Source organism: Salvia splendens, chromosome 8 (genome assembly GCF_004379255.2).
Source record: "Salvia splendens isolate huo1 chromosome 8, SspV2, whole genome shotgun sequence".
Classification (NCBI taxonomy): Eukaryota; Viridiplantae; Streptophyta; class Magnoliopsida; order Lamiales; family Lamiaceae; genus Salvia; species Salvia splendens.
Window position 1 is genome coordinate 33769156 of NC_056039.1, and position 135709 is coordinate 33904864.

At 39.5% G+C, this 135709-nt stretch overlaps 19 protein-coding genes, 1 long non-coding RNA gene and 6 other non-coding genes across 35 annotated transcripts; 7 read left to right on the forward strand and 19 right to left on the reverse strand.

Annotated features, from left to right (window-relative positions):
• Positions 1-1940: 1940 nt before the first annotated feature.
• Positions 1941-5255, reverse strand: LOC121746169 (BTB/POZ domain-containing protein At3g22104-like). 3 transcript variants are annotated; one of them, XM_042140078.1, is made up of 3 exons: positions 4693-5255; positions 2764-3852; positions 1941-2633 (listed from the first exon to the last, which is right to left on the reverse strand). In XM_042140078.1, exons 1-3 carry the CDS (start codon positions 4756-4758, stop codon positions 2205-2207), a joined length of 1584 nt encoding a protein of 527 aa, XP_041996012.1. In that variant the 5' UTR covers positions 4759-5255; the 3' UTR covers positions 1941-2204. The 3 variants fall into 3 exon arrangements, with proteins under 3 accessions (XP_041996012.1, XP_041996011.1, XP_041996013.1); XM_042140077.1 differs by having other exon boundaries at positions 4617-4755; XM_042140079.1 differs by lacking the exon at positions 4693-5255 and adding an exon at positions 4074-4610.
• A 6436-nt stretch (positions 5256-11691) lies between these two features.
• Positions 11692-23254, forward strand: LOC121744849 (histone-lysine N-methyltransferase ATXR3-like). 2 transcript variants are annotated; one of them, XM_042138520.1, is made up of 20 exons: positions 11692-12027; positions 12108-14436; positions 14764-14820; positions 15327-16466; positions 16749-17113; positions 17262-17774; positions 17866-17966; positions 18491-19547; positions 19659-19730; positions 20202-20312; positions 20505-20605; positions 20712-20811; positions 20900-20995; positions 21138-21305; positions 21386-21511; positions 21637-21690; positions 21862-22109; positions 22193-22301; positions 22380-22679; positions 22821-23254. In XM_042138520.1, the coding sequence occupies exons 2-20, from the start codon at positions 12249-12251 to the stop codon at positions 22995-22997; spliced, it is 7083 nt and encodes a 2360-aa protein (XP_041994454.1). In that variant the 5' UTR covers positions 11692-12027; positions 12108-12248; the 3' UTR covers positions 22998-23254. The 2 variants fall into 2 exon arrangements, with proteins under 2 accessions (XP_041994454.1, XP_041994453.1); XM_042138519.1 differs by having other exon boundaries at positions 11692-11853.
• Positions 23255-27906: 4652 nt separating this feature from the next.
• LOC121744874 lies at positions 27907-29838 on the forward strand. Its single transcript, XM_042138548.1, has 3 exons — positions 27907-28132; positions 28253-28455; positions 29492-29838. The coding sequence occupies exons 1-3, from the start codon at positions 28034-28036 to the stop codon at positions 29667-29669; spliced, it is 480 nt and encodes a 159-aa protein (XP_041994482.1). The 5' UTR covers positions 27907-28033; the 3' UTR covers positions 29670-29838.
• A 262-nt stretch (positions 29839-30100) lies between these two features.
• On the reverse strand, positions 30101-33213 carry LOC121744870 (beta-amylase-like). Its single transcript, XM_042138547.1, has 8 exons — positions 32983-33213; positions 32253-32318; positions 31729-32124; positions 31496-31660; positions 31156-31419; positions 30848-31057; positions 30540-30779; positions 30101-30435 (listed from the first exon to the last, which is right to left on the reverse strand). Exons 1-8 carry the CDS (start codon positions 33154-33156, stop codon positions 30241-30243), a joined length of 1710 nt encoding a protein of 569 aa, XP_041994481.1. The 5' UTR covers positions 33157-33213; the 3' UTR covers positions 30101-30240.
• A 376-nt stretch (positions 33214-33589) lies between these two features.
• On the forward strand, positions 33590-35662 carry LOC121744875 (pentatricopeptide repeat-containing protein At3g12770). The gene has a single exon (XM_042138549.1). It carries the CDS (start codon positions 33691-33693, stop codon positions 35470-35472), a length of 1782 nt encoding a protein of 593 aa, XP_041994483.1. The 5' UTR covers positions 33590-33690; the 3' UTR covers positions 35473-35662.
• A 1533-nt stretch (positions 35663-37195) lies between these two features.
• LOC121744362 (uclacyanin 1-like) lies at positions 37196-38209 on the reverse strand. The gene is made up of 2 exons (XM_042137883.1): positions 38047-38209; positions 37196-37677 (listed from the first exon to the last, which is right to left on the reverse strand). The coding sequence occupies exons 1-2, from the start codon at positions 38207-38209 to the stop codon at positions 37202-37204; spliced, it is 639 nt and encodes a 212-aa protein (XP_041993817.1). The 3' UTR covers positions 37196-37201.
• Positions 38210-53297: 15088 nt separating this feature from the next.
• Positions 53298-56521, reverse strand: LOC121744451. 2 transcript variants are annotated; one of them, XM_042137990.1, is made up of 6 exons: positions 56271-56521; positions 56103-56167; positions 55231-55246; positions 54349-55142; positions 53628-54167; positions 53298-53526 (listed from the first exon to the last, which is right to left on the reverse strand). In XM_042137990.1, exons 4-6 carry the CDS (start codon positions 55126-55128, stop codon positions 53416-53418), a joined length of 1431 nt encoding a protein of 476 aa, XP_041993924.1. In that variant the 5' UTR covers positions 55129-55142; positions 55231-55246; positions 56103-56167; positions 56271-56521; the 3' UTR covers positions 53298-53415. The 2 variants fall into 2 exon arrangements, with proteins under 2 accessions (XP_041993924.1, XP_041993925.1); XM_042137991.1 differs by lacking the exon at positions 55231-55246.
• Positions 56348-57953, reverse strand: LOC121746143. The gene is made up of 4 exons (XM_042140056.1): positions 57532-57953; positions 57220-57436; positions 56555-56882; positions 56348-56472 (listed from the first exon to the last, which is right to left on the reverse strand). Exons 1-4 carry the CDS (start codon positions 57951-57953, stop codon positions 56348-56350), a joined length of 1092 nt encoding a protein of 363 aa, XP_041995990.1.
• Positions 57954-69399: 11446 nt separating this feature from the next.
• LOC121745448 (peroxisome biogenesis protein 22-like) lies at positions 69400-72770 on the forward strand. The gene is made up of 8 exons (XM_042139364.1): positions 69400-69709; positions 70704-70943; positions 71034-71081; positions 71744-71800; positions 71887-71988; positions 72086-72151; positions 72349-72450; positions 72547-72770. Exons 1-8 carry the CDS (start codon positions 69617-69619, stop codon positions 72643-72645), a joined length of 807 nt encoding a protein of 268 aa, XP_041995298.1. The 5' UTR covers positions 69400-69616; the 3' UTR covers positions 72646-72770.
• Positions 72771-73408: 638 nt separating this feature from the next.
• On the forward strand, positions 73409-76783 carry LOC121743286 (histone-lysine N-methyltransferase ATXR2-like). Its single transcript, XM_042136541.1, has 15 exons — positions 73409-73537; positions 73617-73692; positions 73926-74011; positions 74101-74381; positions 74509-74621; positions 74720-74751; positions 74893-75047; positions 75162-75249; positions 75338-75386; positions 75483-75537; positions 75613-75682; positions 75763-75832; positions 75982-76058; positions 76223-76279; positions 76360-76783. Exons 1-15 carry the CDS (start codon positions 73451-73453, stop codon positions 76468-76470), a joined length of 1407 nt encoding a protein of 468 aa, XP_041992475.1. The 5' UTR covers positions 73409-73450; the 3' UTR covers positions 76471-76783.
• An 83-nt stretch (positions 76784-76866) lies between these two features.
• Positions 76867-81349, reverse strand: LOC121743287 (zinc finger CCCH domain-containing protein 13-like). Of its 3 annotated transcripts, XM_042136543.1 has the most exons (12): positions 81074-81342; positions 79816-80230; positions 79599-79712; positions 79459-79489; positions 79200-79335; positions 79018-79074; positions 78541-78638; positions 78349-78420; positions 78036-78238; positions 77597-77790; positions 77221-77424; positions 76867-77117 (listed from the first exon to the last, which is right to left on the reverse strand). In XM_042136543.1, the coding sequence occupies exons 2-12, from the start codon at positions 79958-79960 to the stop codon at positions 77046-77048; spliced, it is 1326 nt and encodes a 441-aa protein (XP_041992477.1). In that variant the 5' UTR covers positions 79961-80230; positions 81074-81342; the 3' UTR covers positions 76867-77045. The 3 variants fall into 3 exon arrangements, with proteins under 3 accessions (XP_041992477.1, XP_041992478.1, XP_041992476.1); XM_042136544.1 differs by lacking the exon at positions 79816-80230 and having other exon boundaries at positions 81074-81349; XM_042136542.1 differs by having other exon boundaries at positions 79816-81342.
• Positions 81350-82444: 1095 nt separating this feature from the next.
• On the reverse strand, positions 82445-82585 carry LOC121746269. Its single transcript, XR_006038972.1, has one exon. It is a non-coding gene; the product is annotated as a small nucleolar RNA snoR137 (small nucleolar RNA).
• Positions 82586-82682: 97 nt separating this feature from the next.
• Positions 82683-82805, reverse strand: LOC121746264. Its single transcript, XR_006038967.1, has one exon. It is a non-coding gene; the product is annotated as a small nucleolar RNA snoR80 (small nucleolar RNA).
• Positions 82806-82882: 77 nt separating this feature from the next.
• On the reverse strand, positions 82883-82979 carry LOC121746255. Its single transcript, XR_006038958.1, has one exon. It is a non-coding gene; the product is annotated as a small nucleolar RNA Z152/R70/R12 (small nucleolar RNA).
• Positions 82980-83020: 41 nt separating this feature from the next.
• On the reverse strand, positions 83021-83115 carry LOC121746254. The gene has a single exon (XR_006038957.1). It is a non-coding gene; the product is annotated as a small nucleolar RNA R11/Z151 (small nucleolar RNA).
• Positions 83116-83148: 33 nt separating this feature from the next.
• On the reverse strand, positions 83149-83236 carry LOC121746251. Its single transcript, XR_006038955.1, has one exon. It is a non-coding gene; the product is annotated as a small nucleolar RNA Z157/R69/R10 (small nucleolar RNA).
• Positions 83237-83307: 71 nt separating this feature from the next.
• On the reverse strand, positions 83308-83394 carry LOC121746252. Its single transcript, XR_006038956.1, has one exon. It is a non-coding gene; the product is annotated as a small nucleolar RNA Z157/R69/R10 (small nucleolar RNA).
• Positions 83395-85096: 1702 nt separating this feature from the next.
• Positions 85097-87156, reverse strand: LOC121745364 (peroxidase 3-like). The gene is made up of 4 exons (XM_042139235.1): positions 86763-87156; positions 86455-86652; positions 86216-86378; positions 85097-85695 (listed from the first exon to the last, which is right to left on the reverse strand). Exons 1-4 carry the CDS (start codon positions 86976-86978, stop codon positions 85280-85282), a joined length of 993 nt encoding a protein of 330 aa, XP_041995169.1. The 5' UTR covers positions 86979-87156; the 3' UTR covers positions 85097-85279.
• A 952-nt stretch (positions 87157-88108) lies between these two features.
• Positions 88109-89793, reverse strand: LOC121743689 (peroxidase 27-like). The gene is made up of 4 exons (XM_042137018.1): positions 89574-89793; positions 89264-89452; positions 88996-89161; positions 88109-88687 (listed from the first exon to the last, which is right to left on the reverse strand). The coding sequence occupies exons 1-4, from the start codon at positions 89769-89771 to the stop codon at positions 88278-88280; spliced, it is 963 nt and encodes a 320-aa protein (XP_041992952.1). The 5' UTR covers positions 89772-89793; the 3' UTR covers positions 88109-88277.
• Positions 89794-92265: 2472 nt separating this feature from the next.
• Positions 92266-94182, reverse strand: LOC121743816 (peroxidase 27-like). Its single transcript, XM_042137182.1, has 4 exons — positions 93958-94182; positions 93498-93686; positions 93212-93377; positions 92266-92770 (listed from the first exon to the last, which is right to left on the reverse strand). Exons 1-4 carry the CDS (start codon positions 94168-94170, stop codon positions 92364-92366), a joined length of 975 nt encoding a protein of 324 aa, XP_041993116.1. The 5' UTR covers positions 94171-94182; the 3' UTR covers positions 92266-92363.
• Positions 94183-100834: 6652 nt separating this feature from the next.
• Positions 100835-101709, forward strand: LOC121743865 (transcription factor CPC-like). 2 transcript variants are annotated; one of them, XM_042137246.1, is made up of 3 exons: positions 100835-101049; positions 101222-101336; positions 101438-101709. In XM_042137246.1, the coding sequence occupies exons 1-3, from the start codon at positions 100986-100988 to the stop codon at positions 101529-101531; spliced, it is 273 nt and encodes a 90-aa protein (XP_041993180.1). In that variant the 5' UTR covers positions 100835-100985; the 3' UTR covers positions 101532-101709. The 2 variants fall into 2 exon arrangements, with proteins under 2 accessions (XP_041993180.1, XP_041993181.1); XM_042137247.1 differs by having other exon boundaries at positions 101225-101336.
• Positions 101710-105538: 3829 nt separating this feature from the next.
• On the reverse strand, positions 105539-106090 carry LOC121746144 (zinc finger MYM-type protein 1-like). The gene has a single exon (XM_042140057.1). It carries the CDS (start codon positions 106088-106090, stop codon positions 105539-105541), a length of 552 nt encoding a protein of 183 aa, XP_041995991.1.
• A 270-nt stretch (positions 106091-106360) lies between these two features.
• LOC121746145 (zinc finger MYM-type protein 1-like) lies at positions 106361-107206 on the reverse strand. The gene has a single exon (XM_042140058.1). The coding sequence runs from the start codon at positions 107204-107206 to the stop codon at positions 106361-106363; it is 846 nt and encodes a 281-aa protein (XP_041995992.1).
• Positions 107207-114652: 7446 nt separating this feature from the next.
• Positions 114653-117454, reverse strand: LOC121745520 (glucose-6-phosphate/phosphate translocator 2, chloroplastic-like). Of its 2 annotated transcripts, XM_042139466.1 has the most exons (5): positions 116679-117439; positions 116287-116512; positions 115968-116190; positions 115657-115870; positions 114653-114996 (listed from the first exon to the last, which is right to left on the reverse strand). In XM_042139466.1, the coding sequence occupies exons 1-5, from the start codon at positions 117168-117170 to the stop codon at positions 114985-114987; spliced, it is 1167 nt and encodes a 388-aa protein (XP_041995400.1). In that variant the 5' UTR covers positions 117171-117439; the 3' UTR covers positions 114653-114984. The 2 variants fall into 2 exon arrangements, with proteins under 2 accessions (XP_041995400.1, XP_041995401.1); XM_042139467.1 differs by lacking the exon at positions 114653-114996 and having other exon boundaries at positions 115739-115870; positions 115955-116190; positions 116679-117454.
• Positions 117455-125356: 7902 nt separating this feature from the next.
• LOC121744161 lies at positions 125357-126354 on the forward strand. The gene is made up of 2 exons (XR_006038501.1): positions 125357-125554; positions 126066-126354. It is a non-coding gene; the product is annotated as an uncharacterized LOC121744161 (long non-coding RNA).
• Positions 126201-130433, reverse strand: LOC121744160 (glutamate receptor 3.5-like). Of its 2 annotated transcripts, XM_042137611.1 has the most exons (6): positions 129942-130433; positions 128187-129535; positions 127812-128089; positions 127484-127515; positions 126996-127405; positions 126201-126914 (listed from the first exon to the last, which is right to left on the reverse strand). In XM_042137611.1, exons 1-6 carry the CDS (start codon positions 130237-130239, stop codon positions 126471-126473), a joined length of 2811 nt encoding a protein of 936 aa, XP_041993545.1. In that variant the 5' UTR covers positions 130240-130433; the 3' UTR covers positions 126201-126470. The 2 variants fall into 2 exon arrangements, with proteins under 2 accessions (XP_041993545.1, XP_041993544.1); XM_042137610.1 differs by having other exon boundaries at positions 126201-127405.
• Positions 130434-135709: the final 5276 nt, after the last annotated feature.

Here is a 135709-nt window from a genome sequence, read left to right on the forward strand (position 1 = left end):
AATACTACATTCATCCACAATCTAAACCTCATTCTAACTCTTTTTAGAGTTTTAAGCAATGTGAAATGCGAATCTAACATTTATATATTTATTTTATAATGATATGTGTATGTGCTCATGTATTGAAGCGTGAGGTTTGGTAACCTAGAATGGATAAAAGTAAATTAAATTTTAAATTGTAGGAAAAGTAAATTAGAATTTAAATTGTGGACGTCCTGAAATGTCCAAATGTGACATTATTTTATGGATGCAGTTTCCCCAGAGAAAGTCCAAACTGTGAATGACTAAATTTGCGAATGTTCGAAGTGCAGTGCAAAAGTTGTGAACCATAATTCAGCTTCCATGTAATAGTGAGTTGTGAACCGCGTTTGTTAATTGAATTTGCGAACAACAATTATCGAAACACTAATATTAATACGTGAATGATGCAAATTAACAAAAAAAAAATATATGTATTGATTAAAATTACGTAAACAACGCCTTTCTAGACGACGTTGTTTTCTAAAATTGACGTCTTCTCCACACTGTGTTTCTTTACTTTGTCGTAAAGTTTTTCAACTAATTCAATCCTATCTATTGCATTTAATCTCATATACACTACTATCTTTGTTCATTATCAATAGTTTAATAGAGACCAAAAATAAAATATAATTAATTGTAATGGATCACTCGAAACAGAAAAGTAGGACTATTGACTATGTATAGACTACTATATTTTTTCTTATTACTACTAATCTAATTATACTATTGAAATATATTGAGAATCTCATATGCAGATATGAACTTGATTTAATGGAAGTCTCACAAAATTGATAAATCTCTTACTTCATACCGCATATTAAATGTTTTATACGTTAAATAATGTAGTAAAAGAAAAAAGGAAACTCTTAGACCTAATGGTGAATAGGGGATAGCTAGTGTGTCGGATACAATTAAAGAGGTAGAGATTACGCAATGACCATCGCTGACAATAGATGGCGGACGAAGAACACAAGTAAACCCCAGTCTTTCGATATTTGAGTAGAGATGTCATATTATTGGATTGACGACAACTGTAATGACAAGTTTAATGTTACGTTTTTTAGCTCTCGTGCCCGACGATGGGTCCAGTCGGCCCCCAATACATCTATGTTCATACTACTCGAAGTCTCTACCATACTTTATACTTCACTCACCTTTGATTAAAAGTAGGTTGCTAATTTCACTATGCATTCCAAAAATGTGACAACACGTGAAAAAGCTGTAGTAGTACTATCTCCTTTTACTTTCTAATCTGAAAATTTAAATCATCACACTTTTATTTTACCTTTTTCCCATTTTGTTACTACATGAAAAGATATATCCCACTTTTGCTAGTAAAGCCAGAGCTTCGTTTCGAACAAGAACCGTCTTTAATTTCAAATCTCCCTATTAATTGTATTTTATTCGTTCATCTCAATAAACCTTATTATAGATATTTGTTAACAGTGGTAGAGATAGACATTTCAGATAAATCTAACCTTTTTGTAGTTTACAGGTGATAATATTAATACAACAACGATAAACAAATTAGTAATAAGATTAATACTCCAGCTACAAATTTATGATTCTCAAATTTAACTAATTAAATAATACTGATAATATTTCAAAAAATACTAACTATAACAAAATTACTAAAATATCCTTAGAAAAATTCAAATGCGTACTAAGTATTTTTCATCTTATGGTAAGGATTAATATTTATTTTATGTTGTTGGCCTCTTTTGGCATTGAATTAGAATCACCACTATAAAAGAAAAAAGAGAAACTATTATTCAGAATTTTGCAATTCAGGCATGAACCATGATTGCTAAGTAGTAATAATTCAAGTATGACTTTAAATCGAAATTCGTAGCATAAACACAGAGATTGAATTCAATTAACGTGACGTGTATTAACTAGTGCAACACAAGATTTACCAATAAACATAGAAAGGGACATGACATTTGTACATTCTCTACAAGAACAAGGACTTAACCTATATTATGGGAATGGACCCTCCAACAAATTGCAGAGAATAAACAGATATCTGCAACACTCATATACATCCAAACTTTAATTCTCTGTGTATAAACACAGATATGAAGACAACTACTACCTTGCTACAAACAAAAAATGGACATATGCACATAGATTTATGCAATAATATTTTAGATGCCTAAAAAAAATGAAATCTTGATTCATTTCTATGAACAAAGCCTAGGTACAGATTTAGCACTATTGTGGCTTGCCATTCTTGATTTCATCACCTTTGTCATTTGCACTTGCATTTTCCTGCACACTTTCTCCAGCTCCACCACTCTCCATTGCATCCCTTGGAGGTGTGCCTTGAGCTTCTCGTTCTCGTCCGTCAGGTTGAACTTCTTCGCGTAGAGCACGACCTGCTTGGACCCCCCGCTGGCTGCCTCGAGAAGAGGGCTGGTTAGAGTGGCGTGGCTCGTGTCTTGGAGCAAGCTTTTCAGCTTGTGTTGCTGAGAGGCGACGGCTTGGACCGCGGATTTTGGAGGGAAGTTGGTGTTGCGCGTGAGGTGGTCGAGCGCTTGTGGAGAGAGCTTCTCGTAGGTTAATCCGCAGCATACTTTCATCTTCTGGTCCTCGGACAAGCCCGAGTGAACCTGCATCATTCGTGATCATCGCTCTTCAGTTCGGAACGTAAAAGCATACATATTTCAAGAAACTTCATTAAACCATTTCATATCATATCATAACTTAAAGAATCAAACTTTCATGATGGATGATGGATACCTCGAGGTAGAGATTCACCGCGTAGTACACGCCATCGCACGAGTCTCTAGCTGAGTCGGGCAGCGCTATGATCAGAGCGAGGAACTTGGATGGTTTCAGGCGAGGATCCGGGGCTACTTCGGCTAGAAACAGATCCATCAGAGCTCCGGCTTTCCTCAGCCGGCTCAATGGCACGCAGCAAACTCCCTTGCCAAGAAAGGACTTCAAGAACCTAAGAACAAGATTCACATCATAGAGGCAGCTCGTTCCAACCGGGGATGGGACGAGCAGATCATCTAAGGTTGCCTGATCTAGCTGTGAGCCGATCATGCCCTCCAGCTTGTCCCGGGTGCACTGGCTCAAGCTCGTGTTCAAGCCAACTCTCAGCATCCCGAACAAGCTCCTGTACGAAACGCACCTCAAATCTAAAGACCCGAGCATGTCAACAACAGCTTCGATAATCTTGGCCTTGTCATCAGCTGAGGCAGAAGCAAATCTTGATTTCTGATAGTAAAACAGAAATCTGCTGATGATCCCATTATCAAAATTTTTAGCCACCATTAGCTTTACTAGCATTTGGATAAGATCAGTGCCAAACGCCACGAGATCTTCAAACCACCACGTGGCTCTGAAGGCGCCACTCTTCAAGCTCTCCGTGCTTCTTGTGTCACACGAGAGCCTTATGCCAGAGCCATCCGAAGACGAGACAGACGGAGATGGACTCGTCTCACAAGATGATGCAACTCTTCCAATCAAAGAGTCCAAGCACTTGTCGAGTAATGCCAGTGAACCGGCTCGGGGGAGCAGCTCCTGGCACTTCTTCAGCGCTGCTAGAAGCTCATGCCAGCTCCAGTAACGAACCTCTTGTAGAGACTTCTCCGTTAGGTCGGATAGATTTTCCATTTCCATGAAATGTGCAGCACAAGTGAGATTAAATATGTTGAGTGGAGTTATGATCACTTTCCTCTTGCTGTAGCAGAACCTTGTGATTAGCTCGAAGCCCTCTGCCCCTCCCGGGAAGTCGTTGAATATCACCTTCAGACGAAGTGCCACGCCTTCTGATTTCCCGACCAATCTACTGATCTTTCCCGAGTAAGATGACACAACTCTCTACAAGAAAATCATACATGAACTTGTAACAACAGTTGAGTTAAAACCAAAAAACTACACAACAAAGCTAATTCAAAAGGCAAGAAGTGCTAAACAAAAAGACAATTTGGGACCAAAGGAGTAAACTCAAAACATCATTAAAGGGAACATGTAATGTTATTACAACAACAAACTGCAAAAGATCTTGCAATATTCATCAAAGAGAAGTGAGTTACTACAACCTAAACAGTTGGTTAGGTGATGTTGAAAGATGAAATGTCATTGTAAAGCAATAAATTCTGGCAAATTAATCCAGGGAAGAGGCATGCCCCCTACAAAGGAGGGAAATAAACAGTTGCAAATTGAGGTTGAAGGTGTTGTTGTCTAGCCTCCCTTGAAAGGTGTGAAAGAATCAAAAAAGTAAAGGCATCAACATTAAATATGGCAACAATAAATGAGGTGAGGAACATGCTAGACACAAATGTGAAGAATGTTAGCTAAATTAAGTGGTTAAGACAGCAGCTCTCTAACCCCACATTCCAGCAAAAATTAGCTGCAAAACATTATCATAGTACAAGAAGAGATAAAAGTGATTGTAATAATAGTGTAATCATGCTTTGAGGGTGCAGACACATTAATTGAAAAATAAACTCAAATAAGAGAGAACATTTGAGTACAATAATATCCCAATGAAGCCTAACTTAAATTTCCCAAAAAATTTTTAAAAAAACAAGAAAATAAGAGAAATCATTTAAGACAAAAAGATTAGAACTTTAGACAAGAACCTCAAAAATGGAAGAAGCCCTTATGCCATTATCAGAAACAGAAAAAAGGGCATTGAAAGAAAGCCAAGAATCTAACCGCATTCACCACAAAAACCTCTTCGCCATTGACATCCACTTCAAGATCAAGAAAGAAATGCTCCATAGCTCAAATATAATGAAAACAAACTCACTCACAAAAAAAAAATTCCACCTCAAAGTCAAGACACCCTTTTGGAATCTACCCTAAGCAAAACCAACGAAAATACAAAAAATGGGGTTGAGATTTAAGGAAAGAGAAAAAATGGGCCATATTCTAAAACTGCGAAAAGAGACAAGCAGATAACACCCGTTTTCTCGATTTTGCGAAATAATGCTTTTTTAAGTAGATTTTAAGCTAAAATGTGGTTGATCCCAACCGAATGTGAGACAGGTGTGTGTGTGAAGCTACCGGTTTTTGTGTGTGAGATTTTTACAGCATTGAAATCTGCATACTATATGGATTAAAACGATGAGATTTTGACAGAAGAGAAGATGTGTTGCAGCCACTGATATATATTCTCTGACATTCTTGCGAATAAAATTGATCAAATTTGTTGATTTGCAAGAAAGCACCAAGCATAAGAGTGGAAAATGCAGTGTTTTTTTTGTTTTTATTTTGATTTGTTTGCGGCAAAAGAGTTTCTATACATTCTAGCTTAGGACCACACCTATTATTTGAGCATCAAACAGTTGATTTTTTTCATTTTTTATTTTAATTTTTTAGTTCAATTTTAGGATTGGAGAGCTATCTTTTTGTCAGTTATTTAGATATTTATTTGAAATAGAATATACTATTTGAGATTAATAAATTGATTGAATATTTTATTATGTCGAGTTTGGATTCGGTAGTGATTGTGGTAGAAGTAGTACATTTTTTATAAATAACTTGTCGTTTACAAATTTATTGATGAGTTTCTTCGCCATATTGAATTTTAAGCGTTTTATTAATTAAATTATGCTTTGTAGTCAAATAGTATTATATTAAAATTTAATTAGATATATTTGATGATTAAATTGTGCTTTGTTGTTTAATATAGACTAAAGTCCAATTCTAGTCTCTTACAATTGCCGTAAAATTCTTTTTGGCTCCTTACATTAAGTTTGTAACCTTTTAGTCCCTTACATATATTTTAGTTACCTTTTGGTCCCATACAAGGTTACAAACTTGATGTATGAGACCCGAAAAGAATTTTATAGATATATAGGAGACTAAAATTGGACTTTAGTCCTGTATTATAGTTAAGTTATTAAATTGGTCAAACATTTTTACTATTAATTTTAGAGTAAAGGCCAAAATTGGTCCTAAACATATAGTCATTTTACGTTTTTGGTCCTAAACATTATCTTTTGGATTTTTTGGTCCTGCACATATGAAAATTTGATCATTTTGGTCCTCCGTCAATATTTCCATTAAAAACTAACGGTCAACGGATTTAATCACGATTTTGACCAAATTAAACTTTTAATTCAGATTTTTTACTCCCTAATTAATTCTCTAATTATTTTTACATTTCAATTTCATCTTCTTTCCTTCCACTTATCATCATCCAAAAATCAAAAAAACAAAGATGGGTTTTTTAAAGGAAAGATCTAAATTTGGAACTAAAAAAAGTGAAATACGAGAAGGAAAACTTAGATCCAACAATTAAGTGATATCACCCATCTAGGGAAGAAAGAGAAATTGAGAGGGACTCCAATCGCCGTCGCCTTCTCAATCCCTCACCGCCTCCTCCGATTCAAACGACGCCCGGTTACTCTCCATCGCCGACTACACTCCCTACTCACAGGCACACCGGTCGCCGCCTCTCATCTCTCTCGATTTCAACACTACTCCAGCCCTTGAGGAGTTCGTCGTCGTCGCCGTTGACAGCCGCCGCCGCCGCTGTGATTTCAGCGACCACCGCGCTTCCTCAAATGCGGTCCCGGTTTCAGACCAACATCGCCGCCGTCTCGCCAACGAAATCGGAGTCGCCCTCCCCTGCTGTCTCAATCAGCTCACTCCGTGTGGGAGTCCAAGATGGCTGTTTGAAAGCATGCGTTGGATGCTAAAATGTATGCGTGCATTGCTGTGTGTAAAGTTCGAAATTGGAAGGCATTATACCTCAGTGAATTGAACTTGGTGGTGCTAGAATTTGGGGGAACAGCTACGGTGATTTCTGTCAAAAGAAATTGTTGTTGTTTGATTTCGACAAGTAGTATGATATTGAGATATGAATTGATGAAAGGATTACCACGTTTGGACTGGAATTAAATGAGGAATTTGGCAGTTCTTCAACCTTCCAACAACCTCAAACCCCAATCCCGATCTCTTCGTCGACGGTGTCCGGGTCGCCCACCCCGATCTCTTCGCCGGATCTAGAATGGCGGTTCACGAAATTGACGGAATTCATATAACTAGGGTTTGAGGGGAAGTGGAAGGAAGTTCATGAAAGATGAGAGGAAGGAAGAAGATGAAATTGAAGTGTAAAAATAATTAGGGAGTAAAAAATCAGAATTAAATGTTTAATTTGGTCAAAATCGGCCGTTGACTGTTAGTTTTTAACGGAAATGTTGACGGAGGACCAAAATGATCAAATTTTCATATGTGCAGGACCAAAAAATCCAAAAGATAATGTTTAGGACTAAAAACATAAAATGACTATATGTTCAGGACCAATTTTGGCCTTTACTCTTAATTTTAATATAAAATGGTTATTTTGGACCAAAACAATATGCTTTGGACCAAAAGGTACCAAAACAATATGTAAGGGATCAAAATGTTACAAACTAATGTAAGTGACTAAAATTGGACTTTAGTCTATAAATTGAAATTTAACTAGATATCTTTGATGAGTTAAGATAGTTAAGCTTAAAATGGAGTCGTTTGAGATTAACAATACTAGTGAAAAATGATTTTTATATATATAAGCAAAAGAAGCTAACGTTTCATATCTTCTCGAACAAGTTTACTTGGTATGATTAGTGGCTTCAAAAAGATCATGGCTTAACTAAACCATGAAATATGCAACACATATTTAATTTTAAGCAAGTTAATCCATAGAAAGAGAACATGGGTTGGACGAGCATCTTGTGACGAACTAGATATTGTCACATCTCACATGTAATGTCATTTGGCAAGTGGCAATCTCACCTTTTGATTTGTCATTTTCCAAATAATAGTATTAAAATTATTTATGAGCAGAGAGGTTGAGTTATACTCTTAGGGCTCGTTTGATACGTTGGTTGGGTTATGCACAGATTAGATATATATGTTATTGGGCCTATTGGGCCTATTTCCCTACTCTAAAAGTTAAAGAAATAAACAAATAAACTATTACTCCTATTCCCTACTCTTCCTACACGTACACAACCATTCCACTTCTATTTTCTCTCTCTTTGTGTCATCTTCTACAATTCACAAAACAGAAACAATCCCAACCCCCATCTCTTTTTCCTAAACTTTTGTATTATCATTCTCAAAACTCTCTCTCTATGTGACAAAGACTTCCACCTCTCTCTCTAGTTCTCAAATTGGGAAAACAAAGCCAGGCAGCTCCATCTCTCTCATTCTGTTGTCTCCGTTCACACACCGCATTTGTCACTCTCACGCCGGGCGTCCGTTTGGAGTCCCGAGAAGAAGGTGCGGAAGAAGGAGGAGATCGGGTGGCGCGACTTGTCGGCGGCGGAGGAGGATGAGGTGGAGGAAGGATCGTCGTCGGAGATCACGCAGTCGACGCGGACAACGACGTTGTCGACCTGGGGAACAAGCGAGTGGAACCGCCTCGAAACGACGCAGCATCGCCCCAAGTGCTTGACGTCTCCGATTATATTGAAGATCAATAGGATGAGCGAGTCCGGCAACCGATCGAAGTCGTCCACCGCTCGGGGGTGGATTTTCCGGCTCAGATCTGCTCCAATCGAACCCATGGTTATCGGAAACAATCAGAGATCCTCCGCAGCCGTAATACCCCCAAAAATTTGGCGGAAAATACACGAGAATCGGAAGGTAATGGCGATGGGGGAATTAGGGTGAGAAATTTGGCGGAAAATACACGAGGGGGGTTAGTCGGAGGAATTAGGGTGGGAGATTAAGCAGGTGGGTGGAATTTGGGGGGAAGTGAGAGAAAGAGGAGGAAGAAGAAGAGAATGGCGATGGTGAGCTGTTTTGGCGTGTGTTGTGCGTGTTGGGCTTTTGAAAAAAACAAGGTCCATTATAGTTTTATATCAAACACATGAAATATTCAGATATATATCCATATTTGGGCTTATCTTAACATAACCATAGTATCAAACAAGCCCTTAAGATGATTTTTTAGTTGAGAATTCAATAATATTTTTAATAAAAGTAATTGTCGCAAGTATCTGTATTTTATAAAATATTTTTATCGTTTCTAAATCGAAATTAAGGTTTGTATTCATCTAGCAAGTAAAATATATTTGTCGTAGATTATCGCAATTCAATGCTGAAAATGATTCTCGCATATGATAATAAGTAGTAGTACTATTTTTATTTGATTCCTTCCAAGTGGATATACAATCAAATAGGATTTTGTCTTCATGTGTTAAATAGAAGTCAATTAACTATTATAAAGGGCATTGAAAGGAAAACATTGATGTAACGTACTATAAAATATTAACACGAGCAATAATGTACATATAACTTACTCTACAAATATATTGTGTCAGTGTTGTTATGTAACGTACTATTAAAATATTAACACGAGCAATAATGTATATACATAAATTACTCTACAAAATTGCTTCATTATTGTTAACACCTCGTATACTATACACAATCATATGCAACTGTGTATTGCGGTGAAAAGTTGAGCCTGAGTTACTATTGATAATATGTGGGAGTGAAGAAAGTAAAAAAACATAATGAATGCATTTTCATGGTGTGTAGAGAGCAATAGAAATGCCTAGACATATCAAATGATTGGCATCAAAATTTCAATCAACGGTAATATAATGAAATTGTGGAGTTGGACACCGGAAGAAGTTTGTCGGCAATATCGAAAAGCAGAAGCAGTACGACAATAATTGTTTGGAGAAGAACGAGAGTTAATCCCAACACTAGGGTGAACTGTTGTACTGTGGTAGACGACAACTCAATGTTTTTATTCATAAGTTTTCCGGCCCTAATAGGTGGCGGTGGATGGTGGATCCACCATTGAATGAATTTTAAAGGATATGAATGTCCACACTAAGCTTAGATTGCCAAACAATGCTTGAGAAAGCCCATTAATACATATATGTAAGAAATTAACCTTATAATCTAATAAGGCCCAATCATACTGAGCTATTTATAGTTTCTTTTATTGGGCCCTGTTGTTGACTTCAAACGCAAGGCCCGTCAGTAAAGGTAGATCATACTACTATTAAAAATTAAATGCGACTTACTAAATTTTGATGTCGTTGATAGATATTTATTAAAAATTAAATGCGACTTACTAATAATCTTCCGAATCCAATAAATATTTATTTGTCGATATTTATATATTTTTTTAAAATAAACAATGACGTAAGCACGTCATTAAACATAAAACGATGAAGATTTTTAACTAACATATTCCCTTATAGATCAACAATTACTCTTCCGAATCAAACAAAAACCTACTCTGCTCTTATGAATCAAACAAAACTTATGAAAATGTAGAATTTATCTTTTTAAACGACAAAAACATGAGGTTATGCTAAACACGTCATTTAAAATATCACATTACATCATCACAAAATAGAGACTCCATATATGCAAACAACTAAAAAGGTGATGCAAATATGGACAACACACCCCAAATTAATATTTTGAAATAGTTTCAACATTTGTTGTAAATTAAAACTAGAAAAATTAAATGATTTTAATTGCCAAAGTTTATTGATACTATAATACTATAAATTTAATTGCAAATCAAATTAACTAAATCATGTGTATTTAGGTAAAAACCATTTCTTATGATACATGCATACGGCCATAAAATAATGGAGTATTATATACTGTATTAATCATAAACCATGACAATGAATAACTATCTATCATACAAAGCTTTATCATTATTTCATGTTTTTATCATGCGTATGTAAAGATTTGAAGAAGTCTAAACACATTTAACCCAACGTATTAAAGTAATACAAAAATCAAATTTTAAAAAACTTATTTATCAATATTTATAATTTTAGAAAAAAAATAAACAATGACCAAAACACATCATTAAACATAAAACGACAAAAATTTTTAACTAACAATTCCTTTGTAGATCAATAATTACTCTTCCGAATCAAACAAAAACTTATTTATGAAAATTTAAAAAGTTTTAAACGAAAAAAAACAATGAGGTAACGGTAAGCACATAATTTGAAAGATCACATTACACCATCACAAAAAATAGAGACTCCATATATGTGAACAATTAAAAAAGTGAAGCAAAAAGCAGACAACACACCCTAAATTAATATTTAAAAATGTTTTCAACAATTACATTAAAATTAGATGAAAATTAATGATTTTAATTGCTGAAAATTATTGGCAATATAAGTTAAATTTAAATTGCACCATCAATTTAATTCAATCAAATTAAATAATTAACCTTTTATATAAAAACCATTTATTATGATAACGGCCTATGACCATAAAATAATTGATTGTAATTAATTTTAAACCATGAAACATGGATAATTATCTATCCACAAAATTTTTATCATCATTTCATGTTTTTATATGCATATACAGAGATTTGAAAACGTCTAAGCATATTTAACATAACATATTAAAGTAATAGAATTTTTTTTATAATTTACATATTCTTTAAACTTTTTTTACCAAGTAAAAATAACCGTAGAGCATTTTGTTTCGATGACCCGTATTCAATATTCATAACATATTAGCAACATGCATACTCAATTCGAGAGCATAAATAATTCCCCAATTAATAATTTAATATAGTTAAAAATTAGAAAATCAATTACTAAATCTATATTTATTTAATTATTACATCGGCGGGCCAATGGCGAAAGCCCAAGCACTCAACTTGTTTTAACAAACAAAAACAAGCGCTAAAATAAAAAGGAAATACAGAGCTTAAAAACACAATCGATTTACAGAGATTCGTCTTCTGCTATTCTTCCTCTCATCAATCGATCCGGTGTCTGCAATTCTCTCAAATCTCCCAATCTCCGACTCCACAATCGACTCGCCTACTTCTCCGATACCACCTCGACTCTGCTTCCGCAATTCCAACTCGTAAGTCTTCAGATTCAAAACCCTAGCCACGACCACATTTTCCGCCCCAAATTCGTTTTTCGGGATTCCGGTCTTTCCAAACCGTTTTTCGTGTTGGTGTTGTGGTGTTTGTTCAATTCGCCGGAAAACGGATTGTTTTTCCGTCGAATTGAAAAACCCTTCTGCATTTCATCGGTAATTTGTTCGTGTTTGTTGCTGGATTGCGGTCCGGTGAATTTGTGTTTTTTGGATTGATTTTGGGGTTTTTTCCGCAGGTGGATTTCGAGGAAGGAGGATTTAGCAAGGCTGTACTACGAGGCTGCAGCAGTATGAGCATTGACAGCCCCGGAGAAGAAGAGGATTAGGGTTGGACTGCACGTGTTCAAACGAGCTGAAGATTGATTTTGGGGCATTCCATGGGCGATGGAGGTGTTGCATGTGTCCCTTCACAGCATATCATGGATAAGTTCGCTATTTGCGGGGGCAAGACCAATGGCAATACCGAGCTCAATTCTGTTTCCAATACTTCCGTCAAGTTGGCTAAAGTGAAGCGGAAGATGAAGCCGAAAAAGCACAAGGGAACCGAGCTGGGCACGAACAATTCTGGCAGTTCGAATAATAATAATAATAATAATCATAATAAAGAAACTCCTGAGAAAAATGCCAGTGATGATGTTTCTAATGACAACAACAAAGATGAAGTGGAGGAGGGTGAGCTGGGGACGCTTCCCTTTGAGAATGGTGAGTTTGTTCCTGAGAAGCCGGTAAGAAAGTACGAAATCAAGAGTGAGGTTGAGAAGGGTGAGTTCATTCCTGGTAAGTGGCGGAAAGGTGGTGGTGAATGGGAGAAAAATGATTGGAGTTCATCAAAAGAGGAGCTGGAAAAGGGGGAATTTGTCCCTGACAGGTGGTGCAGAACTGATAAGGCTGGTGATTATGGTTACTCGAAGAATCGAAGGTTTGATGCGGCTAAGGAAAGAGGATGGAAAAATGAGCGTGAATGGACGTCCCCTTCTGCTAGGGAGAGAGGATGGAGAGTTGATCGTGAATCCGATTGGTCTCCTCCTTCTAGAGAGAGAGGCTGGAAAGGTGACCGTGATTGGTCACCGCCAAGTAAGGATAAGGGGTGGAAAGGTGACCGTGAGCGTGATTGGACATCACCTACGTCAGGTAAGTATTCCAGTGAGAAGGAGCTCGGCAGAAGTGGTGGGAGTGCTCAGCATTCGAGGAAATATAATTCCAGGTATGAAGCTGAGAAAACTCCAAAAATCAGCTCCAAAATAACTGGTGAAGAAGGCATTCTGAAGAATGATTTCACCAGTAGTAAGAGCCATGGAAGAGACTATTCGTTCGGCAACCGCTTAAAGCGGCATGGTAGTGACTTTGATAGTAATGAGCGGAAGTATCGTGTTGACTATGAGGACTATTCTGGATCTAAAAACAGGAAGCTTTCGGATGATGGTGGCAGCCGACCTGGTTTCCCGACAGACCACTACTCCGGCAGGACTATGGAAAGACCGTACAAGACTGCTTCTTCTTCTTCTTCATCTAGAAATATTCCCTCAGAAAGGCATCCTTCTAGATATATGGAGTCATCTAGAGCAGCTGCTTATGATAGGCACAACGACAGTCCCCATCATTCTGAGCGGTCCCCACATGATCGGACCCGCAACCATGATAATCGGGATCGCAGCCCGGCCCTCCGTGGGACGCCAACTTATGACCAATATGATCGAAGTAAGTCACCTTATGAATCTAGCCGTCACTTTGATAACAGGGGCCGGAGTCCTGTTCATGTGGAGCCCTCCCCTCGAAATCATGGTCGCAATCGGGATGGCAGGGATCGCGAAACAAATCGAAAACCTGGAGTTGGGGAAAAGCGCTCTGTCCATAATGGCAGCAAAGGGCAGGAAGGAAAGCATAATCAGGTGAAGGATTCTGGTGGAAGGGAATCACAGTTTTTGGGTAAAAAGTCACCAGATATAGGAAATATAACCACAGATAAAACTTCCGGGCCCTCGTGCGACCATGAAGAGTTATCTCAGAGTCCTTCGCCTAAAAGTGTTGAAATGTCTCAAGAAAATGGAATTGCTGAAGAAGCTGCATCAATGGAAGAAGACATGGACATTTGTAACACTCCGCCTCATGTCCCGCAAGTCACGGATGTAGTCGCAGGAAAGTGGTATTACCTGGACCACTTTGGCGTCGAACATGGGCCTTCCAAGTTGTCTGATCTCAAAAAACTTGTTGAAGAGGGATATCTTGTATCAGATCATTTGATCAAACATTTGGAAAGTGACAGGTGGGTAACTGTTGAAAAAGCAGTTTCTCCATTGGTTACTGCGAACTTCCATTCTATTGTTCCAGACACAGTTACTCAACTTGTCTGTCCTCCTGAGGCTCCTGGTAATCTATTGGCAGATAATGGAAATGAGGTATCCAGTAATGGAGAATTGCTGATCTCTTCTTCAAAACCAGTAATCTGCTCTGAGGACATATTGTTTATTTCCAAGAATGTAGAAGATTTTCATATCGATGACAGAGTTGGAGCACTCCTAGAGGGTGGCACACTAATTCCCGGCAAGGAAGCTGAGATGCTTGCAGGTATGAACATATCTGATGTCTTAAGCCGGTTTCTCCCCATAATTTTAAATAAAATGGCTCGTCAAGTGTTCATTGGTGCTACACGATCAAAAGGCCGCATTTAATTTTGTCCACTTCCCAATTTGTGCTGAAATGCATGATATAAGTAAAACATTTTTTATTATATGAAAATTTAAGGAGTATAAAAATCTTTCTATTCAGCAAGGTTCAAGTTCAGCTCGTTGTCTCTGTTTTGTCTACTTGAAGATGAAGTATAAGTAGTACTATCTATTTTGTAGTTGTGCTTTTTATTTAATAGATGTTCTATCTTCTATGTTTTTCTTGCAGAACTGCTGCAAATTTCGTCTGATCCTGAGGACTGGGGGAAATGGTGGACATCACTAGGTACTTTATTTTGATTTCTTCAATGTTATAGTAAGAGTTGTTTTGATGAAGCCTGTGTGTTGCTCCAGAATTGTTCTGTTTGCTTATTTTTCAGATTGTCTTTATTTCCTGTTGCATCAACAATTCTGGTCCTTGATTTACATTCAATATATGCTCTGTTTCTCTCTTACTTTGTTCTGCAGCTGCTCTGTTTCTTATTTGGATGATGGTAGAAATAACTTTCTGTGGTTATACAATTGAAGCAGAACAGTTTCTGTATTGCGATTTCACACGTTTTGAAAATCAGCTTAATAAACAATTCTACAATTTTGGTCTTCGAAATTTATCCAACAGGGAGAATAGGTTTTCTGTAATCTGCTAATACTAAAAAGAAAAGCTTAATTCTCAAATCTTTGAGCCCTGCAACAATTTCAGTTTATATACCATTATGAGTTAATTCTTAGCTATTGTTGAAGATAAATTGGAAATGTGCTTGTAACTCGAGGAATTTTGTTTGGCATTGACAGGTTTTGCAGGGCACGTAAAGGATAAGGATGAGCATTTTGAAGATAGTGCTTCTGAGCTTCAATTTGTAAATGCTGAAGAATCAAGACTTGCTGTACTTTCCTCCTTAGAAAGGGATAATGAACTGGATTATAATGATACTGGTGAAAGTTTCTTCAGCCAATTTGTGTGCAGGGGATGTGATTGGACAAGAAGTGATGAAACTACTCTAGATAGATCTTGGAAGAGAAAGGTTGTTCTCAATGATGGCTATCCCTTGTGCCAAATGCCCAAGTCTGGTTGTGAAGACCCCAGGTGGGAGCAAAAGGATGACTTGTACCATCCTTCTCAGGGTCGAAGACTGGACTTGCCAGCGTGGGCTTTTACCTCTCCTGATGAGTTGAATGACCTCAGCGCTATAACCAGGCCGACCCAAAATAAACCTCTCCTTCCCAGGGGGGTCAGAGGACTGATGCTTCCAGTGATTAGGATAAATGCTTGTGTGGTAAAGGACCATGGTTCATTTGTATCCGAATCCCGGGTAAAAGTTAGAAAGGAAAGACTCTCTTCGAGATCTTCGCGGCCATATTCCTCAAGTGGTGACGTAAAGCAATCATCTGAAGATGGTCCCTGTAAGAGTGCTCATGAACTAGACTCACATGATTCTAGTAAGGACCGGGCACTTGTCAGTATGCCAAAGGACTGTCTTTATAAGCTTGATGAATTGAAATTGCATTTGGGAGATTGGTACTTCCTTGATGGTGCTGGACATGAACGAGGACCTCTGTCATTCCCAGAGCTTCAGAGAATGGCAGATCAAGGTGTCATCCAAAAGCACAGCAGCGTATTCAGAAAACAAGATAAAATTTGGGTTCCAGTGACTGTCTCGTCTGGGCCTTCTGGAACTAAAAATCATGAGGAGGCTGCAACTAGTTTACCTTCAGAAGCAAGTGGTGGCGTATTGGATGGGGACCGGATACCATCCAATAGATTCCATGGCCTACATCCCCAATTTATTGGGTATACTCGAGGAAGGCTTCATGAATTGGTTATGAAGTCATACAAGAGCCGGGAGTTTGCAGCTGCCATTAATGAAGTGCTTGATCCTTGGATCAGTGCCAGACAGCCGAAAAAAGAGATTGAGAAACATATTTACAGTTCTGGTATTGATCACTCTATATGTTTTGCTTATGCACTATGTTGTATTATTTGTTTACTTGTACTTTTTGTAAGATATACCAAGATAAATTCCTAAAATGGTCCAAGAGGGAGACCAATCAAAGTTAAATGTTAACTTTCATCACTTCTAGTTTTCATTTCATTCTGTAACTGTGAAACGGCATGCTATGGTGGTAGCCCCTGACTTATCTTACCGTTATTTGCATGTACATAGCTTATGTTTATGGCAACACTTAGTGAAAATTTCTTCTGAACTAATGTTGCAGATCACTTCCGTGCAAGCAAACGAGCAAGGATAGATGGGATCGAGGAGGAGTTCGAGACGGATGATGATGTGCTGACTTTTCAGAATAATAATTGTGACTTTGATGAGTTATGTGCTGATGTTTCCTTCATAAAAGGAGACAAATTAGATTCTGAACTAGAGAGGGGAAGTTGGGATCTGCTTGATGGCAATATCCTGGCCCGGATATTTCATTTTCTTAGAGCTGATGTCAAGTCTCTTTTTTATGCTGCATTGACGTGCAAGCACTGGCGATCGGTGGCCAAATATTACAAAGATATTTCTAGACAGATTGACTTTTGTGCCATTGGACCCAACTGCTCTGACTCCACCATCTTGAAAATAATGGTAAACTTTTATCTTGAATTTTTCATTTGTGCATAGATTGTACTTCTGCATTCCTTTGACCTTTACCTTATATGAAATTTTAAATGGTGAGATCTTGAAGGCTCGTTATAGCTCATGTTTCAAGTCTGACTTATGTTTTATTATGCAGAAGGATTACAAGGAAGAAAAGATAACTTCCTTAATATTACGTGGTTGTACTGGCATTACTTCTGGCATGCTTGAGGAAGTTCTTCAGTCATTACCATTTTTATCATCTATAGATATTAGAGGTTGCACCCAGTTCGAAGACTTTGTTTCAAAGTTTCCTAATATCAATTGGGTCAGGAACCGGAATGCCCATTTGAAAATTCGGAGCCTTAATCACCTAACTGATAGGAACCCATCATCTTCTAATCATGTGGATGAATCCAGTGGACTTAAAGAGTATTTAGAAAGTTCAGATAAGAGGGACTCTGCAAACCAGTTATTCCGGCGAAGCTTGTATAAACGGTCCAAGCTCTTTGATGCCCGGAAGTCTTCATCCATCCTTTCTAGGGATGCTCAATTGAGGCGTTTGGCTATTAAGAAGGCTGGAAATGGGTTCAGGAGAATGGAGGAATACGTTGCTACATGCTTACGGGACATCATGAACGAGAATTCCATTGAGTTTTTTAAGATCAAGGTATTGATCACACCTTTTCTGGTTATTTTTCTGTGGGTACTTGATAGGATAATTTGATAACTTGATATATAATTTTTGAGATCTTCTACAGGTTGCTGATATTGAGGGGAGAATAAGAAATGGGTATTATACCAGACGTGGATTGAATGCTATCAAAGATGACATAAGTCGCATGTGCAGGGATGCAATTAAGTAAGTCATGTTAAACAATCATTTATATTTACCTTTGCTCCGCATGACTTTGCTTCTGATGTGAGTCAAAAAAATTGTGTAGCAGACGAGGCAGGCATAATTATTTAGTGAGCACATGTATAGATTGCATTAGTGGCTCTGTATCAAACAACCACTCCTACTAATTTTTTACTTTTTCGTACTTCATTCGCCTTTTATTTTAGGAATGATGCCCAAGGAGGTTTTTTTGGCTTGATGCTACAGCTTATATATACCATTTATGTTAATAACTACTGGTGATAATAATGTGGTTGAAACATAAGAGCTGTGTGGTTAATAACATCTAGTGGCTATGTTTTATTACCTTGTATTGCTTGATTGAATTTATGAATAGTTTATATTTGCTATGGAATTTGGTTTGTGTTTGTTACAGATGAGGAAAAGGAACTCTAACTTCTGTCTAAATGTTCAAGCTAACCATAATGTTTCTGCTGTCCTATTGTTGTTTAATTGAGGCGTATGATGAGTTTCACTTGTCATTCCAGGGCTAAAACCCGGGTTGATGCTAGACACATGAAACGTGTTGTAACATTATTTATTCAACTAGCTACAAGTTTGGATAAAGGTTCAAAGGTAGAATATACAAGAGATGAGGTGATGAGATCCTGGAAAGAGGATTCGCCTCCTGCCTTTTCATGTACTTCCTCAAAATATAAGAAGAACCTGAATAAAGGGTCTGAAAGGAAACATTCATACAGAAGCAATGACAACCTGTTCATGAATGGTCTTTACGACTCTGGAGATTGTGCTTCTGATCGAGAAATCAGAAAGCGATTATCCAAACTATACAAAAAATCTTTGGATTCTGGAAGTGACACATCTGATGACATGGATAGATCTTCCAATGCAAGTATCACCGAAAGTGAGAGCACTGCATCGGATACGGAAAGTGACTTAGAATCACCATCAGGAGGTTCTATCAAAGAGTCTAGGGGGGACACATTTTTCACACTTGATGATGGGCTTGATCGCTATGCCGATGAGCGTGAATGGGGTGCTCGCATGACAAAGGCTAGTCTCGTACCCCCTGTCACAAGGAAGTATGAAGTTATTGATCACTATGTCATTGTAGCGGATGAGGAGGAAGTAAGAAGAAAAATGCAGGTTTCTTTACCTGAAGACTATGACGAGAAGCTTTATGCTCAGAGAAATGGCACTGAGGAGTCTGATATGGAAATTCCTGAGGTGAAGGATTTTAAACCCAGGAAATCCCCGGGGGATGAGGTCTTAGAACAAGAAGTTTATGGTATCGATCCATACACTTATAATCTTCTTCTTGATTCAATGCCGGATGACTCAGATTGGTCACTTGTCGAAAAGCATATGTTCATTGAAGAAGTTCTCCTCCGTGCTCTTAACAAGCAAATAAGAAAATTTACTGGCACTGGGAACACTCCTATGGTGTATCCTTTGAAACCTGTATTTGAAGAGATACTGGTCACTGCTAATGAAAATGGAGACAGAAGACTCCTGCGTCTCTGCCAGTTTATGCTGAAGGCCATCGATGGTCGACCAGAGGACAACTATGTTGCTTATCGAAAGGTCAGCCACCCCAACTTATCTTGTGCTATAAGTATATTGTTAATTTGTTTTCGATAGCATGTTCACGCTCATAGTCTTGTTCATGCCTTCTGATGGTGCTTCTCTGACCAGGGTCTTGGAGTAGTGTGCAACAAGGAAGGTGGTTTCACTGAAGATGACTTTGTTGTTGAATTTCTTGGAGAGGTAATGCTTCATTTTAATATCTCATTCTTCCTTCTGGTACTTATTTTAATGTATTATAATTATAATTTTAATTGTATTTACTCTGTTTTATTATTAAGAGCTTCCTGAGTTCACTTTAGTTCTTTTCTTTACATCCAAGATGCTACATTACCATATACTCTTATGCCCAGGGCTGGACCGTACCTGAAGGGAACTACATGATTCTTATGCACCTTTTTTATCCTAACTTTTAAAAACAGTTATTGGAGATGCTATTCGGTTTATCTTTCACCTATGACTTTGTGATCTGAACTTCTATCTCCATTTGACCTTTTAGTGATTCCTTGCACAACTGATATGCGTAGTTGCAATATAAGCATGGTTTTTTAATACTGATGAACTTCGGCAATGGATCTTTATCTTATCATTGTTATGCCAGTAACCTTGCACGCAAACCTTTATTTTGATGAGTTTTTCTTCTTTTGCTCATAGGTTTATCCTACTTGGAAATGGTTTGAAAAACAAGATGGTATCCGTGCTCTGCAAAAGAACAATAGTGATTCTGCCCCAGAGTTCTATAACATATATCTTGAGAGGCCGAAGGTATCCTACATTTGATTGCGCAAATTATTTTGTTAGCATTTGCTCATCATGTTTTGATCTCTCATCTTCAAAAATGCGCCCTTAAAATAAATTATGTCTTGCGCCTTGGGCACTTTTAACAACTCGCTTTTCTTTATCTGCCAACCTCTTGATTCATTGAGCCTTGGGTTTATTCTAAATCTCTGTTTGCAGGGTGACGCTGATGGGTATGATTTAGTAGTTGTTGATGCAATGCACAAGGCAAACTACGCAAGTCGGATTTGTCACTCATGCAGACCCAATTGTGAAGCAAAGTATGTACTCTTATTTCCCGATGAAATCTTGAAATCTTGTGTGACTTAAATGCTATAGGAATAATTTTAAGGGATTATTGCTATATCACTAACTTTGATAAAACAGGGTTACTGCTGTTGATGGCCAGTACCAGATTGGTATCTATTCTGTAAGACCTATTGCTTATGGCGAAGAGATCACATTTGACTATAATTCTGTTACCGAGGTCAGTGAATTGCAAAGCAATGGTTATGCAGTATGAGATTTTTCTTCCCCTTCTTTTTACTTTGGTGGGTAACGATTGAATTCTGCAGAGTAAGGAAGAGTACGAAGCTTCAGTATGTTTATGTGGCAACCAAGTTTGCCGTGGGAGTTATCTGAATCTGACAGGTGAAGGGGCTTTCCAAAAGGTATAGGATTTGATTAATTTCGTTAAAAGTTGATAGCTTTCATCGATTCTTTAAGCATCACCATTTCCCTTATGTTTGTTGTTTTCTTATTTTCTGGCTATGGCTTGGGTTGCTGCAATAACTTTATTATTTTGGATGTTAGGTGCTGAAAGAGCATCATGGATTACTTGATCGGCACCAGTTGCTACTAGAGGCTTGTGAACTAAATTCGGTGACTGAGGAAGATTATATCGAACTGGGTAAAGCTGGACTTGGGAGTTGTTTGCTTGGTGGGTTGCCTGACTGGCTGATTGCCTACTCAGCTCGCTTGGTACGCTTCCTTCCCTTTAGGTTCTTGCTAACATGAAATGTTTCAAAGCCACCTTTTTATAATTGGATCTCTTATTTTAGGTGAGATTCATAAATTTTGAGAGGACGGAACTCCCTAATGTGATTCTTAAGCATAATATAGATGAAAAGAAGAGATTCTTTGCTGAAGTAAACATGGAGCTTGAGAGGACTGATGCTGAAATCCAGGTATATGTCAGCCAACTCACTTTTAACTTCCTCACCTTGTTTGTGCTGTCTTTGTTTGTGTTGGCAGCTATACAAGGATATAGATTTTGATATGTGGCTCATTAGTTGACTTTTAATTGTTATAGGCGGAGGGTGTGTACAATCAGAGGCTCCAGAATTTGGCTCTTACAATTGACAAGGTAGAGCTGATTTAATTTTTGTCATCACATTCTTTTCTTCATTCCACAAAAGTGACTTCAAAATACTGATTGATACTCCTAGGAGTTTGTTGGCCAGTCTGTGTGTTTATTGTGTTTTATTGGATAGATGGGTTCATGAGTTGATGAATTTTCGTGCCAAATTTCATGCAGGTGAGATATGTTATGCGATGTGTTTTTGGTGACCCAAAGAATGCCTCGCCTCCACTTGAAAGGCTTAGCCCTGAAGAAGCAGCTTCGTTCCTCTGGAAAGGAGAAGGGTCATTAGTGGAGGAACTTATTCAGTGCATGACTCCTCATATAGAAGATGCTATAGTGAAAGATCTCAAGGTGAAGATTAACGCTCACGATCCTTGTGGTTCTGATAACCCAGAGACGAAGCTTAGGAGGTCTTTATTATGGTAAGTGTTTTGAACCGAGGATAAGCATCTCAAGCTTAGAACACCTCTCCTTAGATATAATACAATGCGTTTACCTGTTTCAGGTTGAGAGATGAGGTGCGAAACCTTGCTTGTACATATAAAAGTCGGCATGATGCGGCTGCTGACTTGATACACCTATATGCTCATACCAAGTGCTTTTTTAGGATTAGAGTAAGTAACTCCAGCACAATGAACATTCATTTCAGTTGAGTGTCCTCTTTTTCTTTTGATCTAATTTACATCTTGCAGGAATACAAGAAAGTAACTTCCCCACCCGTTTACATCACTCCGCTCGACCTTGGTCCAAAGTACGCTGATAAGTTGGGTTCTGGTGTTCACGAATACTGCAAAACATATGGTGAGACATATTGTTTAGGGCAGCTAATGTTTTGGCACAATCAAAACGCTGAACCAGATGCTGTCCTGGCCAAAGCAAGTCGAGGCTGCTTATCTTTACCTGATGTTGGCTCTTTCTATGCCAAAGTCCAAAAGCCATCACGCCAGCGCGTCTATGGTCCAAGGACGGTGAAGTTCATGCTCTCTATCATGGTGAGTCCTTCGCGTACTTTTCATTTTTTCTTGTTCACCACTAAGAAGATTACAAAATTCCGAGTTCCACAAAACTTGATATGTATCCGGATCTGTCTTTACTAGTTTTAAATCCAAAATCTCGTATTTCTATCCTGGCAGGAGAAGCAGCCCCAGAGACCTTGGCCAAAGGACAGGATATGGTCGTTCAAGAGCTCATTGAAATTCGTGGGGAGTCCGATGCTCGATGCTGCATTGCACAAGGGGTCGATTGATCGAGAGATGGTGCAGTGGTTACGGCATAGGCCTACTGTGTACCAGGCTACGTGGGATAGGTGATTTTTTTTGCAGGCAATGCTTTTGAGGATTCGCTGGTGAAAAAATGGCTCTGTAGTTAGTGCGTTAGATAGTCGTGTTTGTAGGTGCGCGATTCCTCTGAGGCATCCATTTGTTTGCGCTTTAAATTCTTGTGTACAGTTGCAACACATTCTCATTTGTAGGTCTTGTAATTTGCATTCATTCTTGGGTCATAGTGTTTGCTCTTTTTATTAATAGAAGTTGGCAAAAGAAAAAAAATATAAATTGCCATTGTTTTACTTTGTCCTCTTCTGTTTTGTATAGCTGGTAAATATATTTATGGTTGAATGTCAAAATGTTTTAATCATCTAGAAAATTGTAAATCTACCATTCTAGGCATTTTTGTTAAAAGATTTAGCACTAAATGCAAAACATGCTCAAAGCTAAAGCAGAGTCCAACAAAATAACAACCATCTAAACAGTATCAAAATCATCATCAAGAATGACGACAATCTAAAGAGTAAGCCCTTGATATTAAATGAAACGCCTCTATTAACATAAAACGAAAATTCGAAAAATTACTTGTAATAATGGAGTGCTCATTTCAGTTGGAAGAAGCTCGGCTAGAAAGGAGTTCGGTAAGCTCGGCTTACCGAGCTGGAACTAGCCTAGAACTAGCCGAGAAGAAGAAGGCAGAAGTCGGTAAGCTCAGCGGTAAGGAAGCTTGGTAAGGAAGCTCGATAAGGAAGCTCGGCGTTGAGCTGGAATGAGCCGAGAAGGAAGAGTTCGGTTGTAAGCCGAGAAGGAGTTCGGTTGTAAGCCGAGGAAGGAGTTCGGTCTTGAACCGAGGAAGGAGTTCGGTCTTGAACCGAGAAGGAAGAAGCAATCTAGCCGAACTAGCCGTTGGAGCAGCAGTTAGTTAGCTGAGATGTAGCGGTTATTCTTCTTGCTTTCTTGATTCTTCTTGTAGTTAGTTAGTAGCAGTTGCTACTTGATTATAGAGCTTTAAATAGCTCACCGTGTATGTAGTTTAGAATAGAGTTTAATCAATAAAGAGTTTTCCAGTTTTCTCTCCAAGATTATCATCTTCAATACTCAAAGTGTGAGTGTGTGTGTTTTCTGCATTGTGTGATCTCATACAACAGTGAGTGTGTGTGTGATCTTATTGAGTGTGTGAAAGCCTTGTGTGTGCGAATCCTAACATTACTAAAAAGAAAATGTCCTACTAAACAGTCAAAATAAAAAAACCCATGCATGGTGCATATGAACAGAATAACTTTAGCAAAGAATATATGCTCAAACAGCACTGCTCCTCTGTTGCTAATATGCCCCACTTTTCCTCTCACCCTTTGAAGCTGATTTGCAGAGGATCAAACGGTTTCAGAGATGGCAGCAAGGCTTGATGCAGAAAAGTTCACAGGCAAGAATGATTATGGCATGTGGAAGATGAAGATGAAGGCGGTTTTAATTCAACAAGGCTTGGCGGCAGTTCTTGCAAAACCAGAGGAGAAAGGAAAGGCTCCAGTGCTTGATGAAAAAGCTCAGGCAAAGATGGAGGAAATGCAGCTCAAGGCACATTCTGCAGTGATTCTGTGCCTTGGAGATAAGGTCTTGAGGGAAGTTCAAGAAGCCAAGACTGCGGTGGAGATCTTGGACAAGTTAGATGAAGTTTACTTGGCCAAATCCTTGGCTAATCGGCTGTACCTCAAGAAGAGGCTGTATGCCTATAGTTTTTCTGGAGATAGGTCCATCATTGAGCAGCTAGAGGAGTTCAACAAGATCATTGATGACCTGGGATCTGTTGATGTCAAGATCTCAGATGAGGATAAGGCCATTCTCACATTGAATGCCTTGCCTAGCTCGTATGACCAGCTAAGTGATGCAATTATCTATGGAAGAGATAAACCTATCACCTATGCAGAAGTCTATTCAGCCTTGATGGCCAAAGAACTCCAGAAGACAGCCAACAGAGGCTCTGCAAGCTCCAATGTTCAAGCTGCAGAGGCCTTGAATGTGAAGAAGTTCAAGAAGCAGAACTTCAAGAAGAAGTTTGAGGGCCCTAAACCCTCAAGTTCTGATGCTCAGAAGGAAACCAGAGCTTGCTATTGGTGCAAGAAACCTGGACATTTGAAGAAAGATTGTCATGCATGGAAGAGAAAGATGGCCTCTGAGGGACACAATCAATCTGATTGTGTGGAGAGTGCTGATCCCCCGGCTCAACTCATGAATATCAGTGATAGTGGGGTCAGTCATAGGTGGATAATGGACTCGGGGTGCAGCTTCCATATGTGCCCCAATAGAAGCTGGTTTCATGATCTTCAAGAAGCATCGGGTACGGTTGTTCTTGGTAATAATCACATTTGTCAGATCAAAGGAATAGGGAAGGTAAAGCTAAGCCTACAAGATGGCTCTATAAAGATCCTAACTGGGGTGAGGTATATTCCAGAAGTAAAGAGGAACCTCATCTCATTGGGAATGCTGGAACAGAAAGGGTTCACCATATTGATGAGTCAAGGAAAATTGTTTGTGAAATCTGGAGATGCAGTGATGATGGAGGCTGACAGAGAGCATATTCTCTATTATCTGAAGGCTAAGGCTGTTGATGGAGAAAGCAATGCAGTGTCAGATGATTCCATAATGCTATGGCACAAGAGATTGGGCCACCCAGCTGAAGGAAGCTTCAAAGAACTCATCAAGAAGGGTCTGATCTCTGGAGATTTCAACAAGATGGACCCCTGTGAGCAATGTATACTTGGAAAGGCTAAGAAGGCACCCTATCCTACAGGTATTCACTCTTCTACAACCCCTTTAGACTACATACATAGTGATCTTTGGGGGCCTTCACCGGTGTGTTCAATTGGTGGAGGAAAGTATTATCTAGCTATCATTGATGACTATACAAGGAAGTTGTGGGTATATATTCTTAAAGAAAAATCTGAAACACTCACAAAGTTCAAAATATGGTGTAAGGAGGTTGAGCTAGAGAAGGGTAGAAGTGTTAAATGCTTAAGGACAGACAATGGCCTAGAGTTCTTGTCTGCTGAGTTTGATCTGTTTTGTAAAGAGAAGGGTATGAAGAGGCACCGGACTGTTCCTGGTAATCCTCAGCAAAATGGTGTTGTGGAAAGGATGAATAGGACAATCCTAGAGAGGGTGAGGTGCCTACTTCTTGGGTCTGGTTTGAGCAGCAGATTCTGGGGTGAGGCTGTGTATACAGCAGCCTATCTCATCAATAAATGCCCATCTACTGCCCTGAAATCTGAAACTCCTGATTACATGTGGTATGGAGCTCATAGTGACTACTCAAAATACAAGGTGTTTGGGTGTGTGGCCTATGCTCATGCTAGGCAAAGTAAGCTTGAAGCTAGGGCTCTGAAATGTATCTTGCTGGGGTATCAGAGGGGTGTTAAGGGGTATAGGCTCTGGTGTATTGAGCCCGGTAAGCAGAAGGTCTTGGTGAGTAGGGATGTGGTGTTCTTGGAGGATCAGATGCCATACCTGAAAGATAAGCTGGACTCCAGTGAAGATGAGGGTGATTTCTTCAAGGTGGAGCCTGTGGGGGTTGGCCTAGGAGCAGGTGGAGTTATTGACTCAGGGAGTGAGTCTGATTCAGATAAAGAAGAGGCTCCAACTCAGGGCAACCAGGCTGGTGAGTCTATATCAGACTCTATCAGAGACTATCAACTTGCAAGGGACAGAGTTAGAAGAGAAACAAGGCCACCAACAAAGTTCTCTGATGTTGTGTATTATGCTCTGTGTGCAGCTGAAAGTATTGATGGTGCAGATCCACTCACATATAAAGAAGCTATGCAGAGCAAAGATAGAGAAAGATGGATTGAAGCCATGAATGAGGAAATAGAGTCTTTACTCAAGAACAAAACATGGATTTTGGTGGACAAATCCAAGCTGAATACAGATGAAAGGAGCAAGCACATAGACATAAAGTTGCATTTCATTAGAGATGAGATTGAAAAGGGGAGAGTGAAGGTGATTAAGATTAACACCTTGCACAATCCGGCTGACATGCTAACAAAGTCTCTAGGTAGAGACAAGTTTGATCATTGCAAGAAATTGATCAATGTTTGTGCAAGAACTGAGATGAGCCCTCAGGTGGAGAATTGTAATAATGGAGTGCTCATTTCAGTTGGAAGAAGCTCGGCTAGAAAGGAGTTCGGTAAGCTCGGCTTACCGAGCTGGAACTAGCCTGGAACTAGCCGAGAAGAAGAAGGCAGAAGTCGGTAAGCTCAGCGGTAAGGAAGCTTGGTAAGGAAGCTCGGTAAGGAAGCTCGGCGTTGAGCTGGAATGAGCCGAGAAGGAAGAGTTCGGTTGTAAGCCGAGAAGGAGTTCGGTTGTAAGCCGAGGAAGGAGTTCGGTCTTGAACCGAGGAAGGAGTTCGGTCTTGAACCGAGAAGGAAGAAGCAATCTAGCCGAACTAGCCGTTGGAGCAGCAGTTAGTTAGCTGAGATGTAGCGGTTATTCTTCTTGCTTTCTTGATTCTTCTTGTAGTTAGTTAGTAGCAGTTGCTACTTGATTATAGAGCTTTAAATAGCTCACCGTGTATGTAGTTTAGAATAGAGTTTAATCAATAAAGAGTTTTCCAGTTTTCTCTCCAAGATTATCATCTTCAATACTCAAAGTGTGAGTGTGTGTGTTTTCTGCATTGTGTGATCTCATACAACAGTGAGTGTGTGTGTGATCTTATTGAGTGTGTGAAAGCCTTGTGTGTGCGAATCCTAACATTACTAAAAAGAAAATGTCCTACTAAACAGTCAAAATAAAAAAACCCATGCATGGTGCATATGAACAGAATAACTTTAGCAAAGAATATATGCTCAAACAGCACTGCTCCTCTGTTGCTAATATGCCCCACTTTTCCTCTCACCCTTTGAAAAGAATCCAAAAGCCTCGAAGCAAAGAATATCAAACTGGATTACTTAATCACACAAAGGTAACAAAAATTAAAGTCACCACTATGTTATAAACAAAAGAGGCTTTTTCAAAATCTCAATATATTCATTCCTTTCCCTCTTCAAACCTCATTCCTTTGCCTCTCTCTCATCACTCCAAAAACTGCTAAAATGGGCAAGTTTATGGGCATTTTTGCCTGCCTCTTGATCGTCGGCCTTGATGTCGTAGGAGGGATTCTTGGCATCAAAGCAGAAGCTGCTCAAAACCAGGTACAGATCTTGTACAAAAGCTTTGTTCAAACTCTTACAAAATAAAAAAAATATTCTTTCTTTTGTTGTCTTCTTCAACTACATTGATTAATAATCTTTTTTCTTGATGGGGTTATTTAGGAGAAGCATTTGAGGCTGTGGATATTTGAGTGTAAAGAGCCAAGCCATGATGCATATGTTTTAGGGTTAGCAGCAGCAAGTCTTCTTGGAATAGCTCATGTTTTGGCTAATTTGCTTGGTGGATGCAGTGTTTGCACTCAAGAAGAGATTGAGAAAGCCTCTCCCACCAAGAAGTTGTCCATTGCATGCCTTGTTTTCACTTGGTAAATAACATTTCTTTCTCTATTAATGTTTGATTAGATTAAGGTTTATGGTTCTTGCGGTTTTTGGACATTTCTTGAAGATTTAGTGCTAATATAGATTGATGAGTTGTGAAGTGATGTTTAAACATCTATCTCAAACACACACACAGTCACACACACACACACACACACACTTGAGTTACTATGTTTGATTTGATTAAGGTTTTGGTCCTGGTAGTTTTTGGACATTTCTTGAATATTTAGTGCTTAGGCATGATGAGTGGAGAAATACTAATGTTTTTCAGTGTGAATGAGAAGTTGGGGGTAAATTGGGACTAATTTAATTTGGTGGGTAATTGTGGGTGATAATGGAATATTATAATATTGGGAGTATTTTTAAGAACATAAAACAATATTCACTATCCTTGATTTGGATAGGGCAAGAGATAATATAATTAATTAATTAATTAATTATGTTTTGCAGTGATTAAATTAGTGATAATTATTAATTACCCCAACTAATCATCACTGGGTATATTTTTATTGAATTCTATAATATATTATCCAACTTAAGTCATGTTTACTTTTTCTGGATAGAGATAATTACCAGAATAATCAAACATTATCCCATGCTTATTTTTTTGACCTTGTGAGTCGATAGTTAAACTCCCCTAATTGTTTTTGTAGTATTATTTGTATTTTTATTTCTTTCTCCTTTTGCTAGTTTTTATTGCTATTTACATCAAATGAAACATTCCCTAGTCAAGACACACCAACGTAATACTAACATACCAAATCTAAACACTATTAAATAATAACATAATATTATAAGTGTGTCACAGTAGTAAAAGTTTTGTAGTTCACACATATTGGTATACTCAAATAATCACAATTACAGAAATGTTCTCTTTCATTTTTTTTCTTTTTCTTTAATGTAATTACCTAGACACACCACATGACATTGTGTCTGGATCACTATAAAAACTCTATTAAACAATAGCATAATTTTAAAAATGAATCATACATAAATGTTTGTTCAATTCGTGCAATCGCGCAGGATCATCCTAGCCGTGGGGCTCTCGATGCTCGTGATCGGAATCATATCGAACCACAAATCGAGGGCGTCGTGCGGCTTCACACACCACCATTTCTTGTCGATCGGAGGCATACTATGCATGGTTCATGCTCTCTTTGCAGTTGCATACTATGTCACAGCCACTTCCACACTTGATTGATCAACTGAACTTTTTTTTTTACTTTTCAAAGTGTTGTCTCTTTTTATTTTTTCTTTGTAGGTCCCATGTAATGTCTCCTATTTCCTTTCCAATCTTCTTTTTCCAACTTTACCAGCTAATTTTGTTACTCGATTTTCTTCTCGATGAAGGTTTTGAACTTCGTGCTTGACTTTGAGTGGCATTCGTTTCTTTTAGTACTAAAAATCTGCAAAATTTTCGGGTACTTTTTAGTGTGGCCAGGAGTATTATTTTTGCTATTACTATGTTTGTCCTATATTTTTATTTTGATATACAACTTTTGGACGTGAAGATTAATTATTTTTTGGAATAAAGATCAAGACTCATAAGCAAAGAAGACTAATTCTATGGTATATCGCCCGAGATGAAGTATCTAGCAATATGTAGTTATCAAATCAATAAACCGAAACCACTTGCTCTAATTTATTGTCTCCATTGATATTTAGTGTTACTTTATACTCTACGAATATGGGAATTTAGAATACAATCAAGTTATATGTACTCATAATTAAGCTTCGAAAAATAATAAAATTACAAGTTTGGGTTATTGAACTTATTTCAGTATAGAAAATAATTTGTCAAGTATATTGTCCAAAAAATCAGCAAAAGGGCCTCCGACGCTCATGTCTGTTACATTGTCCCATGAAATCGGCTTGATTGGTTCCGTAGCTTCTAGAAGTTTCTCAATCGGAATCTTCGATTTCGATCTCCACAATATGGGCACATCCGTCATTTCCCGCATGTAGTCCTACAAAGAGCAAAATTGGTTATGAGATTAGAATAGATAACTACTAGTGTGAACGAGTAGTACTAGCGTAAATAACAATAGAAGAAAAAGGGCTAGATTTTTACCATATCTGCATGCATTTTCTTGACAAATTGTTTGAATATTTTGAAATTTTTTGACTCGAACAGTTCATCCGAAAATCGAAGGTATGTTACTCCAACCATCTTATATTTAGGTGGACCATATTTATGAACACCATTTGGCCTAACATTTAGTAGGATTTGATTATAGCCTTTCCGATCGTATCTCGAAAGAGCATTCTCTCCGGCTATGTCGACGTTTTCGACCCATCCCCCGCTCAATACCTAAATAATATAAATATAATCTATCAATCGAGGACCACGAGGTTTAGAAAGTTTGTATTTGATTGGACCTGTTGCACAAGTTGTTCGGGGGCGGATTTAGCATCCGCCGGCTGCTCCGAGTTTATCATCTCGAGGCACGTGAAGTTCAATGTACCATAGTGCCTGGATATCATCCTAGCAACGGGACGATAACCGTCCCTACCTTTGACATTGTAGTATCCTGATGTCAACTCGCATGCATGACTATCGTCAGCGTACCACCAGTGGATCCCAGAGACCTAGGAAATGTGGAGCGCATTGAATGTGTGTACGACATCATATTATTTATCGAATGAAATCATGAACATACGTGTGAATGAAATGTTTAAAACTATACCTTTATAGAAAGTCTGACATTGCGCCCTTGGAATACCTTATTAGCTTCATCAAGGATTTGATCACCGTGTTCGATCAACTTGTTCGAATACCACGTTAAGAAAAACTTTCCTTTTTCGGACAGATAAGTACCATTCGCACTAAAGAAGCCCGTTTTCTCGGGCGTGTCATTATACGTCCCCGCATCGTCTGGGAGATCCCATTCAGGGTGCCCTGCTTTGGCCGCGGCGTCCTTGAATTCTCGTTTCATGTACTTATCATAGCACTGCCATGCACATTATAGGTTGTCCTATGTTAGAAGGGGTTTATATTGGTCAAGATAAACAAGATGTAATATTTACCTGAAATTCCCCAATTCCAGGGAACTTCCATCCCTGGTCTTGGGGATATGACGGGTATCTCATTTCCCCGGCCGGACCTAATCCAACCTCAATGTCCATAATCGTCTCAGACTCCATCAAATCCACCATCTCTTCTCTAAAACTCTGCATGAAGTCCTTGTACATCTAAACGTCTCTAAGTCAGAATACCAACAACCAGACTACATTAACAGCTACTAGTGTCTAGTAAGTACCTCGATAGTCGTTCGACCTCGAAAGATAGGCAAGTTATCAACACCAAGAGAGAGGTACTCTGGGTTCCGGTTACCAGACCGATTAGTGTAGAATATATCTTTATCTCCCTCTCCAATGGCGAGAACCCATTCCGGTAACGGAATGTAGACAGCGTCTCCAATGTTGCCGCCGCACTGATGGAACGACATGATTGCCTGAATTCGAAGGCCGCATTTTTGTACAATTTGGAACAATCTTTTGTAAGAATTCCAATTGTACCGTTTAGGTCCGGCCTCAATTATACCCCACCAGACGTCAACCATAACGCCGTCAACACCGGCTTTTCGTAATTCTGTTAGCCACCGTTCCATATTTTCTTGATCGGGAAATTCGTTTTCTCTAGTGATCACTCCCAACTTATATCATTTTGACATGAAAATGTAAAACAAAAAAAAATAAATCAAATTGTATAAGAAATTGAAAGTGTTTATTTTAAATCTATAAATTGGAACCTTTAATTTATTTTTTAGATGTTTAAACTTACTGGGAGCATCACGAAGAGTGGAACGTAGTTTGCTAGAGGGCTGTTGCTGATGATTTGAGATATTTTCTATCCAAATCAAAAAACAAGAGGAAAATTAATACTCTACCAAATATATAGTTTTATAAACGTTACAATTACACTACTAATAACATTTTGTAAAAATATTTTTACCCGAAATTTGTTGTGTGTATTATAAGACGATATGAAATGATGTAATTAAATATATAAAAAATTGTGTTACAAACACAACTTCTAGTGGCTATCTTCCAACAAATATACTAAAGAAGAAATATTCTTGACCACTTGCTACGATGTATCCATATATATCCATATCTTTCTACCATGATCACTCATATCGGAGGGTCGATTGACACCATGTCGTCAGGCCCATAAGGGCAGAAAACTCCACCAAATTCGGCCTTCAAATCAATCATCTATTCTTATAATATTTGTCGAATATTTGATATTTTGTGTAAATTATCGTGCTAAAACTTCTTTCACAAAAATAAATTAGACAGAAATCTCCTTTCAACATTTTAAATATAAATTTAGAAAATACAGACCTTAATGAAAAAATGTTATGCACTATTGATGTTTGACCCCAAGAGAGTTTCATTTCTTGGGTCCGCCAATAATTTTTAACCTCGTGTTTCATATTTTAGTCTCATATTTCATTAATTCCACCACGGCACATTATCGCATAAAACTTTCAAAGAGAAAACAATTTTACCTCAGACGTCGGAGCGTTGGCCGTGACTGCCTGCGGCGTGTAGCTAGATTTGATATTTCCGACCACATTTTTCAGCTCGAAACTCTTCTGATCGGAAGGAAATTCCGGCAGCTGGTTGGAAGACATTTTCTTAGGTAATCTAAATAATTTTGAAGCGACAACACTAGTTGACATAATATATATTGGTATAGATAGAATAAAAAAATTTAACTTTTCACAATATTTTTTTATGATTTCAAATTTTGAGGAGTGGTGTGCGTGAATTTATAGAGTAGTAGATGAAGAAAAGAAAAATCTAGAATAAATACAAAGATGAGATGAAAAATCAGCATGTGGGATATTCAATTTGTGGTGGGACTGAATAAAGGAATGGCGTTTTCTGATGAAAATGGGAGATGAAAAATAAGATATTGTTGTCTTTTAATTTATTGCAAGTTTTCTCTATCGTGAAAATTAGAAGATTTATCTTGTCTTTTATTTATGTTTTATTTTAATATAGGTTGTTGAGATATTTAAAGTTATAAATTATAATCACATAATTTTGTTTAGCATTTTATTTTAATTTCACTAGTCAATAATTTGTTGCTCCATAATAATAAATCCATAAATTAGGCTTATTTAACTTTGAATACTTTAATTTACAATATTATGTTCTTGTAGATTTCAATCTCATGCCTTCAAAAATCCAAACTACTGCTGCATTTCTTGATGTCATTCACCATCAATTCACACCACCGATCGTTCAAATCTCTCCACCTTCCGCTCAAAATCTTCATCTTCAATTCCACATTTTCCCGCCACCTCACTAGCTGCAGCAATCGCAGTTCAAATTCAATCGACGCCGAATCTTTCTTCACATTCCTTCTCCAAAAATCAACTCGTAAGGTCCATCTCTCCCAAATCCAAAACCATTTAATCGTCCACGGCCTGCAGAGCAACGGTTTCGTAATCACTAAGTTCATCAACAGAAGCTTCGAGCTCAAAGAAATCGACTATGCCCGCCAAGTGTTCGACGAATTCCCTGACCGGCATGTGTTCCTCTGGAACGCAGTCATCAGAGGGTATTCAATGCACAAAATGTTTGACAAAGTTATTGAAATGTATTCAGCAATGCAGATTGCTTTTGTGAATCCGGATGCATTCACATTCCCTTATGTGCTCAAAGCTTGTGGAGATTTACCCGAATTAGGATTCGGCCGAGCAGTTCATGCGCAGATTCTCAGGCATGGATTTGACAACGACGCCTTCTTGCGTAACGGGCTTCTCTCGTTCTATGTCAAGTGTGATGAGAGTGTGAGCGCCCGTGTGGTTTTTGATCAGATGAAGGTTAAGGATGTGGTTTCATGGACTCTGATCGTATCAGGATATGTCCAGAATGGGGAGGCTGTGGAGGCTTTGAGGGTCTTGAGGAACATGAGAGAATCGGGAGTGAATCTGGATTGGATCGCCTCGGTTAGTGCTTTGAAGGCGTGCTCGGATATTGGGGATTTGAATCAAGGGAGGTGTCTCCATGGTTTGGTGATCAGAATGGGGTACGAGCTCGAGCCTGACCTGCGTGTCGCCCTCGTTTCCTTGTACGCGAAATGTGGTGAGGCGACGGCTGCAAGATCACTCTTTTATGAAGCTAAGGTTGTAGATGTGATGCTTTGGAACTCCATCATCTCTGGTTTTGCTAAAAGCGGCTATGCTTCTGAGGCTTTGGAGCTTTTCAATCAGATGATTGGTAGAAGCATTCGACCCGATGCTGTGACTATACAGTCGTCTGTATTGGCTTCTGCACAGATAGGTTCGTTAGAGCAGGCGAAACGGATGGAGTGCTATGTAAATGCGAGTAGCTATAGGCACGATGGGGTGATCAGGACGGCCCTGATTGATATGTATGCCAAATGCGGTAGCGTGGAGTTGGCTCGAAGGGTGTTCAACCATACTACAACGAAAGACGTGGTGGTGTGGAGCGCGATGATCATGAGCTATGGGATAAACGGGTGGGGGAGGGATGCACTGGCCCTGTTCCACGAGATGAAGATGGCCGGGGTGTGCCCTAACGAGGTGACATTCCTCGGCCTCATCACAGCCTGCAGCCACTCCGGCCTCGTGGAGGAGGGTTGGGAGGTTTTCCACAGCATGAGAGGCTACGGGGTCGAGCCTCGCCAGAAGCACTACGGTAGCATAGTCGACATGCTAGGCAGGGCAGGGGATTTGGGGAAGGCGTATAGGTTCATAGAGGCCATGCCCGTTGATCCGGGCGCCTCTGTTTGGGGCGCCCTGTTGAGCGCGTGTGAGGTGCATCGGAGTGTCTGGCTAGGCGAGCGTGCGGCAGAGAGACTCTTGAGCTTGGGCGCGTTTGACGCGGGTCACCACGTGCTGATGTCGAATCTATACGCGTCCGTTGGCCTCTGGGGTGGGGTGGATAGAGTAAGGGAGCTCATGAGGTCGAGAGGCGTGTGCAAGGATTCAGGGTGTAGCGCGGTTGAGATTTGTGGTGCGTGAATCTCGTCTGAGATCGGGATTGAGTTGGGTACGATGCAAGGATATGTAGCATAACATTTCTCGTTTTTTTTGCATACTCATGACAATAGTTCATAGAGGATCTTGCTTAAGCCATAGGCTCCAAAAATTTTGGATGATTATATTCCATAAACTTTTATGTCTCACAATTAATTTCATTATTTTACATTAATATTTGTCATAAAAATTTAAAAAAACATTAATATTATATAATAAACTCTAAATAATACTCCATAACACTAAAAATTAAAATGTTTAATATTGTACTCTAATTATCGAAATTGATAGTACTTTAATATATTAATTAAAAAAATTGTAATTTATTAATAATATCAATAACCCATGAAACGATCTATAAATCGTAAATATTTTGCAAACAATTAAGAGGCAAAACCAAAATAATAAAGTTATATAACCTTATTTTGTCTATTGAGCCACCGCCGACACCATATTCGAAAACTCTGGTTCCACAAATTTCATTTCTAATCAACAGAAATTATTCATAGTTTTCCTTCTTAATTGCGGTCACGTGCACACGGCATGGTCTCTTTTACCCATGAATAAATCCGTACTAATATCGTTAAGTAGGAGTAATTAATTTAATCAAATTATGTTATTTATAGAATATATCAATTAATTTAATCAAATCACTTCATTAATTACATGCATAATTTAAGCCAATGCGTAGTAAATACAGAGAAGCGAAAGAATCTGGAGTAGTATAGAAGAGAAATGTGTTGTTACATCGGAAAAGCAACCAAGATCTTCATTTTCCTACTCACACTTCTCCTCGCCGCCGCCCTTGTTTTCGGCTTCGCCTTCCTCGCACGCCGCCAGAACTCCGACGACGCGCCGCCGCTTTCCAACCCCTCCTTCATTTACCCTCCAAATTTCACTACGCCGCCGCCACCGGATACTCATGCCACTCCTCATTCATCATCACCACCGCCGCCCTCGTCTTCTCACGTAGCTTCGACCACGCAGCTAGCGCCACCGCCGCCGCCTAGGCTTAGGTCGGCGGCTCCTCCGCCGGCGTTATGTCCGGGAAATGATTCTTAGTTTTTTTTATCTTTGTCTACTTTTATCTAATTTTCACATTTCTTAATGAAGAAAAATTTTGGATTTTGGTATTTTTGTTTTTCATTAGGGAGTACTTATGATATAGAGTATGAGTTACTATATCTGAGATTTTACAAATTTATGTTATACTCCAATAATGTAGCTTCAATATTTTGATCAATTAAATAGTAACATATTTCCACTAAGAGTTGCGTTATAAATTGTAACGCACCCCTTAGTGGAAATATGTTATTTTATAATGTTAACTTTTCTTAAATTGCTAACTTGTTAACTCATCATTGTAGTGTATTAAAAATGTCAACATGATCACATTAAGTTTATATTGACATTTCATTATCATCGAGTTGACATTTTTAATACACTACGTTGATGAGTTAGCAAGTTAGCAGCTTAAGAAAAGTTAACAACGGATCACATCCATATCCCTTTCCATTGAAAGGCTACAAAGTCATACTCTTAGAATCAAGATTCATTAGTGGTATACAATAAGTTAATTTTTATAATTCCTTCCAAAACATTAAAAATACAAAAATAAAAGAAAAAAAACATACTATAAAATTGAATTCATCAAATCGATATATAAGATCAAATAAAATCATTAGACGAGACAATGTGATCACCAAATTCAATTTCAAAGTATATGAACCAACAAAACCATCACAATTAAACCGCCGACCAAACCCACCTTCGCCGCCGCCGACGGAGCCAGCGTTGGAGGCGGCAGCGCGGAGCCACTCGGTGCCGACGCTGACGGCTGAGGAGGAGGAGGCATCACCGCCTTGGAGTGCTTTGGCGGCGGAGATGGAGCTGTAGTACTTTTGGATGGTGGCGGCGCCGGCGAGGGAGTCGTAGTTTTGGATGGCGGCGGGGCGGGGGTGGTGGATGGGGGCGGTGGAGAGGAGGCGGCGATGGTGGTGATGGCGAGCTTCATGCCGCTGATGCAGTGGCCGCCGGTGCCGCAGATGAAGTATCTGGTGCCGGCGGAAGTGAGGGGTACGACGGCGGCGCCGCCGGTGAGAGGCGGCTGAAGAGGGTTGGTGGCGGTGCAGGATTCATAATCTGAGCTGGAAACTTCAGTAACGTCGTGGTTGGTAGTGTATCCGAAAACTGAAAAAATATAATCATGCTTTAGAAATTTGTAGATAAAATATTTTAATATATTTGGATTTTTTTCTTCAGAAAAATCAATCTGCATGACACTGAAATTCGAATTTTGAAAAAAAAAATCGATCTGATTCAAAAATTCAAACCGAATTCAATGTTTTAGTTTGGTTCAGTTTGATTTTTCGGACTACGGATATTATATATATACCCGAAAAAATATTGTCTCCTTCGCAATTAGCAATAAGATTCTTTTCTCTATATATCAAATTTGAAATTAAATTCATACTCCAATATTTACGTATTTATACTCAAGTAGTATCAATCAGATTAATAGTAAAACCATGGCAAAAAATAGAGAGAGATGAAACTGACTCAAATTATCTCCTTCGACAAATGATAAGGAAGTAGACCACGTTTGAAGATCGGTGGATTGATCCCATCCACCGTCTGGACTTCCGACCGTGTAATTTACGGCCGCCGCCATTCCCATCAACACCGCCGCCATCACAACCAAACTCAAAATTGTCTTCATCATTTTCATTTTCTTTAGTTCCAAAGGTGTTATCTGTATGTGTATATATAAGAGAAGCTCCTCTATTAGGACTGTGGATTTGGTAGAGATGGATATTTATTCAATATGGTTTGTTGAGTTTGCAATTTTTTGGAGTTAGTTGTATATCATTTAGAATAATTTTATGGAATGAAGTTTGAGTTTGATTTGGTAAACGTTCTTGAAGAATAATTTGGTGTTGTATAATAGCTGGTTGACTCTTGCAAAGAGAGATTTGTTGGTTTGGCATAATTAACATGCTAAAACATGGATGGCCATGATACGAATCCTTATTATTATTATTTAGTTTAGATATTATAGGGATTTAGCATATCTTTTTCTATATCTTTGTTTTCTTGTTCATTAAGTCAGTAGCATTATAAATAGGATAGACTGTTATCATATTTCATCATCCATCAATAAATATATTATTTTGGCCAAATGCCTCGAGTTATGCTTTGAATCCATAATTCCCTACGCTACCTGCTGCCCGACGGAAGGTCTCCGCCCACAGCCGGAACGTATATCTGATCTGTAGCCGTTGCCCGACGGGTTGGAACCCGCGCACAGCCGCCCAGATCTTTATCTCCGCCGACCCTCACGGGCGCCGGATTATCTTTATCTCATTATTGTCCGTTTTATCGGATCGTTAGGGATTTAGGTCCTTAACAACTGGTGCTTTCATCCAGAGCTCAGCATCCTCCGTCTGCGTTCATCCATATCCCCAAATAAATCACCACCATTTCTACCACAACCACGATTCAGTCCGTCGACATGTCATACGACTACGCCAGCTATTGCCATCGTAAATACAATTTCCCTCAACTCGTGCAGCCGTTTCACCCTTGCCACACCCGACAGCCCACTTGCTGGGACCCACCATGGACCCGTCGGACCACTGCATATCAACATTCTTCATCCTACGAGCTAGATATGTACTCGCCATCACCGCCCAAGCGCCGACCTACCTGTTGGGACCCACCGGCGCAACAGCAGGACCGCGGCTACCCGACCGTTGACCGGCCCCGACGCTCGGAGACGTGCTGGGACCGACCTCGCCCTCGGGAGGAGGTGAGAGCGCGAGTCCAGCCCGCCTCCCACCAGCCCCGCTACTCCACCGAAAAGCCAATGCGAGACCTGTACAGTCAGACCGCACGTGTGACCAGTCAAACTCCGGAGCAGCCACGCCTGCCTCTAATACGGGTCTCCCAGGCGGAGAAGTCAGAACGGTCCAGGTTGGGTCTCTGCTGGCACTGTCCCGAGAAATGGGTGATGAGACATGTGTGTAAACAACGCATTCTCTGTTATGCGGATGATGAGGATGAGTTTGAGGAGAACATTCAAGATGAGAATTTAGCCGAAGAGAAAATTGATAATACTCCCACGATAGTATTCGGTGATGATATTCCCAATGACATTACCGATGTTCACAATGATGGCGCTCCTCTTGATGTTCCAAACAACGAGTCCCCTGGAGAGTTCCTCAAGAACAAAGGGATTGTCAAGAACGACAATGAGCCACCGCAAGTGCTCGTTGGGGTATATGATGAGAAGATTGGTGAAAAGGAGGAGACATTGCTAGAAGATAAAGAGGATGATGGTTCTATTGGTGAAGTGGAGAAGATAATCGTCTCACTCAATGTTGTTCAAGTGTCATCCACAAATGTTGTTGGAAATTGTTTGGGCAAGAAAGGAGATGGTGCTTACACCGAATTGCCCGTAATTGCTTGTGTCAATGTGGATTTGAATGTCGGTGATGTTCCAAGTATGAATTATCGATCAACATCGCTCGACAAAGATGCAAGATTGATCCCTCCGAGTAATGACATGCCATGCTTGGGCATTCTGGGAGGCGTGGACAAACTTTTCGATTTGGCAAGGAATTTTTCAGCCAAAGTTGGGTCTCCTTTGTTGATTTTTTATGGAAGTGAAGAAGGGAGACGTTCAACTGTTCGGTGTGTGTTTGATCCAGGAGGAGTTGCCTCGCCGAAGCTTCTGCTTTCAACTCTCCTTTTTACTTCGTGGTTCCCACCTTGAGGACAAGGTGGATTTTAACCGTGGGGGAGTTGATACGAATCCTTATTATTATTATTTAGTTTAGATATTATAGGGATTTAGCATATCTTTTTCTATATCTTTGTTTTCTTGTTCATTAAGTCAGTAGCATTATAAATAGGATAGACTGTTATCATATTTCATCATCCATCAATAAATATATTATTTTGGCCAAATGCCTCGAGTTATGCTTTGAATCCATAATTCCCTACGCTACCTGCTGCCCGACGGAAGGTCTCCGCCCACAGCCGGAACGTATATCTGATCTGTAGCCGTTGCCCGACGGGTTGGAACCCGCGCACAGCCGCCCAGATCTTTATCTCCGCCGACCCTCACGGGCGCCGGATTATCTTTATCTCATTATTGTCCGTTTTATCGGATCGTTAGGGATTTAGGTCCTTAACAGGCCACCACCTTTTTCAATATATATACAAATCACATGTTGATCTTTTAAAATTATAATTCAAATCTTCATTCTTTTTTTTTTCTTTAATGGGGATGGGATACAATGCTTCTCCATTTAATTATTCAAATAATCATGGTGGCTTAAACCTTTGATATGTTAATTAAAAAGGATATATTGTAACGACTAAGTTGAACTTCGTGCATGACAATTGACAAAACCATTTACGATTGCCCATTTGTTTTAACCATAAGAAAATTAAATTTAGCATGCCACTACTACTAATAATTAAAAGAATTGAAATACTACCAAATTAAATGTCACACAAGCTGTTAATGTCCAGGATAAAAATATAGGATATGCTTTGGCGTTATTTGCGTTTACTGGCATTTTATTATACTCTATAATGTCTGTGTATGATAATTGATATGCCAACCTGCAAGTTGACCAAGCTAATATGTTGTAGATTTGTAGTACATTTTTTATATTTTGGTTTAATGTATTTCTTTTTTATTAAGGTCATTTAGATTATCTTGAATTTTAACGTCCAGCAAAATGTTTCGTTGTGTTTTTTTTCATTTAAAATATTATGCTATATTTCTTTATATATCTCTGCCTAATAATTTTGGACATTAATATTGTCATGTTAAATGAGTATACACATGGTATATACCTTTAAAGTTTCAACTTATTATGCGTGAAAATGAAAGTATTTTATAATATGATATATACATTATAAATACACGCATACACACACACACACTCACATAAGGTAGGTAGTATAACAAATTTTAATCAATATAACTAATAATCGAATATTTATGATAACTTTAGCAGACCTGTATATGTTTGAATTTCTTATTATCAAATATTAGAGTATAAATGCCTTTTTTATGTAGTAATTGATAAATATTTAGTTAAGTTGGAAACTTTTATTTCATTTACCATGACCACATACATAACATTAAGTGATTTCCTGTCAAAATTTAACTTGTTAAAACCTATACACTCGTAAGTCGTAACGGTTATCAATTCGATTAAAATAACGAATGTACATAATTAAGGAACAAAATTAATAAAATTATTCTTTAATTATAATTATCGAAATCAATATGAATCGAGAAACTGCAAATTAATATATCTTGTGGAAAATATTACTGCAAGGAACTTATATTGGCTATTGGGCTCTATAGGCCCATTTATTCAGAAGAGTTTTGATATTATTGGGCTTGGAAAAATTAACACACGAACCTATTACTGACCACACCGAGGTCGAAGTGCGGTCCGAACTGCAGCCTTGTCCGGGGACTAACGGCAGCCTTGTCCGGGGACTATATATTCAAATTTGAAGACAATAACCTCTTCTCTCTCTCTCTTTTAATTATAGTGATAAGAGCTACTTATTACATAACGATTCACACAAAATACCAAAAATTCAATGGTAATATATAAATTAAATTTATTTTTATGTAGGTGGAGCTTAAGCACCTCCTAAGATAAGCTACATGGGAGCAAGCATGCATTACATCGCAACATGCCACTTTGGTCAACTTTGAAATCACAAAACCACTAGATTCTGATAATTGAAATAATCCAAGAAATAAGAAGAGTTTGATTCAAGAAAATGCTGGAGAGATCTAACAGTTATCCTTGATTAGTTCACAAGTTTCCCCTAACATGGTGGATAATTAAATACAGTAAATTACTATAATATCGTATAATGTACTGATGGTTTGGCGAATTTTTGATGGTGATGAATGCAGGAAAATACAGATCACGACACAGAGATTTACGTGGTTCGATTTACTGAGGTAAATCTACGTCCACGGGAAGAAAAGAGGGCATAGTTGTATTGCTTGATCTGTTTTCTACAGCTTACAATACAGACTTGCTATTTGATATTTGATCTCTCGAGAGCCCCCTTTTCCTATCTGATCTAAGTTCTATTTATACATTGAACTAAGATCGTGGCTTGCATCACCACTAGCTAGGTCGTGGCTTACATCATCACTAATTAGGTCGTGGCTTACATCATCACTAATTAGATCGTGGATGTCGTGGAGGTCATGAGATCTTGCATGGGTCCACCACTAAATAGATCGTGTAGTGGAGGTCGTGGAGGTTCTGCATGAGTCCACTATCTCCCAGTTCGGTCGAATACTGAGACCGAACTGCTGAACTATTGCCGAGCAACTTTTGCCGATCTGAGAGTAGAGCTTGATTGGTCGGCTTTTACCGAGCTGTAGGCTGGGGCCGAACTCTTTGGTAATGCCGAACTGATTGGTCGGCTTTTACCGAGCTGTAGGCTAGGGCCGAACTCTTTGGTAATGCCGAACTGATACTCTTCCTTGGTCTTTGGGCTGATGGGCCGTCACTGCTATTGGGCTTGTTTAGTACGTACCCCATCACTACCCCCCCGAAAAGCGAAGTGAATCACTTCGGCGAAGCGAGTCACTTCGGCATTCTGGATAAAGGTACGGGGGAGGCTGACGTTAGGGGACGTGCCTTGCGCGTGACTGCATTAAATGCGACAGTAAAATCCGGCCGTTGAATCCTGAAAAGGTGGGATTCGAAACGGTGCGATGATTTTGAAATCTTCTCCGAATCTGATAAATACGTCCTTTCTTCATCAGTTGAACACTTTTGCTATTGCTTCTTCTGCATTCTCTCTCTTTTGCGAAAAAATTTCCTTCCGCCTTCAAGAATTTCTTCAGAATTTTTTCAGACTTTCAAAGAGTAAGAACTATGTCTTCTTCTTCTTCTTCTGAGTCAGGTAGCGGTAGGAAAGGGGATAAGGGGTCTTCTAGCCGGAAAGAATCCGGGGAGAAGACTGTAGAGTATTTTCACAGCATCTTGAGTAAGGATACTGTGATATCCTTACACGAAAAATATTTTTTTCCTGGGGGGAAGGTTGCGATTCCCGACGACCTTCATAGGGCTGACTCGCCGCCGGAGGGTTACGCCACCGTTTATGAAGCCGGCTTGGAATGCGGGCTTCGTTTCCCTCTTCCCCCTGCCTTTGTAGAGTTGCTAGATTTTTTTCAACTCCCTTTAGGTCAGGTGACTCCGAACTCTTGGAGGCACTTATCGGCCTTTGCTGCCGAACTGCGTAGGTTAGATAAGGATCTGTCTCTGAGGGCAATCCTTAATTTCTTCCAGTTTAAGAGAAAAGGATCTTGGTTTTACTTGATCCCTTTACAGCCTTTTAGGGCCTTCTGCAAAACCAAGTGGCCAAAGTGGCAACATCGCTTCTTTTTTTATAATAGGACAGCGGCTCCGGGCTTTCCTTGGAGAGGGCCGAAGTCCGTGATTCCTCATCCTCGGTTAGAACCGTTGGACGAGCTCGAGGGCGAGCTCAATAAGATTCCTATGATTAGGAAGCAGTACCTGGAGTCTGAGCTCGTCAAGGGCGACTTCGTGTTCGACTCCTCGTCTTCGGATGAAGAGACCGAGGGTGAGGAATTCTTTTTTGTGCCTTACTGCTTTTGTGGCGAAAACTAACTTTGCTTCCTTGCTTTTTGGCAGTGTACATGCTGAATAAGATTAGCCGCAAATCCTCCGAGCTTAAGGAGCCGGAGAAAGAGAAGGCTACCAGCTCGGCGCCTGATGCCGAGAAGAATCCGAAGAGGCAAAAGACCTTTTCGGATCCAAAGAAGCCGGAGTCGACTTCGGCAAGTAGGAAGGGGAAGACCCAGAAGCCCCCAAGAGCGCCAGAGAAAGACGTGGTCTTGGCGCCTCCTTCGGAGCATATCTGTGAGCCATTTTTATGGCCCACGGACTTCGCCGAGGTGAATTGTCTTCTTGATTTTCTGGCCTTGCTTTTTTCCTGTATTTTTTGTGGTGGCCCCTGTTGACTCTTTCCTTTTTCCATTTTCAGAGGAACGATATGCTCTCCAAGCTCGTCGCCGTCGAACTCTCCAAAGCGTCCAACGACTATGCTGAGATGCAGAGGAAGTTGGCGGCTGCTTGTCACCGGGCCGAGCAGGCTGAGGCAAACTTTGAGAAAGCCAGAGCTGCTAGGATTTCGGCCCAGGATGAAGCTCAGTTTGCCAAAAACCAGCTCGTTATCCAGCGAGAGCAGACGAAACGGAGGGATGCTGCCGCCGTGGTTGCCCAAGGAGAGGCTCTTCGTGCTTTCGCGGAGAAACTCTTTCTGAGCAACCAATTTTCGGCCTTTGTCGGTGATCTGCTGAAACTGATGACCGATAAAGCCGAGCAGGGTCCCGAAGTCATCCTGCCGCTGTACGGCCGAGAGATAGCAGCTCGGCTTCAGAGTCTGCCGGTGCTTGAGGAGCTTGCTTCGTCCTCGGTCCTGCTTTCTGCAGACCAAGTTCGTAATTGCCGAGCTGACCGCGATGAGAACATGGAGGCTATCTTTGCCTCCATAGGGTCAGTTTCACCCGCTCCAATTTTCCATGGAGAGGGTGAGACCGAGCAGCATGAGCGGCAGACCGGCGATGAGCAGGCCGAGCAGGAGGCGCAGCAGATCGGCTACGGTGGCGCCGAGCAGGCTGGGGAGAGCAGGGAGGCCGAGGCTGAAGCTGAAGCAGACAAGGAGAAGGAAGCTGAACCTCACCGAGAAGGCGGAGACGAAGCTGGCGGAGTATGATTTCGTCTCCCTTCTCTTAGTTTAGTTTCTTCCTTCTTGTAAAACGGCCTTGAAGCCCTTGTGTAGAAAAATTTTTTTCTTATGAATGAAAAAATTCTTCTTTCTGCTCTTGTGTCTTCGTATAGCCTTTCGTACTCTCTTTTACTCCTGTTGTGGTTTACTACCTGCTCAGTAATCTGAAATGCCGAACTGACATAGCTGCTCTATATTCTGAACTCTTAAGGAGCTGGAGGTACTTCACTGGAAGCGGCTGTACTCTTCGGCTTTAGACGAAGCTGAGAAAAGAGCCATAGCTGACCAGGTGAAGAATGACGAACTCTTGGCTCGTTCAGTGAAGCTGGAGGCCGACAATAAGGACTTAGAGTCCGAAAAGAAAGATCTGGAGGCCGAGCTGAACACTGCCGTCGCTGAGAGGACTGCGTATGAGGATTTCATCTGCAGGCGCGGGGGAATGACCATCTCTGAAGTTCAGGAACGAGTTGACGAACTGTGGGAGGAATATCACGTACTCCGGAGGAACAATGCGCTGGAGAGCTCGGCTTGCCAACAAGTCGTGACATCATTGCGGCGCTGGGCTTCTCGGTACGACATCATTCTTTCCCGGCGTCCCTCAATCGAGAGATTCCTTAGGCATTTCCCGCCAACAGATGTTCGCACTCCAGCTCAAACCCCTGATTCACTTACTCAAAACCCTACTCCAAGTCAGCAACGAACTCAGGAACAGCCGGAAACGTCAAGACGAGAACGGACTCAGGAGCAACCGGAAACGTCAAGACAAGGACGGACTGAAGTTCGTAGAGGAGCTGTGATTATGAGTGAGCAAGATCAACAAATGCTTCGTGAAGAGACTCTTCGTCGCCGAGGTGCTAGAGCTTCCCGGGCTCAGGGAAGAGGCGGTAGGTCGATTAGAGCACCTCGTCGACCTGCTTATTCTTCAGCTGCCGAGAACGCCCGAACTCGGCTTCACGAGGATTTTGTGAATAGATGGCTCAACTTTAGCAACCAGGGACAGTAGAATAGTCCTTTGTAATAGCGTAACGCCTTCTCGTAGGGCAGCGGAGTTGTATGCCGAACAAGTTTTAATAAATGAAATCTTCATTTCGCTTCTATCACTGCGTATTTACAGCTCAGCGAAAAATTTTCATCGTGCTCGTCCTCGGTCTTATGAAGTAAACTTCTTTGACCGGACTCGTCCTCGGTCTTATGAAGTAAGCTTCTTTGACCGGACTCGTCTTTGGTCTTATGAAGTAAACTTCTTTAACCGGACTTGGTCCTCGGTCTTATGAAATAAACTTCTTTGACCGGACTCGTCTTTGGTCTTATGAAGTAAACTTCTTTGACCGGACTCGTCTTTGGTCTTATGAAGTAAATTTCTTTGACCGGACTAAGCTTGTGTCCTAATTTGGCGAGTTTTATCGCTTGGATCGGACTTTCCCTTGTCCTAATTCGGCGAGTTTTATCGCGTGGATCGGACTTTCCCTTGTCCTAATTCGGCGAGTTTTATCGCGTGGATCGGACTTTCCCTTTGTTGCAGTTCGTTTCAGACGAACTGCTTGTTTCTTAAGCCGAATTGTGGTCTTGTATCCTCCTTAGAAGCTTGGACTCACAATCGTTGGCTTATTGTTGCAGTTCGTTTCAGACGAACTGCTTGTTTTTTAAGCTGAATTGTGGTCTTGTATCCTCCTTAGAAGCTTGGACTCACAATCGTTGGCTTATATATGTTCTAAAAAGGGGATCAGCCTTTGAAGAACAAGATACCTTAGTAACATTTGTAAGAGACGACACGCACATAGACAGACAAAACACACCTAGACAAGCAAGACGCACATAAACGAACGAGACGCACATAGACAAACAAAAAGCACATAGACAGTAAAAAAAACAAAGAAAACACATACCTCTAGGACCGAACTAGACACAAGACGGACTGACCGGACTGTCTCTTACAAATGGAACTTCTTGAGGTTGGAAATGTGCCATGTTCGGGGTACTTGTTCTCCTGACATGTGAGTCAATTTGTAAGACCCTTTGCCGAGGACTTCTGACACCCGATATGGACCTTCCCATGTGGGTTCGAGCTTGCCCAGCTTTTCTGCTCGGCTTACTTCGTTGTTTCTCAAGACAAGATCTCCCACTTGAAATTGCAGCTTTTTCACCCTTTGGTTATAATACCGGGCTACTTGCTCCTTGTACTTGGCTGCTTTTATGCAGGCCAATTCTCTTCTTTCTTCGGCCAGATCTAGTTCGGCTCTCAGTCCGTCATCATTCATTTCTGAGGAGAAATTTAGAGTTCGGGGACTGGGTACGCCGATCTCAACCGGAATCACGGCTTCAGCGCCGTACACCAGACTGTACGGAGTTTCACCGTTGGAAGCTTTGGGTGTAGTTCGGTAGGACCATAGGACTTGAGGGAGATTTTCTACCCATTGTCCTTTGGCTTGTTCTAACCGAGCTTTCAACCCTTTCACCAAGATACGGTTTGTTACCTCCGTTTGTCCGTTTGCTTGTGGGTGGGAGACCGAAGTGAACCGCTGTTGAATATTCAGCTCTTGGCACCAATTCTTGAATGTCTTGTCGGTGAACTGAGTCCCGTTATCCGAAATGAGGATGTGGGGTAAGCCAAATCGGCACACTATGTTCTTCCAGACGAAATCCAATGCCTTCGAGCTCGTTATCGTAGCTAATGGTTCAGCTTCTACCCACTTTGTAAAGTAATCCACGGCAACGATAAGGAATTTCATTTGCCGAGGAGCTTGTGGTAGTGGTCCCACTATGTCTATGCCCCATTGCATAAAAGGCCAAGGGCTTTGCATAGCATATAGATCGGTCTGCGGCATCTTTGGGATATTTGCATGGATTTGGCACTTCGTGCATGTCTTGACGAGCTGCACTGCGTCTTGTACCAAAGTTGGCCAATAATACCCCCATCTCAGAACTTTTTTAGCTAAAGCTCTAGCTCCGATGTGGCTACCGCAAGATCCTTCATGAACTTCTCTAAGGATGTAGTCCGTCTCTTCTGGCCCTACACATCGCAATAACGGCTGAAGGTAGGACTTTCTGTATAGGACTCCTCCATGAATTTCGTACCGAAGGGCTCGGCATGTGATTTTCCGAGCTTCTCTCTTATCCTCGGGCAGTTGTCCTTGATCTAGATACTGTAAGATCGGCGTCATCCAGTTCGGCGAGCTGGCTACTGAAAGTACCTCAGCTTCATCAATGCTTCTGTGCATCAATTCCTCCACCTTTGAACTTGGATATGAGGCTAACTTACTTAAAATATCTGCTCGGCTGTTTTCCGCTCTGGGAATGCGGATTATCCGAAAATAAGAGAAACTTCGGCTAATGCTTTGCGCTTTGTCCCAATATTTCCTCATCCTCTCATCACGGGCTTCACTTGTACCCAACATGTGATTCACTACGACTTGTGAATCACAATGGATTTTGAGAGACTTGATAAATAGACTTTGCGCTAGCTTGAGTCCGGCAAGGAGAGCTTCGTATTCGGCTTCAGTATTAGTAGTTGGGAATAAGAACCGAAGTGAGTAAGTTACCTCGTGTCCGTCGGGAGCGATAAGTAAAATACCAGCTCCACTTCCCGTTTTATTCGAAGCTCCATCTACGAATCCGCTCCAGCAGTCCGGTGGCTCTACTTCGGATTCCAGGGGCTGTGCTAGTTCGGCATTGGTAGAATTTTTCTGTTCGGCAATGACAGGGATTGCTTGATCGAACTTTGCTTCTGCAAGAAAATCTGCCAAGGCTTGTCCCTTGATGGCTTTCCGAGGTAGGTATTCGATTGAGTGTTCTCCCAACTCTATGGCCCATTTGGCGATTCTGCCTGATGCTTCTGGCTTGGTCAAAACTTGCCGAAGTGGAAGATCGGTTAAGACGCATACCTTGTGAGCATAGAAATATGGCCGCAGTCTCCTTGCTGCATTTACTAATGCCAGAGCAATTTTTTCCAGAGGTTGATACCTTGTTTCTGGACCTCTTAATGCTCGGCTTGTAAAGTAGATGGGAAGCTGCTTTAGGCCTTCTTCTCGTACAAGCACCGCGCTAATGGTCTGATCCGATGCCGCTAAGTATAAGAATATCACTTCAGCATCTGTTGGAGCAGAGAGAATAGGAAGCTCGGCTAAATAACTTTTGAGCTCGTCAAAAGCCTTTTTCTGCTCGACTCCCCACTCAAACTTTGGTGCCTTCTTTAACACTTTGAAGAATGGCATTTGCTTTTCGGCTGCTTGGGAAAGGAATCTATTCAGTGCGGCTAGACATCCAGTTAGCCTTTGCACATCATGTATGGACTTCGGCATTGCCATGTTCTGAACAACTTGAACTTTTAGCGGATTTGCCTTGAGTCCTTCCTTTGAAACCCAACAACCTAGAAACTTTCCCGAATCTACCAAAAAGGTACATTTTTGGGGATTGAGTTTGAGGTTGGCTTTTCGGAGCACGTCGAGAGTGGACTTGAGATTGTCTTCGTACTCCGAAGTGCTTTTGCTTTTAACGACTATGTCGTCAACATACACTTCAACCTCCTTTCCGATCAAATGCCGAAAAAGCTTATCTACCATCCTCTGATATGTGGCTCCGGCATTCTTTAAACCGAACGGCATCTTTTTATAAGCAAAGATGCCGAAGTCAGTAATGAAAGCCGTTTTTCGAGCATCATTCTCATCCATTAAGACTTGGTGGTAGCCTTTGTATAAATCAAGAAAACAGAAAATTTCGAAGCCGATCAAAGCTTCTACTTTTTTGTCTATGTTCGGAAGGGGATAGCAATCTTTAGGACAGTGCTTGTTTAGATCGGTAAAATCTATGCACATCCGCCATCCTCCTTCTTTTTTCTTGATCATCACAGGATTGGCCACCCAAGAGGGATATTTCACCTCGAATAATACATCCGCTTTCAGTAATTGGCGGACTTCGTCATGGATGACTTGATTTCTTTCTGCCGCAAAGAGTCTTTGCTTCTGTTTTATAGGCCGGACTGATGGATCAATATTTAACCGATGAGTGATTACCTCAGAGGGCACTCCGGTCATGTCCAACGGAGACCATGCAAAGACATCTTTGTACTCCTTGAGGAGCTGGATGGTCTTTTCCCGGAGTAGAGGCGTTCCCGCGAAACCGATCTTGACCGTTCTGGATGGATCATCTTCGTATAACTGAACGGTCATTGAGTTCGGCTCTGGTGTGACTTCGGTCATTTCGCTTGCCTCTGACTCCGGCTGCTGTGATTGCTATGCTTGATGATGCCGATCTGATTGCTCGGCACTTTTAAGCGCAATCTGCAGACACTCTTTTGCTCTCTTTTGATCACCTCGGATGACCGCTATCCCCCCTTTAGTGGGGAGCTTGATGGTGAGATGATAAGTAGAGCAAACGGCCCGAACTGCGTTGAGCCAGTCTCTTCCCAGGATGATGTTGTACGGAGACCGAGCTTTTACCACAAAGAACTCGATCATCGTACTGGAGCTTGTAGGCGCTTTTCCCACCGTGATCGGAAGGCTGATAATACCTTCAGGGCGGGTGTCCTCCTGGGCGAAACTTTTCAGAGGAAGTGGTGCCGGACTAAGCCGAGCTGGATCCACTTCTAGTTTATCGAAACATTCTTTAAAAAGAATGCTGACTGACGCTCCTGTATCCACAAACACTCTGTGGATCAGTTTGTTTGCCACTCCGGCTTGGATGACAATAGCGTCTTGATGAGGAGAGATGGCCGGGACGGGATCTGCATCTGAAAATGTAATCACTTCGTCCTGCTTCAGCCTTTTATGCGCTGGCTCCTCTCGATTGAAGCCTCTGCGCTCTGACTTCAGGGACGATTTAGTCTTCCCGGCAGGGAGAGCATCAATAGTCAGGATTACTCCATCATATTGCTGCTCGTCATCGTCTTCGGGATCCTGTTGCCTTTTCGGATCCTGAGGAGCGCAGTTCGCACCTCTCTGCTTTTTGTTCTTTTTCGGCTGCTTGCTTTGGTATTTTTTTAATGTCCCTGCTTTCACAAGAGCATCAATACCTGCAGCCAAATGTCGGCACTCCTCGGTATCGTGACCGTGGTCTTGATGGAAGGAGCAATATTGATCCTGAGGTCGACGCGCGGCCGATTTCGTCATCCGCTTTGGTTTTTCGAACATATCGGAATGCAGTTCGAAAATTTCCGCTCTTGACTTGTTCAATGGTACGAACTGAGCGGGCGGCTTCTCAGGATTGAGACGTGGCCCCAATCGGTCTTGCACCGGAGTCCTTTGAATCCTTTCAAAAGGAGTTCGGCGAGGATGTCCCTGATCGCCAAAAGGAGTTCGGCGAGTTTGTCCCTGATCGCTATGATCGGGCTTCCTCCTGTCTCCTCGGGATGAGCTGTCTAAAGACCGTTTGCGACGGTCTGCCTCATCGGCACGGGAGAACTGGTCCGCAATGTCCCACATCTGTTGAGCTGTTTGCGGACTGCATTCCACGAGCTTTCTGTAGAGAGCTCCGGGCAGGATTCCATTTTGGAATGCCGAAATGACAAGTAGATCATTGAGATCATCTACTTGTAGGCATTCCTTGTGGAATCTCGTCATAAAGTCGCTGATCTTTTCGTCGCGACCTTGACGTATAGAAAGCAGCTGAGCCGAAGTGATTCGGGCTTCCGCTTTCTGAAAGAACCTCCTGTGGAAAGCATCCATTAGATCTCGGTAAGATCTAATGCTGCCTTGGGGGAGGCTATCGAACCACCTTCTTGCGTTCCCGATAAGCAGCTCGGGAAACAGCTTGCACATGTGGACCTCATTGAGACCCTGGTTCGCCATGTTATACTGATAGCGTCCCAGGAAGTCATGAGGATTCACCAACCCGTCATAAGTCATCGACGGAGTTCGGTAGTTCTGTGGAAGGGGAGTTCGGGTGATATCGTCCGAGAACGGAGTCTTCAATGCTCCGTACATGGCGAACCCGACATCTCTTCGGTATGGAGGAGATGGAGATCTCCTGTGATTCCGGTACCGAGGAGGAACAGGAACATGTCGGGGTTGAGGATTCTTCTTCCTGGAAGACACGGCACTACTGCGGTAGTGACTTTCATGTCTGGATGAGGAAGGAGAATCCACCGTTTTCGTCTTCGGCTCTTGGCTCTTTTGCAGGAAGGCTAAGAACTCATCCTGCTTCTCAGCCAAGAGCAGCTTGACAGCCTCATTCAAATCAGGCTGCTGGGAAGACTCGGTGTGTGGACCTTTTGAGCGGCTTGTTCCTTCATCGTGAAAACTGGAAGTAGATGTCTCCCGAGGCTGTTTTCCGGACCTGCGGGCTGGACTAGCTTCCTCATGGTTTTCACGAACGGTATTACGGGTAGTATGTGATCTGGTATGCATTTTTTTTTTTGGGGTGGAAAAAGGGTCAAAAATTCGCTTTATCACAAATTTGGTTCTCTGTTTCCCACAGACGGCGCCAGTGATGGTTTGGCGAATTTTTGATGGTGATGAATGCAGGAAAATACAGATCACGACACAGAGATTTACGTGGTTCGATTTACTGAGGTAAATCTACGTCCACGGGAAGAAAAGAGGGCAGAGTTGTATTGCTTGATCTGTTTTCTACAGCTTACAATACAGACTTGCTATTTGATATTTGATCTCTCGAGAGCCCCCTTTTCCTATCTGATCTAAGTTCTATTTATACATTGAACTAAGATCGTGGCTTGCATCACCACTAGCTAGGTCGTGGCTTACATCATCACTAATTAGGTCGTGGCTTACATCATCACTAATTAGATCGTGGATGTCGTGGAGGTCATGAGATCTTGCATGGGTCCACCACTAAATAGATCGTGTAGTGGAGGTCGTGGAGGTTCTGCATGAGTCCACTATCTCCCAGTTCGGTCGAATACTGAGACCGAACTGCTGAACTATTGCCGAGCAGCTTTTGCCGATCTGAGAGTAGAGCTTGATTGGTCGGCTTTTACCGAGCTGTAGGCTGGGGCCGAACTCTTTGGTAATGCCGAACTGATTGGTCGGCTTTTACCGAGCTGTAGGCTAGGGCCGAACTCTTTGGTAATGCCGAACTGATACTCTTCCTTGGTCTTTGGGCTGATGGGCCGTCACTGCTATTGGGCTTGTTTAGTACGTACCCCATCATGTACCAAAATCAATGCATATGTATCCACTCTTCATGGCCACATTCTCTAACAGCAATCTCCATCACATTCCCAGCAGCAGAAGGCAGCACATCACAGCATTGTCTCCGCGGCGCCAGAAGCTGCAATACGAATACATGAAAGTTTGGTTCGAACAGCGAAGCATACATTAACATACTACTAGTAATCAAAGATAAGGCCAAGAAAAGGGAAACTGAGGCACCTGTTTCTGATCAAGATCAAGCTTGTGTGACATAACTATGATCTGTTCAAGCTTCCTTGGAGAGCGCGGGTCGTTGTAAGTGCAATTTTCGGAGGTCATATTTCTGTAAATGCTCCTTATCCCATCCGTAGCAGAGGACACACTGTGCAAGAAAAACACAGTAGGCCTACGGCAGGGATCAGGGTGGAGGGCTAATGTGTCTACATCATACAACTCATGAATGCCGCTTGCCCCTTTCTTCCACGGCTGGTAGGTTTCTAGAGTGCGCAGTGCCTCTGGCAAGGAGAGGTGGTGCGGGAAGATTTGGACTGCATAGCCCCAAGAAATAGAGATTGTCCAAGAAAACCAACGATCGTAACACACTGTCTGCTGCATGACCCTCTGGGAATCGATGTTCACGGCTTGAAACAAGTGTAGTATAGCATCTTTTCGTTCCATTTTCGGGAAAATCGAATCCATGGCGTCCCAGTGATGGAGAGAAACAATAGGCCTGAGTGGGTGAGAGGTCAAGAATCCGAGCATACTCCCACGAATATCCATCTGTTGTTCAATTTAATACTGTTAAAAAATAAGCAGCAAGGAAAATAACAAGAAGATAGACCTGGTGCTAATCGCATCACATATTTTGACCGATTGAATAATATTGAGCTTGTTTCGTCATGCAATCCTTCAAATATCCAATCATATGTAGTGTCAATCAAATTTATCACTATAAATGTACCTGATGGAATCCTGGCTCATGAGTGAGACTGATGCCAAGCTCAGCAAGGCAGGCTTGAATCCTGCCGTCACTTCCAAAAAGGTGAGGGTATCGAGCCAAACACGAGTCGAGCACAGAAGCCAAAACCTTGGCCAGAGGATAGCTGACAGCAAAACCAGCTCCTCCAAAGGCCATTTCATAGGAGAAGAACTTGTTCTGAGCAAAACTCTCCGAGTTTGTTCCAATGTAATACCACAGGCCATCATCATACTTGGAAAGGGTTTTGACAAGATTCTCAGGGAAGAAGAGCGTGTCATCATCCCCAAACACAAACCACCTCACATCGGTGTGGTTGAGGGCAACAGTCTCCGACACCATACGTGCCACGCGTATGGCTGACGGGAGGCCGCCGTTCCTGTATGTGTAACGGAAACTTGATGTGTCCTCCGATACACATATAGGAGGAAGAGAACCAGTATCAGCCTGGTCAAGAGTTCCGTTTGGTGGCATGCGTTCCAGGAAAACACAACCCCTCATCTCCTCGGGCCTCCACCAGATTCTAACATACTCCTTCCTGCTCGGCCAGGACTTCTCGCTCGAGGCAATGCCAAAGACGATGTGTTGAAGGGTGGTTGGTGATGACCAGCCTTGTAAGGAATCGGAAAAATGTATTACCTTCGCCCTTGGGAGGATCAAGACTGATGCAAGAAGATACGTCGTGCATAGAAGGAATGAAATGATCATCAAGGTTAGGAGGCGACATGATGCTTCAGATTTGGACATTACTTTAGCAATCTGCATCTTTGATTTTTCCTCTGCAAGAAACGGGCAATGGAAGAATTGAACTGGTGTAGAATAGAACAGTCTTAATATTGAGCAGCTTTTGAACTTTAGAAGCCTTACTTGTTGACCAGATAACCTGGGTGGAAGTAAACAGCTTAGGTTAGGACAGATTTTTCCTCAAAAGTTAGTTACATCCACACATAGAAAGAAAAAAAGATACACAGTTTGTATTAAATATCTCAAAGAGTTATCTTCCCTCAGCAACAAAATCATGTGCAAATTTACTACCACCTGTGATTTATAATAAGATGATGATGTCTCACATATGCACAGAACCAAAAAAGTCAACTCCTTCATCCTAGGATCTGATAATTGACTCACATCTACTGAAGAATTTAATGATATAAAACGTCTCATGCAAAAAAAAGGTAGGATTTGGCTTTGCCAGCTTAAGGTAGATTGCATTCTACACCAGATGCTGCCAGAAGACATTTTCCAGATGTTACTCAAAGTAAACTCCAAAATTAAACTAAATAAATTTCCATGTTCCGGTGAGAAATTTATTCATAATAAGACCCAATGATGGTAGAATAACATCAACTCGCTGGTAAGAACAGGTATGGATAGTATAGGTACATGAAACAGTAACACAAGACTAAGCATATCTAGTTTACAAATTAAACAAAAAAATTTGCTATAGAACAAGAATATTAGGTGAGAGTTCTAAGAATATCATGCTAAGCATTCCATGTTGTGCACCATCAATCTTCAGGTTCTCGGATATTTGACTTGGCCATTAGAAAGACGAGAAGCTCTATTTTACGTTAAGCTCCAGCAGACAAGTTTTCTTCCTGTCTTCTCGTGCATAATCCAAAGGAGAGACGAAATGAACATGATACCAGAAACTAACAGAATGTATATATTGCTTGCCACAAGTTTGATCAACGATTTATCCAATGATTTATTGTGTCTCCAGATATAAAGGCAGGTACCTTCACTCAAGAATGTGAACAACTTCCGCCAGATCTGGGTTGACCGCCATGAGATACCCAAAGGTCTAAGTCAACAAAAGAAGACAATCAGTTTTAACTAACATATATAAAGAACTAACTCACTCTACTGAAGTTGTATCAACCAAAATTGTCGAGTGATGCACTCACAATGCAAGATTAGTTATCCCTGCACGGCAATCAATTCATGAACTCCACATTTCCTTATTTGGACAGTCATTGTTTCATCAGAAAACGATGAAATATCGCAGCAATGACGACGCGCTAACTGCTTTCAATCTCTCTAGTGCTTTAAATTTAACACAACTTCCAGCATTGTGTCTAGTGTATTTGGTCCAGATACCAGTTGTATCTGCAGTAACAGTATTCAAAAAGAAGGCAACGGGTCTTTTGCATGGATCACTAGGGTAATCTCTCTTGTTGAACATAATAACGGCTTGAAGATACATTCTTTCCTCTCTTCCATGGGCTAAAAGTTCTCTGAAGTGAGAGTACTTCAGGAAGAAGTTTGTTCCCTTCATATACTTGTACAGCATAACCCCATGAGATTGAAACCGTAACTGAACTAGTTTCTTTGTAGCAAACACTCTGCTGGAAAATCCTAGCAGGATCAGTGCGTGAAGCTTTGGAAAGATGTTCCAAAGCATTAATTCGGTCCTTGCCAGGAAAGATTGGTTCAATAGCATCTATATGATGCAATGATGCAACAAGTGATATTGGATGCGCAGAGAGAAATCCGAATAAATCCCCTCGAACATCGACCTACAGAAAAAGGAAAACATAAAACACTATCACATCATACCATATACAATTATCGACATTAAAGACACTCCTTTCCAACAGATTTAGAACTATTGGCTATTAAGGAAAGGGTGAGATCCGAGATTAATAGTTAAAATTAGCTGGTTTGCCTATGATTCAACTAATTAAAAAAGCAGCCAGCAGAAATCCACACTGAACGAAATGAAAACGTACAAATAAATCCATGCCAAAACCTCAAATCTCTGATCATAAAAATCAGAACAACTTCAACATAACACCCTAAACCAATGTGATTTGGATTTGGATTTTGATATATCATCAAATTCGAATAGCTTACCTGATGGAATCCTTTCTCGACAGTCAACGGGACGCCTAGCTCAGCTAAGCAGGAGAAAATTCGAGCATCGCTTCCATACAAATGGCGGTACCTACCGAGACATGAATCGAGAACCCTAGCCAAAACCCGAGCTAATGGCGCACTGACCGCGAATCCGCCACCACCATACGCCATATCAAAGCTGAATTTCTCATTCTGCTCGTAACTCTCAGAGCTACTGCCGATATAATACCACTGATTGTGGTCGTATTTCGACAAAATCCTCACCAAATTCTCAGTGAAAAAAAGGTATCGTCGTCGCCGAAGACGTACCAATGAACGCCGGGGACGTTCAAGTCGACGGCGTCCTTAACGATGCGCGCAATGCGATGGCCCGCAGCTAGGGTTCCGGCGCCGGGAGGGACGATGATGGGAGGGAGGGAGGGAGGGGTCGGTTGGGGCGGGGGCCGGTCGAGGAAGAGGAATGTGGTGTTGAGGCGGGAGATCGGGCGGTGCCAGAGCCGGATGTAGGGAGCGCGGCGGTGGAGTGAGGAGGAGGAGGAGGCGACGGAGAAGAGGATGCCGTGGAGAGAGAGCGGCGGTGGGGGATCGGCGGCGGCGGAGTGAGTGACGACGTTGGAGGGGAGGTCGAGATTGTGGAGGTAGAGGAGCAGAGTGACGGAGAGTAAGGATGAGACGGCGAGGAGGAAGTCTCTGATGCCGGATCGCGTGGCGGCGAACGGAATCACGGCCATTTCCCGGCGGTTTTTCACACACACTGTTTTGTGTGCGCGAAATTTGCGGGTTAAGTTAATGAAATCCCAAAATAAACATCTTTTTTTTTTCAATTCTATTTCTTAAAATTTACTGTATGTGAGATTTGATAATTAATAAATATTTAAAATACTGATGATGTGGCGAATTTTTGATGGGAGTAAATGCAAGTAATAAATGATCACAACACTGAAAATTACGTGGTTCGATTTACTGAGGTAAATCTACGTCCACGGGAAGAAAAGAGGGCAAATTTGTATTGCTTGGTCTCGCTTACAGATTACAATACTGATTTGCTATAAGATTCAGGATCTAGAGAGTTTAACCCCTGTCTATCTGATCTAGGTTCTATTTATACATTGAACTAAGATCGTGGTTTGCAGCACCACTCACTAGATCGTGGATGGTTGATAACTGCTTAACACCACTAAATAGATCGTGGGTGTAATGGAGGTCGTGGAGATCCTGCATGGGTCCACTATCTCCTTGTTCGGTCGAACACTGAGACCGAACTGCTGAACTTTGCCGATGAGCTTTTGCCGATCTGAGAGTAGAGCTTGATTGGTTCTTTTGCCGATATGAGAGTAGAGCTTGATTGGTTGGCTTTTACCGAGCTGTAGGCTGCGACCGAACTCTTTGGTTGTGCCGAACCGAACTCTTTGGTCATGCCGAACTGATACTCTTTCTTGGGTTTTGAGAGTAGAGCTTGATTGGTTGGCTTTTACCGAGCTGTAGGCTGCGACCGAACTCTGTGGTTGTGCCGAAGCGAACTCTTTGGTCATGCCGAACTAATACTCTTTCTTGGGTTTTGGGCTGATGGGCCGTCACTGTTATTGGGCTCGCAACTAGGGTTTAGTTGTTTAGTTCGTACCCCATCACCACCCCCCCCGAAAAGCGAAGTGAATCACTTCGGCATTTTGGATAAATGTAAGGGGGAGGCTGACGTCAGGGGACGTGCCATGCGCGTGTCTGCATTAAATGTGACAGTAAATCCGGCCGTTGAATCCAGAAAAAGTGGGATTTGAAACGGCGCGACGGATTTGAAATGCCTTTGCGAATCCGATAAATATTTCCTTTCTTCATCATTGGAAACACTTTTGCGATTATTTCTTCTGTATTCTCTCCCTTTTTCGAAAAATTTTCTTCCGCTTCTTCAAGACTTTCTTCAGACTTTCGACCATCAGAGAGTAAGAATCATGTCTTCTTCTTCTGAATCTGTTTCTGAATCAGGTAGCGGTAGGAAGGGGGGTAAGGGGTCTTCTGGCCGGAAGACGTCCGGGGAGAAGACGGTAGAATATTTTCCGAGCATTTTGAGTAAGGATACTGTGATATCCTTACACGGAAAATATTTTCTACCTGGGGGTTTAGTGGTAATTCCCGACGACATTCATAGGGCTAACTCGCCGCCGGAGGGTTATGCCACCGTTTACGAAGCCTGCTTAGAGTGCGGGCTTCGTTTCCCTCTTCCCCCTGCCTTTGTAGAGCTTCTTGATTTTTTTCAACTTCCTTTAGGTCAGGTGACTCCAAATTCTTGGAGGCACTTATCGGCCTTTGCTGCCGAGCTGCGTAGACTAGAAAAGGATCTGTCTCTGAGGGCAATCCTTAATTTCTTTCAGTTTAAGAGAAAGGGATCCTGGTTTTACTTGATCCCTTTACAGCCCTTCAGAGCATTCTGTAAAACCAAATGGCCGAAGTGGCAAAATCGTTTCTTTTTTTACAATAGGACAGCGGCTCCAGACTTTTCCTGGAGAGGGCCGAAGTCCGTAATTCCTCATCCTCGGGTAGAACCGTTGGACGAGCTCGAGGGCGAGCTCAATAAGATTCCCATGATTAGGAAACAGTATTCGGAATCTGAGCTCGTCAAGGGTGACTTCGTGTTCGATTCCTCGTCTTCGGACGAAGAGACTGAGGGTGAGGATTTCTTTTTATGCTTTACTGCTTTAACGACGAAGACTAACCTTGTTTTCTTGCTTTTTGGCAGTGAACATGCTAAACAAGCTCGGTCGCAAATTCTCCGAATCTAATGAGCCGGAGAGACAGAAAGCCACCGGCTCGGCGTCTGATGCCGAGAAGAATCCGAAAAGGCAGAAGACCTCTTCTTCGGATCCAAAAAAACCGGAGTCGACTTCGGCAAAGGGGAAGGGGAAGATTCAGAAACCCCCAAGAGCGCCGGAGAAAGACATTGTCTTGGCGGCCCCTTCGGAACATGTCTGTGAGCCTTTTGCATGTCCAACGGACTTTGTAGAGGTGAATTCTCTTCTTGATTTTCTGGCCTTGCTTTTTTCCTATATTTTTGGTGGCCCTTCTGTTGACTTTTTCCTTTTTCCATTTTCAGAGGAACAATATGCTCTCCAAGCTCGTCGCCGTTGAACTCTCCAAAGCGTCCAACGATTATGCTGAGATGCAGAGGAAGTTGAATGCTGCTCGTCACCAGGCCGAACATGCTCGGGCAGACTTTGAGAAGGCAAGGGCCGCTAGGATCTCGGCTCAGGATGAAGCTCAGCGTGCCAAAAACCAGCTCATCATCCAGAGAGAGCAATCTAAACAGAGGGAGGCTGCCGCCGTGGTTGCTCAGGGGGAGGCTCTCCGTGTTTTCGCGGAGAAACTCTTTTTGAGCAATCAATTTTCGGCCTTTATCGGTGATCTGCTGAAATTGATGACCGATAACGCTGAGCAGGGACCCGAAGTCGTCCTGCCGCTGTATGGCCGAGAGATTGCAGCTCGTCTCCAGAGTCTGCCGCTCCTTGAGGAGCTTGCTTCTTCCTCGGTCCTGCTCTCTGCTGAAAGAGTCCGTAACTGCCGCGCTGACCGGGACGAGAACATGGAGGCCATCTTTGCCTCCTTGGGACCTGTTTCACCCGCTCCAATCTTTAACGAAGAGGGTGGGCAGGAAAACGAGGCCGGCAAGGAGACCGAGCAGACGGATCAGCAGGCCGGCGACGGGCATGCCGAGCAGGAGGTGCAGCAGATCGACGATGGGGGCACCGAGCAGGCTGGAGGGAGTAGGGAGGCCGAGGCTGAAGCCGAAGTAGACAAGGAGAAGGAGGCTGAAACCCACAGAGGAGCCGGAGACGAAACTGGCGGAGTATGATTTCGTCTCCCTTCTCTTAGTTTAGTTTCTTTCTCTCCTTGTAAAATGGCCTTGAAGCCCTCCTTGTGTAAAAAATTTTCTTGTGAATGAAAAAATTCTTCTTTCTACACTCGTGTCTTCTTTATAGCTTTTCGTAATCTCTTTTACTCCTGTTGTGGTTTACTGCCTGCTCGGTAAACTGAAATGCCGAACTGACATAGCTGCTTTGTATTCTTAACTCTAAGGAGCTGGAGGTACTTCACTGGAAGCGGCTATACTCTTCGGCTTTAAACGAAGCTGAGAAAAAAGCCATAGATGACCAGGTGAAGTACGACGAACTCTTGGCTCGGTTAGTGGAGCTGGAGTCCCACAATAAGGACTTAAAGTCCATAAAGAAAGATCTGGATGCCGAGCTGAACACTGTCATCGCTGAGAGGACTGCATATGAGGATTTCATCTGCGGGCGCGGGGGAATGACCATATCTGAAGTTCAGAATCAAGTTGATGAACTGTGGGAGGAGCTTCATGTACTCCGGAAGAACAATGCGCTGGAGAGCTCGGCTTGCCAACAAGTTGTGAAGTCATTGCGGCGCTTGGCTTCTCGGTACGACATCATTCTTTCCCGGCGTCCCTCAATCGAGAGATTCCTTAGGCGTTTCCCGCCAACAGATGCTCACACTCCAACTCAAACCTCTATCCACTTGCTCAAGATTCTACTCCAAACCAACAACGGACTCAGGATGAACCGGAAACGTCAAGACGAGAACGTACTCCAAGTCAGCAACGGACTCCGGAGCAACCGGAAATGTCAAGACGAGAACGCCCTGAAGTCCGTAGAGGAGTTGTGATTATGAGTGAGCAAGATCAGCGGATGCTTCGTGAAGAGACTCTTCGCCGCCGAGGTGCTAGAACTTCCCGGACTCAGGGAAGGGGCGGAAGGTCGATCAGAGCATCTCGTCGACCTACTTATTCTTCAACTATTCGGAACACCCGAACTCAGCATCATGAGGATTTTTTGGATAGGTGGCTCAACTTTAGCGACCGTGGACAGTAGAATAGTCCTTTGTAATGGTGTAACGCCTTCTCGTAGGGCAGCGAAAATGTATGCCGAACAAGACTTAATAAATGAAATTTTTTCATTTCGCTTCTATCACTGCGTATTTACAGTTCAGCGATTTTTTATTTCATTTATTGTACTCGTCCGCGGTCTTATGAAGAAAACTCTTCTTTGGCCGGACTCGTCCTCAGTCTTATGAAGAAAACTCTTCTTTGACCGGACTCGTCTTCGGTCTTATGAAGAAAACTCTTCTTTGACCGGACTCGTCTTCGGTCTTATGAAGTAAATTCTTCTTTGACCGGACTCGTCTTTGGTCTTATGAAGTAAACTCTTCTTTGACCGGACTCGTCCTCGGTCTTATGAAGAAAACTCTTCTTTGACCGGACTTGTCCTCAGTCTTATGAAGAAAACTCTTCTTTGACCGGACTCGCCTTCGGTCTTATGAAGAAAACTCTTCTTTGACCGGACTTAGTTTGTGTCCTTATTTGGCGAGTTTTATCGCTTGGATTGGACTTTCCCTTTGTGTCCTAATTTGGCGAGTTTTATCGCTTGGATTGGACTTTCCTTTTGTGTCCTAATTTGGCGAGTTTTATCGCTTGGATTGGACTTTCCCTTTGTGTCCTAATTTGGCGAGTTTTATCGCTTGGATTGGACTTTCCTTTTGTGTCCTAATTTGGCGAGTTTTATCGCTTGGATTGGACTTTCCCTGGTTGACCGAAGTGGTTTTCGGCTTATTGCAGTCCGTTTCAGACGAACTGCTTGTTTCTTAAGCTGAATTGTGGTCTTGTATCTTCCTTAGAAGCTTGGACTCACAATTGTCTTTAATACATGATCTAAAAAGGGGATCAGCCTTTAAAGATCAATATACCTCAGTAATATTTGTAAGAGACAAAACGCACATAGAGACTAAACGCACATAAAGACAAATAAAAAAGACGAAAAAGATTTTAAACTTTTATAAAACGACCAGCATAAAGGACAAATAGAAACATGAAAGCACATATCCCTAGGACCGAACTAGATACAAGACTGACCGGACCTTGTCTCTTACAAATGGAACTTCTTGAGGTTGGAAATATGCCATGTTCGGGGTACTTGTTCTCCTGACATGTGAGTCAATTTATAAGACCCTTTTCCCAGGACTTCTGACACCCGATACGGACCTTCCCATGTGGGTTCAAGTTTGCCCAGCTTTTCTGCTCGGCTTACTTCATTGTTTCTCAATACGAGATCTCCCACTTGAAACTGCAGCTTTTTCACCCTTTGGTTATAATACCGGGTTACTTGCTCCTTGTACTTGGCTGCTTTTATGCAGGCCAGTTCTCTTCTTTCTTCGGCAAGATCTAGTTCGGCTCTCAGTCCGTCATCATTCAGTTCTGTTGAGAAATTGAGTGTTCGGGGGCTGGGTATGCCGATCTCAACCGGAATTACGGCTTCAGTGCCGTACACTAGACTGTACGGAGTTTCACCGTTGGAGGTTTTTGGTGTAGTTCGGTAAGACCATAGGACTTGAGGAAGATTTTCTACCCATTGTCCTTTGGCTTGTTCTAACCGAGCTTTTAATCCTTTCACCAAAATACGGTTTGTTACTTCCGTTTGTCCGTTTGCTTGTGGGTGAGAGACCGAAGTGAACCGCTGTTGAATATTCAACTCTTGGCACCAATTCTTGAATGTCTTGTCGGTGAACTGAGTCCCATTATCCGAAATGAGGATATGAGGTATGCCAAATCGGTAAACTATGTTCTTCCAAACAAAATCCAATGCCTTCGAGCTCGTTATCGTAGCTAATGGTTCAGCCTCCACCCACTTTGTGAAGTAGTCCACGGCAACGATCAAGAATTTCATTTGCCGAGGAGCTTGTGGTAGTGGTCCTACTATGTCTATGCCCCATTGCATAAAAGGCCAAGGGCTTTGCATAGCACATAGATCGGTCTGCGGCCTCCTTGGGATATTTGCATGGATTTGGCACTTCGTACATTTCTTAACGAGCTGTACTGCTTCCTGTACCATAGTTGGCCAATAATATCCCCATCTCAGAACTTTTTTAGCTAAAGCTCTAGCTCCGATGTGGCTGCCGCACGATCCTTCATGAACTTCTCTAAGGATGTAGTCCGTCTCTTCTGGTCCTACACATCGCAATAACGGTTGAAGGTAGGACTTTCTATATAGGACTCCTTCATGAAGTTCATACCGAAGTGCTCGGCATGTGATTTTCCGAGCTTCTCTCTTATCCTCGGGCAGTTGTCCTTGATCTAGATACTTTGATATTGGCGTCATCCAGTTCGGCGAGCTGGTTACTGAAAGTACCTCAGCATCATCAATGCTTCTGTGCGGTAATTCCTCCACTTTTGAGCTCGGATATGAGGCCAACTTGCTTAAAGTATCTGCTCGGCCATTTTCCGCTCTGGGAATGCGGATTATCCGAAAATAAGAGAAACTTCGGCTAATGCTTTGCGCTTTGTCCAAGTATTTTTTCATCCTTTCATCTCGGGCTTCACTTGTACCCAACATGTGATTCACTATGACTTGTGAATCACAATGGATTTTGAGAGATTTGATAAATAGACTTTGCGCTAACCGAAGTCCGGCAAGAAGGGCTTCGTATTCGGCTTCGTTATTAGTAGTTGGGAATAAGAACCGAAGTGAATAAGTTACCTCGTGTCCGTCGGGAGCGATAAGTAGAATACCAGCTCCACTCCCCGTCTTATTCGAAGCTCCATCTACGAATCCAATCCAACAGTCCGGCGGCTCTACTTCGGGTTCCTGGGGCTATGTTGGTTCATCATTGGTAGGGCTTTTCGGTTCGGCAATAATAGGGATTGCTTGATCGAACTTTGCCTCTACCAGAAAATCTGCCAAGGCTTGTCCCCTGATGGCTTTCTGAGGTAGATATTCTATTGAATGTTCTCCCAACTCTATGGCCCACTTGGCAATTCTGCCTGATGCTTCAGGCTTAGTCAAAACTTGCCGAAGTGGAAGATCGGTTAAGACGCATACCTTGTGAGCATAGAAATATGGCCGCAGTCTCCTTGCTGCATTTACTAATGCCAGGGCAATTTTTTCCAGAGGTTGATACCTTGTTTCGGGACCTCTTAGTGCTCGGCTTGTAAAGTAGATAGGACGCTGCTTTAGGCCTTCTTCTCGTACAAGTACCGCGCTAATGGTTTGATCTGATGCCGCTAAATATAAGAATATCACTTCGGCATCTGTTGGAGCAGAGAGAATAGGGAGTTCGGCTAAATAACTTTTGAGTTCGTCAAAAGCCTTTTTCTGTTCGGCTCCCCACTCAAACTTTGGTGCCTTCTTCAAAACATTGAAGAACGGCAGTTGCTTTTCGGCTGCTTGGGAAAGGAATCTATTCAGTGCGGCTAGACATCCAGTTAGCCTTTGCACATCATGTATGGACTTCGGCATTGCCATGTTCTGAACAACTTGAACCTTTAGGGGATTTGCCTTGAGTCCGTCCTTTGAAACCCAACAACCCAGAAACTTTCCCGAATCTACCAAAAAGGTACATTTTTGGGGATTGAGTTTGAGGTTGGCTTTTTTGAGCACGTCGAGAGTTGATTTGAGATTGTCTTCGTAATCCGAAGTGCTTCTACTTTTAACAACTATGTCGTCAACATAGACTTCAACCTCTTTTCCGATCAGGTGCCGAAATAGCTTGTCTACCATCCTTTGATATGTGGCTCCGGCATTCTTTAAACCGAATGGCATCTTTTTATAAGCAAAAATGCCGAAGTCAGTAATGAAAGCCGTTTTTGAAGCATCATTCTCATCCATTAAAACTTGGTGGTATCCTTTATACAAATCAAGAAAACAGAAAATTTCGAAGCCTATCAAAGCTTCTACTTTTTTATCTATGTTCGGAAGGGGGTAGCAATCTTTAGGACAGTGCTTATTTAGATCGGTAAAATCTATGCACATCCGCCATCCTCCTTCTTTCTTCTTGATCATCACAGGATTGGCCACCCAAGAAGGATATTTTACTTCGAATAATACATCCGCTTTCAGTAATTGGCGGACTTCGTCATGGATGACTTGATTTCTTTCTGCCGCAAAGAGTCTTTGCTTCTGTTTTATAGGCCGGACTGAAGGATCAATATTTAACCGATGTGTAATTACCTCGGAAGACACTCCGGTCATGTCCAACGGAGACCACGCAAAGACATCTTTGTACTCTTTGAGGAGCTGGATGGTCTTTTCCCGGAGCAGAGGTGTTCCCGCGAAACCGATCTTGACCGTTCTGGATGGATCATCTTCGTATAACTGAACTGTCATCGAGTTCGGCTCCGGTGTGACTTCGGTCATTTCGCCTGCCTCTGACTCCGGCTGCTGTGATTGCTATGCTTGATGGTGCCGATCTGATTGCTCGGCACTTTTAAGCGCAATCTGCAAACATTCTTTTGCTCTCTTTTGATCACCTCGGATGACTGCAATCCCTCCTTTAGTGGGGATCTTGATTGTGAGGTGATAAGTAGAGCAAATGGCCCGAACTGTGTTGAGCCAGTCTCTTCCCAGGATGATGTTATACGGGGACCGAGCTTTTACCACAAAAAACTCGATCATCGTACTGGAGCTAGTAGGCGCTCTTCCCACCGTAATCGGAAGGCTGATAGTACCTTCAGGGCGGGTGTCTTCCTGGGCGAAACTTTTCAGAGGAAGTGGGGCCGGACTGAGCCGAGCTGGATCCACTTCCAGTTTATCAAAACATTCTTTAAAAAGAATGCTAACCGACGCTCCTGTATCCACAAACACTCTGTGGATCAGTTTGTTTGCCACTCCGGCCTGAATGACAATCGCGTCTTGATGAGGAGAAATGGCCGGGACGGGATCTGCATCTGAAAACGTGATTACTTCCTCCTTCTTCAGCCTTTTATGCATAGGCTCCTCTCGATTGACGCCTCTGCGTTCTGCTTTTAGAGACGACTTAGTCTTCCCGGCTGGGAGAGCGTCAATAGTCTGGATTACTCCGTCATATTGCGGCTCGTCATCGTCTTCGGGATCCTGTTGCCTTTTAGGATCCTGAGGAGCGCAGTTCGCACCTCTCTGTTTCTTATTCTTCTTCGGCAGCTTGCTTTGGTATTTTTTTAACGTCCCTGCTTTCACAAGAACATCAATACCTGCTGCCAAATTTCGGCACTCCTCGGTATCGTGACCGTGGTCTTGATGGTAGGAGCAGTACGTATCCTGACTTCGGCGCGTGGCTGATTTCGTCATCCGCTTTGGTTTTTCGAACATATCAGAATGCAGTTCGAAAATTTCCGCTCTCGACTTGTTCAATGGTACGAACTGAGCGGGCGGTTTCTCAAGATCGAGACGTGGTCCCAATCTGCCTTGTACCGGTGCCCTTTGAATTCTTTCAAAAGGAGTCCGGCGAGGAAGCCCCTGATCGCTATGATCGGGCTTCTTTTTGTCTCCTCTGGATGAGCTGTCTAAAGACCGTTTTCGACGGTCTGCCTCATCGGCACGAGAAAACTGGTCCGCAATGTCCCACATCTCTTGAGCTGTTTGCGGACTGCACTCAACGAGCTTTCTGTAGAGAGCTCCGAGCAGAATTCCATTTTGGAATGCCGAAATGACAAGTAGATCATTGAGATCATCTACTTGTAGGCATTCCTTGTGGAATCTCGTCATGAAGTCACTAATTTTTTCATCGCGACCTTGACGTATAGAAAGCAGTTGAGCCGAAGTGATTCGGGCTTCCTCTTTCTGGAAGAATCTCCTGTGAAAAGCATCCATTAGATCTCTGTAAGATCTAATGCTCCCTTGAGGGAGGCTATCAAACCACCTTCTTGCGTTCCCGATAAGCAGCTCGGGAAACAGCTTACACATGTGAACCTCATTGAGACCTTGGTTCGCCATATTATACTGATAGCGTCCCAGGAAATCATGAGGATCCACTAACCCGTCATAAGTCATTGACGGAGTTCGGTAATTCTGTGGCAATGGAGTTCGGGTGATATCATCCGAAAATGGAGTCTTCAGCGCTCCATACATGGCGAATCCGACATCTCTTCGGTATGGTGGAGATGGAGTTCTCCTGTGATTTCGGTACCGAGGAGGAGAAGGAACATGTCGGTGGTGAGGATTCTTTCTCCTGGAAGGTGCGACACTACTGCGGTAGTGACTTTCATGTCTGGAGGGGGAGGGAGAATCCGCTGTTTTCTTCTCCGGCTTCTGGCTCTTTTGCAGGAATGTTAAGAACTCATCCTGCTTCTCAGCCAAGAACGACTTGACAGCCTCATTCAAAGCGAGCTGCTGGGGAGGCTCGGTGCGATGACTTTTTGAGTGGTTTGTTCCTTCACCGTGAGAACTGGAGGCAGATTTCTCCCGAGGCTGTTTTCCAAACCTACGGGCTGGACTAGCTTCCTCACCTTCATCACGGACGGAAGTACGGGTATTATGTGATCTGGTATGCATTTTTTTTTTGGTGGAAAAGGATCAAAAACTCGCTTTTATCACAGTTTTGGTTCTCTGTTTCCCACAGACGGCGCCAGTGATGATGTGGCGAATTTTTGATGGGAGTAAATGCAAGTAATAAATGATCACAACACTGAAAATTACGTGGTTCGATTTACTGAGGTAAATCTACGTCCACGGGAATAAAAGAGGGCAAATTTGTATTGCTTGGTCTCGCTTACAGATTACAATACTGATTTGCTATAAGATTCAGGATCTAGAGAGCTTAACCCCTGTCTATCTGATCTAGGTTCTATTTATACATTGAACTAAGATCGTGGTTTGCAGCACCACTCACTAGATCGTGGATGGTTGATAACTGCTTAACACCACTAAATAGATCGTGGGTGTAATGGAGGTCGTGGAGATCCTGCATGGGTCCACTATCTCCTTGTTCGGTCGAACACTGAGACCGAACTGCTGAACTTTGCCGATTAGCTTTTGCCGATCTGAGAGTAGAGCTTGATTGGTTCTTTTGCCGATCTGAGAGTAGAGCTTGATTGGTTGGCTTTTACCGAGCTGTAGGCTGCGACCGAACTCTTTGGTTGTGCCGAACCGAACTCTTTGGTCATGCCGAACTGATACTCTTTCTTGGGTTTTGAGAGTAGAGCTTGATTGGTTGGCTTTTACCGAGCTGTAGGCTGCGACCGAACTCTGTGGTTGTGCCGAAGCGAACTCTTTGGTCATGCCGAACTGATACTCTTTCTTGGGTTTTGGGCTGATGGGCCGTCACTGTTATTGGGCTCGCAACTAGGGTTTAGTTGTTTAGTTCGTACCCCATCAAATACCAATTTAGTCAAGAGAGAATAAAATTTAGTTGAAACGGTGGAATGCTATCTTTGTATAAAGCAGAAAAATTCAAAAGCCCCTTCTTCCTATCGCTTTCTTGCTCTTTCTTTGCCGATCTATGTATAAATTCGTTGTTTATTTTTCCCAGTCTACTGTGAATAGCTTAAGCTTCAGCTCCCCCAATTTCACTTTCCGAATAAAAACAAATTAAAACATAAAATAAAATTACCATCAATTCAATTCATCCATTGTTTCTGCAAATTCCGATGGCTGAAAATTCAAAGGAAGATTTTCTGCAGTTGGTCAAGCGAGTCGGGGCCTTTTTCACCGTCAAGATTTCGAATTTACTCCGACGCCTGGTCCGTTTTGATTTTTTCTATTTTATTATTATTTTTCTTGAATTTCATGCATTTCTACACTCTTTAGCTGCTCTTGTCTATGAGGAGCAATTAGAAATTTTTATTAGTTGTTGAGAATTGGGCTTTAGACTGTATATATGCTTCCAAGTTGTTATTTTTATTTTTCTTCCAATTTTACGTATACGGCATTATTTTATTTTCTGTGTTTAGGGTGTGAAATTGATTTCTTGAGTTGAAATGTTGTGGTGTGATTGTATGAAATTGTGAAAAATGTAATTAGAGTCGTTGTGAGATTTTATCAGTTGAAATTTGTCCTCAAATTTCTAACTCAATCTCTTCATTATAGATTAGTTTATAAAAAAAAAGTAGATTGTGTGTTGTTCTCATTGATGTGGATAGCTTAAAGAAAATTTGTTATAAACAGCCCCCAAAAGAGAGAATTCTTAAAGAAAATTTGTTATAAACCGTAGTATTACATGTTGCAGGTCGAATAATGGATGTTCCAGGTTTAGTAATGTGGCATGGTATGGAAAATGATTTTAGTTTAAACTGTGTTTGTTGGAATATAGTCGTCAGGTGCTCTACCTTTCACCGGCCAGTCAGTCTAGTCATTCATGGACCTCTCTCCCTCCCGCGGACAATGTCACTCGCGGCAGTATTCAATCAACAATTGAACAGTTTAAAAGACATCAAGAACACGAAGAGTGGCTTGGCTTGTTGTATAAGACTCGAGCTTTTCTGTTAACCATTTCTTTTTCCCTTGGAATGCTTAGAGATTGATTCATTGTATGATATAGAAGACACAGGATAACTGTTCAATTTCGTTTCTGTAAGAAATCTACTGTTTTCACTAAATAAAAAAAGGAAATGAACATTGTTTTTGAGAATGTAGTCCTTGCCTCCACTCATATTGTTGTTTATTTGCAATATTTATTTTTAGCAATTAATTTGCTATAAATGGAAAGGATTATCGATTTTGTTGAATTGACTGCAGGATTCACGATCTTTTGGGGCTGTAGCAGGGCTGGCATTGGCAATAATATTTACTTGGAGGCTATTAAGAGCACCTAGAGGGCCACAACGAAGGCAACCTAAAAGACAGGCATCATCAGCTAGTAGCTCTGATGTTAATAGTCGTGCTAGTGAAAATGCAGGCTCGTCGTCTGAGGTTTTCACCCCTCCAGAAGATCCCACTACCCAAAATGTTATTGATGAGTTCTTTCAGCCTGTGAAGGTAGTTTTATAGATGTTCGCTCTGATTTTCTTTAGTTTTGTATAATGTTCTCAAATCTTGATTGGGTTTTTCATTGTTGTGGAAATGCAGCCAACTCTCAGCCAAATAGTGAGGCAAAGGCTGAGTGAAGGAAGAAAGGTAATGTAAGAGACACTTTGAGGTCTTATTTCATATACAAGCCACTTTTGTATTCTCTGCCCCTTCTCTTAGTAACAGGAACACGTGACTACAAATCTGTTAACTGTTGGTTTGTGTATAAGTTATACTAACACATTTGTTTACGTGGGCTTGCATTGTTTTATCAGTTGATCAATTAGCGTGTATATGGTCATGGGTTTACCTTAGATAATTTGTCAAGTCATAATTTGAAAATTATGCCTTTTCCAGTTGCGAAGTTTGCGTTTTTATAGTTCTAGTATAGAGATGTCAGATGGCTCAGTTGAAATTCTAATATGCATCTCATATTAGTTCCCATTATTCGTATTTGGGATTCTGTTTATAGATATACTATATATTTTAAATTCCTTTGGAGTGAAGAGGTGTTTCTACGTCTACTTTGGGTACCATACATTCGAGAGTTAATAGAGGTCCTTGGTGTTTCTGCTGCATCAGAAACACGATAAGTTAGGAATGGCCAGAGTTTAATTTAAGATTCTATATGCTGCAAAGGTGAAATGCTGTAACTGGTTGCAAAGTTTCACATTTTGCAGTTATATAAAGAGTCAGGATTCATCTTCTTTTAACTGAATCATGACATGTCTGTCACGACTAAATTCTTCCTTCATAACTTAACTGTTCAGGTTACATGTCGCTTGCTTGGTGTAATCCTCGAAGAAAACAGTCCAGAAGAGCTTCAGGTCGGTGCATTTTAAAATTTAATGATCATCAATGAAATCATCATTCAGATTTTTTTCATTCTTGTGGTTTGCTGGATTTCTGCCAGAAGCAAGCAAATGTTCGGTCATCAGTTCTGGAGGTGCTGCTTGAGATCACAAAATTTTGTGATCTTTATCTCATGGAAAGAGTGCTCGATGACGAAAGCGAAGTAAAGCACCAAATGTTTCAGTTCATTGTATTTATTGTGCTATATAATGGTTACTCTTTGTTCAAAATCACTGATACACCAGAGTCAATTTATGCAGAAGAACGTTCTTCTAGCTTTGGAAAATGCCGGGGTTTTTACATCAAGTGGCTTAGTCAAAGATAAGGTAACGCTAACTTCATAAACAAATTGGTCCTGCCCTTTTTATGAGATTATTACTACGCATTCACGTGGATGGTTACGACTTTGAAGTATCGTGATAACACATTTTTCAGCTGAAATTCATGTTAAAAGTTCTTGCGTATGCACGCATTTTATCAGGGACCTTTTTTTCCTTTCTAATACATGAATGAGAACTTGCAGGTTCTCTTCTGTAGCACTGAGATTGGACGGACGTCGTTTGTGAGACAACTCGAACCAGATTGGCATATAGACTCGAATCCTGAAATCACTACCCAATTAGCTGTACGTGTACCTGCCTTCTCTTTTCTCAATATCTTTGTTCCATTCATGCTTCTACCTGTTGCACCCGTGAAATTGACTCCCTTGATCATTCTCCAGAGATTCATCAAGTCCCAGTTGCATGTATCTCCCGAGAAGCTCGAACGACCCGCTGCCAACGTGTTCACGACCCCATCGTTGGAGCAGTTCTTTGCTTAGTAAAGTTAAACATAGTTTGTTGCTCATACATTTGTTGTTACCTTCGGCTTCTGTACTTTGCTCATGAATCGGATTGTACTGTTCTAGACTATATTTACATACTACTACGACACAATTGTCATATAGTCTCAAATCTCAAAATTAAAAGACTAATACTCAAATTCAAAGTAACTCCAACTATTAACATAAGAATTTAAATAACTAATTATAAAAACATTATATACTTTATGTGTACCTGTTACTATTAGTACTACATAGTATTAATAATTCAATAAACCTAAAATTAGTCTATTAGGATTACTTATTAGACTCATTTATTTCAGGCACATGAATTTAGGAGGTGTTGTTTAGGGGTGTAAGTGGAGTCGGTAATAAAGTAGATTAAGTGATGTGATGTATTTTTATTTTTAAATTTAAAATAAATGAAATAATTATTTTTTTAATATTAAATTAATTAATATTATTTTAATACTAATTATAATAAGGGTGTTAATTAAACTGTAGCCAAATCATACTTAAATTCCCTAATTTTTACCATAAATAAAAATGACTCAAGTGTGTTGAGACACTCCAAACGAGTCTAATAACTTGGGACAGAGAGAGTATTAGTTTAAGAAATGATACAATAATAGTACTATTACGCAACTTAAAAATATTTGAAAATCGATTTAAACTTATGGAATAAACGGGTTGTATTAATTAATCAAGAAAAATGCACATAAATGAGAGCTATATATAGTTTTGAATGGAGGCGCAATATAAACAGAGCGAGTATTAGCAGACGGAAAAGCTGTGAGATTTCTCAATGGAGGCTTCAACCTGCCCAATCGATGCCCAATTTTCCGACAAAATCTCAATTCTTCTCAGCTCTCCACCTCTCCCTCAAGTTGAGGCAAGTCAAATAATCTTTAAATTCGCTATCTTTCACTAAGTTATTGATTATTGAGGATGAATTTAGCGCTTTCCCACAGGAATATTTTGAGAAGCTTGTGACTGAAAGGGAATGTAATGGGCTTAAAGTCAAATTAGATGGGGAGCATGGAAAAGGTAATTTCTTTTTATTTTGTTATGATGGATGGTATTCTATTATTTGATTGAACACACACAAACACACCTGTGTATAATGTTTCAATGTGGAGTTTGGTTTTTAGCCGTTTTGGTGTTGAGTCTCTAGGAAAAGACCATTTTCAAGATTTTGATGTATGTGAATTGTGTGGAAAATGGTGTTAAAGTAGTTACCTTTATTGAAGGTTTTACATGATTTGGTGAAATAACTGTAGGGGTTTATAGCGAGGTAGATTTTCGAGAAGATGACCTAATTTTGAAGGATCGAATGCTTGTTGGTGCTCAACATTCATCTAATAAGGTATTGGATGATGTGATTAACTACCTTTTACTCCTGTCTATGATGACATGATTTAATGCTGTTGTCCTTTTTCTCGTTGCTTGTGGAAGGTCAATTGTATGGTGTGTAGTTTCTGCTTTCAATTCATTGGCTCGATAGAGCTTCAAATCGGGAGGAAATTGTATTTGGAAGAGTTAGGGATCTCTGCAGATGGAGGATGTGACTCATCTGGTGGAATGGAGTGTAGTAGTTCGTCTGAGAAAATCCGTCTGTCGCATGATACTATCCAGCCGTTAATGGAGGGACGCTTGCAGCTGCCGTATTCAGAGAACTTCCCTCTCCCCCCAGTTGTTTCTTGCATTGGAGGATGCAAAGAAGCTTATTATTGCAGGTAGTTCACAAGCTTAGTCTAAAGGCTCTTGACAAAACCATCTGGCTAGGCCAGTGCAATATACAATCCATATTTTCTTAATCTTTATACTCATGTCAGCATCGGATATGCAATTCACTTTTTGTAGCCAATCTTGTGCGCAAGCTGATTGGGACTCGTTCCATTCTTTACTCTGCATTGGGGCTGGATCATCATCTCCTAATAGAGAAGCGCTTCTGGAATTCGTGAAGCATGCTGATGGTAAGCCTACAAATCATTTCAGTGAAATTCATATTTGTCATACTTATTATTCTTTTTATTGGATTGATTAACGTGCACCTACCATCTGCTTTCTCCAGACACAAATGATATCTTCATCCCTGCTGCCAAGGTAATCGCCTAATGTTTACTGAATTATACTATTTTGGTTGTGATAAAGGTCACTAGTCACCACAGATTCTTTTATTTTGGTTATAATATCTTCATCACATATTCGTAATTTTTTTTTTGTATATTTTGGTTCTTGGTGCAGGTAATATCATCCACCATTTTGAGATACAGAAAGTTGAAAGCAGCTCGTGTTGAACAGCAGCCGGGAAAGCACGTTGTGTCAGATCCACACAACAGTTGCATATTCCCTTTGCTATTAGAGGCGTGGAAGCCAGTGTCGATGGGATTCAAGAGAAGGTAATGAGACAAAAGTACTCTATAAAACAAGCAACCAGAATCTTGAATTTGGAAATCGAGGCCTTACTGTGATCTATAGTTACAAGAAGCCAGTAAGTTTTTTCTCGTCTGTAGGTGGTGGGACTGCATTGCTCTGCCAGATGATGTTGATTCCTGTGATGAAGCCGACTTCAGAATGCAAATAAAGGACTTAGCGTTTGAAGTAATCCTCTTCTGCTCCTAAATGGTCTAAATGAATATCTCAGTGAATGCTAATGTAAGTTAATAACTTGTTTTTTTCGGATGTTTAGTCATTGCAGCTGCTGAAGCAAGCCATCTATGACGGGGAATGTGCACCGCGTATCCTACCCATTGCTGAATTGGTTGCAATTTATTTATGAATATTTGTACGGAATATTCTTTAATTCCAACTTTGAAGTCCTTAATCTTTCCAAGTATTTTCCCTCGACATCTATGGCCATATCATTGGCATGTTTGAGCTGAATAACCTGTAAGTCTGTTGCTATTCTTCGCGAAGTTAATGAGTCAGGTGTGTTAACTAACTTGGGGTTTTCTTATATTCCAGTGATTTGGTTGTAGCATCCCCAGTCGAGGATTACTTTTTGTACATCGATGATCTTCCCTCCTCCCAAAAGGTTTGGATGTGTTTTGTGCTTCATGGTAATCACAGTTCTGGATTTTTCACATCGGTTTGTTAAATAAAAGTTCATTACAGAAAGAAGCTGAGAAGACGACTAAATCTTTCCTCGATGCTCTTGGCGAGGACTACTCTGTTTCGTGTCAAGGTATTTCTCTCTCTACTGGTAGAAACAAGTTACTCATGAATCCATCAAAGATGAAAAGGCGATTGCGTGTGTGTGTGTGTGAGAGAGAGAGAGAGAGAGAGAGAGAGACTTGAATATTGTGACTGACTTGTGTTTATAAATCTGCATAGGTACTGCATTTTTCCCTATGCAGAGTTGTATGAATCATTCATGCATCCCTAATGCCAAAGCATTCAAGCGTGAAGAGGTACGTATTCGAATCTTCAATACATTTTGTATGTCAGATCATATCACCTCGAACCAAAATTGCTGTGCCATTTAATGTTGCAAACAATCTTTCTTTTGCTCATTCTCGCCAAGGCTGCGTGACGTTGAACCAGACACTTACAGAGGGTTCTTTTGTTCGATCAGGATAGGGACGGTCAAGCTACTATACTTGCCCTTCGACCTATTTCAAAAGACGAAGAGGTAAACTTCTTCCCATTCTTCACAATCATGCTTATGAGCTAAAGACAGATGCAGTGAGCTTCAGCTTCTTGTCTCCCCAGATAACTATATCGTACATCGATGAAAATCTTCCCTACGAAGAAAGGCAGCTACTACTTGCCGACTACGGCTTTACATGTAAATGCCCCAGATGTGTAGAGGAAGCACCTTAAATGCCAAAATTAACTGGCCCCCTATCTCGTCTCTCATCCAGAGAAGCAACAATACAAACGGCAACGCCTGTGTGGCTCAACTTGAAAATTGGGTGATATTTAGTCAGATTTGTTTTACCAACAAGATTCTTGCCTTTGAAGATCGAGCAAATTTCTTCGTTTTGATAGATTATCCAACTTTGAGATGATAAGTTTATGAATAGTGTTTTTTGGTAGGAAAGAAACTTTGATATGTATGAATATGATAATGTGGGGAAATTTCAGCATTCATTATAATTGGGAATGTCAACCAATACGAATGTCAATTGGGTTAGTCTCTCAGGGTTTCGTGTCACTTGGTTTTGCATTCAAGCTAATTAGGTCGAAATTTATGGATGGTTAAATGGAATACCTTTGTGGATCTAATACTTTTTATATAAGCAGAGAACTACAAAAAGTGATTAGTGATTACCATCCAAATGTAGATCTAATGGGAAATGATAAATGAACACCAAACCTAATTTCTGTACAACAATTTGCAAAGGAGACAGCCCCAGATCTTACAAATTTGGTTTTACGCATAGAAAGGAGATGCATTAAACAATGTCGACTTCGGCAGTCTCCTCGTCTACTCCATCAACGTCCACATTCTCATCGTCACCCTTGTACTGAAAACAAGCCAAATTTATCATCTCAGCTGAGGAACGAGATGAAAATGTGTTTTTCTAGCAGGGGTTTTCTTATATATGCATCAAATTCGGATATAAATACCTGCATATACGCATTCTGAGGGATAGGAGGTGGGAGCGGCAGAAATGGTAAGCGTAAAGTCTTGATTCTCTCTTCCGACCCATTAGCACCGTTCAACAGGACATGAAACCTCTCATCTGTTTCAGCAACCTCGACGTCTTCATCAATTGCATTAGCAGCTATACCAGTTGAGGGCAGTATAATGCCCGTCTCTGTTACCTTGTACTGCAGAGTTTTCATGAAAAGCAAGAAGTATTACAATACTAGTTTCCCAGGAATATACATCAAAATTAGAAAAGAGTCACGTGCATGCAATTAAATGGAAAAATGAATAATTCGCTCCAAGTTCAAATGAAGTTAGATCATATGAATTCTACTGAGAACAAACAGAGAGTACCTTGTCAGCAGAGTCAGTATCAGTGGGCAGGTTTGAGCCTTTCCTGGACTTTTCTTCATGTGTTGATCGCCAACGACTATTATATGTATCTGCGTCTGCTTCAGATTTCTTGGTATTGCTAAAATGCTCTTGGTTCCTGGATGATCGATGAGGCTTTTCTACCTTACCTTTGCCCATATCAGCTCTTCCCCCGACTGGATGGACAGAACAAAGTATGAAACATAAGCTAAGACTAAGAAATGCATGCATATAAACGACAGGATCCAGAACAGATATTCTTGCTGAGTTGAGAGAATTGAATCAACTATCATAAAAAGCATACACTAAATAATACAATCTGGCTGAACATTCATTTAAAGTGCTACAGATAATGTGATATGCATTAACTTTTTAAAATGCCACATGACGAAAAAGGCCTGTGTATACAGTGTTTAAACACCTTGAGGTGATGCCTCCTGAGCTTCAAGGGAAAAACATGATCTCTTCCTGCGCGGGGAAGAATTCAGTTGACCCTCATTCAGTGGGCTAGTAAAACCGCCCTTTACATCATCACTCGAGGCTTTGGTTTTTGTATCATCCTCATTGCCTACACCAACGTCCGAATCAAGCTGCTCACCCAACTTCTGAAGCTGGGCCTGTGATCTATAAAACCACGAACACCATGAAAGTCATTACAAAGTTAATCTATAGACTGAGAGAGACGAAGGAAATAAAAACGAAAAGAAGAATACTATTATCAAGCCAATGCATACCTCTTCAGTTCGTCTTGTAACCGCGAGTGCCGGTTATGTGCTTTAATAAACTTCTTTATTTTTGTAGAGAACCTAGAGAAAAAGTTCAATCCAAGAGAAATGTAAGACTGCAATAAAATTTCTGAGATTAATCAAACTATCAGACTGCAATTCATAAGAACCTAGAAGTCATGTAGTGGTGACTACTGATACCTTTTACCCTCTTCTTTCTCTTTAGAAAGTTGCATCTCAAGATCATGAATTTTGAAAGTCAAAGAATCGGCTTCGCTAACCTTTTCCTCTAGGTACATCTGTCCAGAACACAAATGAACAGTTTAGGATCAAATTTTGTGAACTAAACAAAAGTGAACTTTTGCGAGCTCTAAGAGGGGCACCAGGTTATACACAAGTGAACAATTACGAGTAAAGATGACAATGGACCAACTAGTACGACTACGACCAAACCTGTCCCATTGAGCCAGCAGCATATATGTCTCATTTAACGCTACCTCTTGTATGCACATTCATTTCTTATTTATAAATAATTGGATTGTAGACCTTGAAATACTAAAATTTTTACTGTAAATGAAAAAAACAAAATAAAATTGTTTCTTGTGATGCAAAACAGAAAGAGGACTGCACCTACAACACATAAGCTCCAGCTACAAGAATGCAAAAGATGAATCTAACCTGTAGCTGTTGCTTGTCCTCCTCCAGCAGCTTAATTTCAGAGTGTATTTCTCTCAGCTGTAAAAACAAAAGAATGGTCAAGATGCCAATAATGGGACAGTCAGAAAATGAAAGAAGCCCTAAATAACAGAAGAAGTTTCTCAGGCTCTTCAATAAATTTAGAAGGCTATTATCTGTCAAACCTGCTCATCAATTTGCATTTTGGCTTCAGAGGACGCCAGTCTTCTATCTTTGATTTGATCTTCAGTCCCATCCGACATTCTGCCGGAGTAATCACTATGACCGTCAAATTGCCTTCTCTTCCGCACATTTCTGTCACTGAAACAAAGAAACAAAGAAACAAAGAAACAAAAAAAGAGGCAGTATCTAGATTAATCCCAGACAGGTTTTATACGAGTAAATATAAGATAAAAGCAACAAAAAAAACTTCACTGAACCTACATCCTTTTCCCAAGAGAGCGAGGACTATCTCCTGCAAAATAGAGGAACAAAAATATAAAAAAAGAAAATACTAATTTGAAGACCATGATATATACTAAGGACACAGCAAAACAGGATCCAAATGGAAAGACGCCTCTTACCATGAGAGGTGTGTCTTGCTCTGGCGTCTCGTCTATCTGGTGAGTTGCGCAATGGAGAACGGATCCTGTCGAGCCTTTCTCTCAAGTCACCACCACCTCGAAACTCCTGATTTCCTGCAAGATGGAGAAATGTCATAAAACATATATTGCAGTTGTAATCTCACAACCGACCCAACCAGGGAGCCCAAGCCAGTAACTGATATTAAGTTAAGCTTACCATTACTAGAACAAATGAGTAACATAACAATAATAAGTTTAGTGCCTTCTTGCAGATTCCATATGAGCCATAGAAATAAAGGCTCTTCGTGTAAAGATATATAAGATATACTGGGAGCTTTTATAGAATGATACTCAAGGATCATTGAAGCAACTCAAAATATAGAAATCCTCTGCCCCGCTGTGATAAAAATATAAATCAATGGTGCTGATTCTTCACATGCCTGTATGGAATTAATAACTATATTCTTCCACGTGCAATACATATATATCATCTCTATAGTCACCAACCAAGAAAGCCAGCAGATCCCTTCACAGTATCTTTCAACGTAAACCATACGAAGAAAATACCATTCTCTCCAAGAATATATATAGCGCAGAATATAGTGGGATATTGATCCAGCATTGGGATGGCCCTTGACATTCATATTTAGAAGTTAGATCAAGATAATACCACATTCTCTACAAACTGCAGAAATTCCAAAGGCCTATCTCTGACCCCTCACATAAAACAGCAGATTAAAAAATGAACAGTGATTAACCAAGAGGAGAAGCTGAGAAAAACACACCAAAATCAGCATTAAGACTGATAAACCAACCAGCATAATCCATTCTGCTAAGAGGTACTGAGTTAGTAGGTCGGTAATGATTCATAAAGTGTGGACAAGCAGTATCTTGGGCAAAGATTTTTAATTCACACTGAAGCATGAACAGAACGCAGGGAGACCAAAAAATAAACCCATTCATGGAACTAAGTTGCTAACCAGTAAAGAGGCGCTATAATTATAGCTGGGTATGAAACATGTTAAAGACAACAAAAACTAGAGAGAACTGAGTACCAGAAATCCCTCAGCACTATAACCTAATATCCCGAGTTAATCAGATTCATGTTATATTTAATTTCCTTGCACATAAAAGAGGAAATTCTATGACTTGTGGCCAGAACTCCATAAAATGATTCATGATACAGAATATTTCAGACTAAATAACTGTTGTCAGTAAAAGATTTAATCCTTTACCCCCACAAACATAAACAAAAAGATATACCAATACTCACTCAAATCAGCTAAAAACAGTATAAAACACAAGCATATAACAAATTCTATGCTAAACATTCATTTGCGACAGAAAACAATGGAAGCCACTTAAATTCCTTTAATGAAAGACTCGATTAATTGAAACTGGAAGCTGCAGTAAAAATAGAGCGATTCGAGCTGAGTTTCTCCGAATAAAGAATAGAATATGTACGAAACGTATACCATTGAAAGAGCGGCGGAGCTCGGCGTCGCCATGGGCGAAGTTACAGAACTGGCGAGAGCAGCGGCCCCTCTGGAACAACATACATAGCTTTGTTTTGTACAGTTTCCTCTCTACCATCTTTTTCCTTCTTGAGTTCTTCTTCTGTAGTCTTGAATTGAATTCGCCTCTCCAATGGAAATACGACCGCAGAAACCCTAATTTAGAAATTGGGAGCTGAAAATGAAATCGCAGTGGGGATTAACTATAACCCCACCATCACTGGATCAATATTCCTATTCCTAACAAAGGTATCGCAATTCGTATTAATATTTTAGTACTGTATTTAACTTCATTTTAAATCATTAGTACTAGTAGTAAATGATAAATTTAATTAAACATTACAACTAATTAGTAATATTAATGATACACCAACAGATGGCACTTACATTTTTCATTTCAGATAGCACTTTTTATTTTAGATCCTAAATTCAGGATTGAATAATTAGTATAATTAAATTAATATTTTAAGTATAACAAAAAATACTTGATTAACTCTATTATCTTAATTAAATTCTCCAATTCTTACTTAAAATAGAAACAAGTACCACTAGTTTCAGACAAGCCATAACATAAAAGTGCGAATAATATGTGATGGAGGGAGTGTATTTTTAATATGAAGAATTTATGATGACTTTTCATATTTTGTACTACCTCCGTTCCTGAAAATTTGTCCCAATTTTCCATTTGTCCCAATTTTCTATATTCTTCAGTCCTCCAAAATTTGTCCCATTTCACTTTTTATTATTTTTTATAGTGGACCCCATATTCCACTAACTCATACCTAATCACATTTTATTATAAAACTAATATATAAAAATAGGATCCACAATTCACTAACTTTTTCAACCCACTTTCAATTGCATTTCTTAAAACCAATATCGGGTCAAAGTAGGATAAATTTTTAGGGGCGGAGGTAGTAGTAGTAGTAGTTTATTACTAAATTATATCTTCTATATATTCAATTGCTATTGTTTTTAAGGGAAACTTATGTCTGGTGTATTTTAGTTTATTTTAAAATTTAATAATTTAATCGCAATTATGAATACAATCAAAGTTTAAATCATACTACATGTCTTAATTCTTATTACAGTCATCGTCATCGAGAACAATTAATGTCAATATAGCTTATGAGCTTGTCACGACATTCACAGAAACTAGAGTACAATACATATGACAAATCAAGAATACATTCTAAAAAAAGTACATAATTCATATCACAACAATAAATTGAAGGTAACGATGATCGAAATATCCTGCATCACAAATCCATAAACAAGTAGAAATAATACAAAACAAATACTATCATAAACAAATCCAAAAAAATTGGAAAAAGATGTAGGAGAAGACAGGTGGTACGATGCCATAGAAAAAAATCAACATCGAACTGTTTAATACTACGAATTTATCTATGCTTCGGAAACTAGAACAACCCCACTTCATTAGAGAGATGGAAATCGAAACTACAACACAAACAAAGATGGAAGTCGAAACCAGCGTAAATCAAGATCAGATTTTTAACAAACATACAAAATAACAATGAATATAAACGATTTAGGAGGGAGTAATTGAATATTTATGAGGTGTTTCCAGGATCCAGTGATACTGAAAACTCACCGATCAGGATAGCCACAAATTTGATATTGCGTCCGTGCCATTAGACCAAGAGGAACAGATTAATCCCCATGAATTGGTAAAGGACGCAAAATTAAATGCAATTAAATTGTTGATTTAAACAAAATTCGAGATGAAATAACAAGTGATTGGGAGAATTTGCTCAGTGGAAGGAGAAGTCGTTAATTAGATAGGCTCACGGATCGGAATCCACTGCCCCAAACACAATAATGTGCTTAATCTCATCATTGCAAAAAGCATTATTCAAACTGAACAAAGAAATTGATTGAAGAAAAAGGCTTCAGTGTGTGTAACAATCAGATCACGGATTATAATGAAATCATAATCTCACTGAAATCCGCTAAGATAATTAGTCTTTCATCATAAGCCAACAGAATCAAAAATCAATACTGAAAAAAATTGAGAGCGTGCTCAGACAGCCAAGGGTTGTTTCGTCAAATGCAAGATCAGAAACTCTAGTCCACGAAAAATTGCATCATCACCACACATGATTTGAGAAGATAAACAAATACGAGTGATAAAAACAATTAAGAAAACAAATTAGCCAAAATTGAAAACATATGTGCATGCTCAGACAGCCAAGGGTGTTTCGTCAAATGCAAGATCGGAAACTCTAGTCCACGAAAATTTGCTTCATCTCCGCACACAATTTCACGAAAAACAATTAAACTAAATTGCACAAAATTGAGAACACAAACATTCCGTTGGAATTGGCAGTGGGCGCCGGAGACGTTGAGGCGGAAGGGCGGTGGTGAGAGTAGCTTGAGATATCTGAACCGAGGAGAGATGGGGTTGTATTTATGCTTAGAATTTGAGCTTCTGAGCTCGCTAGGGTTTAGAGTGCGGCAATTGCTAGGGTTTTATGAGAGATTAACTGAATCATGTGTTTTATTGTGGGCTTATTTTACAATATTATTGGGCTAAAGGCCCAGTTTTGGAATTCATTATTTTGTAGCCTAAGTTGGGGATGATAGGCCAATTCCTGATTTATTCATTTCTTAGGGTAAATTATCATTAAAGATGGTCAAAATTATAATCCAGCATAATATTTTTTCAAAAATTAAATTTTAGACTATAAAGTTTATAATTTTCACAAATATCCCATTCGGCGTCTTTCTGGGAAAAAAAACGTGATGTGGACTAAGGGATATTTTAATGAGAAGAGACGAGGGATATTTAAAGCCTAACTCCGTGTTTGCTTCTATTCACTGTACAAGTCATTGGCGTCGTGGCATCCACATAGGTCGAGCGGCAGAATTGTGGGATCAGCAGCAAAGCTGTCGTGGGGTAAAAGACAACTCCAAAAATCGGAAGTTTGTGGCCGCACGCATGGGTCAGCCGTGGGGTCGGTGGAACCCCTAACCCACCTAGATATATCATTGCTTGAAGAGATAATTATACACACCATTTCTGAGCACTAGTATAAAGTTCACACTTCTTTTATGAGTCTTGATGTATTATTGTTTGAGTCTTTTACAAATCCATCAATTTATTAGCACTTACATTACAACATGACAATGATATACGAGTACAATTCACTGATTCCTATTACTTTAATCAATATTTACGTTTCATGAGTAGATTTTTCCAAGAGCATGAATTTCAAAATTGGTCTAATCAATATCTCGAAATTATTATGTCCCAGAATTTATGCATTTTGCTAGTATATGCAGTTGTAATCAAATCTCAATAACTCTTTATTATGTGATACATATAAAGGATCAATCGTGGGGGTTGTTTAGCCACTAAATTAGGCATTAAAATATACTACAGTGATTGATCTTTATTCCATGCAACATGCATATATTTTAAGGCCTTCTTTTGAATAATATATGGATAAGATTAGTACAATCAATCAATGTTGGATCCTGGAGGGATCGGGCATGACTGACCCACCACTGGGTCCACTAGGTCTGAGAACTCCATTAATTTTGGTATTTTGAGTTGCCACCTATTTCACGATGCCCCAATCCTTCAGGGTTCGGGTTAACTTTTCTTCATCCGCCGAATATCGACGATGTTATCATCGCACGGGTTAACTTTTCTTCATCCGCCGAATATCGACGATGTTATCATCGCACCTTCTGTCGTTAGCGATAACCTTCTTAATTTATAATTTATGTGTAACCCCCATGGATTATTTTTCATGGACCCATTGTTGATCAATCTTATTTTTACAAAATCCCCTTCACTAAACAACATTTTTTAAAACTAGAGAAGCCCTTGATCCTATAATTTATTTCAATTAAACAACATTTTTCTTTCACAAAAGTAGATGCCAAAATGGGAAAAAGCAAGAACCCATGTGCCATAATATTCATAAACCACGTAAACATAATATATATTTGTAATTAATCAACAATCAACTTTACTTAATCAAAGAGATGAAGAATCTCACTTTACATGGCACGAAGCAACATCAAACTCTCGATTTCACACATAAAACATAAATGAAAAACAAACATTATACAATATAATTAATCACAAAATCACAAAATAATTTAAAAAGAAAACTGCCCCAAACACAGTAAAAATCAAGAATTAACAACTGCACAATGCCTTCGAATCTCACCAACGCTTCCCGTCTTAACTCCGACTCTCCCCATTTTCTCCATCGAAGCCGCGAATTCTTCGTAAAAGTTCTTGAGAGACCCATCCACGATCTGAGTGATAAACGATTTTGTTCTTGAATCCGTCAACAACGCTGCATCCGATTGGAACAAACCTCTCCGTTTGAGCACGAGCCTATAGTAACTTAGGTCGAAGGTCCGGAAACTCCCGGGGTCCATCTCGACTTTAACGGTTGAGTTAAGGAACTTGCATTTGTTGGCTTTCAAATTGGCCGCGTACTCACTGTCTAGATCCGGATCTTGAGTCCCGAGCACGCCCGTGAAATTGTACAAGCGGTTGTCGAACGAGGTGCAGTGAGAAATGCCGATAGTATGAGCACCTATCGTGTACAACATCAAAAAAAAACATTTAGCTAGCAAGATAATGTTAATAGTTATCTTGCAACAAATTCAAGTAGTATAATTTTTATTTCACCTTCTACATCATAATGAAGATTGCTTAAAGGAGCCGGATAGTATCAACTGCAATAAATGCTATGCTTTTACTAACTATTATCATTATCTCAATAAAATTAGACTTTTGACTCCATACATTATGGTTTTGAATTAAAAATTTCTAGATTGTTAATAATCACAATAATTTACCTTATATCATGTTCATTAATTAACGCGATAGCTAAAACACGAAACTTAAAGCACTATAAAAAGCGTGTTTTACTGGTGGACAAATCCGCCAGTAAATTAGCATACCGACGGATAAGCGTCAGCAAAAAAAATTTTCTCATCAAGACATCACATCTGCAGTTTTTATGTACTTCGTCGTTTTAAAACGACAAAAAACATAAAATTGCACGTAACAAACACGCGACTGAAAATGACAAAGAACGTAAAACCGCGCACCAGACAACAACACGAGATCCTTAAGATCAAGGCCCTTGGCAAAAAAATCATTCTGGAGAGTAGTGAAGTTGCTTGTTGGAGCAGGAATTTGTGCCAATGCTTCCGAAGCATTTGATATCACTCCATCCCTACGCCCTGTTGGAACATTCCAGAAGGGACCTCCCTTCAAAGGAAAAATTTCCATTTTTTAACAAACAATTACGAAAAAAATGGAATTGCTTTCCTTTTAATCTACTCACCGTGGCCACGATAGAGTCTCTTGCAACCAACGCGATGACGTCAGCGCAAGAGACGACCCCGGGGCATTCAGCTTCAAGCAAGGACTTCACCCCATCAATGAAGCCGAATCCCCGGAGCGTCCTGTTTGGAATTGCAACTCTCTCTGTTTGGTTTCCGGTGCTCGATGTCACGTTCAACAGCACCGAGGCATCACATCCCTAATTAACATAAGAAATTTTAGGCCCGACTATCAATAAAAGTCTCGTAGATGCTACACTGCAATGTAGCTTCTACGAGATCATCAAATATAAATTAGAAAAATGCGTACCCTGACGAAGCAATCGTGGAAATGCATTCTAATAAGGGCAGCCGCGAGGGAAGGGGCATTTGGGATGTGCTTGTGGACATAGTCTTGCACGATTTTCTCGGCGTTCGGGCATGTTTTCGCGTAGAAATTCGTCTGCAGCTGGGCACGGGCCACGAGTGCGAATATCTCTAGTAGCAACAACGTTGCTACGATTGAGGATGTGACAAATTTTCCCATGTTTGATGAAGTAATTGATGCTTAGATATAAGGTCACACGCCTATATATATAGTGTTTAGAATCACCAAATCCTTAAAACATGGCTTAATTTTATAGGCTAGTTGGATTGATTAGGAAGCTAATTATAGGGACATGTATGGCATTATTCAAGGGTAGAATTATATATGCATATATATTTGATCATTCTAACTAACATGTGATCGAGTGTATTGTAGGAGTAATAATTTAACTGTGTGGAGTGGTTTAAAGTAAATGAGTTTTAAATGTGATAAAAAAGAATCAATAATCAATTCTATGATCATAATGCAAGCCTTCTCCACGAAGCTCTCATATAACTCTTTGTTTTTATTATAGCATATGATCACATATCTTTATTTTTTATTGTGGTTAACTGATTTATAGGAAACCCATTTTTTCTTTGGCATTTTGCTAGGTAAAGTCAATCATGAAATGCAATTTATACAAATTAATTAGATTTTAGATATCCATATGATGCATGACTCAGTGGGATTAGGTAACAAATTTTGATTATAAAATTGTAAAGGTTAAAAAAGTTACATGCACATGTTACTATAAAAGAATCAAGAGGTAAAAGCAAATTAATTAGGTAACTTTTGCTTGGATGCTGAGGCAACTTTTGGGTCAATAATCAATCATGAAAACCTACTACACTTTGTGAAGCCAACTCATGCATGTATTGATTGAAATGAGAAATCATTGCAAGCTAATTATTGAACACAAAAATACAATTCAAGTAAAAACATAAAGCTTAAGAAATATAATAAAGTAACTTTTTCTTCGTAAAATCAATTATATGTGGGCTTTCGCTGGCATTCTTGGTATAATTCCTTTCCAAAGAATCGACTTTAATTAATAGGCTCTAATTGATTGAACTATTGAACTAGCTAGTTTCTTTATCTCATAGAATATGATTCTTTGTTGCTGCAAGTTGGAATAACATATACTCTCTTCAGTGTGACATATTGTTTTATTTTATAATTTATTTTAAAACTTATTAGTATTAAATACATGAATTTCACAAATTGAACGATTAAATCTCGATTTATGCATTTTATGTACAACTGCAAATTTAACGATTAAATGTTGATCAACTCTATTGTATGGGGTATAAATTTTTCATTCATTTTATTAACTTAATCTTTATTACACACCTCAAAACAATTACACACTCAAAAAGCCCAAATTAAATGTCACAAACCATCAAATTAATTAATCTCCAGCAAACAAAAACCAACACCACAAAAAAAAAACAAAATCCCAAAATTCCACAAAGCGAGCTAATTAACAACAGAGCATATCTTCCTGATCTGACCGGCGCGGCCGGTCAACACGCCGATCCGCCCCATTTTGACCATCGACGCCGCGAAGTCGTCGAAGAAACTCTTCGATCCCGCCGCGGTGGAATGCTGCTGCACGTATGAATTCGTCGCGCTGTGGTCGAGGAGAGCTGCGTCGGTCTGGAAAAGCCCCCTTCTCTGTTTCACGATCGAGTAGTAATCGACGTCGAAATCCCGGGCGCTGCCGGGATCCATGGCGACGGTGGTGGTGACGTCGGCCGGAGGGCACGCGCGCCGCAGCGCGGCCACGTAGGCGGGGTCCATGGTGGGGTCCGCGTCATTCCGCCCCGTGAAGTTGTAGATGCGGGTGGCGAAGCTCGAGCAGAAGGACACTCCGATCGTGTGGCCTCCTAATAATTTTAAATTTAACGTTGCAATTATTTAAAAAATGTTTAAATAATTTGTAGATCTTACTTTTATATATTTATTATATAATGAAATATGAGTTAAATAAATAATAGAACAGATTCATAGGAAAAAAAGTAAAATAAAACATGTGCGATGAATATCTTGAAAAGGAATATGAGACGCATAGTCAGGAATCAGGTATACAGGATAATATTAAGAAGTTAGTGAAAAATGTAATAAGATGTAAAGGTAGAGAAATGTCACGATTTAAAATGTATAATTGATGGATAAAAATAATTTCGATTATTACCTGATAAAACAACAAGGTCTTTCACACTTAACCCTTTTGAAGCAAATGAAGTAATTAGTTGACTGATATTGAAAAATGGTGGTGGAAGATTAGCCAATGCTTCATTGGCATTGGACACAATTCCATCTCTTCGTCCCAAGGGCACTGGCCAATATGGTCCTTTGATCTGTTGCACGTTTTGGCAAAAAATCATTTGCATTGTGTTTAAGGTTATAAAATGTGTGTGTTGTGTTTACGTGTGTGTGAATTTCTTGAAATTAATAATTACTTGCAAAACTGCATCTCTAGCGACTAAGGCCAAGATGTCGGCACATGACACCATCCGTGGGCACTGTTTCTCGACTGCAGCCTTCGCTGCCTCGACTACTTGGAAGCCTCTAAGGCTTAGGTTAGGGAATGCATCCTTCTCGGCTGTGTTACCCCTCGTTGAGTTTAGAAGTACGGACCCATCACAGCCCTATTAATTAACCATGATAATTTTTCTTTAAAAAAGAGAATAAAAGGAAAAAGAGTTCGCGAGTTCAACTAAGATGACAAAATGAGACTATTTTTTAGAGGGATGTTAGAATATGACTTACTCGAACGAAACAATCGTGGAAGTGCAATCGGAGTAGGGCCGGAGCAAGCGAAGGGGTGGTTGAGATAAAATTTGATGTTGTTTGGCTTACTATACCCTCCAAATTAGGGCACGAGTAGCTGTGGAAATTGGTGGATAGTGTTTGTGCATTGGCATGATGGAAGAAGAAAAGTAGGAAAACAAGCTTTAGAATTGCCATAATGTTCAATATATTATTTTCTTCTTTGGAAATAATTGTATGTGTGGCTTTGGTGTGTTTCCAAATACAGACTTGAGGCTCCTTAAATAGTACTAGTAGGAGGTTTGACTTAGTTTTATTGAAATGCAACAAATTTTAATGCTTGTGGAATATTCTCATTTGGATTATGGAGTATGTGTGTAAGATGAAAATGAAGGGTAAATATTTGAATTTATCACAACGTTTAATTAATTTAAATTTGGCTAGTGCGAGGAGTTAGTTATCATGTCTTGAGACAATGATGACAGATTCTCGCACCCACCATGTGTATTGGTCCTTGCTCGTAGCAAAAATCCGACAATTTCATTCGGTATTTTTTTCAGAGCAACAAATTGTTCTAAAAAAAAATTGAAATGTTGCAATCTATAATAGAGCTTTTTGTTAAAACACTGAAGTAATGCGACTAAATAAAACATTTACCGAAAAATGAACGATGATCTATGAGAGATGAAAAAAAATACTAATAACAATGCAAATGGAAAAAGATATGCTAATATGTCCTTTGGTATTGAAGATTATATGAAATATTAATATGTGTATATATAAGTTCGTCTTGTAAGAAATTAAACTAGTTCTTGAATTAAAATAATTATTCTTTGAACTTTTATAATTTGTAGTGGAGCTATAGTATTTAGCCTTTTACCAAGGAACGTGTGGTTAACCCATACTTGTATTATAAAATAATAATAATAATAATAATAATAATAATAATAATAATTAGTTGTGTATTGACTTTAATAATTAAATATCATGTACCTTAAAATGCAGAGGCTGAATCTGAATCCTTACCAACTTAAAAATAATAAAATATTTCTTTCTTTATTTTTTCCTCCATTTATGATTTTGATTACTTTTATTTTTAATTTTCATAGTCGCCCAAACTAGGAGAACGCCAATTATTCATTTTATTATAACTTGAGATAAAGCTTCGTTAATTAATAGATCGATTTGGCCAAATTAATCTTCAACAAATAAAGAGACACCACGTTTTGCAACTTCATTCGTTTAATTTATTTATTTATTCAATATTAATTGCCGGCTTTTGTTTTAATCTTCACACGCATTTCAATTAGCAGAATTGCTTACTAGTATTAAAAATAATTTGTGTTAATTTATTTAAGGACAAATTAACCTATAATCTTTTTGTTTTACTATAATGCTTTCATCTGTGTTCTCTAATTCTAGTTGTGACATCGCATATTTTTTTCCACAAATTAGCGTATTTAAATGCATTAAAAAAATATTGTTAGCAATTTTTTTTATTGTTGTTGAAGTGGTTTAAATAAAAATTTATTGAGTTAGTATTAAAATCAAAACTGAATTAAGAATAAACTAGTGTTGGGTTGAATTTCATTTGTTGGAAGATAAATTAAAACTTGACTTTGCCTTCGAGCTAGCTGTAAACATATATTAAATCAAGATTCAAATAAATTAATTTATCTTTAATAACTTCATTCCTGTAAAATTGACTCGTCTACACGACTTGTGCTTACCATCAATCAGAGCCAACTGTGACCTCGAAAATAAATAATTAAAAATATTTTCAATCTTAAAAAAATACTTATACCTTTTGTTTTCAAAGAACAATGTCGGCAACGACGTGGTGTGCATCAATACCATCAATTATCTTAATTACAAATTAAAATGTACTTATAGTTTTATACTATGCAATACTACTATATGTGAACTAATTATTAAAGTTTTAGCTGTTCAGAAAGACTTTGCCTGTCGGTAAATAGGAAATACAAGCACGTCCCGGCACCAAATGGTGATGAAAGAAAAACACAATATATTCAATTGGGGTTCACATATATCAATTATCGTTTTATCTCTACTTTCCATTAATTATTTAGTATAACTATTTACAAGTTTTCTAACATTAAATAATAATAGTACTATTTCGTAATAGCCATCTTATTGATCTCAATGTAAGCTCGATATATATTCCATTCCTAAATATCCATATATGCACGGCAGACTCATCCGAAAATACTGGAAAATATTGAAATTCATAACAATTGCATCTTCTAACTCTCAAGGGCCAACTAAATCGTTGGTCATGGCCACATTGATCATGACTACTTTTCACGGGCCGACCATTAGTGTTATAGGCCAAACATGAGAGTTCATTTCACATGTGATAGCTTATTTCGTCTATAAATCCTAAATATGTTGCTTTGCACAACCGAGGCGGGACATTTGAATCGATAACCCATATCAAGATTTTTTTTTCAATTTAACTCCCTTTAAATTATTTTTCTTGGTCAGTGAAAATAATTTACAAACCGTAATGAAAAGTTGGAAAGGTGGAAACCAAACACTTTTATTATACTACAACCCAACTTATTTCCACACATGAAAAAACAATCAAAATTATTCAACAATTTTGAATAATCATGAATCACATTGTGTTCTCCAACAATGCACTCACTCACGCACGCAAAAACATAACAAATTATAAACAAATGGGTCATCACACCATCATCATCACCTGTCCAAATTAAGACAGACAAATCAAACCAACCAATCTTCCCCAAATCAAATGATTGATAGTTAATTAACAAAGGCACATCTTCTCCTCACTTCACCCTGGCTCCCTGTGAGCACGCCGATCTTGCCCATTTTCACCATGGATTCAGCAAAATCTTCCAAGAAAGTGGAGCCCTTAGTTTTTGCTTGACGAAGAACATACTCCCTTGTCTCGGCGTCAGCGAGGAGAGCCGAGTCGGAGGTGAAGAGGCCTCTTCTCTTGGCTACGAGGGTGTAGTAGTCTTCGTCGAACGTCTTGAAGCTGCCCGGGTCCATCTCGACTAGGGTTGTCTGGTCGGTCGGGGAGCACCGGGTCCTCAGGCGGGCCGCGTAGTTGGGGTCCAATGAGGGGTCGCTGTCGCCTTGGCCGGTGAAGTTGTAGAGGCGGTTGGCGAAGCTAGAGCAGTGCGATGTTCCGATGGTGTGGCTTCCTGTTGCGCGTGTGTGTTTTGTCAGCTATTGTTATTGCATACAGGCGCGGACGCAGAAATTTATTTTGTTGCAGTAGTATATTCTAAATTTTGAGACCGTAGTATGATCTTTTCGAGATGATATCGGATTTTTCATAATAATTCACACAAAATAACAAAATATGATTAATGTAAATAGCTAGGTTACAAAAAATCATTTGTTTATAAGGGTATTTTGGCCATTCTCAATTTCTTGGTGCATATGCATAGTTCTTATTACATGTTACAATATTTCCAACTATGAAGTTTACGATTGTTGCAAATGTTTGTTTGAAGAATTATAGAAATAAACTTTAATTGACCTTAACTAGCATGTATAGATGTGGAATCTTAGCAAAATTATTTACTCTTATTATAGGCATGAAAATATGTGTATATAACATATTCGATCAATTTTATTACCTGACAAGACAACAAGATCCTTTGCGGTCAAGTTCTTGGAGGCAAAATTTGCTTTCAATTGGGTGATGTTGAAGAAAGGGGGTGGAAGGTTAGCCAAAGTCTCGTTGGCGATCGACACTCTCCCGTCCCTTCTTCCCAATGGCACGGGCCAGAAAGGTCCGTGAAGCTGCAGAAAACAGAAAACGAGAAAAAAAATATTATTTTAAAAAATCACCCGTCTCTTCAATAAATTAACGAGAAAATATCACTTAAACATAGTCAGTTAGTCGTGTCGGGTATCACTTACGGCCAGAGTAGCATCACGGGCCACAAGAGCCAAGATATCGGCACAAGAAACGACCCCAGGGCACTCCTTCTCCACAGCAGTTTTCACTCTATCAATAGATCCATAGCCTCTTAGAGAAAGGTTGGGAAATCCATCTTTCTCAGCTTGATTGTTTGATGTTGAGTTTATCAACACCGAACCATCGCAACCCTACAAAATCATGACATGAATTATTAAACAGGCTGGCGCACAAAAATAATTTGAGAAAGCTAACAAGATGTGTTAGAAGTTGGTTGGGGGTGCTGAACCTTTTCACCCTAGTTGGGATAATATATATATATATAAGACATGTCGCGAGCCAAATGACTCGAATCCCAACCGCTTATAAGACAAAGAACTATATATACACATAAACCTCCAAGTTGACTGAATGTATGTTCGGACAAAGATGAAAAAAAAGGAAAATACGATCAACGCGTACCCTAACAAAGCAATCGTGGAAATGCATCCGGAGGAGGGGAGCTGCAAGAGTTGGGGCAACAGCTATAATCTTATTTGTTTCTTTCTTGACAATGTATTCAACATTTGGGCATGTCTTGCTGTAGTATTTGAGAGAGAGGCTTTGGGCATTGCTTAGTGCAATGATTCCTAGAAAGAGAAGAGTGAGAGAGAAAAGCTTAGTTAAAGAAGCCATTTTCTTCTTAAACTCAAAAATGTTTTAGTTGGCTGATTGTGTAATAATGGTAGGTGTATATATAGGTAATATGGATAAATATTAATATGATAGGATGGAGGGCTTAATCAACATTTCATTTATTGTAAATTAGTTGTCAATTTAGCTAGTGATGGCCAATTATTTTTGTTGATGGGGTATCTTAGTTAGGGTTGACTTGAATATTAATTGAGGTATTTAAAATTATGGTTAACATGTGGTGTGTGAAGTTACCTTTTCTTAGTTGGAATTTTGTATGATTGTGAAAAGCAATTTCAGTCTCAATTACCAAACCATGTCCAAGATATCGTTTATTGTAAAAACAAAATTTGTTATAATATAATATATTCACGATTAAGATTTATTTAAAAATTGAAATTTCAAATAATTATATACTCGACTTTGAAATCATCAACTCTAATAGGCAGTACTAATAATTACATTGGTATCTACTAAAAGTGACAATACATTCTCAAAAAATAATTATATATCCGAATTTGGTGCAATAATTTTTTATAATAAATATAAAGTTCAACCACGCCATACAAAATTAAAATTATGAAGAAAATTATACGTAAAAAATGAAAGTGATACTTATACGGCTTGTCTTGTTAATTTTTTTTACTTTTTGTTAGAAAAGAAGAATATAATCTTCTCGTAATTTCTTATCATTACTAGTTCTTAGACAATTATTCTCATGCTAAAAAATGATCACTTGCAACTTATGGTCAACGACCATTTTTGCTAATATAAAATCTCATTCTCTAAATAATAAAATTTTTGACACAGTAATACAACACATATACTAATAATTGGATCAGACCGATGCACTTTATTATTTTAAAGCAATTGTGAATTAACTCCATTTATAATTAGTAGTAGGTTTTTCAAAAATAATTAAACCTGTCCATTGCTACAAAACAATCCAAAAGCAGGTAGATCTAGCTAGTAAATTAGCAGCCAAGTAGGTATGTATGCAAAGTAACTATCTAATTAATTATAGTAATTAATTAATGACATGTTGTCACTGTTGAGATTCATGCCGTCACCGTGGTGATCCGTTAATTAAGTAGAATCTTTTAATTTCATATATCAACAAAATCAAGAAGATAACATTAGGTTTAATTATTTTAATATAAAACAGAAACGCATCTTGCGGTTATAATTATGTGAGTAGATAGATATGGGAAAATATTTCTATAGTATAATGCAAAAGAAAAATATTAAGTGAACTAAAAATAAAACACTGAACACATAAAAATATAATAAGCGAACTAAAAACACTGCACTAAACACATAAAAGTCATTGTATTAACAGTAAAATTAAATACACTCAAATAAAATGAAATTAAATAAACTTTGATCCTCATGAAATTTGAACATAATTCTCCATTGTGATATTGTTAATTTGAAATGTGAATTCTCATTAAAACCTCTCTCTATATAAGGTAATTTTTATCTCTCCGTATACACTATTATTAACCGTGTTGTTTAGTGTATACAGTTTTTTTCGATTATGCATGCATATAAAATATGGTTGTTTTATGTTAATACTTTTTTTATGTTTCTCATTTATCCAAGTGATTTATATACTTCCTACATCCCCGATTAAAGTGGGGCATTTCATTTTGCACACGAATTAAGAAAAAATGTTGCGTTAACTTTTACTAAAAGATGAAATGAGTCAATTAACTTTGGACATCTCGAAAATGAATACAAATCAATTAATTTGAAATGAATAAAATAAAATAAAATATGTATTTATTTTAGTTAATATGCATCTTTTTATAAATAATCCTCGCTTGAAATGAAGTTTCAGAATTGGGTTTTTAGACTATTGGATTACTCCATTGGAATTTGGAAGTGTCCCAATGTTGTGTTGGAGTAGAAATAATAAATCAACAATAATAATAAATTTTCCGACATATTCAACGCCATATATTCTGTGGAATAATGAGCCATTCAATCCCATGTTCACATAATTATCCAATTTTACTATATTATTTTGCACGATCAATTTTTAATAAATAATTAAGAGATGATTAACATAATGAATTATACTTGCTTACCACTCCATAATTCAATCAATTAACTCAGTCTACCGTGGTTAGATACTTGATCACTACAAAACTACTTAGCAATTTTTAAATGGGTTCGGTTACACCTTAACTTTGAAGTTTTATTTTTATTATTTTATTATTATTATTATTATTATTATTATTTTTTTTTTTTTTTTATTAAGAATCTCGGATTTAATTTAAATGGAGTAGAAAGTATTGATTTTGCTCACACTCAACAACAATGGCTGACCTAAGCACTTCAAGTTGGGATTAGGTAAAGATTATATGCTATTTCACAGCTTCCCCAACAAAGTTTCTTTTGAGTTTTGAGATTAAAACATAAATGAAACTTAATTTATACATAGAAATTTGACAAATCGCCAAAAACACTATATTGCTTAAAATTTCTTGATATTTATCTTTAAAGTATCATTAAATGTCTTATTTAAGATGTCTATCATTATATGCCTCATTTTATATTTATACTATATTTGATAGTAAATAAGAAGCACCCATAAGTTGAGGGCAAATTATATTAGTCTTTTGCTTTTTTAGGATGCTTCTATTTGTGTCCCATAATTTTAGTTGGGACACTAACAATAAAAACACTATATGAAGCGTTTATGGTATAATTAGACACACAAATTAGCTTCCTTAAGTAGCATTAAAAAGTGTCCTTATCTAATTTTTTGTTGTACACTAACATTTTATATCAATTTCTTCAATTTATAACTTTTTCTATCATATTTCTTCATTTTTTCAAAACTTGCGTTAATTTCAAGTATAGCAATTTTGCCAAACAAAATGAGAATAAATTTGTTACTCGGGTCAAATTTTACTAGTATATGACGTACACATCATCTATTATTCTAAATTCTACGCAAGAATTTGACAAGCTAATTCAACTTTCAAAAGCCACAATTTTTTTACTGATGGCCAATATAAATGACCATCTCAATTATTTTAAGAAATTACTCTAGAGTTGGACCCATAAAACTATTGTTAATTTTTATACTATGTATTAAGGAAAATTCAATGGCGTAAGTCTAAGACTAGAGTTGCCGTAAACTGATAATTCATCAATTTTACAGTCAAAATAGATCTTTATTTTGGTTTCTAATTAAATAAATATGCCCTGTGTATGTTGCTTAATTAAAATACCAAAACCGACCCCCCCCCCCCAAAAAAAAAAAAAAACTTGAAAAAGACCATCACACGATGATATGTATAGGCTAACCTATGAGTGCAATTTAATTACTACAATCACTTTTCCTCTCAAATTAGTTATATGATAGATGATACAACAGTTCAACTAATCCAAACCAGTCACTGATCATAATGCTGTGAAGGTTATAATGTCTTATTTTCTGTTCATTTTTTTGCGCAAAACATACCGGAGACTTCTGCTTGCCCGGTAAATTACTGAGCATTGATTTATCGGGCAACCTTATGATTTTTTTTTCTGATTTTTTTCGCGCCAATAAAGACTGATCACTTGACTTGCTTGAGTTAGTAGTGACATTTATCAGGCATTCATGTAATGTCTCAACTTAATTTTCCTCTTTTTCAACTGAATTATTTCGCTTGAAAGTGCTTGCTAGTAGGAAAAGATGCTCGCTAAATGCTGAAAATGTGCTTAATAATTAGTGAGCTTAACCCTGCTCTTTTTTTAAAAAAATTATTATTATAGTAGATGGAGTTGGTCATTTATTTGAACTTTTAAAATCATACGCTAACAGTGGTGAATGGATGATGGAACAACTAAATATAATTTTTTAATTCTAATATACTTAACTTGTCACAATTAACAGCCTAACAACCTGGATCTCTATCACTGATTAAATGTATTCTGCTCGATCAATTTTTAATTAACATAGTCAACTGGGATTTGATTAATTACTTGATCTTATCATAGCTGTTGTTTACACGTCCTTTAGATCTTTAACATTTTTATTATAAATGTGTTTATGTAAATATACTACACGAACATGACGTTTCATAAAAAAAGCAAACACTTGAAAACGGACCGACTCCAATAAATTTAGCCTTTGGAGCTGCCGCCGACTCCATGTACAATGCCAAAACTCTGTCCTGGCCCTTTGTGATTCGGGTTCGTTTCTATTTGTTGTCTGTCATCTAATGCTACCGATGACTGTAGGTTGATCCGTTGATGCACCGCCTCTATCTTCCGATGCCTAAGTTATAACGAAAACTTACAAAGGAAACAAAGAAGTAATGGGAAAAAAAAAAAAAAAAAAAGTAATGGGCCTAAGTAAGATTCACTTGTACACATACTCACACAATAGATGGGCTTTTAAATATGTTAACATTTGGAGTATTTTAAATTAAGTAACCAATAATTGTTGGGCCCATAATGTGAAGCTAATATCGACTCAGAGTACTAAACGCAAAATAGAAAACCGTCGTTTTAGCCAGTTAGTTTAGGAGTTTTTTTTTTGGTTCGTAAATTTTTTTCTGGAAATATATTTTAGCTTATATATATATATAAATACTTTAGTGGGCAATAAGTAAAAAATTAAACCATCACAAACTATTTTTTAAGTAGAAGTATTACTATTTTTCCCTATAGATACTTCTGTGATAATTTATTTATTATACAGGTATGCGATTAAATATTTTAATTGAGTTGGAGTGGTATTACGCCTTTAAATTATGAATTAAACCAAATAATTTAGAAGGGGTCTTAGCTTCGAAATCGTTGGTTTGACTCAACCATGATATGCATCAGCATATTATATAAGTTGGATCATACTTCAAAATTGTGATATTAAAAATGTATATGATCTCAAACTGAATAGGTATTAAAAATGGAAATAAATTAAAAAGAGCGCTGACCCAATTAAATCGGATCATAAATTTCATAAAGCTCGATGGATATAATTTGAATAATTAAGCTCAAACATTTATAAAAAACATTGTTCCCATTTTGTTTTTCCAAAAAACAGAATAATCACGTAAGATTTGGATAAAAACATAACATCCAAAATCTTGTTGCCATACAAATCTAACCTTGATTTTGAATTCTTTCAGGTGTACAACAAAAAAAATAAAATAAAGAAAAAGTCAATCTTATAAATATTTATTATCACTATTTCAAATATCAACTCTAAATAAACATAATATTTTATTCTGTTTACAATTATTTTACCAATTGACCCATCACCCAAAATAATTCTGTTTGATCTAGACCTGCCCGCGGTTCATGAACCGGCGGTTTCGGTTCGGAACCGCCGGTTCCGGTTTTGGGAAATATGGAACCGGAACCGAACCGTGAGGCTGTTTCACGGTTTCGGTTTCGGTTTCAGTTCCGAACCGCCGGTTTTCGAACGGTTCGTAGCGGTTTAGGTTCGGTTTCACGGTTTTTTTCCTTAATATTTTTTTGCCATGTAGTCTGAAATTATAAAATAAATTGGAACAAGGAAATGTATAGTTTAAATTGAATTAAGACGAATAATGTGAAAATGATAACAAATTTACAATTTACATATACAAATTACAAAGTGATATAAATAGGGGGAAATGGGTTCAATTTGAATTTAAAATCAGCATTAAAATAAATAAATAAATAAAAATAAAAGAAATGGTGTTTTGTGCAATCAATTTTGAATAGTGCAGCCATCACGCCAACTAATCAATTTTGAAGACTACAAATTCATTAACCAATGTTAATTAGAGTATTATGCTTTATTAAAGTAATCAATTATTCTAAGTTTTATTAAACAATGCTCGACAAATATTTATTAATAATGATCCATACTCCATAGACTTCATACGAAAAAATTGTGTAATTAATAAAATCGGAAATAGTATTATAAAGTTATTACCATAATCAATAGTCCATACTCCATAGACTCCATCTTGTAATTTAGTTTAATTTTATTTTATTATGTTTCCAAATTACCATCCAATTTTACCAAATAATATTATAAAGTTATTTTTGCTGCAAAAGTTTGTCCCACATTATTGTTTCCACGAATATTACCAAATCCAAAAATAAAAGGTACTTATAAAAGTATAAAACTCAAAATCCGGATCATTCAACAATGTTTTATTTAATGGAGTATAGTTTTAATATAAGGATTAACTATGTTTAAATTTATCATTGCATTGGTTGTTCGGAATCGTGAAACGACGGTTCGGAACCGGCGGTTCGGTTACGGTTTCGGTTCGAAAAATTTGGAACCTGAACCGAATCACGGTTCTAAAATTCACGGTTTCGGTTCAGGATGTTTCCCGCGGTTTCGGTTAGGAACCGTAACCGCCGGTTACGGTTTCGGTTTCGGTTTTAACCGCCGGTTCGGTAAACCTTGGCCAGCTCTAGTTTGATCTATATTAAATTGTATGTTGTCCCTTCACACCATTTACCAAGAAACTTCCTTATATAGAAAGTTTACTTTCCCCTCTCAAACACAAAAATTAATTCATATATACTAATATTCATTATTTTTCTAATGTTCAACTACCTATCAAACATGACCCACATTTCCATTTTGATCAACTACCATTCTCCATTTCCATACCTTTTTCTTATATTCAACTACCCTTTAAATTCTCCCATAAAGCAGATCAAACAATCTTTTTTATCCAATATATTTTGCAATAATATTGCACTTCCCATCCTAAGACTAATACTCACACACACTATCACAAACAGTATTTCCCATAAATAGCCAAAAATATTTCACCTTCTTGAAAATACATCAAGAAACCCTAAAAATGGCTGGTGATCAGCTGCAGAAGGCCGAGACCTCCGACGACACGGTGACTATCAGCTCCATAGGTGACAGAAACTATCTGAAACTTATAATTTGCTACCCTTTTCTTTTTAATTTTTTCATATATGCATTAATAGATGGTGTTTTATTAAAAAGCATATGAAATTAGGTTATTTATTCACTCAAATAGGTGAATTATGTTGATTAATATCGAAATAAATATTTTTTTTGGTGAAGTAGAGGATTTGGTAGCTGCTGATGAAAATTCAATCAGTGAAGCAGCAAAGAAGCTTGAGATTTCTGAAGATGAGGAAACCCTAATTATCAGAATGTTTAATTTGGTTGGAGACAAGTATTTTTCCCCTTAATTAGTCTCTGTTTAACCACTACTCTTTTATATTGTTGTGATATATATTTATTTAAAATAGATTTAATTTAACAAAAGTATTTTAGGTGGTCTTTGATTGCTGGAAGAATTCCTGGAAGAAGTGCTGAGGAAATTGAGAAGTACTGGAATTCCAGACATTCTACTAATCAAAACAAATGATAAAATATAATTTGGTATCTTCATGGATATAATGTTTCTGACCAGATTAAAGTAGGGAATTTCTAATTTATATTACATTAATTAGCGGATTGTGATCTTTCACTATGTTAGTGGAACTATAATATTTGAGTTGTCTTTTTATGAATATTTGACCAAAACATGTTTAGGTCGTTTGTGATATGTGATGTTTCAGTTGTGAAAAATTCTACTAAGCCCCCCAAGTTTCTCTTACAACCAATAGATTGGAAGATCTGATCAGTCACCATAAATGAGAAATCATTATTAATTTTAAAAAATTGTATATATACTAAGTAATCGCATATGAACATTTTGTCTATGTATGAGAATGTTGCATGTCATTTGATCTATACATGTTTACCAGCTAGTATCGTTACATTATGATTAAAGTATTAAGGAGTATTATATAGTAATATTTAAAGTTATGTTCCCTAAATTAACTACTACCACAGTATATTTTAGATTAGTTCTTAGTTTTCACTAAATTGGATTTTTATAGTGACCCCATGCGAATTTTGTTATAATAGTTTTGATTTTGCCCATTATGAGAGATAATTATAAAAAACTAAAAAAATTTAATTTTATATTCTAGTTTCAAAAGTTATGACGTTGAGTCGAAGAAACGTTATGATTTAAATGTTAATTATGTCTCTTTAATGTATAGTGATCAATGCTTAACCACGTCTCAATGCATAACTAGAGACCATATCTCAAGCATTAAATCAATAAATTGGAATTTTGTTGGATTATGAAAACACAGGAGTTCACTATAATAACGTTTTAGTTCACTCTGTTTTCTTAAATTCGTGTTATGAATTAAAATGTTTTTATAGTGAACTAAAACGCTCTTATAATGAACTACAACACCTTTATAATGAACTTAATGTTTTCGGATCTGAAATTTTTAAAATTCAATATCAACCTTCTATTCTTTAAACTAGTGGTTGTGATTCGATCTCAAGCTATGCACTAAAGATGTAGTGGCTCTATAACACTACTCTCTCTCTATACGAAATGGGATACAATAGTTTAAATTGCACCAAAAATATTTAGAACTCGGATCGAATAACATGACTTTGATTGAGATAATCAACTTCGTTTATAGAAAGATCTTCTGAAATTATTTGAACAAAAGGACATAAAAGATACTCCCTCCGTCCCCAATTAAGAGTCACATTTTGACTGGGCACGAGTTTTAAGAAATGTAAAGAAAAGTTGGTTGAAAAAGTTAGTGGAATGTGAGACCCACTTTTTATATTGGTTTTATAATAAAATGTGAGTGAAGCGAGTTAGTGGAATATGGGTCATACTTACCATTTATGGTAAAAATGAAGTGTGAATCTTAATTAGGGACGGACCGAAATGAAAAAATGTGACTCTTAATCGGGGACGGAGGGAGTAATTAATTACTTAATCAGTTATGGCATCATTGAAATTCTATATCCCACTCATGATATCATAGGATGCAAAAATAGGCACCCTAACCCTATGCATGTGCATTACTCCACAATTTTATGTTAAGGAAAGTAAAAAAACTTTATTGTATGTGTTGGAATTTTTGCATGTTAAAAGTCGAAGAGAGTCGGTTGTTTTAAAAGTTAGTTGGCACGTTGGAATTTTTGTTTTTAAAAGTCGAAGAGACAGTCAGTTGTTTTAAAAGTTAGTTGGCACAAACCATCATTGGCGTATACCAGGATTTTTGATACGGGTACGACTTCGACAATAAATAAATATATAACATGACAAAAAAACTAATGGAAATAATATAGTATTCTGAAACAATGTTTAGTTCTAAATCTATAGAATTCAAAATATAAAAGAAAAATACATAACATCTAGTTTATTTTTCGACGTGTCTTCATTTCTTCAAAACGTTTGACTACAACGTCATCAGAAACTTGTAGAAATATATCTTTTTCAATGAAAGTGACCAAACAATCATTCAAAGATTGATCACCCATCCTATTTCGCAACTTACTCTTCACAAACGTCATTCCGGAAAACACTCTCTGTACACTTGCAGTAGCAACCGGAAGAATCAAAATCAACTTTATAAGCAAAAACACAAGAGGATAAGCGACATCTCTCTTTGTTTCAACAAGTTTCATCAGAAGAGAACCAATATCTTGTAAATTTTGAAAGTGACATACTTGGATTTTACATGGTTTTACAGGGTGGTTTTGTATGAATTTGATCATATATCATCTATTATTAGGCATGTTTATATCTACTTCTCTATTATGTTGGTATGTTGACCAATTTGTTAAGAATGTGTAGAAAAATGTGTAAAATAGGTGGATGTGCAGCAGCCTTGGTTTGAGATAATTTTACTGGAAATTTTGAATTCCAATCAACCCCCAATTCATATAATTCTCTTCGTCTTCGAAAGAGTTTTGCGTGGGTATCTTAAACACCTCAATCGGAGCTCTGTAGAAGAAGTTATGGCCGTTTTACAAGCACTGCGCTGTCCAGAAAATCTCACGCGGCCGGGTGATTTTTTACCCTATAATTCCACCCGGCCGGGTGTCGCAAATTGAGCGCTGGGAGGTCAGAAACTGGTCGAAAATCATCACCCAGCCGGGTGATTTTTACCCTTTATAATTCCACCCGACCGGGTACGTTGTTTTGGCATATTTTTATGCCAAAATGCGATTTTTGATGGGATTAAAAGGAGAAAAAGCATAGGGTTCAATCTATTTTACACTTACCGCCAAACACACATTCTCTCTCTCTCCGAAGAACTCTTGGAAGAAGATTGAAGATTCAAGCTTCAATTCCTCCGCCAATTGTAATTCGTATCATGAATTCCATTATTTTTCTTAGTTTTGGTTTGTTTTCTACCATGAACATGAGTAGCTAAGCACCTTTCATGTAGAATTCTTGGTGAAGATGCATTGATTTATAGTTTTAATTCAATTGACTTCGGTTTATCTTGCTCTTGCAATTGTTTGAATTATTCTTGTGTTTTTTCCTATCAATTGCTTGATCACCAATTGGGAGTGTTAGGGTTTCTTAGAGTAATCGAGAGATGAAATATTTAATCTTGAAAGAGGAATAATTCACACCTTAATTCAATAGAACTCGGGAGAGTTGAGGTTTTGAGTGAGATCATTAATCTAATCAAACTGTTAGGAGTTAGGTCTAAGAAATATAAGGGGACTTCAATTATTACACCTAATCTACGGATTTCTCACCTCGGGAGGGGGCTTAATCTACAATCGTGATTGATTCAACAATTCTGGAGACTTTAAATAGTAAATCTATTTCAATTGGGTTAGACTATGAGTTGCGCATCGTATCCCGGAATTCTGCATATTTCTCCATTATCTTATACAACTTGCTTAATTACTTTCTTGTTTAAATGTTTTAATTTAATCTCTGAATTTATATGCTTTTAGTAGTTGGTAGTTTCAAAACCCAAAATTTCCCGATTGTCTGGATAGTAGTCGAAATTTGTTCGTGGTACTTAGGTTTACACTTAATTGTCTCTGTGGGATACGATATACTCTTGCTTGCTAAATGCTACAATAACCCCGTACACTTGCGGGTATTAATTGGGTAAAATAAAGTTGAGTCAGAAAGTCACTATCATTTTTCATATCTTCGATGAATATATCAAGTTGGCACTCAATAGCCATCAATTTACAGTTTGAAAAGTCGGAAGGATAAAAAGTGGCAAGTTTAAGAACCTTTTTCTTGTCAAAAGAAGAGAAGTTATCTTTAGGATTGAAGCAAGCCATGCACCTAATCAACTCCATATTGACCTCATCAAATCGGTTATCAAGTTCTTGAAGTAATAAATCAATTACCTTCATAAACACATCAACCCGAAAATGATGGAGATACGAAACATCTTTAACAAAACGCTTTGATCTTCCTTGAGGGATATATTGAGCTTCCATATCTAGAACAACAATGCCAAGATTGTTGAATCTCACATCCGACATCTCTCATTTTCTGTAACTGGTCCTTAGTTAAAGTGACGAGCCTCATAGCATTAATAATATCTTGATCCCTTCTTTGTAAAGCAAGACACAAATCATTAGTGTACCCAAAATAGTGGTCATTAGCTGTGCCATAAAACTAAAATCAAATGACTCTATTGAGTACAAAACGCCTTGAGCTTTTGCCTTATCATCTAAAGAACCCTTCTTCCCAATTATCACTAGAACATTAACAATTGCAGAAAACAAGTCCATGACATTCAAAAGAGTCTTGTAGTGAGAACTCCAACGAGTGTCTCCAGGCCTTTTCAAACCAAGTTCTTGATTCAACCTCGTCCTTGTTTCAAGTTCGTCAATCTCTAAGGCTTTAGCGATTTTTTGTGCTTGAATTTCACGAATCATTTCCCTTCTCTTACAAGAAACTCCAATTACGTTCAACAAAATTGCAATAGTATCAAAAAGCCAAATACACTCATCGTTCCTTTTGGAAATGGCTACAAGAGTTAGTTGAAGCTGGTGCGCAAAGCAGTGGATGTAGTAAGCACTTGGAGTATCTTCCATAATCAAAGTCTTAAGTCCATGTATCTCACCCTCCATGTTACTAGCCCCATCATATCCTTGTCATCGAATCTTAGATAGACTCAGTAAATGTTCAGAAAGCAAAGCTAAAATTGCACTTCTAAGAGACAAATCTATTGTATCAGCGACATGCACATGACCAATGAATCGTTCAACTACCTTTCCACTTTTTTTTTCAATATAGCGCATGCAAAGGACTAATTGTTCCTTTTGCGACACATCGCTTGATTCATCGGCTAATATAGCAAAGCAGTCCTCACCAAGATCATCCACAATTCGCTTAGTTGTTTATTTAGCACAACAATTGATAATATCCTTTTGAATAATTGGAGATATCAATTGACAATTTACAGGTGCATTTTCCATAGTCACTTTTGAAATAGTTTCATTATGTGTCCTCAACCATTTCAAGAGTTCAAGAAAATTTCCCATGTTAAGGGATTCTTCACTTTCTCTATGCCCACGAATTGCCAAGCCTTGTCGCAATAGATAACGTAAACAAGAAATTGAAGCCCTGAAGCGAATATCATACTCTCTTTTAATCACATCACTGACATTATCTAAAGAAACAAGAATAGATTTTTTTCCATCCCTTAGGTTCACATATTTCTCATAAGCACGATTATGAGCACTTCTGACCCCACCAACATGTTTAATAAATCTATCTGGCTTATTCCATGACTTAAATCCTTTATTCACAAACGCGTCTCCCCCCGCATTTAGTCCAACTTCATTCTTGAACAAGTAGCAAACAAAACAAAATGCAGCATCTTCTTCCATGCTATATTCAAGCCAATCCCATTTATCATACCATGAAGTCATAAATCGACGCGAACCTCCAATTTCTTTTCGAGGAAATTTATGATTTTTTGGTTGACAAGGTTTTCTAAGAATATAGGCTCTTCTAACTGCATCTCGCTCATGTGGAGGATACTCCATTATGTCTTTTCTTTTCCTAGGATATTGAGGAACGTATTCAACATCATAAATCAATTCTTTCTCGCGAGATGACACACTAGTATTTGAAGGAGACACATTATCAATTAAAGCAGGAGTGCTTGAAGCTGGAGTGTTTGAAGCACGAGATTTTCTCTTTTTGGAGATAAATTGTCGAAGATCGGATTGTTTCCTCATTATTTTTAATTTTCTGCAAATATATTCAAAATCATTATAAACTAAACTTATAAATAATTGAAGCACAAATATTAACATTACAAAACAATACAATTAAGCTTTAAATTGAAACTGTAAATTCTAATATTATACTCTCTAAAATAATACTAGTAAAGAATTGAGAATTACATTCTTATATAGTGAATCACGGCCGTTTACATTCCCTAGACAATAAAAAATAGCTTTAATCTCAATTCTCAAATAATTTGACATTATTGAACTACTATATGTAATTGTATTTGCATCAATTTTTCTTGGAAACTGAAATTGATATCGAAGCAATCAAACAAACTTAATAAATTCACCCTCTTTAACACCCATTAATTTACTAACCTTTTCAAAGTAGATAAGTTTGTGGTATCTCTCCTGTCTTTGGAGAACCGAGGAGAGAGAGAACAAATTCTCAAGTACTCAACTGGCGACTCGACGATTGAAGCAGACCGGAGAGGCGGAAATGACGAACGCTGCACTGCACGCAGTCAAAGCAGCGACTCGGAGGAGAAAGCTTTTGTCAAGGAACTCAATCGAATCTGGAGGTTTTAATTTGGGCGAAATTAATAAGGCTTGATTTTTTAATTTCAATTTTTTTACCTTATGTATTTATTTCCTTCTACAAATTTAATTTAAATCCAAATATCTTTCGAATTTGATCTCTTTTTTTTACCTTTGTGTCATTTTTATTTCCTTCTATCTCTTCTTAAATATTAATTGTATATTAATAATTTTTCACCAAATATTTAGGGGTACAATATCAATATATAATTAACACAAATAAAGGATATGTATAATAGTATTAAAAAAAAATTGGGGTAGCGTTGTACCCCTTGTACCTTACTGTATACGCCACTGGTGGCAGTGTGATACGAGCCTTATCTAGTTTAGCATATCTTCTTTTATTATTTTGTTTAGATATTATAGGGATTTAACATATCTTTTTGTATCCACACATATTATAAATATGTGTGGAGTCTTCCATAATTTTCAGTCAATCAATATATGAAATTATCATTCTTTTGGCTCAATTGAGTAGCAAATAAGAAACATCTCCTAAGGTTGCCGACGAGGCTGATCTCGCGCTCAACCACCACTTTTTGCCGTCCAAGTCACGACCCAACGTTGGGCGCTCGACAACGACGACATCTCGTTTCTTGATTTTGTGTGGAAATCGACGTTAAGGATTTAGGTCCTTAACAACTGGTGTTTTCATCCCGTGCTCATCCTCCGTTTTCGTCATCCATATTCCCCAAATAAATCACCAATATAAAAAAAAATTAAGTCACATCACCTGCCCGATCACCTCCCACTGTCGAGCTTCACCGCCGCCGTTCAACGTCATCATGTTACGCAACTACACCGAAGTGGGGCGTTATGAACAACTATTCGATCAATTGGATGCCGCTATGTCCAGGTTGGAAACACGTTGTGACAAAATCGAACGGCGTAGGACAAACTTGCTTGCGTCTAAAGCAACGTATGCACAACAGGCGTGCTACGATTCCCGCAAAGAGATTCGTGCGCCTCCGCGGCCGGAGCCACCGCCTCATCAGCCGCCAGACCCGATGTACTCACAGCGAACCCGCCGCTATCCGCCCCACAGTCAGTCGCGGCCTAGAACACCTCCTTACACCTCTGGGTCGTCATCGTATTTCAGCCCAGATATGTACGGCCCGCAGCCGTATTCTTGTTCAGACTGGGAACAACCTGGAGTGCTCAGCGACTACTACGACCCGCCGCACGAGCGCTCTAATACTAGCTGGTATTCCGTCCGACGGAATGCCTACCGGCCACCTGGAGAGCTCAGCGACTACTACGAGCCGCCGCATGCACGCTCTAATTCCAGCTGGTATTCTGCCCGACAGAATGTCTACCGGCCTCCGCGCAACGCCTTCACCTCTGGGGATCAGTTCGCGGAGCAGGAACGACCACTCCGACAACCACATTGCGCTCGCCAAAGCCCGAACTTGGGTTGGTCTTCGCCAGAATCGCACCAGCAGCCGTTTCTGCATGCGAAAAACCAGACTTGCTGGGATCTGCCCTCCCAAACGTCCGGTCGCCGTGTTGGAAAGATTCGCGCTCCCCCGTTGCCAGAACATCCGCCACAGCTGACTCCCCCAAACCTGTTGTGCCAGCAGCCCCAAAACCGGAACCAGCGCCCCACGTTCCCAAGCTCTCGTACCCCCACACGCCCGCAGCTCGTGCTCGACCAGAAGCCACCGCTATGGTCAGATCGTCAACTATAGCAGCCAAGTACAACATCGACTATTGAGCTTCCGCCCTACGCCGCACCGAGCCCTTGCCAGCCCTTGCTATCGATGTCCGTGAAAGCTCCATTATGCGCCTCTCCTCGTCAACCGCAAGCGGGTGTCTCAAGCTCAAGGAAAAAGGAGTGGAAAATTGATTCGCACGATGGTGAAGAGAAGAGGGACGAGATGTTGATAGTACTTAGTAATGTGTGGAATCAGAAAGAGATAATGAAGGAGAATGACTCTATTACCAAAAGAGAAGATGAGGTCAACAACACCTTTCTGAGGCTGATCGAGAAAGAGATGACACCTGAAGCTCTTGATTCTAGTTTGGAGTCGAAAGAAAAGGATTTACGTATGCATCCTGAAAAGCAGAGCAAAATCGCGAGGATGGACAAGGCTGCTTTTGAGATACAAAAGTACAACCTTCAAGAGGAAAGGGAAGAGAAGAGAAGGTTATTTGAGGATGAGATTAGAGTCAAGACTGTAAAATTGGTTACGAAGAAGACCGCAATCAGCAACACAAAGAAAATATTGAAAAAGAGAGGGCAGTCTCGTGCGTTTGATCTAGGAGGAGTTGCCTCGCCGAAGCTTCTGATTTCAACTCTCATTTTTGCTTCGTGGTTCCCACCTTGAGGACAGGGTGGATTTTAACCGTGGGGGAGTTGATACGAGCCTTATCTAGTTTAGCATATCTTCTTTTATTATTTTGTTTAGATATTATAGGGATTTAGCATATCTTTTTGTATCCACACATATTATAAATATGTGTGGAGTCTTCCATAATTTTCAGTCAATCAATATATGAAATTATCATTCTTTTGGCTCAATTGAGTAGCAAACAAGAAACATCTCCTAAGGTTGCCGACGAGGCTGATCTCGCGCTCAACCGCCCCTTTTTGCCGTCCAAGTCACGACCCAACGTTGGGCGCTCGACAACGACGACATCTCGTTTCTTGATTTTGTGTGGAAATCGACGTTAAGGATTTAGGTCCTTAACACAGTGCTCGTCCACCCATACTAGCATGAACGAGCCGGGCCCGGACCTCGCCGACTACCCGTACGACACCGTTCCGAACAAAGTGGAGCACCTCTTCTTCGCCCAGCAGTACCACGATCGGAAGCAGCGCGAGGCCCGAATGAGCATGAGCCACGAGGAGCGGGCCCGGACACCTTTCATCGACTACCTCAAGCCGATGGCGACACCGGTTTCGGGGGCGCCACCGCCACGGTGAAGCTGTGCAAGCTGTTTGTCGAGCGCGGTGCCGCCGGGGTCCACATCGAGGATTAGTCGTCAGTGACCAAGAAGTGCGGCCACATGGCCGGGAAGGTGCTGGTGGCGGTGAGCGAGCATATCAACCGGCTAGTGGCGGCACGGCTGCAGTTTGACGTGATGGGGTGGAGACGGTGCTCGTGGCTCGGACGGATGTTGTGGCGGCTACGTTGATCCAAACCAATGTGGACACGAGGGATCATCAGTTTATCTTGGGGGTGACTAATCCAGCCCTCCGAGGGAAGGCGTTGGTGACAGGGCCGACTCTGTGTTTTGAAGGGCCCTTGGCCAAGCTGGATGTCAAGGCCCCATACTGAATTATAAAATTTATGATTACATCTAATTATCAATGTCTTATAACAAAAAACTCTCAATATTTTTGATTACATTAATACTCAATGTCTCATAACAAAAAACTCCGTCGAGCATTTCTTGAAGCAAAATCAGCAAGGACGATGTTGAGATCAACATTCTCCAATATACCGTTCTCAATAGAACATGTAGCTAAGCCATTCAATCTATCTTGCGACATAGTTGACCTCAAATAATTTTTGAGCAATTTCAGCTTTGAGAAACTCCTTTCAGCTGAGGCTACAGTCACAGGTATGGTCAATAAAATTCGATATGCAATAGAAACATTTGGATAACAATCTTCAACAGTAATGAACTGAAAAATCTCAGGTGCTGACATCAAATCATCTGGTAAAATTACTTGCAGCACTTGTAATTCACTGATGAAGTCATTGAGATCAACATCAGAAGAGTTATCATGAGAAAAAGCTTCTGCAAAAGTAGTACAACACTTCCGTAGATCATTATCATCCAAAGACTTCAGGTTTTCTGAGTTTAATAAGAAACCAAACAGGTTTTCAAATGTCTTCATCTGCTCGAATCGACTAGTCAATGAAGCAATCGCCATATCAATCATGGTAAGAAAATAATTAATTCTGAATGACTCTATAGCTGCTAGTGTCTCTTCATTTTGATCATTCTGTTCATCAAAATGTTTCTTTCTTTTACCTTTTCGTTTTGTCGGAAATATTGGCTCCACATCCATCTCTTCTGCAATTTCTGTTGCAATCTTAATGCTACGACTAAAGCCTTCGTCTCTATACCTCTTGAAATATGAAATGACACCTTCTATTTGGTGAATTGCAGCATCCATGCACACAATCTTAGATTGCAGTTTTTGACTCACCATATTTATTGAAAATAGAATATCATGCCAAATAACCATACCACATAAAAATTCAAAATTCTCAAGAGCGGTTACTAAATTTTCAGCATCACTTACTGATTTTGGATCATTTGCAGAACTTCTCACCACTTCCAACAAAGCTGCTCTTATTTGGGGAGTTTGGTACCTGATAGCTTGGACACTGTTTATTCTACTCTCCCAACGAGTGGTGGACAAAGATTTGACAGTTAGTTTGGGAACATTGTCAGTCAATATCTTCCACCTCTTAGTAGAGCCAGAGAACAAAGTATATATCCGTTGTATAACACCAAAGAATGAAATAGCTTTTCCACAAGATTGTGCCATATCACAAAGAGTGAGGTTTAGACTATGACAAGCACATGGCATATATAATGCTCTTGGATTAATCTCAAGCAAACGCTTCTGAACACCCTGGTGTTTTCCCTTCATATTAGAACCATTGTCATAGCCTTGACCTCTCACATCAGCAACATTCAATTCAAAATGCTCCAATAAACCCATCAAATAAGTAAAGAGTCCCAATCCTGTTGTTTCTTCCACAGATAAGAAGCCTAAAAAGAATTCCTCAACTCTCGGAATGTTACTTGACATATTGACACAACGCACAATTAAAGTCATTTGTTCTTCATGGCTAGCATCTGGAGTACAATCCAAGATAACAGAGAAATATTTGGCAGCCTTGATGATACTCAACATATATCTTCTTATGGAATCAGCAATAAGAGAAATTATTTCATTCTGAATATTATGGCCAAGATAATGATGATGAATTTCATTATTCTGAATCCGTCTAATGTGTTCTTGCATAACAACATCAAATTCAGCAATCATTTCAATTGTGCCTAGAAAATTACCGTTATTATCTTGATAAATCTTCTCATTTGTTCCTCGCAAGGCCAAATTATTTTTAGCAAGAAACTTCACAGCAGAAACAATTCTTGTCAACACTTGTCTCCAACGCTCTTTTTCCTTTGCCACTTCCCGTTGCAAATCATCATCAATTGTTTTATTTTTGTTCAGCCTCAACCTAAGTTCATTCCATGTACTCATACTTTTTAGATGCTCAACACTGCTCTCATGTTCTTTCAGCCTCTGACTAAGACGCTTCCAATCCCTCAGTCCATCAGATGCCAATAAAGACTTGCTATAATTTGATTTGAACAACTTGCAGCAAAAACAATATACCTTGTCCACATTCTTAGAGTAAAGCAACCACTTTCTATCGACAACCTCATTGTTAGGTAACTTCCTAGAGTAGAAAGCATATGAAAAATGTCTACCAATAGCATCTTTAGGGAATTCCAGATTCAATTCTCTCACCGGTCCCTTTTCAATTAACAAATCCCTTTTGACATTGTCAAGATTCTCCCATGTACTAGGATCAAAGATAGATAAAAGGCCATCTGAATTTTCAGTATGTAAAGAAGGTTCCCCTGAAGCCGTACCATTTGGATTTTCCGTATGCAAATTTTCCTCATTACTGTTTTCCTCATTGATCTCAACTTCTGCTATTAAACTTTGTTCCCCTGGAGCTGTAGCATCTTCATTTACCTCAACTTCTGCAGCTAAATTATGATCGTGTTCCTGTTCATGACCAGATTTCTGCCCTTGATCTTCATTAACATTAACATTGCTAGAAACTGAAAAGAACTTGTCTAAAGCACCTCTCTGCGATTCAACAAACAATTCATCTTGTTTTCTTTTTTTTCTTTTTTGAGCTCCAGACAAATGTTTCTTTGGCAACATTCCAACACCTAAATTATGTATTGGAAATTAGATATGCAAAGTCCAGAAATCTAGAAGAGAATTTGCTAAAAATTCGAGTAAAAAGTTAATAAGAGTTTGACACCTGCTGAGGTGTCCCTGCTGGTTGGCAACATCAAGTCCAAACCTTGGAACTGGGCAAAGGAGTCCCTACTGAGGCGTCCCTATTCCGTCGAGCTCACCTTCGGAATCGAGGAGAGAAGGGATTTTCAATTTTTGAGAGTAAGAGTTTGGATGTTGAGATAGAGATACCGTCATACCGATAGTGAGGAATTGGGCAAAGGAGAATTTATTGGGAATATTGGACAAGTGGGCCGGATGTTATAATTCAAACAAAAGGCTTATTTTAGTTAAATATTGGTGGTTAATTCTATATTGAGCTGACCTTGGAACATTTGGGCCAACTAGTTAAATTCAATTTTGGGCTCTAGGTGAGTACGAGAGGCAGGGCTGGAAAAAATTTTGGGCCCCAGTCCATCCTGGGCCCCTGGCCTGGGCCTTGGTTGCCTATGCCCAGAGTCGGCACTGGTTGGTGACGGTTATATCGGTATGCGATGGCGACCGGGAAGACAGGGCCGGAGCTGCAGGCTATTGAGGATAATTGGCTTGCGATGGCGAAGTTGAAGCCATTTTCGGATTGCGTTGTGGATGCGATCAATGGGATGAATATTGGCGAGGCTGAGAAGCTGAGGAAATTGAATGAGTGGATGAACCAATCTAGTTTTGACAAGTGTATCTCCAATGAGTAGGGCTGCGAAATCGCAGCCCGCCTCGACCTAGGGAATCTTTTCTGGGACTGGGATTTGCCCAGAACTAGAGAAGGATTCTATAGGTAAATCGATGAATTAACATAAAGCTAAACTAAAGAGAGGAATTCGGCAAAATAATAAAAATACAAAAAGACAAAATTCAGAAATATAAAGAAGTAAATTGGTAAAATATTAATCACACGTTACATTCCTGTACTTGGAATAGAAAATGAAACAACGTCAATCTAATTAATAAAGAATAATTGTACATTAATCTTATTATATTTTTCTCGTGTACATTAGTAGTACTTAAAAAACCTTATGTCATAACAAAATTACATCCAGCTGAAGTCGCATTTTTTCATCTCTACTAACCAATATTCATAAATCCAGTAATATTATCTTCATTGCTTTATTTTTTTAAATCATGTTAGTTCATTGTTAAATATACTTGAACATGGTTCTCTTCCTCGCAAAATCCTTCTCCTTAATCACTGCTTAGCCTGCATAAAAAAAATACAACTTTGATCAGAGAAAAGTATTAATTACTTTTTCGTCACTAATAAAGACAAGTTCTGAAAAGTGTCGAAACGATGCAATTTCCTTAAAAACTTCATCGAAAAGAATTTGAGGGTTTTGAAATTGCTGTAAATTTGTGGCATCATTGAAATGTTTCAAAAGTACGTAGTGTCAACTTAATTGTATATATAAAAAAAATAGTGACTTGTTTACTTCTAACACGTATTTTTTACCAAATTATTTTCAACCATGGAGTGAACTTTTATGACCATTCTTGATATTCTGTACTGGATAGTAGATTTGGTGAGTGGGGATCAAAGTGATGGAAAGATATTAAAAATATGTGACAAGTTGCAAACTCACATGTTACACTAAAAAGAGATGAGAGTTTTTGTCCTAAAACAGTTGAAAATGGAATTTATTTATTTTTCCAATAAAACCTTAGAACAGAGTATAAAAACTTAATTCTTAGAATGATGCAAAATAATTATGACCGTCCACACCTTCTACAAAAGAAAATATTAGTACTACTTTTTAATAGTCATAATCTCTATTCAATTACTACTTTTTAAAAATATTTACAAAAAATAATCTTGTGTGGCAAGTGTGGATGCATAGTTTTATTGTTATTGATTGTTGAATACCTGAGAATAGAGAAAAGTGCCAGAGATTGCAATGGCAGCACCAAGAGCATTGATTGGGTGAAGAGGAGTATTGAAGATGATGATTGATGCTACTATCACTGATATTCTCTTCATTGTGTTGCCAATGCTAAATGTCAATGGAGATATCTCATTTAGAGACATGTATGACACTTGATTGTATAGATGGTAAAACACACTCTGAGCCACCACCCACCTGCAGTTTTTTTCACATCAGTCTTTGTGACAATGAGATGGTGACAAAGAAAAGATATTGCTATCTATTGCTATATGAAATTACCATATGAAATTACCATATGAAATTAGGTCCAATTTGAGAGACAGCCTTTTCCCAACCAACAGCCCATAGCTGTGGGCCCTCCACAGCAATAGCAAAAGGGGTGAGAATGAAAAGAGACATAATTGAGAGACAAGCATAGTAATTCATTCCTCCAACTGATTTTCCATTCATTCCTCTCTTTGAGAATATGTTCCTAAATACAAATGCCAAATTTGACAACATTGCCCCCATAAAACCTGCATCCATAAGTTCAACCGCCATTATTTCGCTTTTCAATCTCGTATTTTATTTCATTAACAGAGCACTGACGAACACGTGTCGTGTGTTCTTACCGACTAGGTTGAAATTGAGCTCGGTGGCGGCGGAGAGGGCGCAGCCGCCGATGATAGGCAGCAGGGAGAGGTAAACCGGCAACGAGAAAGCCTCTCCGAGCAATAACCTCGACACCAGAACGGTGAAAGCCGGTTCACCGCTCTTTATAATGTGAGTGAAAGAAACCGCCACTTTTGACATGCTGACGGTGGCTGCCACGTGACCTATCGTGTGCGCGGCAGCAACCTGCAGCGCACACGGTCGGTTAGTTAAATGTTTCCCATTTTAATAAATGGTACACAAAACTAGACACTAGAGAATATTATATTATATTATATTATATTATATTATATTATATTATATTATATTATATTATATTATATTATATTATATTATATTATATTATATTTACCGGGAAAAGAGCTTTCCAGAAATCAAGGTCGGTCTCGGGGGCCTCTGCGATCCTCGTGGCCCACGAGACGAGCATGATGAGGGAGCCGGCGGCGAGCGACAGCGTCGACGTCAGCCAGGGGAAGGGGAAGGCGTTGAGCACTTTCTTGTTGTAGATGTTGAAGACCACGTTGAGGGCCCACCACGTGGCGAAGTAGGCCACGATCTTGGCCTTCTGCGCGGCGCCCTCCCGATCGAACTCAATGCTGATCGGGATGGGCTGCGACCGGGCCTCATAGGCATTGCACGAGACTCCGGCTCTAGGGGAGTCTTCCGGTCCAGCCACGGAGGAGCCGAAACCCGTGGCGGCGGAGATATGCAGGGGCTTGAGGAGGCACTCATCTTTCTTCGGGTGGTGCAATGTTGGGAGAGTTTGAGGTTTTGGGAGAAAAAGGGGTCTCTTGAGAAGGTTTTCGGACAATGTTGTGATGGATTGGTTTGGTGAGAAAGCCATTGTCTTTTTTCAGTTGTGTTGAGGAATGTTGTAACAAACTAGTAGTAGTAAGAGTAGAGATTTTTTTATTTGATTTGGTGTGTAACTACTACTACTACTAGTGGAGAGATTTTGGGGGTGAGTTTTTGAACTATACAAAATGGTTAGGACTATTTATATAGAGGGTGGCCGGGTGCGGTGGGGCCCACGCGCAACGCAAAGGCCGGCCTCTCGGGTAGGTTAGGGCTGGGGTGGATGTTGGAGTGTATATCTGCTGCCTATCAGCTGGTTGGAAGAGGCAAAGACAGAGAGGGGTGAATTGTATGCAATTTGGTGGTAACTTGGATGGAAATGTCCAATTTGGGTTGTTTTGGATTTATTGTAGATTTTGATATTGAATGAAGAAGTTGGACTTGTATTGGTATACCTCATTCTAAATTTACCTAATTTGGTTGGTGGCAATTTGAAAAAATTGTTTCTCAAGTTGGTAATGAGGCCTAGCTAGCTCAAGTGATAAAGTTGAAACACGACGAGATTCTCTTTAATCGAGAGATATTGGATTTAATCTACCTACTCTTTTTCGATTAATACAAAAGTGCTCAAAGTAAGGAATTGACGAGCAGAGTCTACTAAGAAAGTTTCATGAGCTAAAAAAATAAGGAACATATGTTTTTCATGACCTGGAACTCGATTATTTTTAATTCTTCTCTCCTAAAATATATTCAACGATGGAGAAGAGTCGAACTCATTGTCGTACAAATATAACTAAATGACTAATTTATTAACATAAATTGCTAAGCATCACATGTATTTGAAAATGAAATTGGGAAGGGCGACAAGTTGTACAGAAATATCCCTGGCCTTCAATTAATATATAAAAACTGTACTCCCTCTGTCTCCGATTAATTGTCACTCTTTTTTATTTCGATCCGTCCCTCAATAATTGTCACACTTCATTTTTACCATAAATGGTAAGTAGGTCACACATTCCATTAACTCACTTCACTCACATTTTATTATAAAACCAATATAAAAAAGTGGGTCTCAAATTCCACTAACTTTTTCAACCAACTTTTCTTTACATTTCTTAAAATCCGTGTTCGGTCAAAGAATGACAATTAATCAAGGATGGAGAGAGTATAAATTTTGGCAAGCAAAAATGTAACTACGTTTCATAGGGTTTCCTGGTCTACACCCGACGCAACCTAGATCCGTTGACTTCTTACCAACGCGTTTAACTGTAAAGCTCAAGCTTAGAGTGCATTATACACTCCCCCCTCTGGCAATAGGACTCTCATTTTACCAATTTCGTTAACAAGAATTACATTTCATTAACTCGTTCAACTTATATTTCATAATAAAACTTCCATATAACGATAAGATCTATGTACCACTATCTTTTTTAACTCATATTTTTTGAAAAAAGAAGTAGGACTTCTTCTAGTGTTGAACGAATGGAGTATCATAACGCCGTCGAAACTTGGAACGTTGAAACTTGACCTTAGTGTTCAACATGAACAACTATTTCATCAACACTATTTTCAATAGAAAACATCAATAATGTTTGAATAAAGGAAACTGCAAAATCGCTGAATCTTCATTTGGCGCTTTCTATAAAATGTATCATTGATGTGACAAATGCGAGTTTACAACCTACGGTTCTCATAAAATTGCTCGTCAATTTAAGTTAAAATATCTCACGCATATCAAAGCTATGCAGAAAATATTGATTCAACGGTTGGCAAATTTTTAGAGAAATTCAGCAAATTTTGAGCTATTGATTTAGGAGTTGTCATTTTGTTGCTTGTCAATTTTTTTTATCTGTATTTCATTTGCATTGAAAAAAATGCATTGGTTCGAGACTGACCGGCTATAAATAATGCACGAATTTTTTACTCAATTTGCAATAATCTTAATTTTGAGACGTTTCAGTAATATTTTAGGAACTAGGAGGAAAATTTATGATAAAGAGTTAAAGACTGAATTTTCTAAATTTTTCTATATTTTCGTCCATAACTTTCTTTTGTTATGGTTTTTGATACAACGTTTAATTTGTACTAATTAAATAGTCTTATTGGTGTTTCTATTTTAAACTGATTATAGTACTATTGCAAGTTTGCAACTACTAGTGTGTATAAACATCATTAATTTCAAGCGGTGAAAAAATTTGATGGGAAGTGTTTGTCATTTTTTGAAGCAAAATTTGATTTGTGGCTCAAATTTCTTGTGGGCTTAATAATTGGACCTTTGCCAGCAACAATTGCTCAAATGTTCATACATAAATCAAGATTTCAACATCAAATGTTACATTCTTATTTATTTTTTCAATATCACGCGCTTGATGTGAACTTGTATTGATAAATTTCCAAAGAGAAGTTAAATTTTACTCATATTTAACTAGTACTAAGAATAAACAATAAGAAATCAAAATTTATAAACAAACCACATTCTATAATAAGATCACAAATTAACAAGTTTTTTTTTCTTTTCTCAAAAACCTTACAAAAGAAAAATGAGACCCCAAAAACAAGCTAAAATATGGAGGAAGCATCTCAAATTTACATCAATGGGAGAGAGGGAAAAAGAGATTCGTACCATTAAAAAGTTAGCAACTTGGTGAAATTAATGAGAGCACAATCATAAAAGCAACAAGTATGTTGGTCAATTTATTAAACAAACCACGCAACACGGCTAAACCTGCAAACCCCAAGAATGGGAAATACATGTTTATGAGCTTATCAGATGCCCGGTTGGATCGTTTCAGCTCCGCTAGTACTGCAACCTGAAATCAAATCATATTCGATTCAGACTCAGAGACAGACATCGATTCCATCACACTGCCGCGCGCGCGCACACATAATGATTCAATTTTTATGATCACGAGAGAGGAGGAAGAACAAGGTGTTAAGATGTTAAATATGTCTATTGTAAGCATATTTACATTCCTGTTTCCTAACCACTGGTTGGAATCGTGCTTGGTCAAATGATTTTTGACTAATAATAAATATTACAAGACATTTAATTTTGTGAAATTAAATGCAATAACGTCGATCTATGTTCCGAGTAGATGACCGTAGTATATTCATTTTCTCAAATCCGATTCCCGGTGAGTGAGAAATAATATATTAAAGTTGGTCACAATAAAGCTAGAAATGAGCTATGTGAAAAGACTAAGGTACTAATTAACTAAGTGTTAATTATCCCACATGGGGATGATAGACTTCTTTGATGAAGTATTTAATCAGATGAATTATTATGTGTAATAATTATCGTGGAATAAGACGGGTGACAGAGCCCACACGCGCGTGCCGCCGCCGCCCGCCCACGAGCCGCGAGCCGCGCACCGTGACCCGTGTCCCGTGACCCGTGCCCCGTGCCGGGTGCCTTGTGCCTTGTGCCTTGGCAATTGGTCTTTGGGCTGTTCTTTGGAGCTGGTCGTTGAGCGTGGTTCGAGCCCCGCTTGTTCTTTTTAGACCACCCCAAACTCCACGCTATCCCCGACGGGTCTGGTCCACGTCATGGTCCCGCTGGACCCCGACACATAACGGGAGACAAAAGGTCCCCGATGGACCCCGACGGTCCATGGTGTATCCCGTCGTGTAGCATGTCCAGGTGCGTCATGTCTCTTCAGCTCCCACTGGCTAGTGCACCAGTCAATAACCCCCGGCGGTTACGGTCAAGCCATCATGACACACATAATGGCCGTTGACTCCATCAATGCCCTGCAGGTGGACTTGGCCTATAAATAGGCATGCATCCATTGCATTCTAGACAAAGAATAAACAAGCATTCCTGCATACACGCTCTCTCCCTCTCTGCATATCTTCCCGTCGAAGCTCTGCCCCCGCCTTACTCCCGTTCGCCGGAGCTCTATTGCTAGCGGTGCTGCTACTTCATAGACGAAGCCGTTTTATCTTTGGGGATGACACGCCAAACCGAGAGCATTACCGGGGCGTATCTCGTATTGCGGAAAGAGGACTCCTCGACTCGGCTTACCGCTTTCCACAGATATTTTCCCGTGTAATTGTTTCAGTTTTTCCGTGTAATTTTCCTTTGTTTATTTTCATTGTAATTTTCGTCCGGCAAGACTTGTATCTCATTTCGACAACACCACTTTCACTAATATGTCTAAATTAAGATAAAAGTCTCGCTAAGCCTTTAATCATGTGTTCGGTTGCTAAGTTACCAAATAATCCCTGCCCGTTATTAATTAAAGGCCCATTACAAAGGTTTTATTGGACATAAAAATACTTCCATAATTTCCTTAAGCATCGGAAGAAACATGGAGTTTTTTACCCTTTCCCCCTTCTCAAATTTAAAGTCAATAAGATCAAGATTAAACTAAAATTTTTAGAGCCAACCGATAGGCTAGCATTCGTTACCATTTTAGAGTAACTTTTCATGCTATATTGTTAAAAATTTGCATATAAAGATGCATGTTTTGGCAGGAAATGAATAGAGTGGTCCGACGAGCATACTAATGTAATGGATTCTAGATTACATGCAAAAGTAGAGGCAAATTGGATGCAAATTCAGTAGTTTGAGAATGAAGTAATCCACAAGACACAAACTGCCCAGTTTGATGGATTGGCCAGTGTCCGAGCAATGTTGACAGCTCTTCAAAGTCGCATTTCAAAGCTAAGTTGACGAGTCTTTGTGCTACCAACGCCCACAAGCGACACTTTTGAAGGCAAAAGAAGCCAACTACCATCATTGGGAGTGGAGAAGACTTCCACACCAGATTGGTTGGAAGATGTGTAACAAAAACAACAAAAATTATCTTTTGGCCGAACTTTCCATGAACCACATTTTAGCTAGCTTTAGTTAGTTTTATTTCCTCTCTTTAAGCTTAGTTTTCTCTCATCCTTGAAGTAAATTTCGAACCATAGGCAGCCATTGCCACTTTTGCTCACCATGGGGTGAAGCTTGTAGTTATGTAGTGTTTTAATGCTTTGAATGATCTAGTTCCTTGTTGTACTCATTTTCCAACATCTTAACTCTCTAGTTAAGGTTGTTGGGCTGATCTTAAAGAGCTTTTGGTGTATTTAATTCTCTAAGTGTTTAGCATTTATGTTTGGTTGTTGATGTTCTTGCTTGTTTAGTTCAAAAATCTTATTTTCAAGTTTGCTATTTTAAGTTTGTGTTAAGCTTGCTTCCTTGTGGTGTATTTCTCTATTTATTTAAGTTATCTAAGCATGTTAGGAGTCATTTTAGGGGTTGTTCATGGTTGAAAAACGTTTCAAAAAAGAGGAGAAAACGTTGTGTGTTTTAAGTTGCAATTTGTTAGTGATTTTCCCTTGCTTAGTAGCTTTGTTCTTGTATGCTAGTGTGCATTAGTTGCTGTAATTTCTTTTGTTATTTCAATCCTCCATTGTTGAATGTTCTTAAGCTTTGTTTATCTTCTCCAAGTTGCTAATTTTCAGCTTTTTATTTGGTGTTTTCAAGGCATAATTAGGTAGCTAACTTGTTGATTTGGTGTTTCTCTAGCATAGTTAAGTGTGTAGGAGTCTTTTAGTCTTTCTTTTCTCATAGTTTTCGTGCCATAGTGTATTTAGGAACCCAAAAATCTGATTTCAAATTGCTAATCCTTTTATCATTTGTTTAACAACATCACTCTTAAGTGTAACAACAGTTGGCAGCAGATCTCATACTAATTAAAGCGTGGCGGCATAGCCAAACTCTTAAGTGTTGAAATACATAACGGATACGACCGTTCCTCGTGGGATCGACATCCGACTTACCACATACTAATTAATAGTATTTTGGGAAGTGGGAACGTATAAATATTGTTGAATAGGAAGAACACGCGCCTACGACATGCGTGCAAAATTCCTTCCTTCCACCAACTGACACAATAAAAAAAATAGTGAAATTGACTGAATATTAAAGCTTCACATCCTAAATAAAGTTGTAGCAAATCAATAAGTTCACCAACAAATATCAACAGCTGCAGCTTATCCGTTAGAGCATCCGCAGCGGTGGCGGTTGGCGCCACCGCCGTCCGTGCCAGCGGCAAGGCGAAGGACCGCCACCGCTGCAACCGCGCCGCTGGCACGGCGCTGCTCGATGTATCGAGCACGTCCGTGCCAGCGGTCGCACACGTGGCGGTCTCTGATTCGCCAACTGCATAGCCGTTGGTTTCAAACATTTTTTTATTTTTTTTTTAAAAATCGGATTTTTATTAAAAAAATCGATAAAAAAAAAAAAAAAAAAATTTCACTTCCCCAAAAAATTATATCCGTTTATAACCGTTTTTCCCCACTTTTTAATTTTTTTTTATTTTTTTTACCCCAAAAATACACACTTTCATCTATAAATACCCTCAATTTCACTCCAAAAAATTCACACTTTCACTACACAATTCTCATCATCAATCTCTCATATCCATTTTCATCTTCCTCTCACACCCTACAACACCACTATGTCCGGTAACGACGACAACCCAAGCGGCTCTCACGGTTGGAACCCCGAATGGTTCGGTTCGCAACCGTTTCATAGTCCGGAAACGGAATATTCGGCCCCTCCTCTCACCCAAGATTCGGGCGTTCCGAGTGGCTACCGGCCATACCCAATCGACGATCAAGGTGCCTCCGATGGGCGCTACGGGTGGACACCGGAGCCTAGGCCTCGCGCCCCTTCCCAAATGCCGAATCCTCCATCTCGCGCCGGTGTCCGCACACCGTACTCACCGGCGGAGATGGAAAGATTGTTCAAGGCGTACTTGGAAATCTCCGAAGATGCGGTGGTTGGAACGAACCAATCCGGCGATCACTTTTGGTGGCGCGTCTCTAGCCGGTACAATGCACACCGGCCGCCGGGAACGATCGAGCGCAACGAGAGTATGGTGCGCAACTGCATCGGCCGAGCCAACGAAGAAATTGGCAAGTTCAACGGCTATTTCATCCAGGAGTCCCGGAATGCCGGGAGCGGCCGAAGCGAGGTCGACATCATCACCGCCTCGCTGAGCACCTACCAATCCATGAACGGTAAGTCGTTCAAATATCTTAACGTTTGGCAGGAGACGCGGACGCACCCGAAGTATAAGGGAGGCATAACATCCTTCTCTAGCGGCTCCTCCAAACGCTCACGGTCGGCATCCCTATCCGACGCCGGCGAAGAAGTGGCTAGCCAACTCGCCGAAGCTAACTTGGGTAGCCCCGATGCCCAACCAAGCGGTTCCCGACGCCGACCGCAAGGTAGGAAGAAGGCGGCGGCCGAACGACGTCGCGCCGCGACTCCATCTGCCCCTGGTCCCGAACCCGCACCCTATGTTCCACCTCCACCCCCGAACAACTCGTTGTGGGCCCTTTTGGCCCAACTCAATATGGCCGATAGGTCAACTATGACCCCCACGCAACTTCAAACGCACGAGTCCATGATATTGGGTCTCCAAAAACAATTGGGGTTGGTGCCGCCGGATGCGTAGTCTTCCTCGGGTTATATTAGCCAATAATTATGTAATTTTTAATTTTTAGGAGTTTAATTATGTAATTTTTAATTTTTAGTATTTTAATTATGTAATTTTTAATTTTTAGGATTTTAATTATGTCTTTTTATTTTATTTGTAATTTGTTATTTTTATTGTGGTTTTTTTAATGAATTTTAGTATTATGAAAATGTTTTTGTGTAATTGAATTTTATATTAATTGTGCTCGTCCTTGCGGAAGAGCACAGTTGTGGGTGTTGTGCTCTTGCCAGAGAGCAGGCATGAATAGTACCGCCCGGGCCCACAACCGTGCCGCTGGTAAGAGCACGGTTGTGGATGCTCTTATCAGCTAAGCCTTAGCTAGATCAGTTCGAATCTAAATATTTTCTCACACATATATCATATATATTCATAGTCCCATTTTGACTCGCCACGAGTTTTAAGCCTTAGCTAGATCCATTCGTATTTGTTGGCAATTGAAACTAAAAATATAATATATAACTGTCCCACATCGGTGTCAAGAGAAAACTGAAACTAGTATATAAGTCTCATGTACCCCTCCTCCTATCACCAATTGGTTTTAGGATGGAACCCATGGATTTCTATCATGGTATAAGAGCGGGTCGCCGATTGTGGGTCATATTTAACTGACCCAGCAGTATAACTGGGCTGAAAATTTGGGCCAAATGGTCCCAACCGATCGAAAAAAATTGGACTTTTTCCGACTGATTTTTAAATGTACGAGATAAACTAGAATTCGACCAAACTTCATAATCTTTTGCTTGCTCAAACAAAAGAACATGAAGGATCAACTACTAACATGTACATACATCAAAATCCCCAATTTCGAAACCCTAGATCACATCAATCAAGCCAGAAGAAATGAGCGAGAGGCCGGTGTCCGTGGGTCGACGAAGAGGTCTATAAACGCGAAGTCAAAGCTCACAGATGCAACGACCGCGTCGAAGATGTCATCTATGTTAGTAATCAATTCGATCAATTCTTCATTCTCAATTTAAATTATTTCCTCCCTATAGTATTACTGCTTGAACTTGCTCCATCAGTCTAAGAATATGGAAATGGCGATGTTAATTTGCTGCTATTGTTGTCGAATTCTATGCAGGGTGGTTTCTAAGAGAGATTTACAAAAAAGCTAAAAATGCGTCTTTTATTCCTCACTTAGTTGACAATGTGTTAGATTAAATGAGATGATATTGAGAAACTGTATCAGGTGAAAAAAGCTTCTGAATTTGCTTGTATAAGCCCTTTTAATCAGTTGTGATATCTGTGAATTTTTATTGAGGTAAATGCTACAGTGATGATCGGCTACGAAATGTTGAATTTGAATTATTATAAGAAATCTGCGTCTTAAGACAAAGTAAACTCTCTGCTTTGACTTATATCAAGAATGTCGCGCTTGCTATTCAATATTAATGAATCCTTTTGTGCTTGTTTAGTTTCTCTACATATGCTGAAATCAATATTTGCAGGGAAGAGCCTACTGATCCCTTCGTCTACTTGGATCTGGATAATGTTACTGTTATGGAGAGTTATCTGCAAGCAGAGTCAGTCCCAACTTCTTTTTGTAATAAAAATATTACTATCTCCTCCTGAATTCAATACTCTTGATGAAACTATTGCTAATGATCTATTTGTTTTTTTTTCCAATTTTTTACATAGTTTTGTCACAATGTTCAATCCACACATTATACTCCTTTTTATCTCTAATAGATTCAGAAGTCATGTAAAGAAATGAAGAAAATGCCCCTGTTGCAGCAATTTCCCTCTCGTGTATTTTACTCATCAATCAATCAAACTGTATGTCTTGTTATCCACAATAGGTGTTACCAAGCTAGGCTGTGTGTTCGGGGAAGAGTCGATGAAGCAAACTCGTTTTAGCTGCTTGGCCTTTTCGAGTCTCGGCCGGCTTCAGCTTCCCTATTCGAATCTTCCCTCATTTGTCTGAACATATCTTTGATTTCTGTCTCTTTCCTATCGATGATATCCATAAGAGCCTTGAAGAGCCTGCAACGCGATTGGTTGGCCGGTTCGGTCGAACCAGCTGTGACCGCCCCTCCGTCCACACTCAACCTGTTATACTGGAAACAAACCCGGCCAAAGAAGAATGCCAGGGCACCGACACACGCGACGCCGCAGATGAGAAACAGGCCCCAGAAGCTCTTCAATGAAAGTTGGGCTTCGTCGGTTGGTTCTTCTAGGGTTGAGCACCGTTTGCGTGGGAGCCACTTATCGTGGATCCGCTGAAGTTCTCCGTTTTCCGATAGCTGGAGGATAGTTGTCGACAGGTCTACAGCCAACGGCGAATCCCTCTGGAAAGCCTGTTGAGTTGGAAGATACATAATAAAATTTGAGATGTTACGCGCACACAGTGACGGAGCCATGAATTTTGAAGAACTTACGAATCCCCATCCGCTCTTAGTGAACTCCTGTCCGACGGTGGTGAACTGGCATCGCGTGTTGGAAAGGAAAAGCTCGACATAAGGGAGCTCGTCGATGATGGCGGCCACCCCACCGCCGGATGGACCTAGTTCCAGAGCCCTAATGTACTCGTCTTCGCCCTTTAACACTCGTAGCCTTGACTCGGCTATGTGTAGGTCGTCGACGAGGTATCTATACACGAACGATCCATCTTGGATCCCTATAGGTTCCCAACTCGTGGTCAAGCTATCAATCCCTTGAATTCTTGAACTAAGTTGTTGAACTGTGAGGATTGATGTCAAACTAGCTGTATAGCTTGAGTTGATAACCAGCACTGTGAAAAGCCATAAAATAAGCACTAATCTCCCCAATGTGCTAACTGTGTTTTCTCCTGCAAAATGAGTTAGTTAGTTAGTTAACACTTTTGTAAACTCTGAGAAATTCCATTGATTCTCTATTGAATACTTACTGTGTGAGAAAAACATAGTTGAGAAGCTGAACCTGAAACACAAAAACATAGTTTTAGCTTAGGTGTGATCATTCGGCTTTCGGTTCGTTTTTTATGCTAAAACCGAACCAAAGCTAAAAAACCAAATTTTCTCAACAACGAAACCAAAATCCAAATAAAATCGAACTTGAAAAAACCGAAAATCGATTTTCGGTTCGTTTATTTATGCTAAAATCGAACCAAACCGAAATCCAAAAAACAAATCGACAATTTTAAAATCTGGTTTTCGGGTTTTTTGCTCAACCCTAGATGAGCTAGGAATCACACATTAGGTTAGACGAATACCTACCAAAACACAGTCACGAGTTGCTGGCTCGGAGGCCCCCGGAACTCAGCGTTCATTCGGTGCTCAAGGATCCACACGACGGTGCCCACAAAGAGGAATAAGAGCCCGGTGACAGCCCACATTTGCCAAGTGAACGGCTTCAGAAACGCCCACGGGCTCGATTTGACCTTCTGTATCGGAGCAACCACGACGAGGCCCGAGTTCATGTATGGCTGTGTGAAGTCCACCAGCCTGGTTCTTCTTTTTGTGATGGTCACATCCCCTACAGCAGCGTCATATTTCTGTCAAAAAGCACAACACACATTACTTCATAAACAATTATGATTGGCACGTGGCAATATGTCCGAACTACTAAATTTTTACGAGAGAGAGGCTCACATCTTGTACAACATCATTGACCATATTGTCAAAGGAAGGATTCCTTCTACCATCTCCAAACATGATATATTGGTGAGGGACAGGATAAGGCAACAAAGCAAGTGCAGCTTCAAACACATCAATGCAGAATCCCTTAGCCCCTAAAGGCCCTTCATCTTTAGTCACAAAACTAGGGAAACTCACTCTATATGGTACTGCAATCCGCAGAGGCTTCCCGTTGTCGGGAAACACCCATCCACGGGGCCTCTTCGTGGTCTTCCCAGGCCATATCACACCGTAGAGATGCTGACTAGTTTTAGAGATAGTGTTTGATGGCTTTGTGTGTTGTGATTCTGGAAGAACGGTTGATAGGCCCGAGTGATTCGACCAGTAGCCAAGACTGCGCGAGCCAGTCCCTCCAAAGTTGAGAACATCGAACGAGGGATTGACTAGATTCTTGGCCGAATCAAACTGAACTTGGCCAGCTGCACCACTGAAGTTCATCCTAAGCAGCACCTGCAGCAGTTTTGAGCCCTCGTTGAAGACTCGCAGAGACGTGATGCGGGCGTTTTTGCTGCCTTCGTCTACTTCTTGCAGCCTTGGATCATCAGAGAAGGTGATGGCTTCACCACTGGCGAAGAACTCATTGAGGGCTCGCGCTAGCAACCACACTGAGTCGTAAGCATAGAGCGCGTAGGTGTTGAAGCGCGTTGTCTCTTTGCTCTTGAGGTCTCTCCAAGTAGATGCAAACCTTGTTTTGGCATCAGAATCCGGAGTGTGATGGCGAAGTGCAACGACTCCTTGTAAGAGCTCGAGGGTCTCTGGCTCGACTTCAGATGAATCAAGAAGAGAAGTGAGCCAATCTGTAGCTATCCAAACATAGCCATAGCTCATCATCCCAAGCTTGCTAGCTACTGAGAAGATGTTCAAACCAGAATCCGGATTCACATGTACTACAAAAACTCGAGTTTCTAACAAGTTCACCCCCGCCAACACGCTGTCAATCTCGGTTCTTGACGCACCGGGGGTTAAGGCTGCCTTGTAAGAGATCTTGGCGCGTTTCGTCGCAAGAGCGTCGCCCAGAACAGAGATCCCGTTTCTGCCATAATCATCGTCTACAAAGACGGCCACCACTTCGCTCCATCCAAAATACGAGACGAGATCAGCAACTGCATACATTTGGAAATGATCACTTATGGTTGCTCTGAGGAAGTAAGGGTACTGATGCTGAGCTGAAAGAGTGGGATCCGTTGCAGCGAACGATAGGAGAGGCACGTGGAGCTCGTTCATGATAAAGGAAATTGAGTGAGCTATGCCCGAGGATTGTGGTCCGAATGCAGCAACAATGTCTTTCCCCATAAGCTGCATAGCTGCACAAGTAAGGAGGCAGTCTCAAAATTTCTATTTTCATTATAGGCCTTTATAAAATGAAATATTTAACCAAAATTGCATTCACTATATATATCATTTGACAAGAGAGGATGGAAAATAGTGAATTTCACACTTCACAATGTCCAACTTTTTTCTACCAACCAGAGGTGGTTACTGGCTATAGAAAATGAAATTATGCAATAGTATGGACTTGTCCTAATATGGGCTAATCAAGAATTTCATGCTCATATATATACTAATCTATTGATATATGATCAATGCTTATGACAAAAAAAAAAGTTGCCATTTGTATCATGCATAAAGAGAACTAAATCAGCCATTCTTAGAGGCAATCAATCTTTGCTGTAAAACTAGCAAAGAAACTAAATAAAAGTGAAAAAATACCTTCAAATGTTCCAAGAAAGCCACTGCATTTAGTATCCTGCAAGATGAGATTGAGCTTAGTGCCATTGAGAATGCTCGAATCCGAGTTTACGTCTCGAATTGCAGCAGCAAGAGCTTGCCCTGCAGACCTTCCAATGGCGGAATTGAATGTGAACAATGCTCCAATGTTTAGAACTTTTGGGCTTACAGAAGAAGAAGAAGCACTAGAATTTCTTGCATTGCCCATTGCTTCCATGGTTACACACAAACAAGAAATCAAGAAAACCAATGTCCTTTTCATGTATAAACAAGCCTTCATTTTTCAAGAAATGTAGAACTTACATCACCTTGTGAAAAAAGATGAAGACCCACAATTTGTTCAAGTCAGAGGTTCAGAATTTTCAAGCAAACATGCTTTACTAATGCGTAAAAATACAATCTTGGTAGTGAAAAGATGGAATTTGAAGGTTTATGATGCAGCAAAGTGTGGAGGTATGGAGGCAGTAAGAGGGATTAGTAGCAATCTCAAAGTGTGTACTTATTTAAATACAAAAAGTGAAACCAAGAAATGAAAATATTTTAATGAAATACAGATTGTTGTCACATCCATAAACAATATTGACAGTGACAAGAGAATGTATGACTGACATATTTCAAAAACAAACTTCTTAGTGCAGCAAAATCTGAAATAAATGTGTACACACTATATATTTTAATTTGGTGAATAAATAAATAAGTTTGATAGAATATACTTAAGACTGATTTATTTACATTATTTACTGTTATGTTTGGATTGATTGTTGCATAAGATAAATTGAAGGATTACGACAAAAATACAAAAAATAAAACCACTAATATTTTTTGTGAGTGTATTTTCAAAACTTTGTAGTAGGATTAGATGATGATAAAATAATTTAACCCCGATTAAGGTGATAAAATAATCATCCAATTGGGTGGTTAAGTGTGGGCTGATATTAATCACGTGCCTAATCATGCAAACCAAACATGTAAGTTGGACTGAATTATAATATCAATCCTTTATTATGAGTCAAACCAAATGCTCCAATAATTATTAGCAATATCATTTCAAGAATTCATTGCATGTGGATATATTAAATGTGTATTGTTTATGATTAATTAAATCATAAACACTACCCCATATGTTTAGTTGGTGTTGTGTGAGGGACTCTAAAAGCAAAAGAAATGTATTAAGACAAGATGAAGGTGGAAGTAAGATAGCTTGAAAAGCCTAAAAACAGTCTTCTTGCAATCTAGGGAAAGAATTATTCTTCTTTGCCTGTTTTTACTAACTTACACCAAATAGCTGTCAAATTTGTGCTTTAACTGCGTCCAGAGCCTTTGTCCTAGCGGCAAGGAGCTTAGACATTAGAGCATCTGCAGCGGTGGCGAAAGACGCCACTGCCGTCCGCGCCGTTGGCAAGGCGCAGGACCGCCGCCGCTGCAGCCGCGCCGCTGGCACGGCGCTGCTCGATGTATCGAGCACGTCCGTGCCAGCGGACGCACACGTGGCGCGCTCCCATTCGTCAACGGCATAGCCGTTGTGTTTAAACTTTTTTTTATTTTTTTTTTAAAAATCGGTATTTAATTATAAATAATGCTAAAAAATAAAAAAAAAATATTTTCCAAATCCCAAAAATATGGCCGTTTTTTCCCGTTTTTTCTGAATTTTTTTGATTTTTTTTTATTTTTTTTTCCCCCAAAATCATCTATAAATACACACATTCATCATCCATTTATCACATCAAATCATCTCTCATTCATAATTCTCATACAAACTATCAACACATTCATCACCCACTCAAAATCTCAAATGGATTTCACCCATATTATGGCGGAAGCGGAACGCGAAGAACAAGAATACTACGAACAACATCGTGCCGCTTACGAAGCATATGTCGCGGCGAATACCCCTGCTCCTCCTCCTCAACGAACCAGATCAAATCGACGGTACATCCATCGTGACCGGGAGGGAGCCCACGAAAGGCTCGTTGCCGACTACTTTGCCGACCAGCCGCGGTTTCCGGCAGATTACTTCAGGCGCCGTTTTCGCATGTCAAAGCGCTTGTTCATGCGAATTGTCAACACATGTTCGACGAGTATTTGCATATCGGTGAGTCCACTGGAATCCTATGTTTAAAGAATTTTTGCGAGGGCGTTCGTTCTGCTTTTGGGGATGAATTCCTTCGAGCACCCACCACTGATGATTGCCAACGGTTGCTTCGTCTTCATGAATCAGTCCATGGCTTTCCCGGAATGCTTGGCAGCATTGACTGTATGCATTGGAGGTGGAAGAATTGTCCGACTGCTTGGAGGGGGGTTCTTTTTGCGCAGCGTCAAGAGTCAGCGCGGAAGGAGGTCGAAAGAGCCTTCGGGGTCCTTCAACCTCGATTCAACATTGTGAAGGCCCCGGCTCGGCTGTGGTACGTGAATAATATCGCCGACATCATGTTCACGTGTATTATATTACACAACATGATTATAGCCGACGAAGGGCCGAGGGCGGCTAGCTTCTACGACGAGGACGAAGCCGGAAGCTCAACAGCGAGGTCTCCCCTACGCCGAGGCGAGCATACGACGGTTGGCCAGAGGATCGAGACAAGACACACAATGCGCGATACTCGAATCCACAATCAACTACAAGAAGACCTAATCAACCACATGTGGGCGAAATTCGGCAACGAGTAGTGTCATTTTTAATTTTTAGGATTTTAATTATGTAATTTTAATTTTTAGGATTTTAATTATGCAATGTTTAATTTTATTTGTCATTTGTAATATTTATTGTGGGTTTTAAATGAATTTTAATATTATGGAAATGTTTTTGTGTAATTGAATTTTATATTAATTGTGCTCGTCCTTGCGGAAGAGCACAGTTGTGGGTGTTGTGCTCTTGCCAGAGAGCAGGCATGAATAGTACCGCCCGGGCCCACAACCGTGCCGCTGGCAAGAGCACGGTTGTGGATGCTCTTATTGCATGAGGTGCCGAGTATAATATAGGAGTTTATTTGTAATCAGTTGTAATTTCCTTCTATCTATAGTATAGGAGTTTATTTGTAATTTCTTCCCTTATATAGGAGTTAATTTTTTATTTTTTAAAAAAATTGTGCTTTAACGGCTAAAAGTGAATTTTGCTTGCTAAATACTCTCATTACAAATAGTGGTTTTGCCAAAAATGTGGGATTGCTCTATTTCGGAAAGTAAATTAAAGTTGGGGAAAAACAAATTGAGATGTTGCTTGATTTTTATTTGAATAATGTTGGGGAAAAATAAGTTGAGATGTTACTTGATTTATATTTGAATAATGCAGACTAAACTATTCAATATTAACTAAATTTGACAGAAGACAGACTGTCCCAGTTGAAATTATCCCACCAATGATTACCATAAGTGTTTGAAAATCCAAATTGAAGCATAGCATGGCGGATGTCCAGGCGGACGTCGGACCGGCGTGCCGGACTTCTGCGCGGGACGTCCGCCATTAGGCAGCATGCATACGGATACGGACGTCCGCTGCGAACACCGGAGTTCCGCGGCTTTTCGGGACGTTCGTTGGGACGTCCGCCATTGCGTTGACACGACGGACGTCCCGGCGGACGTCCTGATTTTTTATTGTTTTTTGTTGATGTCCGTCGGGATGTCCGCCATTGTGTAGTGGGATGTCCTTATGACGTGGTAGTGCAGTGGGATGTCCTTATAACGTGGCAGGAGGTGTTTTTGAGAAGTCCGTCGGGATGTCCGTCCCATTGTGGATGCCCTAAAAGTTAAAACTATAGTAGTTTTGGGATCTAGGAACTGTATTAAAATATAGACGTATTAATTTATCATTAATCTAGTAATTTATTGATATATAGAAGTGTTTGCTTGATTTCAGATAATATAAGTTTAGATCAAGTTGTAATTTGAACAAATGATAGATAATGTTTTAATTACTTAACTAAATAATTTTCATTTTTGTTTGATTAAATAAGTCCATGTATCTATCAAATTAAATATTTTCACGCATCTACCAATTCATTGTATCTTATCTAACATGCATCTAGAAATCCAATGCAAATAATTAAATATAAATGGATTTATCAACTAATTCAAGAAAAAGCAGACAGCAATGCGTTCTTATATTAGCAAGTTACTATTTATTATTGTAATGTTGTAAGAGTTTTAATTTATAATATTGTCGGGACCTATTATTTATCAAAGCTGGATTCTTCAAAATTTTACAATTTTATTATCTTGTTAAATTAATAAATTCTAAAAAATTACCCAAATTGGGACCTAAATTTTTTATTAATTTGGTGATTATTAAGTTGTCAAGTAGTCCGTATTATTTTCAAGAAGTTTAGTATGTTGTTTAATTAACTATAAATAAATGTTTTATGACTAAAGATGATTCTCGACACTCATTTTATAGGAGTACCTTTTACTTGTGGCCAATGTGTCTCATGTGGTTGACCATGTGAAAAATATAATATACGGAATACTAATTAATTGGGAGATAAAGAAAAAGAAAAGTTGATTAATGATTTAATCTGGATTAATTTTATGTGATATGTTAGAACCTTCAATGCTAGCATTATTTAAAATAAGATTTGAGATTAAGTGAAGTCAGTCATAACATAATTTGCCATAATTTCGATTCAAATAAAAATAGCAATTAATTTATCAATAGTTTAATAAATATTTAATTCCTCTAAAAATGCATTCTCTCTTTGTCTCATAAAAATAAGGATACTTTCTTTTTTCGACCGTCCCATAAAAATATCTCATTTCAATTCATAAAAATTCTCTCAAACGCATTACCCATATATATCAATTTATTTACAACTTATACCTCTAAGGCCCACTATTAAACACTAATAATAAGAGCATCCACAATGGTCTAGGACCTCCCATAGCCTTCACATTGCCACATCATCAGCACTATTAAAATTTAAAGAGTACATTAAATTTTAAAAAAAAGTACAATAATTTAAAAAAAGTACAAAAATTTAAAAGTACAATTAAAAAAGTAAAAAAAAATCACTCCTCGCCGCCGTCGTCGCCCAGCCCTTCTTCACCGTCGTCGCCGCCGCCTCTGTCTCCACCTACGCCGCGGCTATTCCCGCCGTTCTCCCTCCTCATCGCCTCCAATTCTTCACGCTGGCTCTGGAGCAATACACGAAGATAATCCTTCACCTCGGGGTCCACCGCCGATTGGAAGTCGGCTAAGGTCTTCACCATTTGAGCGCGCGTTTGTTGGCGCGCGAAGAATTTGAGCTCCTCGGTAGACCTGCCTAGGGGGGGATGCCGAATGGACCCCCTGGGAACTCGGGGTGCCCGCCCTCGCAACCTGTTGCGCCCGCCTTTGGCCAACCGGGCGAGGTCGGCGACCGAACGAACGAGGGGTCGGGTTCTCCTGGGCCGTCTCGGGGAGGTCTGTCGAACCACCGCTGCTGCCGCTATAATCTCCGGTATAGTTCAGTTTCTGCTTCTTCAGCCAGCCAGCGTCGACACCTGCCCGGAATTTCTCCGACTCGTTGAGCACAACGTAGCAGTTCCAGTAGGTGAACTCATAGTACTTCTTCTGCGGATCGGGGTAGGCTCTCTCCGCAATCCTCCTGCAGTCTTCCTCTGTTTGGCCACTGGTCTGCATGCGGAGGGCGTTGGCTTACAAACCCGAAAATCGAGAGACGCCAGACCTGATTCGGTCCCAGCACTTCCGGCACTCCTCCCCGGTGCTCGGTCTCCCTTCAGGGCAAAATGCCATGTAGGCTGCGGCTATCTTGGCCTAC

Excerpts from the sequence above, each read along its gene's own strand:
- LOC121746169 (XM_042140077.1), bottom strand. The coding sequence starts at position 4,697 with ATGCGGTTAGATTCTTGGCTTTCTTTCAATGCCCTTTTTTCTGTTTCT. Across the intron at positions 3,853-4,616 it reads GGGCTTCTTCCATTTTTGAG|AGAGTTGTGTCATCTTACTC; the intron begins GTTCTTGTCTAA and ends ATTTTCTTGTAG. Across the intron at positions 2,634-2,763 it reads CGGTGAATCTCTACCTCGAG|GTTCACTCGGGCTTGTCCGA; the intron begins GTATCCATCATC and ends CGAATGATGCAG.
- LOC121744849 (XM_042138520.1), top strand. The coding sequence starts at position 12,249 with ATGGGCGATGGAGGTGTTGCATGTGTCCCTTCACAGCATATCATGGAT. Across the intron at positions 21,306-21,385 it reads TTGCCTACTCAGCTCGCTTG|GTGAGATTCATAAATTTTGA; the intron begins GTACGCTTCCTT and ends CTCTTATTTTAG. Across the intron at positions 22,110-22,192 it reads CTTAGGAGGTCTTTATTATG|GTTGAGAGATGAGGTGCGAA; the intron begins GTAAGTGTTTTG and ends TACCTGTTTCAG.
- LOC121744874 (XM_042138548.1), top strand. The coding sequence starts at position 28,034 with ATGGGCAAGTTTATGGGCATTTTTGCCTGCCTCTTGATCGTCGGCCTT. Across the intron at positions 28,133-28,252 it reads CAGAAGCTGCTCAAAACCAG|GAGAAGCATTTGAGGCTGTG; the intron begins GTACAGATCTTG and ends GGGGTTATTTAG. Across the intron at positions 28,456-29,491 it reads GCATGCCTTGTTTTCACTTG|GATCATCCTAGCCGTGGGGC; the intron begins GTAAATAACATT and ends GCAATCGCGCAG.
- LOC121744870 (XM_042138547.1), bottom strand. The coding sequence starts at position 33,156 with ATGTCAACTAGTGTTGTCGCTTCAAAATTATTTAGATTACCTAAGAAA. Across the intron at positions 31,420-31,495 it reads CTGGAATTGGGGAATTTCAG|TGCTATGATAAGTACATGAA; the intron begins GTAAATATTACA and ends TGTGCATGGCAG. Across the intron at positions 30,780-30,847 it reads CCGAACAACTTGTGCAACAG|GTATTGAGCGGGGGATGGGT; the intron begins GTCCAATCAAAT and ends TATATTATTTAG.
- LOC121744875 (XM_042138549.1), top strand. The coding sequence starts at position 33,691 with ATGTCATTCACCATCAATTCACACCACCGATCGTTCAAATCTCTCCAC.
- LOC121744362 (XM_042137883.1), bottom strand. The coding sequence starts at position 38,209 with ATGATGAAGACAATTTTGAGTTTGGTTGTGATGGCGGCGGTGTTGATG. Across the intron at positions 37,678-38,046 it reads TGTCGAAGGAGATAATTTGA|TTTTCGGATACACTACCAAC; the intron begins GTCAGTTTCATC and ends ATATTTTTTCAG.
- LOC121744451 (XM_042137991.1), bottom strand. The coding sequence starts at position 55,128 with ATGCAGATTGCTAAAGTAATGTCCAAATCTGAAGCATCATGTCGCCTC. Across the intron at positions 54,168-54,348 it reads ATGAGCCAGGATTCCATCAG|ATGGATATTCGTGGGAGTAT; the intron begins GTACATTTATAG and ends ATTGAACAACAG. Across the intron at positions 53,527-53,627 it reads TTGATCTTGATCAGAAACAG|CTTCTGGCGCCGCGGAGACA; the intron begins GTGCCTCAGTTT and ends TTCGTATTGCAG.
- LOC121746143 (XM_042140056.1), bottom strand. The coding sequence starts at position 57,953 with ATGGCCGTGATTCCGTTCGCCGCCACGCGATCCGGCATCAGAGACTTC. Across the intron at positions 57,437-57,531 it reads AACGTCCCCGGCGTTCATTG|TAGCTCTGAGAGTTACGAGC; the intron begins GTACGTCTTCGG and ends TTATATCGGCAG. Across the intron at positions 56,473-56,554 it reads AAAGAATGTATCTTCAAGCC|ATACAACTGGTATCTGGACC; the intron begins GTTATTATGTTC and ends CTGTTACTGCAG.
- LOC121745448 (XM_042139364.1), top strand. The coding sequence starts at position 69,617 with ATGGCTGAAAATTCAAAGGAAGATTTTCTGCAGTTGGTCAAGCGAGTC. Across the intron at positions 71,801-71,886 it reads ACAGTCCAGAAGAGCTTCAG|AAGCAAGCAAATGTTCGGTC; the intron begins GTCGGTGCATTT and ends GATTTCTGCCAG. Across the intron at positions 71,989-72,085 it reads TGCTCGATGACGAAAGCGAA|AAGAACGTTCTTCTAGCTTT; the intron begins GTAAAGCACCAA and ends CAATTTATGCAG.
- LOC121743286 (XM_042136541.1), top strand. The coding sequence starts at position 73,451 with ATGGAGGCTTCAACCTGCCCAATCGATGCCCAATTTTCCGACAAAATC. Across the intron at positions 75,048-75,161 it reads TCGATGGGATTCAAGAGAAG|GTGGTGGGACTGCATTGCTC; the intron begins GTAATGAGACAA and ends TCTCGTCTGTAG. Across the intron at positions 75,538-75,612 it reads ATGTTTGAGCTGAATAACCT|TGATTTGGTTGTAGCATCCC; the intron begins GTAAGTCTGTTG and ends CTTATATTCCAG.
- LOC121743287 (XM_042136543.1), bottom strand. The coding sequence starts at position 79,960 with ATGATCCTTGAGTATCATTCTATAAAAGCTCCCAGTATATCTTATATA. Across the intron at positions 79,075-79,199 it reads AAATGCAAATTGATGAGCAG|CTGAGAGAAATACACTCTGA; the intron begins GTTTGACAGATA and ends TTGTTTTTACAG. Across the intron at positions 77,118-77,220 it reads CTCAGAATGCGTATATGCAG|TACAAGGGTGACGATGAGAA; the intron begins GTATTTATATCC and ends GCTTGTTTTCAG.
- LOC121745364 (XM_042139235.1), bottom strand. The coding sequence starts at position 86,978 with ATGGGAAAATTTGTCACATCCTCAATCGTAGCAACGTTGTTGCTACTA. Across the intron at positions 86,653-86,762 it reads TCCACGATTGCTTCGTCAGG|GGATGTGATGCCTCGGTGCT; the intron begins GTACGCATTTTT and ends TATGTTAATTAG. Across the intron at positions 86,379-86,454 it reads GAGACTCTATCGTGGCCACG|GGAGGTCCCTTCTGGAATGT; the intron begins GTGAGTAGATTA and ends TTTCCTTTGAAG.
- LOC121743689 (XM_042137018.1), bottom strand. The coding sequence starts at position 89,771 with ATGGCAATTCTAAAGCTTGTTTTCCTACTTTTCTTCTTCCATCATGCC. Across the intron at positions 89,162-89,263 it reads CTAGAGATGCAGTTTTGCAA|ATCAAAGGACCATATTGGCC; the intron begins GTAATTATTAAT and ends AACGTGCAACAG. Across the intron at positions 88,688-88,995 it reads AGACCTTGTTGTTTTATCAG|GAGGCCACACGATCGGAGTG; the intron begins GTAATAATCGAA and ends TAAAATTATTAG.
- LOC121743816 (XM_042137182.1), bottom strand. The coding sequence starts at position 94,170 with ATGGCTTCTTTAACTAAGCTTTTCTCTCTCACTCTTCTCTTTCTAGGA. Across the intron at positions 93,687-93,957 it reads TCCACGATTGCTTTGTTAGG|GGTTGCGATGGTTCGGTGTT; the intron begins GTACGCGTTGAT and ends ATGATTTTGTAG. Across the intron at positions 93,378-93,497 it reads CCCGTGATGCTACTCTGGCC|CTTCACGGACCTTTCTGGCC; the intron begins GTAAGTGATACC and ends TGTTTTCTGCAG.
- LOC121743865 (XM_042137246.1), top strand. The coding sequence starts at position 100,986 with ATGGCTGGTGATCAGCTGCAGAAGGCCGAGACCTCCGACGACACGGTG. Across the intron at positions 101,050-101,221 it reads GGTGACTATCAGCTCCATAG|TAGAGGATTTGGTAGCTGCT; the intron begins GTGACAGAAACT and ends TTTTTGGTGAAG. Across the intron at positions 101,337-101,437 it reads TTTAATTTGGTTGGAGACAA|GTGGTCTTTGATTGCTGGAA; the intron begins GTATTTTTCCCC and ends AAAGTATTTTAG.
- LOC121746144 (XM_042140057.1), bottom strand. The coding sequence starts at position 106,090 with ATGGAGGGTGAGATACATGGACTTAAGACTTTGATTATGGAAGATACT.
- LOC121746145 (XM_042140058.1), bottom strand. The coding sequence starts at position 107,206 with ATGAGGAAACAATCCGATCTTCGACAATTTATCTCCAAAAAGAGAAAA.
- LOC121745520 (XM_042139466.1), bottom strand. The coding sequence starts at position 117,170 with ATGGCTTTCTCACCAAACCAATCCATCACAACATTGTCCGAAAACCTT. Across the intron at positions 116,513-116,678 it reads TCTGGAAAGCTCTTTTCCCG|GTTGCTGCCGCGCACACGAT; the intron begins GTAAATATAATA and ends TGTGCGCTGCAG. Across the intron at positions 116,191-116,286 it reads GCTCAATTTCAACCTAGTCG|GTTTTATGGGGGCAATGTTG; the intron begins GTAAGAACACAC and ends TTATGGATGCAG.
- LOC121744160 (XM_042137610.1), bottom strand. The coding sequence starts at position 130,239 with ATGAAGGCTTGTTTATACATGAAAAGGACATTGGTTTTCTTGATTTCT. Across the intron at positions 128,090-128,186 it reads TCAATGATGTTGTACAAGAT|AAATATGACGCTGCTGTAGG; the intron begins GTGAGCCTCTCT and ends GCTTTTTGACAG. Across the intron at positions 127,406-127,483 it reads AACTATGTTTTTCTCACACA|GAGAAAACACAGTTAGCACA; the intron begins GTAAGTATTCAA and ends CTCATTTTGCAG.